This window comes from Bufo bufo, chromosome 2 (genome assembly GCF_905171765.1).
Source record: "Bufo bufo chromosome 2, aBufBuf1.1, whole genome shotgun sequence".
Taxonomy (NCBI): Eukaryota; Metazoa; Chordata; class Amphibia; order Anura; family Bufonidae; genus Bufo; species Bufo bufo.
Window position 1 is genome coordinate 119,263,131 of NC_053390.1, and position 144,179 is coordinate 119,407,309.

At 45.5% G+C, this 144,179-nt stretch overlaps 1 protein-coding gene across 2 annotated transcripts; it reads right to left on the reverse strand.

Annotated features, from left to right (window-relative positions):
* Positions 1 to 1,538: 1,538 nt before the first annotated feature.
* On the reverse strand, positions 1,539 to 100,250 carry LOC120992473 (NLR family apoptosis inhibitory protein). Of its 2 annotated transcripts, XM_040421479.1 has the most exons (14): positions 99,660 to 100,250; positions 97,556 to 97,655; positions 59,741 to 59,822; positions 53,837 to 53,888; positions 49,336 to 49,455; positions 48,740 to 48,839; positions 45,179 to 45,227; positions 37,934 to 37,973; positions 31,832 to 33,964; positions 21,403 to 21,582; positions 19,525 to 19,686; positions 13,021 to 13,107; positions 5,906 to 6,073; positions 1,539 to 2,332 (listed from the first exon to the last, which is right to left on the reverse strand). In XM_040421479.1, exons 1-14 carry the CDS (start codon positions 100,144 to 100,146, stop codon positions 1,968 to 1,970), a joined length of 4,125 nt encoding a protein of 1,374 aa, XP_040277413.1. In that variant the 5' UTR covers positions 100,147 to 100,250; the 3' UTR covers positions 1,539 to 1,967. The 2 variants fall into 2 exon arrangements, with proteins under 2 accessions (XP_040277413.1, XP_040277414.1); XM_040421480.1 differs by lacking the exons at positions 53,837 to 53,888; positions 97,556 to 97,655; positions 99,660 to 100,250.
* Positions 100,251 to 144,179: the final 43,929 nt, after the last annotated feature.

Here is a 144,179-nt window from a genome sequence, read left to right on the forward strand (position 1 = left end):
AAAGGAAGCAATATGGACAATCACAATACATTAGTAAGTGCCTTGTATTAAACTTCCTCTACATAATAAATGCCATTTGCTGAAGTGACACAAGCCCTTCAAGCCCTGTGGGCTGACATGCCAGTCTTCTCTGGTCACAACAGCAGTATTCTCCGGGGCCTAGTCAGCCAGCAGTGCAGGCAGTCTCTAGGAAGTAATCCAGAACCACTTGCAATTTTTCCTGGGGGCACTTTTGGATAAATATAAGTTTTTATGCTAAATTAGGACTAAACCAGCTAAAATGTTTAAAGTGTTTTTCAAGAAGTTACATTAAAATCCTGGTTAGATTACTTGTTTATTGAGTTTAATCAAGTGATACACTGATATTTACTATATGTTAAAAAGGTTAAAAAAAGCACACATCTTCATGTTCTGTTTTTTTTTTTTATTACAGATATACAGTGTATATACACACAGAGACATACAACCACGGGGTCGCAGGCCAGTACTGGGCCGTGGATCAATTTGTACTGGGCCGCAAAGGACGTGAGAGATCATGCCTAGCGGCCTAGTGACGACTACATTGACAACTGCCACCGCCATGACACAGGCAGCAAGGGCCGCAGCCCGGAAGGGGTGTGTATCGCAGAGAGCGGGAGTGAGTTGTTTTTTTAGTTTGTAGACAATATGGGAGAAGGGCTGGGGCATTATATGTACAGAGGGCACCACAGTGGGGCATTATATCTACGGGGACTTAAATGGTAATTGCTACTGAGTAGGACTGGGCCTAAATAGTTGTGTTCTGTGTGTCCAGTTATGTAGCAACAAGTTGTGGTCAGGAGACATCATCAGAGTGATTTGTGCAGAACTGAGAAAACCAGAAAGAGAATGACTTCAGTCAGAAGAGACATCACTTGTAAATCTGTAAGGGCCTAAACGGGATTATTAATGACTGGGACAAAGACCATGTAAGGTCATGGTAGAGCGGTATTATTTACCCTTTATATAGTGTTATTATTGGCAATGTTGGACACTGATTCTGTAAAGCCTCATTCACACATCCATGTCCGTGCTCAAATCCGTGAGAAGGTGGTCAGTAATGCATCTGTGAAGCTGTCCGTGAAGGATCCGTGTTGGGTCCGTGTGTCCGTTTTTTGCTGTCCGTGTGCCATCCGTGTTTCACCGACACTGAACAGCTGAAAAATAATTTTCAAAGCATCTCTTCCTAATGATCCGTGAAACACGGATGCAACACGGATGGCATCCATGTTGCATCAGTGGTTTTCACGGACCCATAGACAATAATGGACGTGATGGATCCGTGAACACAGACAAAATAGAACACGTACAGCACACGTCCGTGGAACACTGACGTATGAATGAGGCTTGAGGGTGCATTCACACGACCGTATAAATGGATCCGCATCCGTTCCGCAATTTTGCGGAACAGGTCCGGACCCATTCATTTCAATGGGGCTGCAAAAGCACACTGTGTTCTGTTCCGTAGGCCCGCCAAAAATATAGAGCGGTTGCGGACAAGAATAGGCATTCTCAATATAGTGCTGGCCATGTGCAGTCCGCAAAATGCGAAACGCACACGGCCGTTATCCGTGTTTTGCGGATCCGCAATTTGCGGACCACAAAACACTTACGGTCATGTGAATGCACCCTAATATACATTTTACTGTGTTATATGTGTGATTCTCCCTTCCTTTATTCTTTTCACACTACCCCCCCTCTATCCCACATCTGGTCCATGGGAAAATGGTCTTGCATGGAACTGGTCCGTGGTACCATAATGGTTGGGGACCACTGTAATGTTAGTATACTAAGGCTCTATTTACACTGTGTTCCCAACATATATACTGGACATGTCCATAGAATTCTATAGATTCTATAGTAGGCCAAAGAGTGTCCTATTGGCATACGTCTGGCCAGACCTACTGTGCCTATACCTAAATCTGCCCTTGGTTATGCAATAATGGAATTTATTTGGTGAGTACTGGGGAGAATGGCAGTGTCCATTTCCAGAATAAGGTTAACACCTTTGACTGTGGATGCTTCATTTTCATTGAATCAAACATCTCAATGTCTTTGTCATCAAGCAACCAGCCTAACATAGACAATATCTTCAGGCTATGAAGTCGGGACACACTCTGGGTTAAAGTAATAAAGGCCACAGGATCCGTTACATACTGGTGAGAAATCGTTCTGGAAATATGAAGAATGGTTAATTTTGGCAGATTATCTAGTAGAAGGAAGAAGTCTCGCCATCCAGACTGCGTGATGTGGAGGTTATTATCGAGGTCTAATTTCTGGAGATTTCTCAAATGGCCGGCAGCTATTATTTTGGCTGGAAAAGAAATGACATGTAGTAGTGAAACATCATAAATACCAATAGCACCATCTACCATACACTGGGTGATGGCCAGTGGCGTACATAGAGAAGTAAGGGCCCCATAGCAAGGATCAAACCAGTCCCCCCACACAGGACAGAAGGGTTTCTGCCTAAGGGCTCATGCACACGACAGTATTTTGCGTTCAGTATACTGGCCGTTTTTTTAGTTCAGTATGCGGTACATATACTGAACCATTCATTTCAATGGTTCAGCAAAAAATACTGAAGTGTCTCCGTGTGCATTCTGTTTCAGTATTTCTGTACCGTGAAAAGATAGAACATGTCCTATTCTTGTCCGAAAATCACGGTGCTTGGCTCTATTCAAGTCAATGGGTCCACAAAAAAAACGGAACACATACGGAAATGCATCTGTATGTCTTCCGTATCCGTTCCGTTTTTGCGGAACCATCTATTAAAAATGTTATGCCCAGCCAAATTTTTTCTATGTAATTACTGTATACTGTATATGGCATACGGAAAAACGGAACGGAAAAATGGAAATGAAACGGAAACACAATGGAAACAAAAAACGGAACAACGGATCCGTAAAAAACGGTCCGCAAAACACTGAAAAAGCCATACGATTGTGTGCATGAGCCCTAAACCCCGTTCAATGACCCTTGGGCCATTTTTTCCACTGCCTTATTTGCTAAAAATTGTCCTTTAGAGCAGCGGTCCCCAACCGCCGGGCCGCGGCCCAGGACCGGGCCGTGGAGGATTGTTAGCCGGGCCGCGGCGATCAGGGCAGTCTTTATCTCTGTACTAATGAAGCGCTTCCATTAGGGAAGCGCTTCATTAGTACAGAAGGACCAGGGAGCGGTGAAGGATCTGTACTCACCGCTTCCTGGTCCACGGCTCGGCTATCGGCTGTGCAGGGCTGCGCACAGCGTGAGGTCTCTCTGTGACCTCACGCTGTGCGCCGCCATACACAGCCAGAGCCGACAGCAGAATGAAGAGGATCGCGATGGTGACCAGGAGCAGGAGAGGTAAGTGGTTTATTATTTTATTTGCACTGGGGGCTGATGGCTGACATGGGGCTGACATGAGGGGGGCTTATGGCTGACATGAGGGGGGCTTATGGCTGACATGAGGGGGGCTTATGGCTGGCCAGAGGGGGGCTTATGGCTGGCCAGAGGGGGGCTGATGGCTGACATGGGGCTGACATGAGGGGGGCTTATGGCTGACATGAGGGGGGCTTATGGCTGACATGAGGGGGGCTTATGGCTGACATGAGGGGGGCTGATGGCTGACATGAGGGGGGCTGATGGCTGACATGAGGGGGGCTTATGGCTGACATGAGGGGGGCTTATGGCTGACATGAGGGGGGCTTATGGCTGACCTGAGGGGGGCTTATGGCTGACATGAGGGGGGCTTATGGCTGACATGAGGGGGGCTTATGGCTGACATGAGGGGGGCTTATGGCTGACATGAGGGGGGCTTATGGCTGACATGAGGGGGGCTTATGGCTGACCAGAGGGGGGCTTATGGCTGACCAGAGAGGGGCTTATGGCTGACATGAGGGGGGCTTATGGCTGACCAGAGGGGGGCTGATGGCTGACATGAGGGGGGCTTATGGCTGACCAGAGGGGGGCTGATGGCTGACATGAGGGGGGATTATGGCTGACATGAGGGGGGCTTATGGCTGACCTGAGGGGGGCTTATGGCTGGCCAGAGGGGGGCTGATGGCTGACATGGGGCTGACATGAGGGGGGCTTATGGCTGACATGAGGGGGGCTTATGGCTGACATGAGGGGGGCTTATGGCTGACATGAGGGGGGCTTATGGCTGACATGAGGGGGGCTTATGGCTGACATGAGGGGGGCTTATGGCTGACCTGAGGGGGGCTTATGGCTGGCCAGAAGGGGGGCTGATGGCTGACATGGGGCTGACATGAGGGGGGCTTATGGCTGACATGAAGGGGGCTTATGGCTGACATGGGGCTGACATGAGGGGGGCTTATGGCTGACATGAGGGGGGCTTATGGCTGACCAGAGGGGGGCTATGGCTGACATTGGGGGGGTGTTATGGCTGACATTGGGGGGGTGTTATGGCTGACATTGGGGGGGGTGTTATGGCTGAAATGGGGGGGGTTATGGCTGACATTGGGGGGGTTATGGCTGACATTGGGGGGGTTATGGCTGACATTGGGGGGGTTATGGCTGACATTGGGGGGGTTATGGCTGACATGGGGGGGGTTATGGCTGACATTGGGGGGGTTATGGCTGACATTGGGGGGGGGTTATGGCTGACATTGGGGGGGTTATGGCTGACATTGGGGGGGTTATGGCTGACATTGGGGGGGGTTATGGCTGACATTGGGGGCTGATAGATGGCTAAAGGTTTGGGGGTTGATCTGAGCCATTTGGGGTCTGATCTGAGGTCTGATTAACATTGGGGGTCTGATCTGAGGTCTGATTAACATTGGGGGTCTGATTGCTGGTCTGACCTGAGGTGTAATGAATTTTTTTTTTCTTATTGTTCTCCTCTAATACCTAGGTGCATCTTATAGGGCGAAAAATACGGTACAGTGCAGCAGAGACCAGTGCAGCAGAGACCAGTGCAGCAGAGACCATAGTCAGTTTATATAGTCATTATATAGTGTTATATATTTTAATATGCACCTTGTGTTTTGTTATGCGCGTGAATCAGTCAGCCCCGCCCACCCCCTAAGCCCCGCCCAGAACCCCCGCCCCCTTCCACCCCCCACCCGGTCCCTGGGAAAATTGTCTCGCATGAAACCGGTCCTTGGTGCAAAAAAGGTTGGGGACCACTGCTTTAGAGGATAGAGTCCTAACCAAGTTTTCACCCCCAGTAGAAGAGGGGATGATTCCAACTAAGACTGGGCCCCCTCTTGCCCTGGGCCCCATAGTAGTCGCATGGTCTGCCGCTATGGTAGTTATATGGCTATTGCTATATATCAGGAAAAAAGAGACAATGCAGCAGCACCCTGCAAATCAGATAAAGTACAATAATGCCATAGTCAAAAATTATTATGCTAATGCTACGCTTATTTATAAAGCGAGATGCTTGGACAATGCATTTTGTACAAAACCATCTGAGCCCGTCTGCCGTACGTCAAGGCGAGCTCTGTTAGATGGGTCCTAAAACTAAATACTACCTGTTATGCGCCATAATGGCCGCCATAGAATTCAGGGAGTGTTGGATCCACATGCATGCTGTGTCCACTCTGCCTTTTACCATTTTTTGTGCCATAATGGTACCAGGTACCAACATGCATGCCGAGCCCACTCTATACCTTGGTTTTGTACAAAATGCATTGGCCAAGCATCTCACTTTCTAAATAAGCGTAGCATTAGCACTATAATTTTTGTGACTATGGCATTGTTGTACTTTATCTGATTTGCAGGGTGCTTCTGCATTGTCTTTTTTCCCTAGGTCTTTGCCATGGCGGTGTGCACCTGCGCATTGGGAGGTGCTGACTAACCCCCTTTTTTTGCAGTATTGCTATACATCTCCACTTGTCTTTTCACTACTTTTGCCTTTTGTTTAGGATCTCATTGGTCTTACCTAACTCCAGCAGACTGCTGTCATTTAATAATCGACGCTGTATGGTGAGATTGGTGAGTTTGGGCATATGCTGGAGTGTCTGAATGAAAGACGTTATAGTTTCTCGAACACCATCTCCACCAGGAAATGTAAATTCTTCAAGGTGTTCCAGACAGGCTAAGCCTTCAACTAAAGAAAAATAAAAAGTAAATCAACTTTAGAAAAGGCAAATGTAAAGTATGCTTAATACATAAATAAATTACACCCACTTACATACATTTACCATATTAGTAATAAAAATTCCTGATATTATGGGGGCTGCAATGAAGTTCAACTATGGTAAACTGAATTGAAAAGGGTTTCCAGGGGAGAAAAAAAACATTGATGGCAATCCTTAGTAGATGCACTATACAATCTAAGGCAGAGATCAGCAACCTTCGGCACTCCAGCTGTTGTGAAACTACAATTCCCAGCATGCTCCATTCATTTATATGGGAGTTCTGAGAAGAGAAGAGCAAGTATGCATGCTGGGAGTTGTAGTTTCACAACAGCTGGAGTGCCGGAGGTTGCCTACCCCTGATCTAAGGGGATCCAACCCCAGATCCTCATTAGTCAGCAGAATAAAGGAGCCATGCCACTCCCTGTCTCACCATGGTTCCTTCTTTGTTCATCTGGGTACAGTGTTGGGCTGAAGTTTCTTGGGCTCACCCTCTGCATATACAGGACATATGCATGTTCACTTTTAAAGGGGTTGTGTCACAAAACATATTCTAATGTAATTGCAAGTAATTAAACATTTTGTATAGCCAGTGAACTATTAAATAAACTGTATCTTTGTACTCGGATCGACTATCAGAACACCCGTGACCTAAGCATAGCAGTAGAGGCGTGGCGGAACTGCTGTAAAGGGTAGCCTAAAGGGGCCAAAAACACATGACACAGTAATGTGAACAAAGTACTGTATTAACACACATCACAGTAACAAATTCCGGAAAGCTAAAGACATCTCGCGTTTAGGGTTGGGTATATAGCGAGTGTAGCATAACGATTTCCAAAGCCCTAATCTCTTTATAATGTGACCCGGTACATTGTTTTTAGAGGCGGCTGATGCTGCGCCTATCCGGAAGGAATGGTCGGTAATGCTCAACGGATCCACACCCAGTCCCGGCAACAATGCGCGGACGAACCTAAGGAAAGTCTGGATAGTGAGTGGGCCGGAATCGTAGGACAACAAAGGGGAGTGAGGTGTGTCATGTTTGATCACCACCGACCATTCGTTAAATACAGCTACTGGGCACCATGCGTTACCCGTGGAAAAATACTTAACCTTGGTGGTCTCGCCGGGTCTGGACGTTTTGGTGTGATTAAGTGTGAGCACATAGTGGGAGCCTAAGTGTTGTAAGTGTTGTTTCTGAATGAAAGTATTGCGGGAAATAGGGCAGGTGAATTCCCCGGGTCGTAAGAAGCCGTAGAAGCATAGATACAGGGCGGTTTTAACTAGGGCGCTAGTCCTTAATCCGAAGGGGTTGGTATCTAGGACGGCTGCTAAGGACTTGAACATGTCCCCGGAGAAGGGTCTCCTGGAAATAGTGCTGACTGCTGCTGAATTCTGGATCCCCTTGAGGATCGTTTTAATAGGGTGAGCGGAGAATAGCGAGGGTCTATCTGGGTAAGAGATGTGCCAGCAATGTTGTATACCGGCTAGGTATGACTTGATTGTGCCGTGTGCTAGTTTGAGGTCTGAGTGGCAAAAAGCTATAAACGCAAGTAAATACGTAATATCGTCCATGCCCAGTTGTGGACACTTTAGCTGGAACCTAGAAAAATGGGACCATGCCGTCTTGTACATCCTGGCCGTATTCTCGGACAATGACCTCTGCATGAGGAGCCTGGCTGTGACCAGGTGCGTGTTCAAGGCATGACTAACAGGCTGTGCGATGGTGTAGGGGTTGGTACGGGGTCCGCCTCTGGTGAAATCTGAAAGAAAAATTTCCGTTTACCTCTAGATAGAGCATCTGCTGCCACGTTTACCTTGCCGGGAATATGTGCACATTCGAAATGAAATTGATGTTGAAAACCCAACCAGATGAACCGTCTCAAAAAGGCCATGATTTCACTGGAGTCTGACCTACCCTTATTGATCAGTGCTGCCAGACCTTCGTTATCGGTCAGAATCAACACTGTGTTCTTGCGCCAGTAAGCTCCCCACGCCTGTGCTGCAGCGACAATGGGGTAGATCTCGAACAGTGAGGATGTCTGAGAAAACCCAGGTATGGAAGTAACCTCGGGTGGCCAAGCGCTGGCCATCCAGTGGTTGCCGTAAATGGCGGCAAAGCCCAGAGCTGATGAAGCATCGGCGTGGAGAACGGGGGAGTGGCTGGACACTGAGGGAGTAAACAATGAAATACCGTTCCAGTTGGAAAGGAACTGGTCCCACATGACTAAATCGGCCAGAGCTTGTTGATCTAGCCTCACCTGGCTATCTTGGTCGGTGGTTGATGGAAGAAGGCTAAGGAGTCTGGAGATGAAAGTCCTGCCTTGCGGGATGATCCTCATGGCATAATTGAGCATGCCAAGCAAACTTTGGAGCTCTACTCTGGAACAAATGCCTGCGCAAGCTAACTTGTGGATATTATCTCTGATTCTACATAGCTTGTCCGGAGGCAAACTAGCTTGCAACGCGACGGTGTCTAGCTGGATACCTAAAAAGGTCAAACTGGTGTGTGGGCCCTCGAGCTTATGATTCGCTACTGGAACACTGAGTTTGCTGAACACTTCGGTCAAGACTCCTAGATCACCTGGAGGCCGAGACGGAGGTTCGATCAGCAGAAAGTCGTCTAGATAGTGGATGACGTGATGGGCACTGAAGGTGTGCTCAAGGATCCAGTGTAGACTGCTTGCAAACTGATCGAACAACCAAGGGCTTGATTTTGAGCCAAAAGTGAGACAGTTAGCGAAATAATAAAGCCCATCCCACCTAACGCCATGCCACTGCCATAGTTGGGGGTGAATGGGCAGCAGTTTAAAAGCGTCGGTGATATCTGCTTTTGACAGCCACGTGTGCTGCCCCAAAGACAGTATGACCTGAATAGCCTCGTCTATGGACGCATATTTCATGCCGAATTCCTCGGAGGGAATGAGAGCATTGAGGCTAGGCACGTCAGAAGAATGTGGAGCTGACAGGTCATAAATCAGGCGTTTTTTATTTGAGAACTTGCCAACAACCATGCCTATCGGACTAACTCTCCAGCAATCGAAAGGGGGCTGGCGCAGAGGACCTATCAGGTAGCCCTTTGCCAACTCTGCTTGAATGAGGCCGCTGACTGCCTCGGGGTTCCTGACAGCAGACAGCAAATTCCTGCATTCGTACGTGGACTGTGGTAGGGATATCTGGCCTGTGTGAAAACCTACGGTGAAACCGTTTAGGAGGAACCTGACCCACTGCTGGTCTGGATGATCAGCCAGGAATGTGGCTAGCGTGTCAACATGCACCCTGCCTAGTCATGCCGGGTGGAGGCCTTTCTGGGGGCACGCCATCTTGGGGTGGCCCTGAAACAGTTGGTGCATAAATGCAGCAACCGACATTGGCTGTAGAAGCACCCTGTGTAATTAAAGTTATTGCAAATTTGCGATTTGCCTAAGTACTTAATGGGCCTGCCTAATTTATCGACCCCTGTGGCGGATTTGGGCATGACGCTATCGGGTGCCTGCCTAGTCTGGGAGCTGCCTGACGGAGGATTGCTGGAGGAGCACCACTCTGCGGTGTGGGAGTGTGCACTGCAAGTGGAACACGCGGGGGCTCTCAAGCCAGCAAAATGGCGGCAGAAAAGCTCGGTGTCAGTCACTGCCCAGTCGACGGTGTGCTGAAACTGTGTGAGTAAGGCTGCTGCCCTTGCGGAAAAAAACCTGTGATACTCGTAGAAGGCCGTGCCACCGTATTTGTGGCCTAAGTCTACCACTTTGTAAAGGTACAGGTCTAATTCTTCGTGGCGACTGGGCGACACGGAACAGATGACGTCCCGGTATAGGCTAAACGCCCACACAAACTCAGTAATACTGAGTTTGCGGTTTAGCCTGATGTCCCGTGACTTGTGGATGACAGACACCTCCCCGCAGGCAATGGTCTTATTATCAGGTACCTCGTGTGTAGCGATGAGCAGACAGGCTAAGTTGACATCCTTACCGTCTAGAATATCCTGCCTAACGTTAGCCGGAATGAAATGCGACGGTGCGACATTAGGGAAGTTGGGCGGGGGGGTCGCCGCAGACGTGGAGGGAACTGACGGAGACATGAGTGTTGGGGCGCCGGCGCTGGATGTGGATGCCCTGTTCTGAATTGCCTCTAGACTGGTTTGGAAGCCAGACATGGAGGACGCCATGTTGTCAATAGCCGCGTGTAACTGGGTAATGGAAGTCTGTATGGTATTGGGCGTAAACATCTCTTGACTCGAGCCTGGTTCGGACTGTAGTAAGCGGAAAAGTTCAGCCTTCCTGGCAGATGCAGGGAAGGGAATCCCTCTGCGTAACAGTTCCGTGGTAATTCTGGATATGGTCCATGACCTTAGGGAAGGGGTCACGCCTCTTTCCGACTGTACGTCCCCGCTGGCTTGGGATGACGCGGATGCAATCGGAACCTGGTTATGTGGCAGCTCCATCTAGAATATATGAAATGCATGACACGATGGCTAGCTAAACGTGACGATTGCCCGTACCATGCACCCTGGTGAACTGGTTAGGGAAGAAAGACTAATCGTGCAAGCTGTGCCTGAGGGAAATTACGTGCAACACCCGTGTACCCTGACACCCCCTGCCACCTAGTGTACCCCGAGACGGGGCATGTACAGCCGTGACAGCTGATGACCGAGGAGGCCCACAACTGCGTGTGAGTGGGTTAAAGTAGATGCGTGTGAGGCAGGAGACCTGTACGCTCGACCTGTAAGCCGTACAGAGCTGGGACTATACTGGCGCCTGTAGCCGTGACAGGACTTGCGTCATCTCTGATGACGTGACGGAGTTGCGTATGCCTGAAGTCGTGTCAGGACTTAGACTGAGTCTGAGGACGTGACAGACTTGACGCGAGTGCCTGAGGACGTGACAGGACTTGACCGAGTCTGAAGACGTGACAGACTTGACGAGTTTGCCTGAGGACGTGACAGGACTTACGTTGAGTCTGAAGACGTGACAGAACTGGCAAATGCTGAAACGTGACGGAATTTGCGTGAGAGTCTGAGCACGTGTCAGACGTGGGACTGAGATATCTCGGGACTATCAACTGAGTCTGAGGACGTGACAGACCTGTCGAGGCTGAACGTGCCGGGACTGCGTGCGAGTATGAGGACGTGGGGAGAAACCCCCCCCCCCCCTTTTTTTTCTTTTTTTTTTAAGTTTTTATTTTTTTATTTTATTTTATAATGGCTGTACATGAACCCCCTGGTGAGTAGTGGAACCCCTGGTGCGGAGAGGGCGAGGAAGAGAGGAGAGAGAAAGGGGGAGAGAAAAACAAAATAAATTTCCCTTTACCGGATCCTGAAGGACGGAGTATGTGACTACTTTACTTGACTGTGAACAAAACAGAGCACCAGGTCAGCTTAAGAAAATTTAAACCTGACCTGACTATGTTACTGAAATCTACCTGCACCAGGATTTGTCGGAGTTTGATATTTTGACCGTGCGAGCCCTTGAAGCCTGAGATGACACCTATTATGGGATGAAAGCATGAATGATATTGACAGTACCCACTGCCGACTGGCAGTAACGAACAACCTGTGGAGCATAAAACACCGGACATCTATACAGTGTGTGCCACCCGTATGCTGCGTGGGTGTGCCTTGAATTGCGTACTGGCCAGTGCGGTATTGAGACCGTGGACGACACGGTATGACGGACGCATGGGATACTGCGTGTGGCGATGCCATTCCCTGTGCGCCGTGCGTGGGTGTGCCTAGAATTGCGTACTGGCCGGTGCGGTAAAGAGACCGTGGACGACACGGTATGACGGACGCATGGGATACTGCATATGGCGATGCCATACCCTGTGCGCCCTGCGTGGGTGTTGTCACGCTGGGTGTATGAACCCCGTAGCATGCCGTAGTTTAAACGTTTGGGGCCTGCAGCCGGGACACATGGCTAGTGACAGTGGTGCCGGAACCAATTACCGGCGGATCGGGACGTGCGTGGCGGTAGGCGGTACCGCTGCTAGAAGGATGCTGGCGGTGAAATGTGCTTGTGTGGCTGCCTGGCGGGGGAGGGAAGTGGCGCCGGCTGCCAAACCCTCCGCCGCCTGGACGTGGGGCACGCGACCATTGCCTGGCCAGGAAACCTGCCGGAAGGGAGCGGGAGGTGGAGGTGAGCGCTGTGGGACGGCGGTCGTGGACGCTGATGCGCCATGTGACCCGGAAGCGACGCGGTAGTCGCTGCTGTGCCGGGAATCATTAAGGTGTCTCCTCTGAAGTGGCGCGCGGCTACCGAACCCTCCGCTGCCTGGGCGTGGGATATGCAGCCAGAGGGTACCCCACCGTTACCTGAGCCGGGATACCTGCCGGACGGGAGCGGGAATCGGATGCGGAGGCGAAGCGCAGTGGAATGCAGGACGGCGGCCGTCGGAGGCTGATGCACCACGTGACCCGGAAGTGACGCGGCACACGCTGCAGTGCCGGGAATCGAAACGACAGCTGCCAGGGGGGAGGGCACAGAGGTGCCTTAAGTAGTAAGTGCGGGGAGCCTCCCCTCCCACAAATACGGCAACTACGTTGCCTACACGTATAGCGCCACCTGCTGTTTTTTAATCTGGTCTGGTTATTGGTTTCAAGGTCAGTTCCAAATGAGATTATATTCCGCTTAGAGATCTTATTTTTATTAGAAATCTATTATTGTTTCAGAACTTGGGCCCATCAGAGGTTTCTCTGGTAATCTGGTGGGCCAGTGCACCCCTGTCCAGGTACAATGGCTTACCTTATATGCATTTGAAAACCTCATATATTGTACTGTAAATTGTTGCAGATTTTCAGTGCAGAACCCACCATGTCTGAGGATAGCTTTGCAGTACAGTACAGATGAACACAAAAACGTGATCTTAATAACATTAACATTATCTATAATGATATTGTCTGGTTTTATATGCAATTAAACCATCATACCAAATGCTGTCACTGGCTCAGCCTTTGCAGAATAATCAAATTCTATTTCCAAAATTTTTAGATTTCTGAGTGAGGGTAAAGCAGAACCTTGATAAAAAGAAAAAAAAAACATGATGACATAAAATGCGTTTGAAATTGGAAGCATCACAGACATATCAGTTAGGCCTCATTCAGACAATGAATTAAAGTCTTTGGGGCTATTCACATGGCTGTTTTTTTATAGCAAAATAGAACATGTTCTTTTTTTTGTCCTTTTTCATGGCCAGATGCACCCCACTGAAATCAATGGGACCACCCGTATCCACTAAAGGGGCAATTTATAATACTGGGTGGCTCAAAGGCGGCCATTATCTACAACTGGGGGGGGGGCACAAAGGGGGCCTTTATATACACTGGAGGGCAGAAAGGGGGCATTATCTATGCTGGGGGGCAGAAAGGGGGGCATTCTCTATACTGGGGAGCACAAAGGGGCCATTATTTATACTGGGGGGCACTATGGAGCTATTATATTTACTAGAGGGCATTATGGGGGACATTTGTAACACCCCAGAGTTGTGTTACTACATGCCTCTACCCCGCTACTATCTTCTAAGAGCCTTTATACTGTCATTAGATATGATTTTGCTCATGTCCTCCACAAATGTACATATAAATCCATGTTAAATGCAATTGTTCTTGTAATTTGCCTGGTTACCAGTAGGTGGCAGCAACACATTGGCAGGTACAAGTCACAGTCTAGTGTATCTGAGCTGGAATGGATTATTCCAGCTTAGCTCCCCCTCTGTGGAGAGGTGGGCTGGTCCCACATCCTGCAGCATGGGTGGAGAAGGAAGTTAGAGGTGAGCGTAGCCCAACCCCTGCTAGGGGTAGGGTGTGTGTGTGTGTAGAGTTGTTGCGATATCAAATTTTTGATTCGATTTCGATACCATAAAAAAGTATTGTGATACTCGATACCATTCGATAACACGCGAAAAAAATAAACCAAAAAAGCCACGTGCATTCCGCATTTTTTAAAAATGGTGAATCGCACAGTTTTCTATTTTATTTTTTCTGTTGCGGCGTTCACCGCATAGATGTAATAGTTTGGACTTTTTGGATGTGGTGATATGTGATATGTTTATTTATTGTTTATATATTTTATATGTAATTTATACTTAATATTGTGTTGTTGTTTTTTAACTTTTTATTTAATAACTATTTCCCCCCCTTAGGGGCTAGAACCTGGGATTTTTTCATCCCTTGTCCTAGTCACCCTGATAGAGCTCTATCACGGTGAATAGGACTTCACACTCTCCCTGCTGCCCTGTGCTCTGTGCACACGGCAGCAGGGAGCTGACTATGGCAGCCAGGGCTTCACTAGCATCCTGGCTGCCATGGTAACTGATCGGAGCCCCAGGATTACACTGCTGAGGCTCCGATCAGAAGCCGCCACTGCACCACCAATGAAAGGAGGTGAGGGGACTCTGTGGCCACTACCACCAATGATTTTAATACTGGGGGGGTTGAGGGGGGAGGGGGCGCTGCGCCACCAATGATCCTAATACTTGGGGTGGGGGTGGAGGGCGGGCGCACTGCGCCACCAATGATAATTAACCTTTAATACAGGAGGCGGGTACTGGCAGCAAATCAGCGGCAGTTAACCCCTCAGGTGCCGCACCTGAGGGGTTAACTGCCGCTGATCGCAGCTCCCTGTCAGAGGCAGGGTGCCGGCTATGCGATTCTGCTGCCGACACTTGCCTCCTGTATTAAAAGTTAAAGACTACCTTTAGTGGGTTCGGACTTAGTTAAGTTAGCAGAACATGTAGAGCGGCGCCCAGGGATCTCCCTACTATTATACCTGGGCGCCACTCCGTTCGCCCGCTGTGCCCCCATTACAGTCTCCTGCTCCGTATGCTAATTACTACTATCTGAGCGATGGGGAGGAGACATCAGCTGATGAGAAGCTGATGTCTCCTCCCCATCATGGCCATGAAAAACTGCTACTTTATCCATTTTAATGGCTGTCATGTGAATTTGATTATTATTATATAGCACCCTTTCTGTAAATAATACGAATATTGGATGTCACTGAGGAGTTATTCATGAAACTGACCAAGATTTTGGTGAATTTATTATCCCCTGTATGCCACAGAACAGACACCAAAAAGTTGCAAATCTTGGCGCAAGCCATACCTGCACAAACTTTTGTGAATTTCTGTGGGTTTGGAGCCTGACTTGCCACTTTTCCAAAAAATTGGGCAGAGCGGGCGGTACGGGGCCATCGCATTTCTTGTAATCGTGCCAGAAAAACTGGCATAGATTATAGTGAAAATCTACACCAGCTCTCTCCGTTTTGGCGCACAGACTTGCACAGATGCATCACAATTATTAAAATGTATTTACAGTATCTCACAAAAGTGAGTACACCCCTCACATTTTGGTAAATATTTTATTATATGTTTTCATGGGCTGACTACTTTACAAAGTGTCATATATTCAGTGTACAGCTTGTGTATATATACAGTGTAAATTTGTTGTGCCCTCAAAATAACTCAACACAGCCAATAATGTCTAAACCACTGGCAACAAAAGTGAGTACACCCCTAAGTGAAAATGGCATAATTGTGCCCAAAATGACAATATTTTGTGTGTCCACCATTATTTTTCAGCACTGCCTTAACTCTCTTGGGCATAGAGTTCAGTAGAGCTTCACAGGTTGTCACTGTCCTCTTCCACTCCTCCCTGATTACATCACAAAGCTGGTGGATGTCAGAGACCTTGTGCTCCTCCACCTTCCGTTTGAGGATGCCCCACAGATGCTCAATAGGGTTTAGGTCTGGAGACATGCTTGGCCAGTCCAGCACCTTAACCCTCAGTTTCTTTAGCAAGGCAGTGGTTGTCTTGGAGGTGTGTTTGCGGTCGTTATCATGTTGGAATACAGCCCTGAGGCCGAATTTCCGAAGGGAGGGCATCGTGCTCTACTTCAGTATATCACAGTACATGTTGGCATTCATGGTTCCCTCAATGAACTGTAGCTCCCCACAGCCGGCAGCACTCATGCAGCCCCAAACCATGACACTCCCACCACCATACTTGACTGTAGGCAAGACACACTTGTCTTGTACCCCTTACCTGGTTGCCGCCACACACGCTTGACACCATCTGAACCAAATAAGTTTATCTTGGTCTCATCAGACCACAGGACACGGTTCCCGTAATCCATATCCTCGCTTGTCTTCAGCAAGCTGTTTGCTGGCTTTCTTGTGCATCATCTCTAGAAGAGGCTTCCTTCTGGGACGACAGCCATGCAGACCAATTTGATGCAGTATGCGGCTTATGGTCTGAGCACTGACAGGCTGACTCCCCACCCCTGTAACCTCTGCAGCAATGCTGGTAGCACTCACTATTTTGAAAAGACAACCTCTGGATATGATGCTGAGCACTTGTACTCACCTTCTTTGGTCGACCATGGTGGGGCCTGTTCTCAGTGGAACCTGTCTTGTTAGGCTACTTTCACACTTGCGTTTTTGCTGGATCCAGCAGGGCTCAGCAAAAACGCTTCCGTTACTGATAATACAACCGCCTGCATCCGTTATGAATGGATCCGGTTGTATTATCTTTAACATAGCCAAGACGTCATGGACTCCACTGAAAGTCAATGGGGGACGGATCCGCTTTCTATTGTCTCAGATTGTGTCAGAGAAAATGGATTTGTCCCCATTGATTGTGGGCATTGTGGGTCATGACGGATCTGTCTTGCTCCGCATCCCAGGACGGAAAGTAAACTGCAGCATGCTGTGGTTTGCTCTCCGATATGAGAATGGAACGGAATGCATTTTGGAGCATTCCGTTCTGTTCATTTACGTTTTGTCCCCATTGACAATGAAAATATTAACGCTAGTGTGAAAGTAGCCTTAAACCTTAAACTGCTGTATGGTCTTGGGGACCATGCGGCAGCTCAGTTTCAGGGTGTTGGCAATCTTCTTATAGCCTCGGCCATCTTTATGTAGAGCAACAATTCTTTTTTTCAAATCCTTGGACAGTTCTTTGCCATGAGGTGCCATGTTGAACTTCCAGTGACCAGTATGAGAGAGTGTGAGAGCGATAACACCAAATATAACGCACCTGCTCCCCATTCACACCTGAGACCTTGTAACACTGAGTCACTTGACACTGGGGAGGGAAAATGGCTAATTTGGCCATTTTCACTTAGGGGTGTACTCACTTTTGTTGCCAGCGGTTTAGACATTAATGGCTGTATGTTGAGTTATTTTGGGGACACATCAAATTTACACTGTTATACAAGGTGTACACTGACTACTTTATATTGTATCAAAGTATCAGATCTTCAGTGTCATCCCAGGAAAAGAGAGAATAAAATATTTACAAAAATGTGAAGGGGGTACTCATTTTTGTGAGATACTGTACCTCTTAATAATTGTGGTGCATCTGATGCCAGAGAGGGACACGTTAAGGCCTTGTTCACACTTCAGTGATTTTCATCAGTGATAGTGAGCCAAAACCAGGTGCTGGTCCAGAACACAAAATAGATGTACCGTAAATCTTTCCCTTATACCTTATCTCTGTGTAGTTTCCATTTCTGGTTTTGGCACACAGTCACTGATGAAAATGACTGACAAAATCACTGAAGTGTGAACTAGGCCTAAGGCCTCATGCACACGGCCGTTATGTATTTTGCGGTCAGCAAATCGCTGATCCGCAAAACACGGATGGCGTCATGTGCGTTCCCGAAATTTGCGGAACGGCACAGACAGCCATTGATATAACGGACAAGAATAGGGCAGGTTATTTTTTTTTGCAGACCACTGAACGGAGCATCTTTTGCGGCCCCATTGAAGTTAATGGGTCCGCATCCGAGCCGCAAAAACTGCGGCTCGGATGCAGACCAAAACAACAGTCGTGTGCATGAGGCCTAAGACTTAGTAAATGTCTGTGTAAATGTCCCCCTATTTGTTATCGAGGCAATATGTGCACTATAGGGAAATTTATCAGGTTGGCATTACAAAGTTGCAAAATAGGGCTTTTCCAACTTTTTGGGCTTATTTGTGCAAAAAAAGCTACTTTTTTGCATTTTTACACCACAGCTTGAAAAGTGGTTTAAAAGAAAAGGTCCTATTACATGGAGTGAATATCGTACTGATTCTCGTGCATGCGAGCAGAAATGAACAAGAATCGTGTGATGTAATGAGTATGAACAATTTAAACACGAGCGACAACTCACTTGTTTCACATCCATCGTGATCTTTCAGCATGCTAAAAAGTTTGCTAGTCGTTAAAAGATCAGTTCGTAAAATATGGAGTCATATACTCGCTAACGATCTCTAACATGCTTTTTGACCAAGCATCTGTCCCCCATCTTTACATGTAATAACAAGGAATGATTTAATAACGAACAAGTAACAACCGCATGTATGAACGATTATCTATGTGTATAATAAGCAACATTTTTGTTGTTAACAAGTCGCTACAGCCTCTAGGGCCGGCGTCAGCACCCGGCATACCCGAGCAAGTGCTGGGGCCCACAGCACAGCTGCCAGAGGCCAAAAGCAATGAGTGCTTCTATCAATACAGATGGTAGCGCTCATTGCTGGGGCGCAGGGAGCTGTCACTCACCGCTCAGCTCCCCGCTCTCCTCCCCTCATTCAAGCCAGCTGCACTCTGAATGGTGAAGCAGGAAGACTTCTCCCTGCTCCACCATTCAGCCTGCAGGCACAGATCGCGCTGCCGGCCTGTGTGGGCAGAGCCTGCAGCCCAAATCTGCATAGGCTCCACCCACACAGTGCTGCAGAGCGATCTGTGCCTGCAGGGAAGAGAGGACAGTGAGCTTCAGGAACGGGACAAGGTGAGTAGTTACTGTGTTTTTTTTGTTTTTAATACAGAGGGGTCACAGAGGACTTTATTACTATGGAGGGGGCACAGAGGTCTTTATTACTATGGAGGGGGCACAGAAGTCTTTATTACTATGGAGGGGGCACAGAGGGCATTTCTACTATGGAGGGGGCACAGAGGGCATTACTACTCTGGAGGGGGCACAGAGGGCATTACTAATGTGAAGGGGGCACAATAGGCATTTCTACAATAGAGGGGGTACAGAGCCAGAGGGCATTACTACAATGAAGGGGGCAAAGTGGGCATTATTACTGTGAAGGGGGCACAATGGGGGTTATTACTATGAAGGGGGCACAATGGGGATTATTACTGTGAAAGGGGCACAGAGAGACCATAAAGTATCAATATCCTTCTGGAGATATGGCCTCCAGTACTGCGCACAATACTCCAAATGAGGTCTAACTAGTGCTCTGTAGAGCGGCATGAGCACCTCCCTCTTTCTACTGGTAATTCCTCTTGCTATACACCCAAGCATTCTGCTAGCATTTCCTGCTGCTCTATGACATTGTCTGCCTACCTTTAAGTCTTCTGAAATAATGATCCCTAAATCCCTTTCCTCAGATACTGAGGTTAGGACTTCACAACAGTAAAAAATAAATAAAAAGAACATCCTACCCAGATGGATAATTTCCTGGTTATGAAATAAGAGTTCTGGAAACCGGAGTTCTTGCAGCTTTCCATTCCGACATAATGAATTGAAAATATTCTCAATCCCAGGGCAGTATTTACATTCCATTTTAAAAGAGATCAGATTATGGAAATGCTCAATAAAACTGGCTGCAATGTAAAATGACAACAGGGATTAAAGATAGTTACATGCAAAGAAAGGAGGTACAAATTGTCTCTGATACAGGCTCTCAGTAACCCTGAGAGGGGAAGAGGTTATCTGAGTTAGGGCTCATTCACGCGACACACCGGCCGTGTGAATCCCGTATTGTGGTGTGGATCCACAAAATATGGCAAAATATAGGACATGTCTTATCTTTCGCAGTGTGGAAGAAGGGACCCGAAAGCCCACGGAAGTGCTTCAGAGTGTTTTTTTTTTTTTTTCATCGCCTTCTAAGACCTATAGCTTTTTTCATTTTTCAATCAATGTAGTCATATGAGGGCATGTTTTTTTGTGGAATAAGTTGTAGTTTTTAATGATGCCAGTTTAGGATACACATAATTTACTGATTAACTTTTATTAACTCTTTCTGGGAGAGGGATGGAAAAAAAACAGCAATACTGCCACTGAGTTTTTATATTATAGATTTTGCTGTGGTAATTTTTTCGTCATAAATAACATGATAACTTTATTCTCTGAGTGGGTCAGTATGATTACAGCGATACCAAATACATATAGTTTTTTTTTTTACTACTTTTGCTTAATAAACCGCTATTTTAATTTTTTCTTTTTTTTGCATCACTGCATCCCAAGACCCATGACTCCTTCTAGTTTTCATTGGTATAATCTGTTTTTATTGCAAAAAAAAATGCATATGCCAAAAATGACACTGTTCTGTGTCTAAAGGGGTCATTTATCAAGCTGAAATATGCCTATATTAGGCGTATTTCAGGCGCAGATTGCGGCGCAATGGTTAGTTGCACCGCAATCTGCGACTTCTCCCCACTCATGCCAGGTCTAAAAAAGTGGGCGAGGAAGGGGACTGGTTGGTAGGCCCATCTCATTTACTATTTTCTACTCCAGTTAAAGGCGTAGAAAAAGGTCTAAATGTAAGAGCTAGGAAGCTGTCTTACATCTAGAACTGCCGAAGAATCCGCCAAAGTTATGTAGAAGCCGGCGCCTCTTCATAACTTCTGCGTGACCACCACCAGGTATCTACAACACTGGTCTTAATAAATGTGCCTCTAAATCTCTACTCGCATTATGTTTTAACCCTACATTCTGCATACATGCTTGGAAAGTTCCTGCCAAGTGATGAATGTCCTTTTTGACATCCAATGGGTTGCTAAATGTACATTTCTTCCACTGTATTAAAGGAAAGGGGATAAGAGTCTGATTGTTATGGTCCCTGCTGATCACAAGGACCAGGGCTCATGCTCCCCTGTTTGAATGGAGCAGTGGTCATACATGCGTGCTGCCACTCTATGTGGCTTCTAGAAATGGCAGAGTTCTTTTATTTAGCTATCTCCAGGAGCTCAAGTGGACAGCTCCATCCAGTCCTGGAGTGCAGGCCCCTGCGGAGGTCACAGCGGTCGGGCCCCTGTCAATCAGACACAGGGCCTAGTATAAAAGACGGGCGCTTGCTATATTTGTTCAAAATGATCGGTCCTAAATATGAGTTTGAGACCTGGATTTCTGCATTTGTGACCTCCATAGTCTATGAGGTTGACCAGCACTGATGATGAGTTAGCAGCATTTTTATACTACATGTGGTATGTCCTTTTGGGGAATCCTTTTCCGTTCATGTCACCTGTGTTCAGTATATTACACATTGATATCTTCAGAGCAATAAATAAACCGTACAATAACACAATATTAGAACTTACCTAATCGGCCGGCATGTCTTTCCATGTTAATATTCTCAAAAACAATTTTTTCAATATTGTGCATGCTTTTAAATTCATCTGATAGAAGATCAATGACTTCCCATTTATTGTCATCTATGGGACAGCACACCACAAGTTCTTTCAATGCTTTGAAAGCCTGTATATTTAACAGTACAAATTCTGGGGGAAAAAAGAGAAAAACTATCAATTCATAAGGCAACATTTCTGGAAAGAGGAAGTAATTGTTATGTCGTCCAGACTCCTCTGGAGCTGCTTATCTAGAAGGAACCAAAAAGGTGTTGAGATTCAGCCGGTCTGATCCCGATGGCAGAGATCAGGAAGCTGTTGCCCCTCTGTGGGTTCAGAATTTACAGTATAGCACTAGTAAATGGGGTCTTACAAAACACCATTCACATGTAGCAGGTAATTCTGCTGCAGCTTTATGAACATATCTCTACAGCAGTTCTATTATGTAGTAGGTTTGACATTGCTATTCACAGGGTACTTAACCATTACAGGGCAAATCCACTGCAGAAGCCACTGCAAAATCCTTGTGTAACCAATTTGTTGTTGACTTGCTGTGGATGTGGGGAAAAATCTATGTCAAAAAACATCTTCAGTGTATGAACATACCCTTGCAGGAATTCATATTGACATGGTTGTAAACTTCCATTGGCCATGCACGTGATTGATGTCTGCCATTATGTCCCTTTTGCTGTACTGCCATCCAATATAACCGCAGGGGACACTTTAAAATTATGTATTAGACAGTATATTTCAATTTTCACTTAGGGTGAGAAATACGGGTATATTAACCTATCAGATGCAGCTGCTCATAAGACGCACCTAGGTTTTAGAGGAGGAAAATTAGAAAAAATATATATTTTTCATCAGAGCTCAGTTCAGACCACCAATGTTAATAATTCCCCCAATCAGACCTCAGATCAGACCTCCCTGTGAATGACCCCTATTCAGATCTCAGATCAGACCGCCATATGTCCCCCAATCTGACCTCCAATCAGACCTCCATAAGTCCCCCATGTGATGCTGCAGCTCCTCACATCCAGTGCTCTTCTACTTCTCGCCATGCACTGTGCTGGGACCTAATGCACACAGCGTGAGGTTACAGTGCACTGACGTCCTCATGCTGTGCACAGTCACAGCACATCAAGCGGCTGAGGACCAGGAAGCGGAGTACAGAGCATGGGGAGAGCTGTATTCACCGCTTCCCAATCCTCCTCTACTAATGAGCAATTCCATAATGGAAGCTGTGAGGAATATGGATTAATATTTACTGTCAGCCATGTCCTCACACCCCCATTTGCTGACAGATATCGGAGGTAGTGAACTCCACAGGAGGGCCCTGCTTCAAAGCCCCAGGCCTGATTGTCATCTGATGCACCTCTTGTCATGTTCAGTGTACATGCAAAATTAGTTTCCACCCCACAGCCATCTGAGTGTCAGTTGGCAAGGAAGAAAGCCCCCCAGGGGGTCCAGGCTTAAAGGAGAAGGTCACACCTCACCTCCTCCAGTTTGGAGCCAACTGAATCCTGCAGGAAAACCCCAGCAGGGGGTATCCGCCCTTGCCCAGGATCAATGAGACCTCCCAGACATGTTGGCACCTACCTTTCATAAGGAATTATGAACCACCTGGCCATCGCAGGCGCAAACCGGATACATATTTGTGTCCCGGTGGCCACGAGGTACGTTCCCATGGTCTTTGTTTAATGGGACGAGGTCAGGGTAGGGAGATATCCATATCTCCCCATAGAAACCACATAACGGTACCAGGTTTGGGCTCTACTTGTAGACGAAACCCAGGCAGGTCCATTGGTCCCAGAACCATCTCCCTATGACCCTCTGGTCTGGAGCTATGAACCCTAAAGGGTTTTGTGGGTCATTTGCTGTCAGCCCAGAAGAGGGGGAGTGGACCCCTCCCTGAGGCCAGGAGGGGAGGGGCTGGCTACAGGTTAAAAGTCTGGTGCCAGCAAGTAGGCGGGACTTTCTCTGAAGAAGGGTCACATCCTACAAATGTGTTTAGAGGGACCCAGGAAATAGCTGAGATCACGGCCCTTCATGTGGACTCCAGCAAAGAACATCTCAAAGGAACTTTCATCTTACCCGGTAACTGACTTTTACACTGCTTAACCCTGTTGTAACCATATAACCTGTAATCTGTAACCTCAGACCACTGTATATATTGTCTGTGTATATTGTGTGAAATCTAGTGTGCCCATACGGCGATTAAATCTATAATTTAATCTTGTGCTATCTAATATCTCGATCACAAATCCCCACGTCCGTGTTTTGGCCTAGTTATAAGCTACGCGGGTTGGTTTCTGACCCTATATAATCCCGTTAGCGGACCGGGCTTATATCAAACGAGAACTGGTGGCAGATACGGGCTGAGGAGGCGCTGTTTCACTGCGGCAGTGGAAAGGCTCTCTCAGCTTGTTGCCTCTCTGTGCCCGCGTGGACAGGAGGTGTGTGTAAGCTATACCAACCTGACCTTACGTGCTCCACTGGAGGGCGTAACTTCACGTTTTTGGTAGACCCGTGACCATACCACGTCTCGTGAGCTCGACGTAGTTGACGTCAAGCGGGCACGAGGTGTGGTATTCATCACAGAAGCGTTCATAAGTATTCACCCCATAAGACGCAGTGACATGTTCCCCCCACTTTGAGGGGGAAAAAGTGCATCTTATAGGGTGAAAAATATGGTATATGGCATGGTCAAATTAAGTTTTTTTGCAAAAAGTTTTGCTACACACACTGAATAAGTCTGTAGTACTGATATGTTAGTGTCCAGTGTACTGCATTATGTTGTTTCTGTCAGGACAGAGGGTAGGGATAAGTGCAGCCCTAAACTCCACCCCACCTCTGTCCCTGCCTACTTTCACGACCCGTCCAAACCGACGGCGTACAACTTGGCGGCAGTCCCTCGCTTAGATATGTGCAGGGGCCTAAGAAGATAAAGAAGTACCGTAGCAGAGTCAGGAAAGCCAAGGTCAAAGCTAGGAGGTCACGCAGGTACACAGGGAGCAATATAATAATGAGGTCAAAACACAATCCGGAGTCAGAAGCCAAGAGGTCACGTCAATTCCAGGGAGGTCACAAGGTTGAGGTCAAAAACAGAGCCGAGGTCCAAACACACACAGAAAGGCACAATACAAAATGCTGGTGAGGGTAGCAAGACCAATCACAGGCAACTTGTGGCCAGCAGGCTGCCTGTTTAAATAACCCCTACAGGTGAGTCATGTGATGTGGCCAGCGTCACGTGACTCTGATTGTTCATAACACAGCTGAGCGCCATTCATTAACATCGGCGCTCAGATCCCCTGCTGCTCGTTAGGGGACGGAGGACGCCGGCAATGCTGAGGAGACGTGCGTGGCCAGGTCCTCCCTGCCCCCTGGTCCCCATGGAGACGAGGAGGCCGACCACATACTCGCTACGCTGTATGCGCGGGATGCTGGCGGCGCTGTGAATGAAGAGCCCCACGTCGCCGCTCAAATAGATATGAGGTTAGTGCCTAACCTGTCAGTTCCGGGTTGCCCAATGACATCACCCGTATTACTTCCGAGAGCGTGGAGTAGCCGGAGCGTGTCACGTGGGAACAGGAGTCAACGAGACGTCGGTGTAGCGTCCGCACTGCCTAGAAACACATGACGCCTCCACCAGCGTCTCGCAATGCAGGAAGCCATATGCGCATCCTAGTCTAGTACATATATTTACACTCTGCAGGACATTTAAATCGTGGAATCCTTTGCTGGTGAGAAAAACAAAGGCTATAAGTATCACATACCCTATGGATCTGTATGGAGACATTCCTTTATCATTATGGGAGGCAAAAACAAAAGTACTGTGCCCCCTCACAGTAGTTATGCCAGATTAGGTGCCCCCTCAGTAAAGATGTCCACTTTTGTGCCCCCTCACTCCAGTTGTGGCCCCCCTTTTGCCTCCAGTGTCCTCTCCAGTCTGCAGCTTTATGAAAGAAAAAAACACATACTTACCTTCTTCCCTGATGACGCGCTCCCACACTCACATTGCACTGCTGCCTGCGTTGGAGGCCGATTCCCGGGTTTTCAGCGCTCCTCACACAGCCAGCAACGCGATGTGCAGGGGGAGCGCCGGAGCTCAGAAGAACAGTAAAGCAGGGAGTAGAGAGGCTCCCTGCTTCACTCTGGAAACAAATAGCCCGGCAGCAACAAGAACTGTGAATGCAGCGGGCCCCTGCATGCAGCTCTTTCCTATTTGCTGTGATATGTCCATGGGCAGGGCAGTGATAGGGGAGTGTCTATGTAACTAGCTGGGTGGGAGGGGCTATAAACTAGCTGGGCGTTGTTAGGGGTGGTGCTGAGGCTGTGACAGAGAAAAGGAGATTTTTGTATAACTTACCAGTAAAATATCTTTCTCTCTCTTCATTGGGGGCACAGGAACTGTGGGTATAGCTATGTCCTCTAGGAGGCGTTGACACTAGCAAAAGCTGTTAGCTCCTCCCCTGGCAGCTATACCCCCTCCAGCCTGGAGAGAGAGCTTCAGTTTGTGTACAAGCAGTAGGAGAAGCAAGCCAACCAAGAAAAAAACATGGAACACCAACCATGCAAAAAACCCAACGGGGTTCTAACCAGCAACTGCCACAACTGTAGTCAAATAATAATACTGGGTGGGTGCTGTGTCCCCCAATGAAGAGCGAGAAAGAGATTTTACTGGTAAGTTATACAAAAATCTCCTTTTCTCGCCCATATTCATTGGGGGACACAGGAACCGTGGGACGTTCAAAAGCAGTCCACAGGGAGGGAAAAACCACAGCCCCATGGAACCAGCGTCCCTGCAGGCAAGTATGTACCTGGTAAAATTTAGTGAAAGTGTGTAAGGAGGACTAAGTAGCCACCTTACACAACTGCGCAGCCGAAGCGCGAATCCTTCGAGCCCAAGATGCGCCCACCGCTCTGGTGACGTGAGCCGGGACATCTAGAGGCGGAACTCTGTCCCGGGCGCGGTAAGCCTCCGCAATTGCAGCCCGAATCCAACGTGCGATTGCCCCTCCAGAATGACAAAAAGGTAGTCCGTACGGCGGAAGGAACCGGAGGCTGCCAAATAGATCTTTAGAGCTCCGACAACGTCCAAGTGGTGCAACTCCTTTTCCTTAGGGTGTGAAGGAGATGGACACAATGAGGGAAGGACAATTTCCTGGTTGATATGGAAGTCAGAGACAACCTTCGGGAGAAAGGAAGGAAAGGGCCGGAGAACCGCTTTGTCCTTATGGAGAACCAGGAAGGGCTCTCTGCAAGAGAGTGCCACCAACTCAGATACCCGTTGGATGGAAGTGATGGCTACGAGGAAAACCACCTTCAAAGACAGGAGTCGGAGAGAAATTTCCCGCAATGGCTCAAAGGGAGAGGTGTCTGTAGCGCTGAGAGGACCACATTCAGATCCCAAGATGGTAAGGAAGGACGGTAGGGGGGAACCGTATGCGCCACACCCTGAAGAAAGGTCCATACAGGCCCCAGGGGGGCCAGAGGGCGCTGGAAAAGGATAGAGAGCGCTGATACCTGACCCTTCAAGGAACTAAGGGCTAGACCAAGGTCGAATCCTGATTGAAGAAAAGACAGGACTGTGGGGAGAGAAAAACGAAGCGGTGGAATACTTGTGCTTTCACAGAAACCCAGGAAGGGCCTCCAGGTCCTGTAGTAGATCCTGGACGACGTAGGCTTCCTGGCATGAATCATAGTGCGGATGACATCCGGCGAAAACCCTCTGCGCGCTAGAATGGCGGTCTCAATGGCCACGCCGTCAAACCAAGAGACCTTAAATGTGGGTGGAAGACGGGTCCCTGCGAAAGAAGGTCGTCTCTGAGGGGCAGTAACCAGGGGGCGTCTCCTAGAAGGAGAACAAGGTTGGCGTACCACGCGCGATGGGGCCAATCTGGGGAGACGAGAATCATCGGAATGCCATCCATCCTGATTTTCCAGAGAACCCTGGGCAGGAGGGGAAGGGGGCAACACATAAAGGAGGGAGAACCCCTGCAAAGAGGAAATCAGGGCTTCCACGCCGCAAGCTTCCAGATCACTTGCGCGGCAGAGGAAGGTGGGAAGCTTCTGATTGAGCCTCGAGGCCATCAAGTCCTCGTCGGGGTGACCCCAGCGGAGACAGATTGCCTAGAATACCTCCGGGTGGAGGGACCACTCGCCCGGGTCTATCGTGGTCCTGCTGAGGAAGTCCGCAGTGCAGTTCTCCACACCCGGGATGTAGATTGCTGAAATTGCCGGTACATGGGCCTCCACCCACCGTAAGATCTCGGCAGCTTCCTGCATCACCGCAAGGCTGCATGTTCCCCCCTGGTGGTTTATATACGCCACCGCCATGGCGTTGTCCGACTGGACTCTGACGGGGTGACCCTTCAGGAGTTGTGTCCAGTGCCGGAGGGACAGAAGGATCGCTCTGAGCTCCAGGACATTGATCGGGAGCTTGGACTCCGACAGAGACCATGTGCCTTGGACTGTCCTGGGGGGAAGCACCCCTCCCCAACCCAGGAGACTGGCGTCGGTGGTGACGTCTGTCCAGGAGATCGGAAGGAAGGACCTTCCCAGAGCTGGGACCGACAGCCACCAAGAAAGGGACGACCGCACCTGAGGAGAGAGGCGGATGTGATAGTCCAGGCTCTCTGAGGATTTGTCCCAGGAGGACAGGATCGCTCTCTGGAACGTACGAGAGTGGAACTGGGCAAAGGGAATCGCCTCGAAACAGGCCACCATCTTCCCTAACGTCCTCATGCATAGTCGAATGGACGGAAGTCTGCAGGCTGACCAACCACCCGAAGCGAGCCAGGGCTTCCAGCGTGATCTGTACGCTGTTCGATGCCTGAGCAAACGAGGGGGCCTTGATGAGGATATCGTCCAGATAAGGCATGAGGAATATGCCTCTGGAATGGAGCAGGGCGAGAAGAGGGGCTAGAATCTTCGTGAAGACCCGAGGCGCAGTTGCCAACCCGAATGGGAGGGCGACAAACTGGTAATGGCAGTCTGCTATCACAAACCTCAGGAAACGCTGGTGACTCTGCGCGATGGGAACGTGGAGGTATGCGTCCTGGATATCAATGGCCGAAAGGAATTCCCCCTGCTCTAGAGAAGCAATTATGGAACGAAGGGATTCCATCCAATACTGCTGGAGATGGAGGAACTTGTTCAACAGTTTTAGGTCCAGGATAGGGCGCACCGAGCCCTCCTTTTTGGGAACCACGAAAAGGTTTGAATAGAACCCCTTGAACCGTTCTGCCGGGGGAACGGGAGAGATGACTCCCCGGTCCAGGAGGGACTGAATGGCTTTGGAGAAGGTGGCCACTCGCTCGGGGTCCCGTGGAAGACGGGATTGAAAAAACCTGTCTGGTGAAGAGACCTGAACTCGATCAGGTATCCCGAGGACACAATCTCGAGCGCCCAAGCGTAGGACACGTGAGCCCGCCAGACGTCCTGGAAGAGGAGGAGGCGGCCCCTCACCCGGGTGGGCGGGGGCCGCACCTTCAGGCTGAGGACTGCTTAGCCGCAGGGTGCCTAGCAGCCTGAGGTCTGGGAGGCCAGGAGGGTTGTGCCCGAAAGGACGTTTTTTGGCGTCGATCTTGGGAAGAAAAACCGCCTCCCCGAGTGGAGGAGCTCGCCGCGGTGCGGGAGCTAGCGAAACGATGGAAGGGCCTGCCACGTGAGGAACTTGACCTAACGTGCGAGACCCGCCTGGTCCTAGGCTGAGGGAGATAGGTGCTTTTGCCGCCCGTGGCCTCAGAAAAAATTTCGTCCAGCCGAGAACCAAAGAGATGGGTGCTGGCAAAAGGGAGACCGACTAGGGAACACTTGGAAGTTGCGTCCGCCGCCCACACCTTCAGCCAAAGTTTGCGGCGTAAGGTGACCGCAAGTGCTGAAGAGAGCGCGATGAGGGCGCCAGCATCTAGTGACGCCTCGCAGAGGAACTTCCCCGCCTGGATGAGCAACTGCGCTAAGGAGCGGAGATCTTGAGCAGGGACCTTGGAAACCAAGTCCTGGTCTAGCTGGCTGCCCCACTCGAAGATTGTCTTTGCCACCCATGCGGAGGCGAATACAGGCCTAAGGGCTGAACCCGTAGCTGCGAAAAGGGATTTCGTCAGGGATTCCATCCGACGATCCTCAGCGGACTGAAGGGAGGATCCAACGGCTATAGGAATAGCCGTATTTTTGGCTAGCCGTGCCACTGGTGGGTCCACCTTAGGGGGGGAAGTCCACATGGAAACGCAGTCCGCTGGGAAGGGATACAGGGTGTCCAGCTTTTTGGGAGCGGAAAAACGCATGTCCGGGTGATCCCAAGCCTTAGAAACCACCACCGAAAAATCATTATGGCGAGGAAACACTCTTGAGGCCTGTTTGGGACGGAAGAAGGATACCCCCTGTTGGTCAGTGGGGGGAGGATCATCCTGCACCCGGAAGGTGTCGCGGATAGTAGCAATGAGGCTATCCACGGTGGAGGCCAACTTAGAGGGCTGCTCCGTATCCATATCCAGATCTGAATTCTCAACCTCTCCTTCAGATAGCACATCCCCAGGAGAAGAGAACCCTGAGTGTGACCGTACACGGGGCGGAGAGGGAGACACGTCAGAGGAAGAAACATGGTCCATTCTGAAGCTTTTGTGTGAATGCCGTGCACTGACGGAATCACCGGAGGGCAGTGACCTAGGGGGTTTGCCTGAGCAAGAGGCTCTGGAGGGTGCATCCGAGGGAGGTGCAGCCTGCGGAGGTGGCGGATTCTCAACCAAGCGACCCACTATAGATAGGGTGGATTGGGAGATTTTAGCAAGGTTTTCCACCACCTGAGAGAGAGTTGTGGCCCAATCAGGCAATTCAGCGGGTGGAGGGGTCGGCAGCATGACGGGCTGAAGGGGGGGGCCTGGGCATTTGACAAGCAGAGCAGCCAGAATCCGGCTGCCCGCATGCCTACCAGAGCCAGGAGCAGACGCCGAACAAAGGAAGATGTCCCACAGCGAATACTTACTGAAGCTGTGGCAGGAAGAGTAAGCCCCGCCCCCTCAGGACGGCGGTGCGCATGCGCCCGCGCCACAATTTAACCCCCACAGTGTCATGGCCACAAGATAGGTGCCGTGCACCAAAACACCCCCTGATATATCTGTCTCTTGAAGGAGAGAGTGTTGCTGCTGAAATGAGAAGCGCTAGCGATATCGCTACAGCACTGGCTCCGCTCCGCTCGTGGCCCTGCCCCCCTGCACCTGCAGCGCGATCTGTCTCCCCTCAATGGTGTTACAGCAGCGCTGTGTACTGATGAAACTCACCCCTCCGGTCGGTATGTCGGGACCGGAGGGTGACTCCTTCATTGCCGCCTGGAGGAGGGGGGAGGAGGAGAGGGGAAGGCTGTAGCCTGGTATCTTCGGCCAAACAAGCCAGTATCTGCCCCCTTGCTGTGTCCCAGAAGGGAACTGCCGAGCTCTGTACTGCGGGCAAGCGGAGGGGGGGGGGGGGGGTAGGACGGCCTGGAGCAGGCATTACTTATCTATCCAGCCGTCTTCACCATTCCTCTGGTCCAGCAGGGTCACTCCTTCAGCTACTGGCACCGTGGTGGCAGGAAGCTGGAAGAGGGACTTGGACGGGTGGCCCTTCAGCTGGCGGGATGCAGGGGAGCGAGGCTGCCCTGGTCCACCTTGTCTTCTTGTGGGGGAGGAGGCAGCGTGGCGAACCAACGCTGGCGTGCTCCCCCCGGGAGAACAGGGAGTCGAGGCATCCACTGTTTCCCACCTGTAAAAGAAGAAAGTAAAATAAGAAACTAAAATAAAAAATCTTCAGGAGCTTGCCTCCTATTGACACTAGAAAAAACTGAAGCTCTCTCTCCAGGCTGGAGGGGGTATAGCTGCCAGGGGAGGAGCTAACAGCTTTTACTAGTGTCAACGCCTCCTAGAGGACATAGCTATACCCACGGTTCCTGTGTCCCCCAATGAATATGGGCGAGAAAAGAGAAGTGCATCATGGGATTGGCTGGATACAGTAACAGGAAGTGCTACATACAAGATGGAAACAAACCAGAGTGATTGGTTTACATGATGAAAATGGGGGCATGGGGAAAGATGTATATGATGTAAGCAAGTACATAAACATATCTGTTAAAAAACATGGGCACCCTGGAAAATCCCTTTAAGGCACTGTATTCTCCCCAGGAAGCAACTTTTCTAGGGGAGAATACAGTAGCTTCATAATGTAGCATGCATAGAAGCAAGATTTTTTTTTCCCACACAGATTGCATGTGCCTCTTAAAATGCATAGAATGGAGTCATAGATTCGTATGGATTTTATGTACAGTATGACACAGTGTCAGGGTCTTAAAGTAGGGGGAGAACCAGCCTGAAGAACTATATAAAGTAATACATATTAAGTCATTAGGCTTTTGGTCTGCATTACTAACCTGGTGGTGGCATTGAAATTATCTTCAGACTTTGCAATGCAGTCAGATGGGTAATCAATTCTTGGTCCTCTACGGTCAGCTTTGTAAATGTAAAACTGAGGCTGGCAATGGAGCTTTTGTATTCATCTATGCAGGGCCACAAATTTTCAAGAAATCCTGGGCAACTGTTTAAATCCAGATCAATTTGAGTGGAAAGACTACAGAAAAACATAATATTAACCAGGATGTTGTCACTCTCAACGGGACAACCATGCACTTTGACAGTAAGTGACATGATCCTGTGAATGTCTGGAGTGAAGCCAAGGGTGGATAGATCATCAATGTTTACACCCATATAATCCAATTCTGGCATACGTGCCCTTTTTAGAAGATCAGATGAAAGCTCAAATGCTTTGTAATAGTCCTCATCAACCGTTGGGACAGGCCACATAGATCTAAAGCTCTCCCTAGTCAAAAAGTTCAGGTTTAAACCCATAGTAGCTTGAGGTACATGTATTTCCATTCTCTCCAATAACGAAAGTCCTTCTGGATATCTATGAAGAAATCCAAGCAGTCTCATATTTGGTTTTGACAAGAGCACAGATATTGTTTTTCCTTTGAGAAACATCAGTAGGACGGGTACACAGTGAGGCAGGTGATTGCTCTCATTAGCTATTGCAATAGCCGCACTCAATATACTATCAATCATATAATCATGATCAAAGTCCATGCCAGGAACGTTGATAAGGCTTTTCAAATTGTCCATCTCTTTAAATAAATTGTCAGATATGTCCATGACTTTTAGTTCAGGGTGTTGTTGTAGGTGAATATCCTTTTTATCTCGCTGACCATGAAATACTTCTCCACTTTCCAGTAAACTGAACATATGGGAGATGACCATTGCTGTAGTTTCAGGGGAATGCATGCATGTATACTTTAAGAAATAGAAGAAATGTCCATGGACTTTTGAGATGGTATTAATGCTTTGGAGGAACAACAAGCCTCTTTCCTTCTCTGTTGCATCTCCAGACTGCAAAAGTTCATTCATTCGTTTTCCAGCTAAAAACTCTTGAAATGAAGGGTGAAAAAATTTAAAAATGGGTCGGAGTCTCTGTGAGGTGAACATGCTCAATATTTTATATTTAACAGCATCATTGACATTCACTGCAGATTCTTTTAGGTCCTCGTGTGTGAATTCGAAGCGTAATTTAAAGATGCTTTCAATTGCAAATTCCTCACATGAAAACACAACAGCATTTATTTTCTCTCTTTCAGTAGTATATCTCAACATGACATGCATCAGATAGGACTTCCATACCATCGTGTCCCCTGATATTTTTTCAGCTGGGTCTTGTACCCATAAAACACATAAGCAGAAAGATAAAAGAGGAGACTTTAAAACTAACCGCAATGTGTCAGTAGATATCAGCTCATTGGTAATTCTGTCCACGATTGACAAATTGTGTGAGAAAAGATTTTTAAAAATAAAGATGGAGCTATAGGTGGGAAAATCTTGGATGCTCAGTATAGTCCTTGCATATTGGCGAAGATTACGACCCTTATCTGGGTTCACAGTGACTGCCAGACTCACTCTATTCCAGTGGTTCATTTTTATTAGTTCCTCTATGGATTCTGGAGATGAGTCCATTACGCCGTAGTCATCCAGCAAGAACAGAACCTGGTTCTTAAACTGCTTTATGATTTCTGCTAGACTGTCTTCTGTTAGAGAAGTTGAGGATCCGATGAGTTGTTGGGAGATGATATCACTCAGAGTTTGCTCTCTCCCAGTAGAAGAAAGGGAAATATAAAACACAAGACTAAACCTGCTAAGTACAGGACAGGACCCAGAGGCCCACAGAATGGCAATCTTCCTGAGAAGAGCAGATTTACCACTGCCAGCTTCCCCTTCTATCATGGTGATGTCGTTCAGATCTGTTAGAATTTCTGGTAATGTCAGGACATTCAATGTCCTGTTTGTGACGCTCTTGAGTGCAAAGAACACATCTGCAAACAGTAAGCTCAAATCAATAGAAACATGAGAGGAGCCTGGAAATGGGAAGGATTTTCTGAATGTAGGATTATTATACAATTCCATCAGAGATTTTCTTAATTCCATGACTTCCACAGGGCAGAATTTATTATGGATGATTGAATCTGTCAATACACAATGTATAATTATTATTAACATCATAAAAATTCACATATATCACGGACAGAGTCATAGCTAAGCTTACCTTCACCAGTGGCAAAGATTCACCCAAGGCACCCCCACTGAGACCAAACACTCAGGGACAGTAGGCTGCCCATACCCAATGCAGCCCAGAGCAAGATCCACATGCTCACCACTAATTGCTGTGCCATGCCTGTACACGCTATTTGAAACAAATAGTATATACATGTGTGGCCTGGAAAGTACAACATCTTACATAAACAACCCAAGATAACACTACCAAAGATCAGTAGTAACCACATACAAACATATTCACAATAAGTGGTGGTTAGGATGGAGGGAGAAGAGGTCTCAAGTGTAGAAGAAAGAGCAAAAGGGAACGGATGGGGAGATATATTAGGGGTGGTTCACAGGAAAAGAAGGGGGAGATAAAGGGGAATCTGTCACCATTGAAAATTCCCCAAGATATAGTAAAGTTTAAAAGTGAGGAAAAATGGGTGAAGGATATAGGATCAAACACATTAGAATGGGGGAATATATATAAAAATATAAAAAGGGCAACGATTTCTAGTAATTTTAGGATTATTTCTTTTAATATTATTCATAGAAAATACTTGACCCCACTATTGCTAAGTAAGATTTATAAAGAACGAAAATCTAATTGTTGGAAATGTAAAGAAGAAGCCGCTGATTATATACACTGCTCAAAAAAATAAAGGGAATACAAAAATAACACATCCTAGATCTGAATTAATTAAATATTTTTCTGAAATACTTTGTTCTTTACATAGTTGAATGTGCTGACAACAAAATCACACAAAAATAAAAAAAATGGAAATCAAATTTTTTAACCCATGGAGGTCTGGATTTGGAGTCACACTCAAAATTAAAGTGGAAAAACACACTACAGGCTGATCCAACTTTGATGTAATGTCCTTAAAACAAGTCAAAATGAGGCTCAGTAGTGTGTGTGGCCTCCACGTGCCTGTATGACCTCCCTACAACGCCTGTGCATGCTCCTGATGAGGTGGCGGACGGTCTCCTGAGGGATCTCCTCCCAGACCTGGAATAAAGCATCTGCCAACTCCTGGACTGTCTGTGGTGCAATGTGACGTTGGTGGATAGAGCGAGACATGATGTCCCAGATGTGCTCAATTGGATTCAGGTCTAGGGAACGGGCGGGCCAGTCCATAGCATCAATGCCTTCGTCTTGCAGGAACTGCTGACACACTCCAGCCACATGAGGTCTAGCATTGTCTTGCATTAGGAGGAACCCAGGGCCAACCGCACCAGCATATGGTCTCACAAGGGGTCTGAGGATCTCATCTCGGTATCTAATGGCAGTCAGGCTACCTCTGGCGAGCACATGGAGGGTTGTGCGGCCCTCCAAAGAAATGCCACCCCACACCATTACTGACCCAATGCCAAACAGGTCATGCTGGAGGATGTTGCAGGCAGCAGAACGTTCTCCACGGCGTCTTCAGACTCTGTCACATCTGTCACGTGCTCAGTGTGAACCTGCTTTCATCTGTGAAGAGCACAGGGCACCAATGGCGAATTTGCCAATCTTGGTGTTCTCTGGCAAATGCCAAACGTCCTGCATGGTGTTGGGCTGTAAGCACAACCCCCACCTGTGGACGTCGGGCCCTCATATCACCCTCATGGAGTCTGTTTCTGACCGTTTGAGCAGACACATGCACATTTGTGGCCTGCTAAAGGTCATTTTGCAGATCTTTGGCAGTGCTCCTCCTGTTCCTCCTTGCACAAAGGCGGAGGTAGCGGTCCTGCTGCTGGGTTGTTGCCCTCCTACAGCCTCCTCCACGTCTCCTGATGTACTGGCCTGTCTCCTGGTAGCGCCTCCATGCTCTGGACACTACGCTGACAGACACAGCAAACCTTCTTGCCACAGCTCGCATTGATGTGCCATCCTGGATAAGCTGCACTACCTGAGCCACTTGTGTGGGTTGTAGACTCCGTCTCATGCTACCACTAGAGTGAAAGCACCGCCAGCATTCAAAAGTGACCAAAACATCAGCCAGGAAGCATAGGAACTGAGAAGTGGTCTGTGGTCACCACCTGCAGAACCACTCCTTTATTGGGGGTGTCTTGCTAATTTCCTATAATTTCCACCTGTTCTCTATCCCATTTGCACAACAGCATGTGAAATTGATTGTCACTCAGTGTTGCTTCCTAAGTGGACAGTTTGATTTCACAGAAGTGTGATTGACTTGGAGTTACATTGTGTTGTTTAAGTGTTCCCTTTATTTTTTTGAGCAGTGTACATATGATATGGAGTTGTTCGGATCTGCAATTTTATTGGAAAGAGGTTTTCCGCGCTTTAAGTGTAGAGTCCTCGGTATCCCTTCCACTTGATTTGGAGGTGGCAGTGTTGGGCTGTATCCCTCCATCAGTCAGGGAAAAAATAAAAAATAAAGAGTCTGGACAAGAGGTCTAATGGTGGCGAGAGTTGTCATCGCAAGAGAGTGGGATTCTGATAGAACGCCTTAATATTATTGAGTGGAAAAACTTACTGGTAAAGATTGAGAGGTTTGAGGAATATGTAGTTGGTGACAACTAGCTGCTGCCGAACAGTGCCAGTGTGGTTGACTGGGAGGGGGCGGAGGGGTGGGTGAGCAGAGAGATGAAGATAACACATAACCCTTTGGGGGAGCATCTACGGTGCCTACCGAGATAACCATTTGGGGGGGGGGATAGGGGGTGGTGGCTTTGTTTACGGTGGGGGGTAATCTAGTTTAGATAGACAATATGAGGCCTGAGTTAAATGTACTGTGGAGTTCAATATGTTATACAATTATCTACACTAAATGTCTTAGTAAATTGTGACTCAGACTTTGTGTTGTTAAACCTATTTTTGATTTTGTATTATGAAAATAAAAATAAAAGTTTATATTAAAAAAAAGAAAATTCCCCAAGATCTGTAATGGCTGGACAGGTGAAAAGATGCTAATTCTGAATATGTAATTCTTATTTCAGTTCTCTGTTCCCCCACAGCCTGGGAATTATAAGGTCTGCAATATAATGGAGAGGACTCCTAAGAGCTTCAGCACATGGACCTTGTAGGCTGAGTGCAGGGTGATGCAAGTGAGTACTGAGACAAAGTTTATATATTTACAATCAGCATCTTTTCATCTATCCAACCATTACAGAAGTTTGAGGGGGTAAAAATATAATGACAGAGTGAAATAACATTGCATTATAAGGGCAGAATATTGGGGATTTCATACAAGACATTAAAGGGGTTTTCAAGTGTTTTTTCTAAGTTCCAAATATCTGATTGAGAAGGCAGCGTTACTGGCAGTGATGCCATGGCCTTCTCCAGCTTTTCCTAGGCTGCGTGACGTAATTTTCATCAGTCACATGGCTTAGGCGCAGCTTGGCCCCATTGAAGTGAATTGGGCTGCGCTGCAATACCAAACATAGCTGCTACACAATGTACAGCGCTGTGCTTGGTGAGCTGAGAGAGGGAAGCAGCACTACTGCTAGCGCCGGTGCCTTCTCAAACAGCTGATCGAAGGTGATCCAGGGGATCGTATTTTACAAAGAGTATGTCACCAGAAAAAAAACTTTAGAAAGCCTCTGTCATAATAATTAACCCTATTAAGCCAGGCATATTGCCTGGTAGGGTTGATAATGCTGAGTAAAGCGATATATATTTATTTTCTCTAAAGGCTTAATAAATACAGAGACATATAAATTTTTATTCTTATGTAAATCAGCTATTTGGAGCACCAGGGAGTTGGCCATAGCACTAGGAGCACCGCTAGCGCAGCGCCCCCATGCTTTCTATACCCTGCCCTTGATTATGCTGATAGATGGTCTTTAAATTACTACACAAAATGTTGCTCATTGTGTCTCATGACTAAAACAATGATTAAAAGCATGTTAGATAGCATTAACAGCACATATAAATATGGGGTATATTAAATACTTACCTCTGACTTTCATGTGGACGTCCTTCTTTTCTTCATCAGGCTGCACACAAGAATTGAATGAATAATAATAAAATTCTGCTGATACAATAGTCATTCATAATAAGACTTTGTTTCATAGTTCGATTGACAAAAGATATATGTCCATTAGGCTACATTCACACGATCGTATGTGTTTTGCAGTCCGCAGATTGCAGATCCGCAAAAAAAAAACGGATTACCTTCCATATGGCATCCATTTTTTGGCGGATCCATTATAACAATGCCTATCCTTGTCCGCAAAATGGACAAGAATAGGACATGTTCTATTTTTTTTTTTGTGGGGCTACGGAATGGACATACAGATGCGGACAGCCCAGAACGAGCAGGAGTTTTAATAAATAAATTACAAATAGAATCTTTTCCCATGAAACCATCTGCTCAGCTCCTCCTGCTCTATAACATGCTGCTTGCAGCACAAACAACATGTTCCACGTGACAGGTTCCATTTAATGTTATGTTGTTCTAACAAATCATCTAATCCTCTTTTAAATCCTCTGTCAAGTGCCTAAAGACAGTACAAAAGGGTTGCATTATTACCATCTAGGGCTCTATAGATAGCCAATTTGTGTAAAGGGTGGAACCAAAGATGTCTGGGTATCAAATTTTGCTGAGACAGGTCATGGTCGAGAGAAGTCTTCATAGTGGTTTGAACCAAATGGTAATTCACAGGAGGTATCACTTTTATAGTCTGCAGAATGCCTATACAGAACTAGTATCTACCACTATATAGTTCTGTATAGTAGATACCAGTTCTGGAACATGCCAGGGTTCTAGAGCAGCCGATCCATGCAACTTTACGGTCCATTCACACGTCCGCAAATGAGTCCGCATCCATTCCATAAAATCGGGAACGGGTGTGGACCCATTCTGTTGTGCCTTTTCATAGGTAAATGCATTGATATCCAATTCATTATTGTCAAGATGGATGTTCATTGCCATGCTCAACTATAGTTGCAATTTTGTATGTCCTGAGTAGGCCAAATTAAGGTCACACAAAGCTTTAGTGTTATTCTTCTCATGAATGTACCAGTCTGAGAAGAGGCCTCTCCTTGTCTACTTATAAATTTATGACGGGAGATAAAGATAAGCTCTATGCAGCTGGTGATAATTACCTATACAATTAGATAATTGTTAATGAAGCAAAATATATAATATGTATGTATTCATTTAATGAGCCTTAGTTAGTCCTTAGCATAAGACAATCAGTAGGACATATATATATATATATTTGTTTATATTATATTGTTATATGTTACGAAGACAACATGTATCCAATATATTGTATATATTTCTCATTAGGAGAATATCTGTGAAGATGTGTGTTTTGTAACAATTATGCACATCTTTGGCATGACAGGAGGTACTGATATCTCTGTGAGAAAACAAAGCCATTCAAATTATTTATGATCAATAAATCAACAGTGTGAGAAACATTCAGAGAGACGCCTAGAGGTTTGTCTCTAATTGCTACAAGTGTCAGAATTAATCCCTATGGCTTTGAATTAAAGCTTTTAAGGTCAAATGTATATTCAGACTTACATAAGTTAACCCTTTATACTATGATGCAAATAGCTCATACAGCAGTGCCACCTAGGTATGAGTAGGTGACATTACAACAGTAGCAAAAGTGCATTCTGGGTAAGGTTATGATGTCACATTTTTATCAATGGTCACGCCCATCCGACAATGATTGGAAAGTTCCAAACTAGGAAGGTGTGTCTAACTGATAAGTTTGTGATCATAAGTCATACACAGATGGTAGAGAAGGGGATAGAGGAGAGAGGAGAAAGAGAAATAAAGCTCTCTAGAAAGGTTTATCAAGATGGAAGCCATGGTGAGATGCGCTATGATGGACCACTCAGCTTTCCTAGGAGCAGAAGTGAGATTCCTACTAGGACTTGGTAAGAGACACAGAAAATGAAATGTCATTTTATTAAGACTAATTTGATAGTGTGGGTGAAATTATAACATCTAGATTGGCGAATAAATGATTAAATTAATTGATCATCTCCATATTGAGATGTAGTCTTAGGATATTGTGAGGCTTCATTCTACCTGCAGAAGAATCTAGACTCATAATCTATCAAAGCATTAAATTATTGTTTTATATATACACTGCTCAAAAAAATAAAGGGAACACTAAAATAACACATCCTAGATCTGAATTAATTAAATATTCTTCTGAAATACTTTGTTCTTTACATAGTTGAATGTGCTGACAACAAAATCACACAAAAATAAAAAAATGGAAATCAAATTTTTCAACCCATGGAGGTCTGGATTTGGAGTCACACTCAAAAATAAAGTGGAAAAACACACTACAGGCTGATCCAACGTTTATGTAATGTCCTTAAAACAAGTCAAAATAAAGCTCAGTAGTGTGTGTGGCCTCCACGTGCCTGTATGACCTCCCTACAACGCCTGTGCATGCTCCTGATGAGGTGGCGGACGGTCTCCTGAGGGATCTCCTCCCAGACCTGGACTAAAGCATCTGCCAACTCCTGGACAGTCTGTGGTGCAACGTGACGTTGGTGGATAGAGCGAGACATGATGTCCCAGATGTGCTCAATTGGATTCAGGTCTGGGGAACGGGCGGGCCAGTCCATAACATCAATGCCTTCGTCTTGCAGGAACTGCTGACACACTCCAGCCACATGAGGTCTAGCATTGTCTTGCATTAGGAGGAACCAAGGGCCAACCGCACCAGCATATGGTCTCACAAGAGGTCTGAAGATCTCATCTCGGTACCTAATGGCAGTCAGGCTACCTCTGGCGAGCACATGGAGGGCTGTGCGGCCCTGCAAAGAAATGCCACCCCACACCATTACTGACCCAATGCCAAACTGGTCATGCTGGAGGATGTTGCAGGCAGCAGAACGTTCTCCACGGCGTCTCAAGACTCTGTCACGTCTGTCACATGTGCTCAGTGTGAACCTGCTTTCATCTGTGAAGAGCACAGGGCGCCAGTGGCGAATTTGCCAATCTTGGTGTTCTCTGGCAAATGCCAAACGTCCTGCACGGTGTTGGGCTGTAAGCACAACCCCCACCTGTGGATGTCGGGCCCTCATATCACCCTCATGGAGTCTGTTTCTGACCGTTTGAGCAGGCACATGCACATTTGTGGCCTGCTGAAGGTCATTTTGCAGGGCTCTGGCAGTGCTCCTCCTGTTCCTCCTTGCACAAAGGCGGAGGTAGTGGTCCTGCTGCTGGGTTGTTGCCCTCCTACGGCCTCCTCCACGTCTCCTGATGTACTGGCCTGTCTCCTGGTAGCGCCTCCATGCTCTGGACACTACGCTGACAGACACAGCAAACCTTCTTCCACAGCTCGCATTGATGTGCCATCCTGGATAAGCTGCACTACCTGAGCCACTTGTGTGGGTTATAGACTCCGTCTCATGCTACCACTAGAGTGAAAGCACCGCCAGCATTCAAAAGTGACCAAAACATCAGCCAGGAAGCATAGGAACTGAGAAGTGGTCTGTGCTCACCACCTGCAGAACCACTCCTTTATTGGAGGTGTCTTGCTAATTGCCTATAATTTCCACCTTTTTGTCTATCCCATTTGCACAACAGCATGTGAAATTGATTGTCACTCAGTGTTGCTTCCTAAGTGGACAGTTTGATTTCACAGAAGTGTGATTGACTTGGAGTAACATTGTTTTGTTTAAGTGTTCCCTTTATTTTTTTGAGCAGTGTATATATATTGATAGAACATTATTCGCCAAGCTAAAGTGATGGATTCCCACAGGAAAGACTTATTTCAAGTCCTTCCCATTTCAGATATGGTCTAGCAAGATCCTAGATCCCTGTTATTTGACTTAATAGTCTTACCAAAGTTATATATGTGAAAATAGTCCAGGATGGGGCGGAAGGATACAGTTATCTTTTCTAAGTTATATCCTTGGATGGATTTGCCCATCTTGAAATCATGTGATGTGTAGTCGGTTAGAGGGGGGCAGAATGTATTTAGCATTCTATAATGATGTCTAGGATTAGACATGCCCATCTTGATATCATGAGATTTTCTCTGAACAGAAGTAATGTATATAACTTATGTTCCTACTTTGATATCCTAACCTAATAATAGCTTGGTTATAATGTGACAAGTTATTTACACTCACAAGTATTGTTAAGCTTATAATGCTTTATATTAACGCTATATATATTTATTTGCATGTATCATTGTGTTTATTTACTTATATATGTTTATAATCTTGTAACCAATAAATCTGCATATTTTTATAATACCTGTGTATTATTGTATAATGCAGAACTACATTTTATCATTAACATCATCTCACGTCAAAAATAACTTATTTATCTGAGGAAATAGTCGGACTCAGATGTGAATTGTGTCAATTAGGTTGTCTACAATTCACCAGGTCATGATTTTAAGAATTTATGACAAATTTTATAAATTAATTTTTTTATGGTTAATTATTTTTATGACCATAATTAATAATTCTTAATTGAATTATTACCCCCCGACAATTCATTATCTATGGGGCCGGAAGAGATGTGGAGAGCTCCGCAAAAAAAAGAACATGTCCTATTCTTGTCCGCAATTGCGGAAAAGAATAGGCAGTTCTGTGGGGGGTGCCGGCCGGGTGTATTGCGGATCCGCAATACAGTACGGACGTGTGAATGGACCCTTAAGGTAATTTTAGTGGAAACGTTCTTCTGCAGGCCAGTTAGGGTTAATTAAGGAGGGTAGATGAGCCCCTAAACTGGTACAATGTAAATATTGTTAGCAGTTTAGGCTACTTTCACACTAGCGTTCAGAGCGGATCCGTCTGATGTTTCATCAGACGGATCCGCTCCTATAATGCAGACGTTTGCATCCGTTCAGAACGGATCCGTCTGCATTATAACTTAGAAAAATTTCTAAGTGTGAAAGTAGCCTGAGCGGATCCGTTCAGACTTTACATTGAAAGTCAATGGGGGACGGATCCGCTTGAAGATTGAGCCATATGGTGTCATCGTCAAGCGGATCCGTCCCCATTGACTTCCATTGTAAGTCTGGACGGATCCGCTCGCCTCCGCACGGCCAGGCGGACACCCGAACGCTGCAAGCAGCGTTCAGGTGTCCGCTCACTGAGCGGAGCGGAGCGGAGGCTGAACGCTGCCAGACGGATGCATTCTCAGTGGATCCGCCTCCACTGAGAATGCATTAGGGCTCACGAGCGGACACCTGAACGCAGGTGTGAAAGTAGCCTTAAAGGGGTTTTCTCATCTCAGACAATGGGCATATCGCTAGGATATGCCCCCATTGTCTTATAGGTGCGGGTCCCGGGACTCGCACCTATATCGAGAATGGAGCCCCGAAAGTGAAGGAGAGCGCACTGCGCATGCGCAGCCGCCCTCCATTCATTTCTATCGGGGCCGCCGAAAATAGCCGAGCGCTGGCTCGGCTATTGCCGTCTGCCCCATAGAAATGAATGGGACCATGGGCCGCGCATGTGCGGCACGCTCCCATTCACTTTTATGGGAGAGGCGGGGATTAGCTTGGTGGTGGAAGGACCCTGGGAAATATGGGGTCCTCTAACCACAGCGCTCCCCGCTCCGTTCTCGATATAGGTGCAGGTCCCAGCAGTGGGACCCGCACCTATCAGACAATGGGGGCATATCCTAGCGATATGCCCCCATTGTCTAAGATGGGAATACCCCTTTAACTCCTTCTGGACCCAGCCAAGGTTTGCAAATCTGACTTGAGCGACTTTATGTGGTAAATTGTGGTAAATTTAAGTTGATATGTTTTACCTTTATTTATAAAAAAAAATCCAAAACTTGCAGAAAAATTGTAAGAATTTAATTTGAATTTCCTTGATTTTAAGTGTAACAGTGGTTGTGGATCGCCGATGTTCGCCTACTCATCGCCGCGGTCCCAGGCTCCATGCTCGGACGAGCACTACCCTTCCTGGCTGCCTCTATCCTGGCCGCCTGCGTCCAGCTGCATTACAGGGCAGGCAGCAGCGGTGATCTGCTGCCGGTGTCTCTCCATGCACTGCTCCAGTCCTGGACTCTGTGCCTGCAGATGCTGTACCTTATGGAATCTGCTCCATAGTTTCCTTTCTTCCCTGAACACAGCATGCCTTCTAGCCTGTGTCCTGTAGCTCCTCGGTAAGGGCCGGCGTGCATCACTTCCTGTGATGTAAGGGTTTTGCGCGGGACCTGTGTGACTAATCCCAGCCATCCTGCACCTATTTTAGTGGTTCAGCCCCCTTCCAAGACTCCTGAGCGTCAAAGGTCCTTGTGTCCTGCAAAGTTTGCTGTTATCTCTGCTTGTGTTCCTGTATATCTGGACTCCGCTACCTGTTTGATCCCTGGCTGCTTTGCCCGACTCTCCTGTTGCTGACCGGATTGCCTGACCTGAACCTGTGCCGCCTGCCCTGACCCATTGCTTGTCTGACTTTGCCTCTGCCTCATCCTTTGGGCCTGAACTGTCGCTCCTGGTTACGACTCGGCCTGCTGACTACAACTGTACCTCTGGTATCTTGGACTGGTACCCCCTGGTCCACCTGGACCATCTGCTTGGTGTACCAATCCTCTTCAAGAGGTAGCGACCCGGTGTTCCCCTCAGAAGGTCTATCCCCACTATCAGGGGTTTTGTGAAGATCGAGGGGTTCACTTAGACAACACCCTTAGAGGAGGTTGGTCACATGGCACAGTGGGTTCACACCCGCTGGTTTGTGACAGACAGATAGTGATAGCTTAAATAGTTATTAACATTCACCACATATCTACTTTATGTTGGCATAATTTTTAGGACGTTCGAAGGCTTAGATTTTGAGAATCAATTTTGAAAATTTCCAAGAAAATTTCTAAATATGACTTTTTTTAAAGGACCAATTCAGTTCTGGAGTCACTATGGGAGACTTGAATAATAGAAACCACCAATAAATGACCCAATTTTAGAAACTACACCCCTTAAAAACTGATAAAAGTAACTGTATGGCAGCTGGCGCTGGTCAGGAACTCCCTGCCGGCCACATCGTACATATAAGGCACAGGTTCAGAATGGATTAAAGGAACACCAGGTTTAGAAAAAGATGGCTTTCTTCCAAGAACAGGACAACACTTTATTGAAAGGAATGATGCTAATCTTCAATATCACACACAATCTGTGGACAACGGCGGTCCCATTTTAGGTAGAAAACAGCAATGCCTTTCTGATCCTGGAGAATCCCTGTTATGTCTGTTACTTACATTTTTAAGATCTTCAGGTGTTGTCTCTGTCTTTAGCAAAAATGGACAGCTGCAAAACACAGATTATAATGTTAATAGGCCCACAGAAAAGTAAATGGGCGTTGGGTGCTGTGAGGAATATGGATCATCATGTACTGGCAGCCCTGATTGTCATTTGATTCACCTTTTGGCATGTACCCAGTCAGTGTACATGCAAAATATGTTCTCACCCCCCCAGCTATCTGCTGTCAGCTAGCAAGGGAGGAAGCCCCAGGGGTCCAAGCTTCAAGGAGGCCCCAGGTGGATAAAGTCACACCTCAACCAGCCAGGTTGGAGGCAAGCTAATCCTGCAGGAAAACCCCCAGCAGGAGGTCTCAGCCCTTGTCCAGGATCAATGATACCTCCCAGACATGTTAGCACCTACATTTCATAAGGAATTATGAATCGTCCGTCCATCCCATGCATAATGTGTTTATCTTTTTGCGATCCTGGGGCAAAGCCAAATATCTACGTGGTTCTGGCTTGATGCTAGGATCCCCGGGAGGGGAGATATACATATCTCCACACAGAAACCAAATAACGGTACCATGCTTGGACTCTAGTTGTAGCCGGAACCCAGGCGGATCAATTAGGCCCGGAACCATTTTCCTGTGACATTCTGGTCTGGGCCCTAAGGGGTTTTATGGGTCATTTGCTGCCAGCACCAGAGAAGGAGGGGTGGACCCTTCCCAGAGGCGGGGAGGGGAGCGGCCGGCTACAGGTCATAAGCCCATGCAAGCCAGCGGGCGTTGTCTTTTCTGAAGGGGGTCACATCGTGCCAATGTGTTTGGAGAGACCGGGAACCAGCTGACATCACTGCCCCCATGTGACTGCAGCTGAGACTATTCTACCATCATAACCCAAAGAGACTTTCATCTACCCGGTAACTGACTTTTGCTCTGCTTAACCTTGTTGTACCTATATCACCTGTATCTGTAACCTCAGACCACTGTATATATTCTCTGTGTATACTGTGTCATCTAGTGTGCCCTTAAGGCCATTAAATATATAATTTAATCTTGTGCTATCTTGTATCTCGATCACTAATCCCCACGTCTGTGTTTCGGCCTAGTTATAAGCTACCGCAGGTTGGTTTCTCACCCTATATAATCCCGTTAGCGGATCGGGCTTATATCAAACGAGAAGCTGGTGCCTTCACTGCGGCAGTGAAAAGGCTCTCTCAGCTTGTTGCCTCTCTGTACCCGCGTGGACAAGAGGTGTCTGTGTAAACTGTACCAAGCTGACCTTACCTGCTCCTCTGGAGGGCGTAACGTCATGCTTTGGTAACCCGTGACAATACCGCGTCTCGTGAGCTCGACGTAGGTGACGTCAAGCGGGCACAAGGTCTGGTATTCGTCACAGGTGCATTTCATATTTCCCATAGACCTTCAGCTAACCTTTGGAGCTCCATTTACTGCAAAAAATGCACCAAAAATGTAGGTGCAAAAAACACCACTAAAAAGCAAAAGTGCAGAAAAACGCCACCAAAAACATATGTTTGAAAGCAACCTCAAGCAGGGGCGAACTGGCCATAGACCCTACAGGGAAATTTCCAGGTGGGCCATTGCCCAGGGGGCTGCCTAAGCCCTCTTCACGGCCGACAGCCAGGTACATAAAGATCTGATTCTTTCAGCACTAATTAATGTAGCAGCATCTGCGCTTATTCACCTGCCCAATGGCTGCAAGATCCCTCCTGAATTCAACTGTATTGCCTTCCTTAGGACAATGGTTCATTTGAATATTGTGGCACGGGTGGCAGTAGTTTATGCTGCACTGTGGCGGCAGTAGTTTATGCTGCACTGTGGTATTTGGTTCTCCAGGGGCGGCATTTTGTTCTGCACTACAGTATTGCTGGCCCCGCCTACTTCTGTTGTCCCTGCCTACATGTATTGGCCTACAAAATGGGGCCACTTTTAGTTTTTTTACCAGGGCCACTTTAAGTTCCCAGTCTACCCCTGCCTTTGTAACATCCCAGAGTGGTGTTACCACTTCTGCACCTTGCTTCTATCTTTTATGGTCTAACCTGTATGTCACCTATATATTTATTTCCAGGTCCCCCAACACTGTGCATTTATATTAATGTTATGTAAATGTTCATGTAATGTTGCTGGTTCACCAGCAGGTGGAAGAAAACACGGCAGAGCTGTATGTAGGTAGAATGGAGCATTCCATTCCATTCTAACCCCCCTCTGTAGAGAAGTGGGCTAGCCCTATTTCCTTAAGGAAGGGTGGGGACCAGTTAGAAGTTAGTTTAGATTACACTAAGGGGAAGGGTGTGCAGGGGGAACGTCTCTGCTGGACATGCCCATGCAAGCCAGAGCACCTTAAGCTCTGCTGGCCAGGGAGGCTGAAGCATAGAAGCCTCAGGAGCCAGGAGATTAGTTCCTCGGCTTAAGCTAAGTTTGATTAAAGAGAGAAGTGCAGCATAAAGAAGAAGCCAAGTTATCCAGTCAGTTTGTCAGTACAGCAGAGTGAGAAAGAAATAGCAGAGTTGAGTTTGCCTGCCAGTTTAATGCTAAAGCCTGCTGGAACCAAGACAAAGCCTGTAAGCTGTTGAAATAAACATTTATTCAAAGTAAAGCTGCTGTTAAACTTCAACTCAAGGTCTGGACTCAAGTTATTCTTTCCAATCCCTCTCAATTATTTCCCTTTTTATTGCTTCGGAGCCAAAGTCTGGGGTCCAGCAGTATCCAGATAGGAGCACCGTGACACATAAAGAGACATTTAGGACGCACTACACCACTCAGCATTCCTACTAAACCTGGGTCGCGATAGGAGGGCCCTGGGGGGAGGCGACCTGTTATACCTTCAAGGTTATATCTTAATAATAAGTTATCATTACATTGATGCAAATGTATCTTATGAAGTCACTTCAGAAATATATGACCACCAGCTGGTTCTCAGCTTATGGTCAGTTGACCTTTAATGCATTGTTTAAAGAAGACAACCCCTAAAATGAACATTATGGGGTTAATTTATTAAGACCGACATTTTAGACACCGATCTTAATAACCCCTATATGTGGTGGTGGATCCGCTGGAGTTATGATCACCATGTTGATGACGCACATCTGGCCTATACTATGGTATACTATGGCAAAAAATCCCCATATATACACCACACATATAATATAAGTAGTGGATGCATGGAATAGCCTTCCTGCAGAAGTGGTAGCTGCAAATACAGTGAAGGAGTTTAAGCATGCATGGGATAGGCATAAGGCCATCCTTCATATAAGATAGGGCCAGGGGCTATCCATAGTACTCAGTATATTGGGCAGACTAGATGGGCCAAATGGTTCTTATCTGCCGACACATTCTATGTTTCTATGTTTCTATCTCAATCTATGCAACTGCATGCCCATTGACTCCCATTCTAAAAAGCCTATACTGCATAGTATAGGTATTTTTGTATTGAACTGTCGACACCCGGTTGGCATACACCGGGCTCATAATAAGCCATGGATATGTGAATCATAGATGCAGATCCTACACCACAAACATAGGCCTACTTTCTACATATAAGAAAATACATGTGACTCACTCAGGGATAAACTTGGCGTGTTCTTTACAGGGTTCATCATTTTCCTCCCAGTTATATACACAGCCAGCACAAGAGATGCACAGGACAATATCTCCTCTACCTAAAGATGAAAAATAAAAACATATTTCTTTTAGGCCTCTTTCACACGACCGTGTGTCCACCGTGGCCGTATTGCGGCCCGCATATGGCGGGTCCGCAATGCACGGGGCACTGGCCATGTGCATTCCGCTCCACGGATGCGGACCCATTCACTTGAATGGGTCCGCAAATCTGGAGAAGCGGTGCGGAACGAAACCACATAACGGAAGCACTACGGAGTGCTTTCGTGGGGTTTCGGTCCGTGCTTCTGTTCCGCAAAAAGATAGAACGGCTGGCCCATGGTCAGTGCCCGTGCATTGCATACGTTCGTGTGCAAGAGGCCTTACTTGGAGGAAATATCAAGAAATAACATCTCTATTCAAATGGTGGGCACCAATGGGGCCTGTTGGTTTCTGTCATGTGTCCATCATTTTACTGAAACATCTTACTCATGGTTCCACCAGATTGGTAGCAATGAATCACATGAAACTTTTGATGAGTTATTTCTCAGATCTTACCTGTGTAGTAAAATCCTGCTCGGGCAATTGAAGCAGTATCTTTTTTGGCATCTGAAGGCCATTTTTTAAATGACTCCAAACGAACATTCTCATCTTGAAAGAGGCTCATCTTTGTATAACCTTGGTAAAATGTGTTGAAATTTTATCAGTGTTGAATTTTTTTAAGATGATTACTGTTGCATCTGTCACTGAACAGTTTGTTGGCCAAAAAATGTAAAAGCCCTGGCCAACTTTATGTTTCATGAAAAGTCTCCTACCGTTATGTGCCTACAACTTCTGTGCAAACCTACAGTCAGGTCCATAAATATTGGGACATCGACACAATGCTAACATTTTTGGCTCTATACACCACCACAATGGATTTCAAATGAAACGAACAAGATGTGCTTTAACTGAAGACTGTCAGCTTTAATTTGGGGGTATTTAAATCCAAATCAGGTGAACGGTGTAGGAATTACAACAGTTTGCATATGTGCCTCCCACTTGTTAAGGGACCAAAAGTAATGGGACAGAATAATAATCATAAATCAAACTTTCACTTTTTAATACTTGGTTACAAATCCTTTGCAGTAAATTACAGTCTGAAGTCTGGAATGCATAGACATCACCAGACGCTGGGTTTCATCCCTGGTGATGCTCTGCCAGGCCTCTACTGCAACTGTCTTCAGTTCCTGCTTGTTCTTGGGGCATTTTCCCTTCAGTTTTGTCTTCAGCAAGTGAAATGCATGCTCAATCGGATAGAGGTCAGGTGATTGACTTGGCCATTGCATAACATTCCACTTCTTTCCCTTAAAAAACTCTTTGGTTGCTTTTGCAGTATGCTTTGGGTCATGGGTCCATCTGCACTGTGAAGCGCCGTCCAATGAGTTCTGAAGCATTTGCCTCAATATGAGCAGATAATATTGCCCAAAACCCTTCAGAATTCATCCTGCTGCTTTTGTCAGCAGTCACATCATCAATAAATACAAGAGAACCAGTTCCATTGGCAGCCATACATGCCCATGCCATGACACTACCACCACCATGCTTCACTGATGAGGTGGTATGCTTAGGATTATGAGCAGTTCCTTACCTTCTCCATACTCTTCTCTTCCCATCACTCTGGTACAAGTTGATCTTGGTCTCACTTGTCCATAGGATGTTGTTCCAGAACTGTGAAGGCTTTTTTAGATGTTGTTTGGCAAACTCTAATCTGGCCTTCCTGTTTTTGAGGCTCACCAATGGTTTAAATCTTGTGGTGAACCCTCTGTATTCACTCTGGTGAAGTCTTCTCTTGATTGTTAACTTTGACACACATACACCTACCTCCTGGAGAGTGTTCTTGATCTGGCCAACTTTTGTGAAGGGTGTTTTCTTCACCAGGGAAATAATTCTTTGGTCATCCACCACAGTTGTTTTCCGTGGTCTTCCGGGTCTTTTGGTGTTGCTGAGCACACCGTTGCGTTCCTTCTTTTTAAGAATGTTCCAAACAGTTGTTTTGGCCACGCCTAATTGTTGCTATCTCTCTGATGGGTTTGTTTTGTTTTTTCAGCCTAATGATGGCTTGCTTCACTGATAGTGACAGCTCTTTGGATCTCATCTTGAGAGTTGACAGCAACAGATTCCAAATGCAAATAGCACACTTGAAATGAACTCTGGACCTTTTATCTGCTCATTGTAATTGGGATAATGAGGGAATAACACACACCTGGCCATGGAACAGCTGAGAAGCCAATTGTCCCATTACTTTTGTTCCCTTAACAAGTAGGAGGCACATATGCAAACTGTTGTAATTCCTACACCGTTCACCTGATTTGGATGTAAATACCTTCAAATTAAAGCTGACAGTCTGCAGTTAAAGCACATCTTGTTTGTTTCATTTCAAATCCACTGTGGTGGTGTATAGAGCCAAAAATGTTAGAATTGTGTCGATGTCCCAATATTTATGGACCTGACTGTATATGTAATAACAGATAAATTCTGTGTAGTCTAATCCACCTTCTAAACTCCCTTCTATCCTCTATATAGGAAACCTACATAAAGTCCAGAGGTTAGCAGGAAGAATGGAAGACTGAAGGATTTGACTACACAGCATTTTCTGTTACCATAGAGACATATAGGTTTACATAGAAAGACACATAGTGGTAGAAGTGGTAGAATTTTGCTAAATCAGTGTCCTATCTAGTGTTACCATAATTAATATTCCTTATTTTGTGTAGGCAGATTGCATTTCCCCAGACACAAATTATCCCTTTATTTCATTATACAGAATGAATCATATGCTAATTCTTTATACTGACCCTGACCCACATTTGCATATTAATATGATCATGTCTTATCCACTGTGAACCCCTCTTCAGCTCTCCCATATCCTTTCTAGAGTGCAGAGCCCAAAATCAAATCACTGAAAAATCTATATTTTAGCTCACCCTTAAAGGGGTTATCTCAGATAATGGGGGCATATCATTGCTGGGACCCGCATCTATATCGGGAATGGAGCCCCGCAAGGTGGTGGCTGGCGGACTCCGGTCCAGCCACCACCAAGTACTCTCCCCATAGAAGTGAATGGGAGCGCACAGTGCATGACCGTCCACCGCTACCATTCACTTTTATGGGCCTGACGGAAATGGTACTCGGCTATTTTCGGCGGCCCCATAGAAAATGAATGGAGGGCGGCTGTGCATGCGTAGTGTGCTCTACACCACTTTCGGGGGTTCCGTTCTCAATATAGGTGCGGGTTCTAGCAATATGCCCCCATCGTCTGTGATGAGATAACCACTTTAAAGAGTTGTCCTATTTCAACAACTTATCCCCTATTCAAAGAATAGCGGATAAGTGTCTATTCTTCAGGGGTCTGACCACAAGGGACCCAACTAATCACTAAAATGAGAGCCTATTTTCCCCTGTTTGTGGAGCTCCTGTAGATAACCAAGTACAAGCACTCAATTATCTCCATCAACCCTTTACAGTAGAATGGAGCAGCAGCAGGCACAAGTCTCCACCGCTCCATTCGAACTGGGGGACATTGGCCCCCTGTTATAGTGATCGGCAGGGGCCCCAATTGTTGGACCCCTTCCAATCAGACACTTATCCCCTATCCTGTCCTTTTGTAGTATAGATTGCTATTGTATGCTGCTATGGATATGAGCCGTCAGAGGTGTCTGGCAATACTCCTCTCTCCTTACTGTGAACACATACATGCGTGATTAAAGTTTTTTTTTCAGAATTACTTTTAACAGATATCCTCATGTACATCTTCCCCATGCTTTTTTTCTATTCGGACTCTCTTGACCTGTTTTCACCATGTAAATCAATCACTATGCTTTGTACACAGCCTGTATGTAGATCTTCCTGTTGCTGTATCCAACCTATCGCATGATGCACTTCTCATTCCTCTGCCACCGCTCCAGCACTGCCCCTAACAACACCCAAGTAGTTTATAGCTCCTCCCACCCAGCTAGTTACATAGACACTCCCCTATCACTGCCCCTAACACCCAAGTAGTTTTTAGCTCCTCCCACCCAGCTAGTTACATACACTCCCCTATCACCGCCCCTAACAACGCCCAGCTAGTTTATAGCTCCTCCCTCCCAGCTAGTTACATAGACAGTCCTCTATCACTGCTTTACCTATGGACATGACATCACAGGAAATAAGAAAGAGCTACATTGACATGTCACACCTGACAGTCATGTGACCACATCACAGAACGAAAGATAGGAACAATAAAGGTAAAAGAAATACATTACAAAATTACAGCGACCTTCATAAATGATTATTTTAAAGGATGTTGATGCAAAATGGTAAACTCCTTTAAGGATTATATAACCTAACAGTGCTAAGCTAGTTGGTCTAATAATACTTAAAGGGGTTTGGCAATGACAATTTTAGGTTTGGTGTAGTGCCACTGGTTATCTGCTCTACATTTTACATGAACTTAAAGGGGTTGTCCCATGAAAAATCTTCAAAATTTTTCAAATCATCCCCTGGATCTGAATACTTTTGTAACTGCATGTAATTAAATATTTAGTATAGCCATTGAGCTATCTGTAAAATGCATCTGTATAGCGCCACCTGCTGTTTGTTCTTTTTGTATTTTCTCTGTCCATCTTGGTGAGGTGGACACACATACTCAATTCCATCCTTCAACTGCCACCTGAGCTGTGCTAGGGAGAGGGCTGCAGCAGAAGGGAGACAACCCCTGAGAGAGGACACTCCTTCTGAGCTGCCAGCTTGATATGAATCTAGTAGAGCAATGAACGTGGAGATCTCTGGATCCATGTGAGGTACAGGGCTGGTTCTAGCTTTGTTACAAAGAGATTGTCATGTACTATGTGATGTCTGATTTTTATTTTTTACATTAACCCAATTGGATAACCCCTTTAACATCCCCTCCTTAGGCAGGCATATAACAGGTCAGATGGCCTTTGTAAGGCAAGGGCACCATCCGTAAATGTTTTAGTATTTCATCTTGTCACAATGTGCTAGGAATTCTCTGGAAAAAATAAATACAATCACTTACTTGGTTGACAGGGCTCAGTGCTGTCAATCACTCCAGTGAGGAAATGCTTTCCCTAAAATATTTGTTAGAATAATTACCATACTTTTACATATTGGTTATTAAGAGCCTTTATAACAGATGCCATGACATTGTGAGTGATCCTTGTTCTGATAAATCTAAATGGACTAGGAGAGACCCCATTGACTTTTCTAGTTGGGTGTTCAAAAAAATAAGGAAAGCTTGACTGAACCCCCAAACACGAATCTGAACAAAGCCTATGACACATGGCTAAAATCCTAAAATTAGACAGAGATTTAGGGGGTCATTTATTAAACTGGTGTAAAGTAGAACTGGCTTAGTTGCCCATAGAAATTAATCAGATCCCACCTTTAATTTTTCACCGTTCCTTTGGAAAATGAAAGGAGGAATCTAATTGGTTGCTATGAGCAACTAAGCCAGTTCTACTTTACACCAGTTTGATAAATGACCCCCTTAGAGCACTTTCACACTGGCGTTAAAGTTTTCCGGTATTGAGTTCCGTCATAGGGGCTCAATACCAGAAAAAAAAAAATCTGTTTTATCCCAATGCATTCTGAATGGAGAGCAATCTATTTAGTATGCATCAGGTTGTCTTCAGTTCAGTCCCTTTTACGGTATGCTGCGGTATTTTCTCCGGACAAAATTCCGGAACACTTGCCGGATGGCCGGATCCAGCATTAACTTCTATTGAAATGTATTAATGCCATATCTGGTACCAAGTGTTCCGAAAAAACGTATCTGGTTCCCGGTCTGCGCATGCCAGACCTTTTAAATTGTAAAAAAGATAAATACCGATCAGTTTTTCCGATGACACCGGAGAGACGGATCCGGAAGTTGCAATGCATTTGTCAACGGATCATAACCGGAAACAAATGATATCTGTTTGCAATGCGGATTCCGGATCCGGCAGCAGTTCCGGCAACGGAACTGTCTGCCGGATTCTTCTAACGCTAGTATTAAAGTACACTTAGTTTCTGCTCACACTGGCAACATGACTTGACAATCCACATAACACTAACATTGTTAGAGTCAGTTTTCTATTTGACACTCGCTCCCATCCACAGACTTCTGCCCAGATTCCATAAAGGAATAATTTGTTCTTTACTTGATACTATACTGGTACATCTCAATAAAATAGGATATCATTGAAAAGTTAATTTACTGTATTTCGGTAATTCAATTCAAATAGTGAAACTCATATATTATATAGATTCATTACACACAGAGTGATCTATTTCAAGCGTTTATTTATTTTAATGTTGAGGATTATGGCTTACAGCTAATGAAAACCCAAAAATCTGTATCTCAGAAAATTAGAATATTGTGTAAGACCAATTCAAAAATGATTTTTAATACAGAAATATTGGCCTACTGAAAACTATGTATAGTACATGCCACTCATATACTTGTCCGGGCTCCTTTGTATGAATTACTGCATCAATGTGGCATGCTATGGAGGGTGATCAGCAGCTTGCACTGCAGGAAGTGTTATGGAAGCCCATGTTGCCTTTGCTTTGATAGCGCCTTCAAGGGACACTGACAGCCCAATAAGCATATTAGCTATATATATACAGTACAGGTCTTATAAAGTGTATTAAAAGCATATAAGTATCCCCCCTGTCCACCTTATAAATACCGAAAACTAAAGTTTTATAACCTGCTTGTCTCGTCTCCAATCTGCCCAAGGGGCGGTGTTTCATCTCAAAATGCGCCCAGCCAGCCGCTCCCAACTGCCGTTCTGAAGCCCCGCCCAGCTCATCAATATTCACTTCGCTGGGCGGTGGCTACAACTCTCCCCGACTCAAGATCCTGCGCATGGCCAATTCAATCCTCTGGGCACGTCTTCCGTCTAATCTTCAGCGGCCGGGGTCACATCGCGGGGTCACATCGCGCCTGCGTACAGACAGTCTGCGTCTTAGAGGCCGCTGCAGCCTCTGCTTTATGCGCATGCGCCGGGCACTTGAGTCGGGGAGAGTTGTAGCCGCCGCCCAGCGAAGTGAATATTGATGAGCTGGGCGGGGCTTCAGAACGGCAGTTGGGAGCTGCTGGATGGGCGCATTTTGAGATGAAACGCCGCCCCTTGGGTCAGATTGGAGACGAGACAAGCAGGTTATAAAACTTTAGTTATTCGGTATTTATAAGGTGGACAGGGGGGATACTTAGATGATTTAAATACACTTGATAAGACCTGTACTGTCATATATATACCTAAATATTCTTATTGGGCCTGTCAGTGTCCCTTTCCAGCTCTTCTGCATTGTTGGTTCTGGAGTCTCTGTCAATACTCTATACATTCTGTATAGGGATTAGTCAGTGAGTTTGCTGGCCATCAAGCACAGTGATACCTTGGTTAATAAACCATGTATTGTACTTTTGGCTGTGTGTGGCAGGGTGCCAAGTTTTCTGAAAATGAAAATCAGCATCGCCATAAAGTTATCACAGAGGGAAGCATGAAGTGCTTTAAAATTCCTGGTAGAAAACGGCTGCGCTGACATTGGACTTGATATAACACGCTGGAATAAAACCAGCAGATGACATGGCTCGTGAAGTGTCCATCAGTAATGTGGAAACTTCACACTGGACCTCAAGCAACTTGGATTGTGTGCCTCTCCAAACTTCATCCAGACTATGGACCTTGGTTCCAAATAAAATGCAAAATTTAACTTCATCTGAAAAACAGGACTTTGGACCACTGAGCAGTAGTCCAGTCCCTTTTTTCCTATCCCAGGTAAGGCTACTTTCACACTAGCGTTCGGAGCGGATCCGTCTGATGTTTTATCAGACGGATCCGCTCCTATAATGCAGACGTTTGCATCCGTTCAGAACGGTTTCCCGTCTGCATTATAACTTAGAAAACTTACTAAGTCTGAAAGTAGCCTGAGCGGATCCGTCCAGACTTACATTTAAAGTCAATGGGGACGAACCGCTTGAAGATTGAGCCATATGGTGTCATCTTCAAGCGGATCCGTCCCCATTGACTTCCATTATAAGTCTGGACGGATCCGCTCGCCTTCGCACGGCCAGGCGGACACCCGAACGCTGCTTGCAGCGTTCAGGTGTCCGCTCACTGAGCGGAGCGGAGGCTGAGCGCTGGCAGACGGATGTATTCTCAGCGGATCCGCCTCCACTGAGAATGCATTAGGGCCAGACGGATGCGTTCGGGGCCGCTCGTGAGCCCCTTCAAACGGAGCTCACAAGCGGAGCCCCGAACGCTAGTTTGAAAGTAGCCTAAGATGATTCTGACGTTGTCTCTGGGTCAAAAGTGACTTAACACAAGGAATGCGGCAGTTGTAGCTCATGTCCTTTATAGGCCTGCGTGTGGTGGCTCTTGAAGCATGGACTCCAGCTGCAGTCCACTACTTGTGAATTTCTGCCAATTCTTGAAGTGCCTTTTCTTGAAAGTCCTCTCAAGGCTGTGGTTATCCCTGTGGCTTGTGCACCTTTTTTCTTCCAGACTTTTTCCTTCTACTCAACTTCCCATAATATTGCTTGGATATAGCACTCTGTGAACAGCCAGCTTCTTAGCAATGACCTTTGTGGCTTCCCCTCCTGTGGAGGGCGTTAATGACTGTCTTCTGGACAACTGTGAAGTCAGAAGTCTTCCCAATGATTGTTCATTCTGAGGGACCACTTAAAGGCTTAGGAAACCTTTGCATGTATTTTGTGGTGATTAGCTGATTAGAGTGTGACACCATGAGTCTACAATATTGAGCTTTTTCATAATATTCTAATTTTCTGAGATACTGACTTTTCGGTGTAAGCCATAATCATCAACATTAAAGGAAATAAATGCTTGAAATAGATCACTGTGTGTGTATTGAAGCTGTATAATATGAGTTTCAATGTTTGAATTGATTACTGAAATAAATTAAACTTTTGAGGATATTCTAATTCTTGGAGATGGATAGTAGGGTAGCATTCAATAGGCACCATCAATTTGACAGAAAGAACTATGGGTTTTTGGTTCAGTTCACACTAGTGTTTATGCATTTCTGTAGTTTTTAATTTTTAATATCGAATGTAATTGCAGTAAAAAAAAGCATATCAGTTAGGTACCTGTTGGATCCATTATAAGTCAATCACGAAAGATAAAGGATCATAACAGATCATTATGGATCTCGCATATCTATCATGGATCCTGTACAAACGGAAGCTATGACACCAGTGTGAACAACGCCACCTACAGTCATGGCCAAAAGTTTTGAGAATGACAAAAATATTAGTTTTCACAAAGTTTGCTGCTAAACTGCTTTTAGATCTTTGTTTCAGTTGTTTCTGTGATGTAGTGAAATAGAATTACACGCACTTCATACGTTTCAAAGGCTTTTATCGACAATTACATGACATTTATGCAAAGAGTTAGTATTTGCGGTGTTGGCCCTTCTTTTTCAGGACCTCTGCAATCCGACTGGGCATGCTCTCAATCAACTTCTGGCCCAATTCCTGACTGATAGCAACCCATTCTTTCATAATCACTTCTTGGAGTTTGTCAGAATTAGTGGGTTTTTGTTTGTCCATCTGCCTCTTGAGGATTGACCACAAGTTCTCAATGGGATTAAGATCTGGGGAGTTTCCAGGCCATGGACCCAAAATGTCAACGTTTTGGTCCCCGAGCCACTTAGTTATATCACTTTTGCCTTATAGCACGGAGCTCCATCGTGCTGGAAAATGCATTGTTCTTCACCAAACTGTTGTTTGGATTGTTGGGAAGAAGTTGCTGTTGGAGAGTGTTTTGGTGCCATTCTTTATTCATGACTGTGTTTTTGGGCAAAATTGTGAGTGAGCCCACTCCCTTGGATGAGAAGCAACCCCACACATGAATGGTCTCAGGATGCTTTACTGTTGGCATGACACAGGACTGATGGTAGAACTCACCTTTTCTTCTCCGGACAAGCCTTTTTCCAGATGCCCCAAACAATCGGAAAGAGGCTTCATCTGAGAATATGACTTTGCCCCAGTCCTCAGCAGTCCATTCACCATACTTTCTGCAGAAGATAAATCTGTCCCTGATGTTTTTTTTGGAGAGAAGTGGCTTCTTTGCTGCCCTTCTTGACACCAGGCCATCTTCCAAAAGTCTTCGCCTCACTGTGCGTGCAGCTCACACCTGCCTGCTGCCATTCCTGAGCAAGCTCTGCACTGGTGGCACTCCGATCCCGCAGCTGAATCCTCTTTAGGAGACGATCCTGGCGCTTGTTGGACTTTCTTGGACGCCCTGAAGCCTTCTTAACAAGAATTGAACCTTTTTCCTTGAAGTTCTTGATGATCCTATAAATTGTTGATTGAGGTGCAATCTTAGTAGCCACAATATCCTTGCCTGTGAAGCCATTTTTATGCAACGCAATGATGGCTGCACGCGTTTCTTTGCAGGTCACCATGGTTAACAATGGAAGAACAATGATTTCAAGCATCACCCTCCTTTAACATGTCAAGTCTGCCATTTTAACCCAATCAGCCTGACATAATGATCTCCAGCCTTGTGCTCGTCAACATTCTCACCTGAGTTAACAAGACGATTACTGAAATGATCTCAGCAGGTCCGTTAATGACAGCAATGAAATGCAGTGGAAAGGTTTTTTTGGGATTAAGTTAATTTTCATGGCAAAGAAGGACTATGCAATTCATCTGATCACTCTTCATAACATTCTGGAGTATATGCAAATTGCTATTATAAAAACTTAAGCAGCAACTTTTCCAATTTCCAATATTTATGTAATTCTCAAAACTTTTGGCCACGACTGTACATATAAAACCATGCTATACCATAAACACATTACCACTAAATAATACAGTAGTATATTATATGATATTATTATGTATTGTGTTATGTCATTGACATTCTCACAGAAGTGAACTTGTAAAGCACATAACATCATTCTAGGAACTCACCGTGAATCCAGGAAACCCATTGTATGAATTAATGAGCACTTTAATCTCATCAGGAGGTTTCTTACTAATGAGAAAATTGCACCTAATATGAAAGAATTACAAATAAAAATTTATTTTTATTTTCAAAAAATAAAAATGCTTTTCCACCATAAACAATTGTAACATAGTATAGAGCTGCCATTGTATGCACCATAATATTGGATCATGGATCCATTAGACATCTAATACCCATACACATATGATAGCTGCTGGCAAATCGTGTGTTCCTCCTACAGCTGTTTCAACTGAATCCACCATTAGTATGCACATTTGGCCAGACAAACCTCTTTAATATGCAATGCTGTATGCCACAGTTTTTTGCACATGCCCCACATCTGTAACATGCATTCTATAGCTGTATGCCAGAGACCTCACATTTATTCATTTATATGTTGACAAGATGCAGAGATGGTAAATATCAGTCATTGGAGCGGTACATAAATATTCATATAGACAATAGCCCCATTTTGAATCCGGATTTCAAAGTAACTTGGTCCCTTCATATCACACTACAGTGGGTTTGTATGGTTTTCTTTAATTACTGTATATATATGTGTGTGTGTGTGTGTGTATACAGTATTATAGGAAGAAAGGGATGCTAATGAGCTCTTAACAAGCTCTGCCTCTGATGCCACCAGATGTAAGGCATCTATCCTATAAGTTCGACTCGTCTGGAGGCAGAGCTTGTTAAGAGCTCATTTGCATCCCTTTCTTCACAGAATTCCAGAGGAGCCTGTATGGCCTATGTCTCCTCACGCCAATCATGGCACTCTCTCCCCAAGGAGAGATGGAACCCCCCCAAATACAGTATAATATATATATACACATTCTGTGAGTCTGGATGATTGAAACTTGAACCAATCACCATGTCCTTAGTTTATACAGTACAACATGATACCTTATATACCATGTGCACATACTATTTGCAGCAAGGTTAATCCCATTCAGTTTCTATCTTCTTTGTATTTTCCAGGCATGGTGCCAGATCATTGAGTTATATGCAGGACAATGCAAAGTACATGCTGCCTATGGCGCCCCACCCTGAGACAGTGGCGGATCCAGAGCCTGGTCTCGGGAGGGGCACTTTCAGATTTTTTTCTGTCCGCCGCCACAAAACAATGGTGCTTATAGACTCAGACTACACAGTGTAGGGGTATACTGTATACTGTGTGGCACAGTGTAGCGGTATACTGTATATTGTGGGGCACAGTGTAGGCTATATGTGTATAACAAACATATTTCACATGAAAACTACAGTTACTTGGCTTGGCCCTTGGGGGATCTCGGACCACCACTTCCACACTTTGGCCGGGGGGCTCGGCGGAGCTGATGTTGTGTTTTATCCTAATGAGAAAGACTTCATAATAAGGAATTGGAGAAGGGCAGAGGGATAGCAGAGCAGGGAGAGGCTGGTGCTGCTACTAGGGGGTCATACCATGGGGAGTAATAAAGCCCACCATACTGCCCCCCCAGTAGTATAATTCTCCTTATAAATGTGACAGTGCAAAAACTACCCCCTTGTAATGCCCCCCAGTTGAGCTAATGTCCCCCATAGTGCCCCCATAATGTCCCAGTATAAAATACCCCTATATAGTGCCCCCAGTAAATGCCCCCATAGTGCTCCACACCCCTCCTTCCTCCTCGTGTCCCCCATAATGTACCAGTATAAAATGCTCCAGTAGATGCCCTCAGTGTCCCCCATAATTAGCCAGTATAAAATACCCCTTCTAGTGCCCCCCCAAAGATGACCCCATAGTACTCCTCTCCCCCCTTCCCCATAGTACCCACCATAATGTGTCCCAGTATAAAATTGTACTGTCCAGCCGCTCATATAAAATACCCCTTCTTTTTGGCCTCAGTAGATGCCCCTATAGTGCCCCCAATCATGTGCCAGTATTAATAACAGCCCCCCATGTGCCAGTGTTAATAGCAGCCCCCCATGTGCCAGTATTAATAGCAGCCCCCCATGTGCCAGTATTAATAACAGCCCCCCATGTGCCAGTATTAATAACAGCCCCCCATGTGCCAGTATTAACAGCCCCCCCATGTGCCAGCAATAACAGCCCCCCTGTGACAGCAATAACAGCCCCCCGCCAGTAATAACAGCCCCCCCCCCCCCGCCAGTAATAACAGCCCCTCTGTGCCAGTAATAACAGCCCCCCCCCCCCCCGCCAGTAATAACAGCCCCTCTGTGCCAGTAATAACAGCCCCCCTGCCAGTAATAACAGACCCCCTGCCAGTAATAACAGCCCCCCTGCCAGTAATAACAGCCCCCCTGCCAGTAATAACAGCCCCCCTGTGCCAGTAATAACAGCCCCCCTGCCAGTAATAACAGACCCCCTGCCAGTAATAACAGACCCCCTGCCAGTAATAACAGACCCCCTGCCAGTAATAACAGCCCCTCTGTGCCAGTAATAACAGCCCCTCTGCCAGTAATAACAGCCCCCCTGTGACAGCAATAACAGCCCCCCGCCAGTAATAACAGCCCCTCTGTGCCAGTAATAACAGCCCCCCCGCCAGTAATAACAGCCCCTCTGTGCCAGTAATAACAGCCCCCCTGCCAGTAATAACAGACCCCCTGCCAGTAATAACAGACCCCCTGCCAGTAATAACAGACCCCCTGCCAGTAATAACAGCCCCTCTGTGCCAGTAATAAAAGCCCCCCCGCCAGTAATAACAGCCCCTCTGCCAGTAATAACAGCCCCCCCGCCAGTAATAACAGCCCCCCCCCCCCCGCCAGTAATAACAGCATTGTACTGTATATATAAAAAAAACAAAAAAACACATACTTACCTCCATGTCAGCGATGCGATGCAGGCCTCTTCTGGCCTGTGTCCTGCGCTGTATGGGTCAGGTGGCGCAATGACGTCATCGCGCCACCTGCACCGGCCTTCTGATAGGCTGCCGGCCTAGTGCCCTGAGACTATCAGAGGAGGGAAAGGGACACGCCTCTCCCTCCCCTGCCGCCGCACAGGCATCTGAGACTGTATCGCTGTCCGAGGACGGCGATACAGATGACTGGAGATGAGCGCTTCCACATGGAAGCGCTCATCTCCCTGTGCTCCGCCGCCGCCAGCTCGGGGGGGGGGGGGGCAATTGCCCCGTTGCCCCCCCCCCTGGATCCGCCACTGCCCTGAGATTGTTTTTATGCAGTCCTTGTAGGTGTCATAATTGTATATTGTATTTATGTACTACAGGTCTGGTACCTGTTTTTTGAACTGCATAAGGTTATATATTAATGCAGTGTCCTGAAACACACTGCTTACTGTTGTGATTGTGTTTCATGTAAACTGTACTTGTAAATGTGTTCTCATAAAGTTACATAGGGAGGGGGAGGTTCTAACAGGCCTCCCAGGGTTGACTCCGCCCCTCACTCAGGGGGAGGTTCTAACAAGCCTCCCAGGGTTGACTCCGCCCCTCACTCAGGCGGAGGTTTCTAACAAGCCTCCCAGGCTCTGACTCCGCCCCTCACTCAGGGGGAGGTTCTAACAGGCCTCCCAGGGTTGACTCCGCCCCTCATCAGGGGAGGTTCTAACAAGCCTCCCAGGGCTGACTCTGCCCCTCACTCAGGGGGAGGTTCTAACAAGCCTCCCAGGGCTGACTCCGCCCCTCACTCACTGCACAGTGCAGGAAGAAGAAGGTCAGTGGGTGATGTCTGAGGACAAGCTGAACCTCAGCAGCCATTGTGAAGAGTTATCCAAACTCCATACTTAGCTCCATGTACCAGCCCATAAAAGGGAAAAGAGCACAGTATCTCCAGGCAGCTCAGGGAGGGGATGAGGATATTGACAAATTGGTAACTGTCATTTATCAGACTCCTTTGCATTAGGTGGAGAGATCTCAAGCTACAAGCTATCCACCATAATTAAAGACAAAAAGGCCATTTGTCAGAGTATAGTATTCCTAATGGAGGATACCGAAGTAAAGGATTATACTGGACAGCAGAGATAGTTCATCCCTCCAGCCTGGAGAAACAAGAGAGAGATAGACTGATTGTCATATAGGATGATTCCTTATGCAACTTCTGGGAACTAATGTGAATCACTGTAAAAGCTGCCTTGATGTACCGTATATATACTCGAGTATAAGCCGACCCGAATATAAGCCGAGGCCCCTAATTTTACCCCAAAAAAATGGGAAAAATTATTGACTCGAGTATAAGACTAGGGTACATATAGCATCTTATGCTGGTCCCCCTCATGGCCCTATGTGTCCCCTCATGTGTCCCAAATTGCGCACATAACTGGCTTTGTGTGTAAAGTATTTTACTAGTGTGTAAAACAAGCTCTCTCCTATTGATAACATGGCCGCCTCTGTACTCACTGTCACTATGAATGCACTACAGCGAGCGGGAGCGAGCTGGCTGGCGCGTGACTGACGTACTTAGTAACGCTCCTCCCACTCCCAGGAAGCAGGAGGTTACTAAGTGACGTTCAGTCACGCGCCCGGCCCGGCCCGCTCGCCCCTGCAGTGCATTCATCGTGAAAGTGAGTACAGAGGCTGGACCTGTTATCAATAGGAGAGAGATTGTTTCAACACTAGTAAAATACTTTACCACACCAAAGCCAGTTATGTGAGCGGGGCCCCTTCATATATAATCGCGGCATTTTCGAGTCGGCCAAATCGCTCCTACTGGGAGCCTTAAACAGAGGTACCGTGCGGACGTGCTGGGAGCTGACCGGAGCAGCTGTAAAGGTAATGTAACAGCTTCTCCGGCCCCAACATGTCATGGTCTGTATTATAGCAATGTAAGTTGCCATAATACAGACCTAGACTCGAGTATAAGACGAGGGGGCTTTTTGAGCACAAAAATATGTGCCAAAAAACTTGTCTTATACTCGAGTATATACGGTAAATGACTTTTGCATACATTGATGACCTGTGGATCTGCTTCCAGTAAAGTACCTGGTAGTTTGTTGAAAGCTATAGTCTCCTTATTCTATATAATTCAGTACTACTACCACCAACATTTGCACCTAATGGTGCTGGCGTCACGAACCAGGGGCCAAGCTGCCACAAGCACCCTAAACACCACCACCATCCATGGCACCCTAACTTCCATCTGGCTGGTGTTCCCTGCAACCGAGAGTGCCCTGGAAGATTTCGTGCTGTCTTCCCATTCACTGCACGCCGGCCCCAAGGGACAACTTAACCGTGAGTACTACTATCCTCGGCACCTTATCACTAGCACGCCTCACGCACAATCACCCCTAGGGTGTCCGGTCGCCGCATTACTCATATTGCAGTATCCCGTATGGGGCCTGGGGGTGTGAATGTTTTACTGTATATAGTTTGCATTATTGCGTATTGTATTGCATTTTATATTGTTTATGTTTGGCAATTACATCCAACTCTGTTCCTCCCCACTTGGTAGGAGTGGGCTGGTCCTGCTTTTTGCCAGGAGGGGGAGTTCCTGAGCAGCCTTAGGAAGAAGAGGAAGCACAGTGCAGAGCTCCTGCTCCTGTTACAAATTCTCCAGTGAGAACAAGCTACAATTGTGCATCATGTGAAGCTGTGAGAATACAGATATACAGGAGAGCGAACAGCTACAATCAACATAACGACCCTTGCTGTGAGGTGACTGACTATGGCAAAGACACTCATCACCAGACTACTACTAGGCCAGAAACTACATTAGTGCTAAACTGCAGCATTCAACCTGCTCTATAATCCTTACTGGTGCCAGAGAATTGCACTTGGAAATTGCTGCTATTAACCCACTTCAGCCCCCAGTGCTTAAACACCTGAAAGACCAGCACTTTTTAACTTCTGACCTACACTACTTTCACCATTTATTGCTCGGTCATGCAACTTACCACCCAAATGAATTTTACCTCCTTTTCTTCTCACTAATAGAGCTTTTCATTTGGTGGTATTTTCTTTTGCTGCTGCAATTTTTACTTTTTTAGTTATTAATCGAAATTTAACGCTTTTTTTTGCAAAAAATGCACTGTTTTCACTTTCAGTTTGTCAAATTTTGCAAAAAAACTACATCCATATATAAATTTTGCTCTAAATTTATTGTTCTACATGTCTTTGATAAAAAAAAAATGTTTTGGGTAAAAAAAAATGGTTTGGGTAAAAGTTATAGCGTTTACAAACAATGGTACAAAATGTGAATTTCCGCTTTTTTGACGCAGCTCAGACATTCTGAGTACTGTCATGTTTCCTGAGGTTCTACAATGCCCAGACAGTACAAACACCCCACAAATGACCCCATTTCGGAAAGTACACACCCTAAGGTATTCGCTGATGGGCATAGTGAGTTCATAGAACTTTTTATTTTTTGTCACAAGTTAGCGGAAAATGATGATTTTTTTTTTTAATTTTTTTTTCTTACAAAGTCTCATATTCCACTAACTTGTGACAAAAAATAAAAAGTTCTATGAACTCACTATGCCCATCAGCGAATACCTTGGGGTCTCTTCTTTCCAAAATGGGGTCACTTGTGGGGTAGTTATACTGCCCTGGCATTCTAGGGGCCCAAATGTGTGGTAAGGAGTTTGAAATCAAATTCTGTAAAAAATGACCTGTGAAATCCGAAAGGTGCTCTTTGGAATGTGGGCCCCTTTGCCCACCTAGGCTGCAAAAAAGTGTCACACATCTGGTATCTCCGTATTCAGTAGAAGTTGGGGAATGTGTTTTGGGGTGTCTTTTTACATATACCCATGCTGGGTGAGATAAATATCTTGGTCAAATGCCAACTTTGTATAAAAAAATGGGAAAAGTTGTCTTTTGCCAAGATATTTCTCTCACCCAGCATGGGTATATGTAAAATGACACCCCAAAACAAATTCCCCACCTTCTCCTGAGTACGGAGATACCAGATGTGTGACACTTTTTTGCAGCCTAGGTGGGCAAAGGGGCCCATATTCCAAAGAGCACCTTTCGGATTTCACAGGTCATTTTTTACAGAATTTGATTTCAAACTCCTTACTACACATTTGGGCCCCTAGAATGCCAGGGCAGTATAACTACCCCACAAGTGACCCCATTTTGGAAAGAAGACACCCCAAGGTATTCCGTGAGGGGCATGGCGAGTTCCTAGAATTTTTTATTTTTTGTCACAAGTTAGTGGAAAATGATGATTTTTTTTTTTTTTTTTTTCCATACAAAGTCTCATATTCCACTAACTTGTGACAAAAAATAAAAACTTCCATGAACTCACTATGCCCATCACCGAATACCTTGGGGTCTCTTCTTTCCAAAATGGGGTCACTTGTGGGGTAGTTATACTGCCCTGGCATTCTAGGGGCCCAAATGTGTGGTAAGGAGTTTGAAATCAAATTCAGTAAAAAATGACCTGTGAAATCCGAAAGGTGCTCTTTGGAATGTGGGCCCCTTTGCCCACCTAGGCTGCAAAAAAGTGTCACACATCTGGTATCACCGTACTCAGGAGAAGTTTAGGAATGTGTTTTGGGGTGTCTTTTTACATATACCCATGCTGGGTGAGATAAATATCTTGGTCAAATGCCAACTTTGTATAAAAAAATGGGAAAAGTTGTCTTTTGCCAAGATATTTCTCTCACCCAGCATGGGTATATGTAAAATGACACCCCAAAACACATTCCCCACCTTCTCCTGAGTATGGAGATACCAGATGTGTGACACTTTTTTGCAGCCTAGGTGGGCAAAGGGGCCCATATTCCAAAGAGCACCTTTCGGATTTCACAGGTCATTTTTTACAGAATTTGATTTCAAACTCCTTACCACACATTTGGGCCCCTAGAATGCAAGGGCAGTATAACTACCCCACAAGTGACCCCATTTTGGAAAGAAGAGACCCCAAGGTATTCGCTGATGGGCATAGTGAGTTCATGGAAGTTTTTATTTTTTTTCACAAGTTAGTGGAATATGAGACTTTGTATGAAAAAAAAAAAAAAAAATCATCATTTTCCACTAACTTGTGACAAAAAATAAAAAATTCTAGGAACTTGCCATGCCCCTCACAGAATACCTTGGGGTGTCTTCTTTCCAAAATGGGGTCACTTGTGGGGTAGTTATACTGCCCTGGCATTTTCCAGGGGCCCTAATGTGTGGTAAGTAGGTAAATGACCTGTGAAATCCGAAAGGTGCTCTTTGGAATATGGGCCCCTTTGCCCACCTAGGCTGCAAAAAAGTGTCACACATCTGGTATCTCCGTACTCAGGAGAAGGTGGGGAATGTGTTTTGTGGTGTCATTTTACATATACCCATGCTGGGTGAGAGAAAATATCTTGGCAAAAGACAACTTTTCCCATTTTTTTTATACAAAGTTGGCATTTGACCAAGATATTTATCTCACCCAGCATGGGTATATGTAAAAAGACACCCCAAAACACATTCCTCAACCTTCTCCTGAGTCGGAGATACCAGATGTGTGACACCTTTTTTTGCAGCCTAGGTGGGCCAAGGGGCCCAAATTCCTTTTAGGAGGGATTTTAGACATTTGGATACAGACTTCTTCTCACGCTTTGGGGCCCCTAAAATGCAAGGGCAGTATAAATACCCCACATGTGACCCCATTTTGGAAAGAAGACACCCCAAGGTATTCAATGAGGGGCATGGCGAGTTCATTGAAAAAAAAATTTTAGGCACAAGTTAGCGGAAATTGATTTTTTGATTTTGTTCTCACAAAGTCTCCCTTTCCTGCTAACTTGGGACAAAAATCTTCAATCTTTCATGGACTCATATGCCCCTCAGCGAATTACCTTGGGGTGTCTTCTTTCAAAATGGTGTTATTTGTGGGGTGTTTGTACTGCCCCTGGCATTTGAGGGTCTCGCAATCATTACTGTATGCCCACGCATTAGGAGTTTCTGCTATTCTCCCTTATATTGAGCATACGGGTAATGAGATTTTTTTTTTCCGTTCAGCCTCTGGCTGAAAGAAAAAAATGAACGGCACAGATTTCTTCATTCGCATCGATCACTGTGGATGAAAAAATCTCTGCCAAAAAGAAAAGGAGGGGAAAGGCGTCTGCCAGGACATAGGAGCTCCGCCCAACATCCATACCCACTTCAGCTCGTATGCCCTGGCAAACAGATTTCTCATTCACATCAATCGATGTGGATGAATAAATCATTGCCCGGGATTTTTTTTTTATATATACAAAGTTGTTTGCCAAAGTATATGAACACCGCACCTCCTCAGCACATATGCCTCGGCAAAGTATCTGTACTGCAGAGGAGAAAAATCTCGTCTTGCAGCGCCGATACACCGACTTGCGTGTAATCTGACAGCAGCGCAATGCTTCTGTCGAATGCACATCAGTGCTGCAGCTAGTCGATCGGTTGGTCCACCTGAAAGGTAAAAAAAACCAGGCCGCAAAGCAATAACTTTATTAACTGTTGAACAGAACATAGAAACTTTTTTTAAACTTTTTTAACTGAACGTTTAAACTTTTTTACTTACCGGTATTTTTTTTTTTGTTAGTTTTTTTTACCTTTTATAGAACAAACCTCTCCTTCCCCATGGGACCAATGTGAAAGCGCAAATCGCCCAAAGATGTGGCGAAGTACGTTATGCACTTTATCCCAGGTGAAAGAGAGGTTCTGCAGCAGCTGTGAGTGAATGGGCCCTAATAGCCCTGTGTGCCTGTCCTCGGTGAGATGTGATCCCTATGCTAGGTGTACCTGTGTGTGGTACTTCCGGAAACACTCTCCATAGCATAGGGCAGGGTGGTCAGCACAGTCAGGACAGAAATAGCGGGTGTCCCAAGCTTATTCCACTCCTGCTACAGACACGACATCTTTTTCGGGGTGACGGTTTGGGTTGAGGTACCAGGAACGACACTGGGGAAATGTCGCTCGTGTAGACGGCTAACTACACTGGTGGATGGGGCCACGGAACCTCCTGGGTAAAGGAGGTTCTCGATAATCTCTTCCTGGAATTTGAGGAAGGATCCTGTTCTCCCCAGCCTTACTGTAGAGAACAAAACTATTGTACAGCGCCAATTGAATCAAATATACAGACACCTTCTTATACCAGCGTCTGGTTCTGCGGGAAACTAAATACGGAGACAACATCTGGTCATTGAAGTCACCCCTCCCATGAGCGCATTATAGTCGTGGACACAGAGGGGCTTTTCAATGACACGGTGTTGCTCGCTCAATTTGGATTGTCGTGTCTGCGTGAATGGAGGAGAGCATGTAAACGTCACGCTTGTCTCTCCATTTCACCGCGAGCAGTTCTTCGTTACACAAGGCAGCCCTCTGCCCCCCTTGCAAGAGGGTGGTTACAAGCGTTGGGGGAAGCCCACGCGACTAGTTCGCGCGGGTGCCCACAGGCGCAAATCCGTTCTAGAAACAAATGCCTCTAAAGAGGGCCACACTTGTGTCGAAATTGTCACCTAAAGATGGTTACCCCTGCCCTGAATAAGGGTGACACCAAGTCCCAGACTGTCTTCCCACTGCTCCCCAGGTAGTCAGGGCAACGACCGGCTCCCAGGGTCTGATCTTTTCCCTATAGATCGAAATTTGGGGGTATAGCCTGTGGCCCTTTCACAGAGCTTATACAATTTGACCCCATACGGGCACGCTTGCCTTGGGATGTATTGTTTGAAGCCAAGGCGCCCGGTAAACTGTATTAGGGACTCGTCTAGCAGATGTTTTGCTCAGGTATACAAATCTGCAAATTTTCAGGTGAAATGGTCTATGAGGGGCCGAATTTTGTGGAGCGGTCAAAAGCAGGGTGGCCTCTGGGACGGGAGGTGGTGTTGTCGCTAAAATGCAGAAAACGGAGGATGGTCTCAAATCGTGTCCTGGACATAGCAGCAGAGAACATGGGCATGTGATGAATTGGGTGCATTGACCAATATGACCGCAATTCATGCTTTTTTGTCAGGCCCATGTTGAGGAGAAGGCCCAAAAAAATTTTAAGTTCGGAAACTTGGACTGGTTTCCACCGGAAAGGCTGGGCATAATAGCTTCCCGGGTTTGCGGTTATAAATTGTGTGGCATACTGGTTGGTCTCTGCCACGACTAAGTCCAAGAGCTCCGCAGTCAAGAACAGCTCAAAAAATCCCAGGGCCGAACCGATTTGAGCCGTCTCAACCCGAACTCCAGACTGGGCAGTGAAAGGGGGAACTACTGGTGCGGCTGAAGTTGGTGACTGCCAATCAGGATTTGCCAGCACCTCAGGGACTCTAGGGGCTCTACGGGCCTGTCTGTGCGGTGGCTGCGACGGGGGTAACTAGTGCACGTGCCACCGTACCAGCTTCAACTGCCTTCTGGTGCTCGCTACTTCACCAGGTTGTACGGCAGTGCTGGTACTAGGTCCAGGAAGGGCTGCGCTGCTGGTGTATGCCTCACCACGTGATCCGGCAGCGACAGCCCCACTCTGCTGCTCTTGAAGCGGCATCCTGCGTAACCTGTGGTCTAGGACATGGGGCCGGGTACGCTGGTGCCTGCCAGGGACCTCCACCTCCTCGTCCGAACTTTGGGTCAGAGAGCCCACTGCTTTTCCACAGGTTCATATTCTGACCCGCTTAGATTCGTCAGATGAGGGTTCCCACTCTCATCCGACTGGGTCAGAATCCTGTAGGCCTCTTCAGAAGAATACCCCCTGTTCTGACATTTTGGACTACTAAATTTAGGGGATATTCCCTGAGACTACCCAAGAAAAAAAGCAAACCTGTCTTACAAAGGGGAGGCTAGCGACTGTACGGAGGGCTGCTGCGGTTGATAAAAATATCAAAACTGATTTTTTTATCGCGCAGTGCGTGTAAAATGAATGTGCAATGATCAAAAAATATATATTTTTTGTCACTGCGGTGGGGCGGGCGTGGGTGAACGCACGTGTGGGCGAACGATCAGGCCTGATCGGGCAAACACTGCGTTTTGGTGAGAGGGCGAGCTAAGGTGACACTAATACTATTATAGATCTGACCGTGATCAGTTTTGATCACTTACAGCTACTATAAAAGTACAAATGTGATTAGCGATAGCCTAAACAGCGATAAAAGTGACTGCGGTGCGGTGTGGTGGGCGTAACCTGACGCCTAACTACCTAACCAAGGGGCCTAAACTATCCCTAAAACCTAACAGCCAATACCAGTGAAAAAAAAAAAGTGACAGTTTACACTGATCACTTTTTTTCCTTTCACTAGTGATTGACAGGGGCGATCAAAGGGGTGATCAAAGGGTTAATTGGGGTGCAGGTGGGTGATCTGGGGCTAAGGTGTAGTGTTGGTGTACTCACAGTTCAGTCTGCTCCTGTGCTGGATCCAACCGACGAAAAGGACCAGCACAGGAGCAGACAAGCCATATAACAGATCATATTTACTAATATGATCTGTTATATGACTTTGGATTGGATTTTTTGAAAATCGCCAGCCTGCCAGCCAATGATCGTTGCTGGCAGGCTGGTGACGAAATACTTCTTTTAATTTGGCGGCCCGCGATGCGCATGCGCGGGCCGGCTTTGAGCGAAATCTCGCGTCTCGCGAGATGACGCGTATATGCGTGACTCTGCGCAGCGCTGCCACCTCCGGAACGCAATCCTGCGTTAGGCGGTCCGGAGGTGGTTAATTTACCTGAAGTTACATTTTGCACTTAGTAAAAAGACTGTTCTACATTTACATCTGGCCTCATTCTTCAAAACCACCTTTCCACTGCACCCATCCCCAGGGAGCAACAGCCTTAAGGAGCACACTGTGATACAGCACTTCATCATAGTCACTACCACTCCCATCCTCTGCACTGGCTCCTCAGGGGCTCGCTGCAGTACTATACTCAACAACTTAGGGTATGTTCACATGATGGAATCCATGGCACAAATCTGAGGCGGACATGTCCTTTCTTGATGCAGTTTTGAAATCCACAAGGTAAAAAATCTGCACGTGTATGAATTGCAGAGTGTATTCGCATTGAGAAATAGTGGGACACATATTTGTTGAGGTTTTCCCTCTTATTTTGGAGCATACAGGTGAAACTTTAAATTTGAATATCGTGCAAAGTTCATTTATTTCAGTAATCCAACTTAAAAGGTGAAACTAATATATGAGATCGACTCATTACATGCAAAGCGAGATATTTCAAGCCTTTATTTGTTATAATTTGGATGATTATGGATTTCAGCTTATGAAACCCCAAGTCACAATTTCGAGGTACCCTTTGCTCAGGGGGTATGGATTAATTAGCTGACTAGAGTGTGACACCTTGAGCCTAGAATATTGAAACTTTTCACAATATTCAGATTTTTGGCTGCATTAATGCAATTCCTTTTTAATTTGCATTACTGAAATAAATGGACTTTTGCACCATATTTGAGTTTCGAGTTTCACCTGTACAGTCAAAATTCACACTGAAAATGAACCATGTGATCATGGACATGAAAAGTTATCAATCCATTACTTTACATTGCTGCATATGTATTACATTAGAAACTTGTTCCCACCAGATCTTTCCCCATTTATGGTTGGGGGACCTTTCTTATATTTCTAATAAATGACATCCAGCTCAAGAAAAAAAAATCACATTGAAGAAGTTCTCTGTGATTTTGATATTGATGACCTATCCTAAGGGTAGGTCAACAATATTAGATCAGTGAGGGTCTGACTCCTGGCACCCCCACCAATCAGCTTAGCTGTTTGAAGAGGCCACAGTGCTCTGGTGAGCACCGCAACCTCTTCCTAGGCGAGTAACCCCATGTTCATCAGTCACGTGGCCCAAGCACAGCTCAGTCCCATTCAAGTGAAGGAGGCTGGGCTGCAATACCAAGCCAATATCCAGTGCATGTTGCTATGCCTGGTAACTTGCAAGAAGACCACTGCATCCTCAAACAGCCAATCTGATATCGATAACATCTCCTAAGAAGAGTTCATCAATATCAGAATATCTCAAAACCTCTTTAACTGGAAAACAAACATACATTTCTTACTTATGTCAAGGGGAGAAAAACAGAACTGGAATGAACATCCACAATGCTATGCTTAGATCTAATTAAACTCGCTACTCAGTGCAATATTAAGTGTACAACCCCCTATACTGCATGCTGTACAAGAGGCATTAGTGTACATTTTGATCAAAAGGCATAAGCCCACTCACCACGCCAAGGTTGGTTGGTGGGACCCAGTGCCGTGGGGGGCATTGTCAGGGTTGCTGTTTGACTCGTGGGTCCCGCCGCCTACTAGGACAGTGATGTGTCGTCACCGCGCCATGCTGCGCCTAGTTCAGAGTAGGTCCCTCTCTTAGAAGTAACCTTGACGTGGTGAGTGGGCTTATGCCTTTTGATCAAAATGTACGAATTCTTCTTTTACAGCATGCAGTATTGGGGGCTGTACACTATATATTGCGCTGAGAAGTTAGTTTTATTAGATCAAAGCATAGCATGTGGATGTGCGATCCAGCTCTGTTTCTCCCCTTGGTATATACATTTCTTACTTGTCTGATTGGATAGGCTAGCACTTCTTATTTTTTTATAATACTTTGCACTGTAGCCACTGGAACTTGAAAACATTTAGAAATGGCCTTGTAGCCCTTTCCTGACTTGTGAGCAGCCACAATGCGCAGCCGAAGGTCCTCAATGAGCTCCTTTGTTTTAGCCATGACTGTCCACAAACCAACTGCAGAGAGCTGCTGTTTTTCACCTGTTGAGTTGATTAAAACAGCTGTTCCCAATTAATCAGGGTAATTAGGATGCTTTAGAACAGCTTGGACTATTTGGAATGGTATAGAACTTTGGATTTTCCCACAGACTGTGACAGTTTGTGAAGGGTATTTTCACGGCGGACAGGATATAAGATACACAGACAACTAAACAAATCAGTTTTCTAGGCGAGGAGCTGGGGATAAGGTCACCTCCTAGCAAATCCCTAACAGCTCTCCCTATTCTGCTTTGCCCACATTCAGACCCTAATGGTGGGAATAATGTGTCCTCGTGCCTGGGCTGAGAATACCCTAGAATCCCTGAGATGGTGAAAGGGAAAAAGGGGCAGCCTGCTCCCTCAGAACCAGGAGGGGACAGACGACACTCAAACAGCCTAGACAGCAAACCAAAGAAATCAGAAACCAACTTATCTTATCTGAGCAGGAAAAGCCAATCCTTCACTCCTTGCTTCCACAGCCTGACAGAAGCTATAACCCGCACGGAACACTGGGAGGGGAGTAATTTAAACCAACAACCCCACCCAGTGCACCTGAAGGGAGGCGGATCTAGCACGACTCCAAAACAAAACAAATGACTAGACACGTGCTGCTAATCTGGCAGACCTCCGTACATAGTCTGAGCAAGGCATGACAGGTATGAATAATTTTGGACTGGACACTTTTTGCTCAAATGTAAATAAAAGCTGAGAAATGTTTTTTTTCCACAATAATGCCTCTTGTACATTGTCTTATTATCTTTTGGGAGACAGCTATGTCATTTCCCGTTGCTGTTTGAATAAAAGTAACTTTAAGTCAAAATTTGCCAGGGGTATAAATAATTATGGGCAGCACTGTATATTCTCCCTTTCTACTTCCCTTGTTGCCAGATAAAGACCTTCTTTCAGATCTTCTATTCTGACCTCTGGTGGAGTTGGAGTTGCTGTGGAGCTGTTGGAACAGTTGGAACTGGTGCTGTCGGATCGCCGGTTCTCTCCTGTTTGTTGTCTCCCTTTGGGGATTGTTTGTGGTGTTAGTGTTGTTTGTCCTTTCCCTGTTGTTACCCTAGGTGTCAGTGGTGAGGACTAGTGCTCCCACTGCCCTACTCACTACCTAGGGCTTCTTTCAGGGTAAGCCAGGGACGAGACACGTGATCGGTGTACCGGTTAGCAGTCCGTCTATGGACGTCAGGGCAGCCAGGTGCCAGTGCTAGGTGAGTTAGGGATCACCACTCCTCCCTCTCCCTAGTGAAAGGTTCCCATCCTTCCCTCCTCTCTGCGCCGCACGTCTGTTACCTGCCATATCAGACATGATATTATATCTGAAAGGAGAAGTGAATGGGCACTCTTATATATGGAATCGCACAGACTCAATGTGAGATCATAAATTCAATGTAGTTTTTAATAACATCAACATGCAATATTACAGTATACTGGGTAAAGGGGTACACTAAAATAAGAGATAAAAGATAGATAAAAATGGTCTAATATATAGTCGATATGAGAATAATCTAAAATGATGTTGTTGGTATACTTGATCAGTATGGTAGTGTTAAAATACCAGGTCGGCTAATGGATTTATGAAAACTTAAGATAAGGTTAATCCAAATATTGTATAGCGCCTGTGGTGATGTGTTGAAAGATCCGCATGGCAGATTGTTGTAAAATTACCACCAACGAAAATGGTGGCATTAATATGTGAACCTTGTGCATTATCCAGTTCACATATTAATGCCACCATTTTAGTTAGTGGTAATTTTACAACAATCTGCCACGAGGATCTTTAGCAGGGAGATCGGTCAGCGGAGGTTTCATTTATTTCAGTAATCCAGTAACTTAAAAGGTGAAACTAACATATGAAATAGACTCATTACATGCAAAGCGAGATATTTCAAGCCTTTATTTGTTATAATTTGGATGATTATTGCTTACAGCTTATGAAACCCCAAAGTCTCAATTTTGAGGTACCCTTTGCTCAGGGAATATGGATTAATTAGATGACTACAGTGTGACACTTTGAGCTTAGAATATTGAACCTTTTCACAAAATTCTAATTTTAAGCTGCATTAATGCAATTCCTTTTAATTTGCATTACTGAAATAAATGGACTTTTGCACGATATTCTAATTTTTCGGGTTTCACCTGTATTGTTCCAAGTTTCAAAGGTGGGCCACGGATACTAGGTGGAATGACCTGGCTCTCAGAAGCCAGTTTTGCCAGGGGTTGTCAGAAAAAGTAAAAGATGTGCTTGCACTGTATGAGACTCCTATATCCCTTGAGGACACTATGTCGCCATCTATAAGAATTGATAGACACCTTAGGGATAGGCTGAGGAGTTCTTGTCCTCCAGAGACTTTTCTCGAGCAGGAGTCAGTTTGTTCTGACTCAGACAAACCTATGCAACTAGGGGGAGCCACTCGTCAGGTTGGTCCTCCTGGGGCTCGCCGTAAGTCTGGGGATTGTTTTTTCTGTGGTTGGAGGGGTAATTTCATTGGAGCTTGTCCATCCGTACCCAAAAAGAAACAACCGTCGGAACTACTGACCCCAGGTTGTGTGGAGGATGACAATCTGGGTGTATACATCTCCTCCATACGAATGTCTCAGTTTGTTTTGCAAGCTATGGTAGTTTCGGGTAATAAAACTCAGACTATTTCTGTTTTCTTAGACAGTGGGGCGGGGGTCAATTTGGTGGATGCTCGATTTGCTCGGACTCTGGGTTTTTCTTTTAGTCCATTACTTAGATCTATCCCCATATTCGCTATCGACTCTGCTCCTCTTACTCAGGGGAACCTGACACAGATTGTACATAACATACATGTTCGGGTGTGGGCCCTCCATAATTAATTTGATTTTTTCTGTGTCCTTGAAGGTCTTCCTACTCCTATGGTATGAGGTCTTCCCTGGTTGGTAGCGCACAATCCTGTTGTTGATTGGCAGGCCAGGGAGATATTGGAGTGGAGTGAGCATTGTAGGGACAATTGCTTAAAGGGAACCTGTCATGTGGATATTTGATTATAATCTATTTAATTATATACAATCATTAACTACTAAAAAGTGCCTTAGATGTATTCACTTACTGGTGTGACAGATGGTTACCTCATAATATACACACAAAGATGCCACATGCCGCATGCTAATGAGCTGATTTGAGTCCAGCGTGATGTCAGTGAGTCCAGCGTTTTTTTAAATTTAGAGCTATAGCCACTCCCCTGCCCAGCTGCTGCTGATTCATATGGAAAATAACTGTCAATCAGCAGCAGGTAGGCGGGGAGAGTCAGGAGCTCATGAATATTCAGGACTCATCATTATGAGCTGGAGCTTTTCAATAAAAGATGTTGGCAGATTGACTGGGTCAATTAAAGAAAGTGACCCAGCATTTTGCTAAGAGAATCAGTCGCTTATTTATGTTGCCCTTAGTTAGGACACCATAAAACTGGTGACAGGTTCCCTTTAACCCCTTAAGGACACAGCCTTATTTCCCCTTAGGACCAGGCCATTTTTTGCAAATCTGACCAGTGTCACTTTAAGTGCTGATAACTTTAAAACGCTTTGACTTATCCAGGCCATTCTGAGATTGTTTTTTCGTCACATATTGTACTTCATGACACTGGTAAAATGAAGTCAAAATTTATTTATTTTTTTGCACAAAAAAATACCTAATTTACAAAAAATTTGGAAAAATTAGCAAATTTCAAAGTTTCAGTTTCTCTACTTCTGTAATACATAGTAATACCACCAGAAATTGTGATGACTTTACATTCCCCATATATCTACTTCGTGTTTGAATTATTTTGGGAATGATATTTTATTTTTTGGGGATGTTACAAGACTTAGAAGTTTAGAAGCAAATCTTGAAATTTTTCAGAAATTTACAAAAACCCAATTTTTAGGGACCACTACAGGTCTGAAGTCACTTTGCGAGGCTTACATAATAGAAACCGCCAATAAATGACCCCATTCTATAAACTACACCCGTCAAGGTATTCAAAACGGATTTTACAAACTTCGTTAACCCTTTAGGTGTTGCACAAGAGTTATTGGCAAATGGGGATGAAATTTGAGAATTTCATTTTTTTGCCTAATTTTCCATTTTAACCAATTTTTTCCACTAACAAAGCAAGGGTTAACAGCCAAACAAGACTGTATCTTTATTGCCCTGACTCTGCTGTTTACAGAAACACCCCATATGTGGCCGTAAACTACTGTACGGCCACACAGCGAGGCGTAGAGTGAAAGGTGCGCCATTTGGTTTTTGGAGGGCTGATTTTGCTGGACTGTTTTTTTGACACCATGTTCCATTTGAAGCTCCCCTGATGCACCCCTAGAGTAGAAAGTCCATAAAAGTGACCCCATCTAAGAAACTACACCCCTCAAGGTATTCAAAACTGATTTTACAAACGTTGTTAACCCTTTAGGTGTTGCACAAGATTTAATGGAAAATAGAGATACAATTTCAAAATTTCACTTTTTTGACAGATTTTCCATTTTAATATTTTTTTTCCAGTTACAAAGCAAGGGTTAACAGCCAAACAAAACTCATTATTTATGGCCCTGATTCTGTAGTTTACAGAAACACCTGATATGTGGCCGTAAACTGCTGTACGGCCACACAGTGGGGCGTAGAGTGAAAGGTGCGCCGTTTGGTTTTTGGAGGGCTGATTTTGCTGGACTGTTTTTTTTGACACCATGTCCCATTTGAAGCCCCCCTGATGCACCCCATGAGTAGAAACTCCATAAAAGTGACCCCATCTAAGAAACTACACCCCTCAAGGTATTCAAAACTGATTTTACAAACTTTGTTAACCCTTCAGGTGTTGCACAAGATTTAATGGAAAATAGAGATACAATTTCAAAATTCCACTTTTTTGACAGATTTTCCATTTTATTCTATATTTTTTTCCAGTTACAAAGCAAGGGTTAACAGCCAAACAAAACTCATTATTTATGGCCCTGATTCTGTAGTTTACAGAAACACCCCATATGTGGTCGTAAACTGCTGTACAGGCACACGGCAGGGCGCAGAAGGAAAGGAATGCCATACGGTTTTTGGAAGGCAGATTTTGCTGGACTGTTTTTCTTGACACCAGGTCCCATTTGAAGCCCCCCTGATGCACCCCTAGAGTAGAAACTCCAAAAAAGTGACCCCATTTTAGAAATTATGGAATAGGGTGGCAGTTTTGTTGGTACTAGTTTAGGGTACATATGATTTTTGGTTGCTCTATATTACACTTTTTGTGCAGCACTTTTTTATTTTTTATTTACAACATTCATCTGACAGGTTAGATCATGTGGTAATTTTATAGACCAGGTTGTCACGGATGCGGCGATACCTAATATGTATACAATTTTTTTTATTTATGTAAGTTTTACACAATGATTTCATTTTTAAAACAAAAAAAAATGTTTTAGTGTCTCCATAGTCTAAGAGCCATAGTTTTTTCAGTTTTTGGGTGATTATCTTCGGTAGGGTATGATTTTTGCGGGATAATATGACGGTTTGATTGGCACTATTTTGGTGTACATGTGACTTTTTTGATCACTTTTATTACCTTTTTTGGGAAGTAAGGTGGGCAAAATTTCAATTTCATCATAGTTTTTTATCAATTGTTTTTATGGCGTTCACCATTCGGGTAACGTAACATGACCGTTTTATAGATCAGGTCGTTACGGACGCGGTGACACCAAACATGTGTAGGGAATTTTATATTTTTTCATTTTTAATCAGTGATAATGTGTTTTTTGATTTTTACTTTTTTTCACTTTTTTTTATTTTATTTTTTACCCAGACCCACTTGGTTCTTGAAGATCCAGTGGGTCTGATGTCTTTATAATACAGTACAGTACACTATATAGTGTTTTGTACTGTATTTTACCTGCACTTTGTCTGAACAGATCTATGCCTTTAGCACAGATCTGTTCAGCATTATGGACAGCAGGATGCCTGAGAAGGCGTCCTGTTGCCATGGGAACCTTCCCCGTCTGCTCAGTTGTGGCCACAATTGCGCAGACGGGGAAGGGTAAGGAGGGGGGCTGTCTGGGGGCTCTCTCCCTCTCCATCGGGGGGCTGCAAAGGCACAGCAGCCCCCCGATGGGAGAGGGAGGGAGCTCCCTGAGCTGTTAACCTTTTCCATACAGCGGTCCGTACGGACCGCGGTATGGAAAGGGTTAAACGGCTGACATCGCATCACAGATGTCAGCCATTTATACCAGGGTGTCAGCAATGTGCTGACACCCTGGTATACCCACTTTACACCAACGATTATTCAAGGGTCACGGGACCCCCGCGGGCATTTAGCCGAGGTGTCTGCTCAATGATTTGAGCAGGCACGGGGTTCCGATCACCGCCCGCCGCGCGGCGGTGATTGAAAATACACAGGGCGTACATGTACGCCCTGTGTCCTTAAGTACCAGGACACAAGGGCGTACCTGTACGCCCTATGTCCTTAAGGGGTTAAGTAGCAGTTGCTCAGTCACCTCCATTTAAACCTTACCAGCATTTGTGTCCGATTTTGAAGATGTTTTCTCTGAGAAGGGGTGTCTGGAGTTACCAACCCATCGTCCATATGATTCCCCGGTTAACCTGCTCCCTGGAGCAAAGTTACCTGAGACCAGGTTATATAATCTTTCTGGCCCCGAAAGACAAGCCATGAAGGATTCTATTTCCGAGAGTCTGGCTAAAGGACATATCAGACCCTCCTCTTCACCCTTGGCTGCAGGGTTCTTCTTTGTGAAGAAGAAAGATGGGGGCCTGCGTCCTTGCCTAGATTTTCGTGAACTAAATCGGATAACTATCCGATACCCCTATCCTCTTCCTCTCATTCCACGAATACCGTATTTTTCGCCCTATAAGCCGCCTTGGCTCATAAGACGCACCTAGGTTTTAGAGGAGGACAATAAGGCCTCATGCACACGACAAAAAACATCCGTTAAAAACGGACACACTGTCAGTTTTTCATGACCATTTTGCATCAGTGTGTGCATCCATTTTCTGGCAGTGTGTCCGTTTTTTAATGTCCGTTTTGCATCAGTCTTTTCATGTCCGTTAAAAAAACGGACATGAAAAAATTGATGAATTTGATTGGCAGTTATTTCTGCACCCACCCTTCTGAGACCACCAACAGGATGGTAGGCCTCCGGCTAAAATAATGTCCCCCATAGTGTAGGATTTTTTTTTATGCTGCCCCAGCTTTAATAATGCCCCCATGTAAGCCCCCAGCTAAATGAATGTCCCCCACGGGGTATATAATTTATTTGTTGCTGCCCCAGCTTTAATAATGCCCCCAATGTAGGGCCCCATCTTAAATAATGTCCCCCATAGTGTGTTTATTTATATATATTTTTTAGGACCCCAGCTTTTATAATGTCCCCCATGGTTTATATAATGCCCCCATAAGTGTCCCGACAACAAAAAAAAAAAAAAAACTCACCTTATCCACTTGCTCGCGCTGCAGCAGTCTCTTCTCTCTTCACAGAACGGGACCTGCCGAAGGTGCACGATGACGTCACTGCACGCTCCTACGTGGTTACGTCACCACGCAAATCGCAGGTCCTGCTCAATGAAGAGAGAAGAGGACTGCCGCACCGCAAGCAAGTGGATGAGGTAAGTTTTGTTCTTTTAACCCCTAAATGCCTGTGTGCCGTTTTTAACGGCCATTAGACGGGATGCACTCCTGTCAATCGGCCATTAAAAAACTGTCCTATTGATTTCAATGGGGTCCGTCCGGCTGTGAAAACGGCCAAAGATAGGACAATTTTTGATCGGATGCTATTCACTGGCCATTAAAGAATGGCCATGTGAATAGCCCCATAGACTTTCACTGGTGCTAAAAATGGCGCCGTGTGACTTGTAGCCCTAAGAAAAAAATATTTTTTCATTACACCTCAGGGTCAGACCACCAATCAGACACCCAATGTAATCAGACCTCAGCTGACAGTCCGAATCAGACCCCCAATGTTAATAAGACCCCAATAAGACCTCAGATCAGACCCCCAATCAGCACGTCAGCTCAGCCCCAATGTAAATGACCCCCAATGAGACCTCAGATAAGAGCCCCATGCCTTTCATCAGCCTCCATGCCCTCTCATTAGCCCCCATATCAGTCCTTATGCCTCTCATCAGCCCCCATTATTAGCCTTATGCCTCTCATCAGCCCCCATATCAGCCCTGATGCCTCTCATTAGCCCCCATATCAGTCCTTATGACTCTTATCAGCCCCCATTCCTAGCCTTATGCTTCTCATTAGCCCGATATTAGTCCTTATGCTTTTATCAGTCCCCATTATCAGCCTTATGCCTCTCATTAGCCCCCATATCAGTCCTTATGCCTCTTTCAGGCCCCATTATCAGCTTTATGCCTCTCATCACCCCCATTGCAGCCCCCATATCAGATCAGCCCCAAGCAGCTTCATGTTTTTATAAAATAAAAAAACACTTACCTCTCCTGCTCCTGGACGCTGCCGCTCCTCACCGCCCGTGATTCTCCTGCTGTCGGCTGTGCTGTGAATGGTGCGCACAGCGTGAGGGTCACAGAGCGCCCTCACGCTGTGCGCAGCCACTGCACAGAGGTCAGCCGAGGACCAGGAAGCAGTGAGTACAGAGTCTTCACCGCTTTCCGGTCCTCCGGTACTAATGAGCACTTCCATAATGGAAAGCGCTCATTAGTATTCGCCCCATAAGATGCAGGGGCATTTCCCCCCCCACTTTTTTGGGGGGGGGGATGCGTCTTATGGGGCGAAAAATACGGTAAGTTATATGCTAAATTGGAGAAATGTGTGTTCGCCGTACAGGAAGTACAATTCCTAGGGTATTTGCGATCAGCTTTGGGGTTCCGTATGGATCCAGAGAAGGTCTGCGCGATCCTAGAATAGGATCTTCCTGCGAACCTAAAAGCTCTGCAGTGTTTTTGGGGTTTTTCCAATTTCTATAGAAAATTCATTCAGAACTATTCAGTGATTGTCAAACCCCTTACTCACATAACTAAGAAGGGGACTGATTTTTCTAAATGGTCTGATTCTGCTAAACTGGCTTTTTCCTCTCTAAATGAGAGTTTCACCTCTGCCACCCATACTGATCTGCCTGATGTTTCTCAACCTTTTATTGTGGAGGTTGATGCATCAGTGGTGGGGTGGGGGCTGTACTGTCCAGGGTCCATCTCCAAGTAAATGGGCATCCTTGTGCTTTCTTTTCTAAGAAATTGTCGGCAGCTGAGAAAATCATGATATAGGCAACAGGGAACTTTTAACTGTTAATTAGCGTTCGAGGAATGGCGTCACTTTTTGGAGGGCGGCAGCTCATCCCATCACAGTGATTACAGATCATAAAAACCTGTTATACCTTGAGTCTACTAAACGTCTTACCCCTAGACAAGCTATGTGGTCTTTGTTTTTTTACCAGGTTTAATTTTGTTATTACCTATTGTCCGGTAATTCGTTATCCCGACGTTTTCCTGGAGGGGATGATGTTGACGATCCGGTGACGATTTTACAAAAGGGGGAGGTTGTCTGTGCGTTACACTCAGACCTGTAAGGGATGGTGTTGGAGGCTCAGAGGGACGCCCCGGTCTCCTGTCCCCCAGGGAAGTTGTTTGTGCCTTTGAATTTGCGCCTTGAAATATTAAAAGAACATCATAACTCTGCACTCGCTGGGCACCCTGGTAGTAGGGCAACCTCGGATCTATTGTCTCGTCGTTTTTTGGTAGCTGAGGTTAGCACCAGGATGTAGTTGATTTTGTGTCCACCTGTTACCAAAGTTACTCATACTCGTCCGGTGGGGTCTCTGTTGCCACTGGTCATTCCCAACAGACCGTGGACACACCTGTATCTGTATATTTATTACTGACCTACCTGTATCTGCGGGTAAAACTGTTATCCTGATAGTAGTAGACATGTTCAGTAAAATGGTGCATTTCATTGCCTTACCCGCGTTGCCAATGCTAAAAACCCTGGCTCAGGATTTTATAAGTGAAATTGTGAAGCTTCAAGGGGTCCCTTCCAATGTTGTTTCGGATAGGGGAACCCAGTTTATTTCTAAATTCTGGAGAGCTTTTTGTTCTCGTCTTGGGGTACTGTCACAACCAGACAGCTGAGAAGCTCTGACAGGAACCGTCCAGATCCTCCTCCTTGAGTTTCTTTGTGTTGATTTCTGTTCCTCATCTCGTTAGTCTATCTCAGCTGTCATGCAAGTTGGACTGATTGCTTCCCTTTAAGTTCCTCCCCATAATGCAGTAGTGTGCGGCTTCTACAACTTCCTGAGTGTGTGTGCATGCTGTTTTATTTCTCAGTCCTCTGCAAGATAAGTGTTGTTCTATTATTTGTTATTTTCTGTCTGCTGGATCTTAGGAGCCGGTGGTCGTGTCCCCTCACTATTGTAGGGTATTCAGGTATTAGATAGCCGAGGTACGTGGATATGCGCCCATCCACCTTTGGGGTGTTCGCATAGGCTGAGCAGTGAGGGAAAGTTGCAGGTCTTAAGCAGGGGTCTCCCGTTTGTTCCTTAGTTGTGGATCCAGTGAGTCATTGATTGTATTACATTGTCTTGTTTCCTGTACACCATCCGTGACATTATAAGCCGCACACTACTGCATTATGGGGAGGAACTTAAAGGGAAGCAATCAGTCCAACTGCATGACAGCTGAGATAGACTAACGAGATGAGGAACAGAAATCAAAACAAAGAAACTCAGGGAGGAGGATCTGGACGGTTCCTGTCAGAGCTTCTCAGCTGTCTGGTTGTGACAGTAGGCGGCTTATAATGTCACGGATGGTGTACAGGAAACAGGACAATGTAATACAATCAATGACTCACTGGATCCACAACTAAGGAACAAACAGGAGACCCCTGCTTAAGACCTGCAACTTTCCCTCACTGCTCAGCCTATGCGAACACCCCAAAGGTGAATGGGCGCATATCCACGTACCTCGGCTATCTAATACCTGAATACCCTACAATAGTGAGGGGACACGACCACCGGCTCCCTACACCAGACACGGAGGGAGTCAGGGTCTCCTAAGATCCAGCAGACAGAAAATAACAAATAAAGGAACAACACTTATCTTGCAGAGGACTGAGAAATAGAAACAGCATGCACACACACTCCAGGAAGTTGTATAAGCCGCACACTACTGCCATTATGGGAGGAACTTAAGGGAAGCAATCAGTCCAACTGCATGACAGATGAGATAGACTAACGAGATGAGGAACAGAATCAAAACAAAGAAAGTCAAGGAGGAAGGATCTGGACGGTCCTGTCAGAGTTCTCAGCTGTCTGGTTGTGACAGATACATTTGTCCTTCTCCTCAGCCTTCCATCCGCAGTCGAATGGCCAGACCGAAACACACCAGTTTGCTATAAACACTCGCCGTCAAGAATAACTGGTAAGTCACCATTTTTGGTGCATATGGTTTTCATCTTCAATTTTGCACTTTTGGTGAGGGGAAGCCTTCTGGGATCCCTGAAGAAGAACGGTTTACGTCATCATTCTCTTCTGTAATAGCGAAAGGTTTCAAAGCAATTGAAAAATATGGAGGCAGATATAAACGTATGGCTGATAGAAAACGTTCGCCAAGTCCGGATCTAAGGGTGAATGACTATGTGTGGTTCTCAACTAGAAATATTAAGTTAAAGGTTCCCTCTTGGAAATTGGGTCCTAGGTTTATTGGTCGTTATAAAATAGTCGCCGTCATTAACCCATGGCATTTCGCCTGGAGCTACCTCAAACATTGAAAATTTATAATGTATTTCATAAATCGTTGCTCAAAAAGTATGTTGTACCTCTGGAAACCATCACCATTACCGCCCCCTTCAATTATTGTAGATGGCAATTTGAGTTTGAGGTGGCAAGAATTGTTGATTCTCATTCTGTCTGTCGCTCCCTTCAATATCTGGTGCATTGGAGGGGTTACCAGTCCGGAAGAAAGAATGTGGGTGCCAGCATTGGAAGTAAACGCCAGTAGTTTAATTTGTTCTTTCCACATTTCTCATCCGGAAAGACCTGGTCCTGAGCATCTGGTGGCCCCTCGTAGAAAGGGGGGTACTGTCACGAGGGTGTCACGACCTATCGCTGACCTTGTTATGCCTGGGGTCAGAAGGTCGCAGCAGGTGGCTACTCGCTTGGTTTCAAGGGATCGCTCCATGACCTAGTTGTGGGAATGGATTCTGGTCCAGGTTTTCCTGCTTAGGTTTGCGACCCTTTATGTCCCATTTAGGAATCTGTAGCTTTTCCTTTCAGCTGTTCTTTGTCAGCCATTCCCAGCTACTATATATTTTCCCTTTCTACTTCTGTTGTTACCAGATATAGACCTTGCTTCCAGATTTTCTATTCTGACCTCTGGTGGAGTTGGAGTTGCTGTGGAGCTGTTGGAACAGTTGAAACTGGTGCTGTCGGATCGCCGGTTCTCGTCTGTTTGTTGCCTCCTGTTTGTTGTCGCCCTTCAGGGATTGTATGTGTTGTTTGTCCTTTCCATGTTGTTACCCTAGGTGTCTGTCAGTGGTGAGGACTAGTGCTCCCACCACCCTACTCACTACCTAGGGTTTCGTTCAGGGTAAGCCACTGACGAAGCACGTGATCGGCGTAGGGGTTAGCAGCCTGTCTAGGGACGTCAGGGCAGCCAGGTGCCAGTACTAGGTGAGTTAGGGGTCACCACTTCTCCCTCTCCCTAGTGAAAGGGTACCCTCCTTCCCTCCTCTCTGTTGTGCCTTTTCATAGGTATATACATTGATATCCAATTATTCTAGTCAAGATGGATGTTCATTGCCTTTAAGAGCCATGCTCGACTATATTTACAATTTTGTATGTCTTGAGTAGGCCAAAGTAAGGTCGCACAAAGGTTTCTGTGTATAAAGGTTTCTATTTTTAGTGTTATTCTTCTCATGAATGTACCAGTCTGAGAAGAATACTCTTTGTCTACTTATAAATTTAAGACGGGAGATAAAGATAAGAAGCAGCTGGTGATAATTACCTATACAATTAGGTATTTATTAATGAAGCAAATTATATAATATGTATGTATTCATTTAATGATCCTTAGTTATTCCTTAGCGTAAGACAATCAGTAGGACATATATATATATTACTTTATATTATTTTGTTGTATGTTATGAAGACAAAATGCATCCAGTATATTATATATATTTCTCGCTAGAATATTAATCTCTAAAAGAGTGTCTATAAAGATGTGTGTTTTGTAACAATTAATCACATCTTTGGTATGACAGAGGAGGTACTGATATCTCTGCGAGAAAACAAGGCCCATTCATATCATTATGGTCCATAGATAAACAGTGTGAGAAACATTCAAAGAGACGCCTAGAGGTCTGTCTCTAATTGCTACAAGTGTCAGAATTAATCCCTATAGCTTTGAATTAAAGCTTCTAAGATCAAATGTATAGAATACGTTTTATTCAGACTTGCATAAGTTAACCCTTTATACTATGATGCAAATAGCTTCTACAGAAGTGCCACCTAGGTATGAGTAGGTGACATTACAACAGTAGGAAAAGTGCATTCTGGGTAATGTTATGATGTCACATTTATTATCAGTGGTCACGCCCTTCTGACAATGATTGGAAAGTTTCAAACTAGGATGGTGTGTCTAACTGATAAGTTTGTGATCATAAACCACACAAAGGGGAGAGAAAAGAGGAGGAGAAGAAAAAAAGACAAGTTGAGCTCTCTAGAGGGGTCTATCAAGATGAAAGCCATGGTGAGATGCGCTTTGATGGACCACCAAGCTTTCCTAGGAGCAGAAGTCAGATTCCTACCAGAACTTGGTAAGAGACACAGAGAATATTTCATTTTATTAAGACTAATTTGATAGTGTGGGTGAAATTATACCATCTAGATTGGCGAATAAATAAATACATTAATAAGATGTAGTCTTAGGATATTGTGAGACTTTATTCTACCCTGCAGAAGAATCAAGGACTCATAATCTAACAAAGCATTAAATGATTGCTTTTATATATATATATATATACAGTCATGTGAAAAATTAGGACACCCTTTGAAAGCATGTGGTTTTTTGTAACATTTTTAATAAATGGTTATTTCATCTCCGTTTCAACAATACAGAGAGATTAAAGTAATCCGACTAAACAAAGAAAACTGAAGAAAAAGTCTTTTCAAGATCTTCTGTAAATGTCATTCTACAAAAATGCCTATTCTAACTGAGGAAAAAGATAGGACACCCTTGCCCCTAATAGCGAGTGTTACCTCCTTTGGCTGAAATAACTGCAGTGAGACGGTTCTTGTAGCCATCTACCAGTCTTCGACATCGGTCTGAGGAAATTTTACCCCACTCCTCAATGCAGAACTTTTTCAGCTGTGAGATGTTTGAGGGGTTTCTTGCACGTACAGCCCTTTTCAAGTCACCCCACAGCATCTCAATGGGATTCAAATCTGGACTTTGACTTGGCCATTCCAGGACTCTCCATTTCTTCTTTTTCAGCCAATCTTTGGTTGATTTACTAGTATGTTTTGGGTCATCTGTCATGTTGCATGGTCCAGTTCCGCTTCAGCTTTAATTTTCTAACTGATGGTCTCACATGTTCTTCAAGCACCTTCTGATACACAGTAGAATTCATCGTGGATTCTATGATGGTGAGCTGACCAGGTCCTGCTGCAGCAAAGCAGCCCCAAACCATGACACTTCCACCTCCATGCTTCACAGTTGGTATGAGGTTCTTTTCTTGGAATGCTGTGTTTGGTTTACGCCAAACATGTCCTCTGCTGTTGTGTCCAAATAATTCAATTTTGGACTCATCTGTCCAAAGAACATTATTCCAGAAGTCCTGGTCTTTGTCAACTTTATCTCTGGCAAATGTCAGTCTGGCCTCGATGTTTCTCTTGGAAAGCAAAGGTTTCCTCCTTGCACACCTCCCATGCAAGTTAAACTTGTACAGTCTCTTTCTGATGTAGAGGCATGTACTTCTACATCAACAGTAGCCACAGCCTGCTGTAGTTCTCGAGATGACACTTTAGGGTTTTTGGAGACCTCTTTTAGCATCTTGCGGTCTGCTCTTGGGGTGAACTTGCTGGGGCGACCAGTCCTGGGCATGTTGGCGGTTGTTTTGAAAGCCCTCCACTTGTAGACTATCTTCCGGACAGTGGAATGGCTGATTTCAAAATCTTTTGAGATCTTTTTAAATCCCTTCCCAGACTCATAGGCTGCTACAATCTTTTTTCTGAAGTCTCTGACAGCTCTTTTGCTCTCACCATGGTGCTCACTCTCACTTCAACAGTCAGGAGCACACCAAACTAAATGTCTGAGGTTTAATAGGGCAAGCCTCATTCAACATGCAGAGTAACGATCTACTAATTATGTGCACCTGGTGTGATATACCTGTGTGAGATCTGAGCCAATTTAAGAGGGAATACATGTGAAGGGTGTCCTATCTTTTTCCCTCAGTTAGAATAGGCATTTTTGTAGAATGACATTTACAGAAGATCTTGAAAAGACTTTTCTTCAGTTTTCTTTGTTTAGTTGGATTACTTTAATCTCTCTGTATTGCTGAAACGGAGATGAAATAACCATTTATTAAAATGTTACAAAAAACCACATGCTTTCAAAGGGTGTCCTAATTTTTTCACATGACTGTATATATATATACAGTACAGACCAAAAGTTTGGACACACCTTCTCATTCAAAGAGTTTTCTTTATTTTCATGACTATGAAAATTGTAGATTCACACTGAAGGCATCAAAACTATGAATTAACATATGTGGAATTTTATACATGACAAACAAGTGTGAAACAACAGAAAATATGTCATATTCTAGGTTCTTCAAAGTAGCCACCTTTTGCTTTGATTACTGCTTTGCACACTCTTGGCATTCTCTTGATGAGCTTCAAGAGGTAGTCCCCTGAAATGGTTTTCACTTCACAGGTGTGCCCTGTCAGGTTTAATAAGTGGGATTTCTTGCCTTATAAATGGGGTTGGGACCATCAGTGGCGTTGAGGAGAAGTCAGGTGGATACACAGCTGATAGTCCTACTGAATAGTTAGAATTTGTATTATGGCAAGAAAAAAGCAGCTAAGTAAAGAAAACGAGTGGCCATCATTACTTTAAGAAATGAAGGTCAGTCAGTCAGCCGAAAAATTGGGAAAACTTTGAAAGTAACGGCTATTTGACCATGAAGGAGAGTGATGGGGTGCTGCGCCAGATGGCCTGGCCTCCACAGTCACCGGACCTGAACCCAATCGAGATGGTTTGGGGTGAGCTGGACCGCAGAGTGAAGGCAAAAGGGCCAACTGTCACGGATGGTGTACAGGAAACAATATGATACAAATAACAAACGATGACTAACTGGATCCACAACTAAGGAACAAAAGGGAGACCCCTGCAATCGACCTGCCGCTCTCCCTTATTGCTCAGCCTATGCGACCACTCTAAAGGTGAATGGGCGCATATCCACGTACCTCGGCTATCTTAACCTAAAGGCCCTACAATAGTGAGGGGACACGACCACCGGCTCCCTACACAGACACGGAGGGAGTCAGGGTCACCTGGATCCAGACAACAGAAAATCATAAATACAAAACAGCACTTATCTGAAGACGACTGTGAACTGAGAACTGGTAGTTGGGAGCTGGGAGCTGAAGACAGCATGCACACTCATTCCAAGAAGTAGTATCAGCCACACCCAACTACCTTATGGGGGAGAATATAAAGGGAGGTAATGAGTCTGACTGCATGACAGCTGAGATAGCCTAACGAGGTGAGGAACAGAAACCAAAACAAAGAAACTCAAGGGGGAGGATCTGAACGGCTCCTGTCAGAGCTTCTCAGCTGTCTGCTTGTGACAGTACCCCTCCCTCTAGGAGTGGACTCCGGACACTCAGGGCCCACCTTCTCAGGATGGGACCTATGGAAAGCCCTGATGAGGCGAGAGGCCTTAATGTCCGTCACTGGGAGCCACATCCTCTCCTCAGGACCATAACCCTCCCAATGAACGAGGTACTGGAGGGAACCGCGGACAAGACGAGAATCCACAATCCTAGAGACCTGAAATTCAAGATTCCCATCAACCATAATCGGAGGAGGAGGCAAAGGTGAGGGTACAATAGGTTGAACATAAGGTTTCAATAAGGACTTATGGAAAACATTATGGATCTTCCAAGTCTGAGGAAGATCAAGACGGTAGGCAACAGGATGATGACAGACAGGATCTTGTAAGGCCCAATAAACCTAGGACCCAACTTCCAGGAGGGAACCTTCAATTTGATATTCTTGGTAGACAGCCACACCAAATCACCAACATTCAGGTCCGGACCAGGCATACGTCTTTTATCTGCCACACGCTTATATCTCTCACTCATATTCTTTAGATTATCCTGAATATTTTGCCAAATAGATGACAAAGACGAGGAGAATCTGTCCTCATCAGGCAAACCAGAAGAGCCCTCTCCAGAGAAAGTCCCAAACTGCGGATGAAACCCATATGCACCAAAAAATGGTGACTTATCAGAGGACTCCTGACGACGGTTATTTAAAGCAAACTCAGCAAGGGACAAAAACGAACACCAATCCTCCTGATTCTCCGCCACAAAACAGCGCAGATATGTCTCCAGATTCTGATTGACACGCTCTGTCTGGCCATTCGACTGCGGATGGAAAGCAGAAGAGAATGACAAGCGAACCCCCAAGCGAGAACAGAAAGCCTTCCAGAATCTGGAAACAAACTGCGTGCCCCTATCAGAGACTATATCAGAAGGAATCCCATGCAATTTGACAATGTGGTCAACAAATGCCTGCGCCAGCGTCTTAGCATTGGGCAAACCGGGAAAAGGGATAAAGTGCACCATTTTGCTAAAACGGTCCACCACCACCAGAATCACAGACTTCCCCGAGGAACGAGGCAAGTCCGTTATGAAGTCCATGGACAGATGTGTCCAAGGACGGGAAGGAATGGGCAAAGGAAGGAGAGGACCTGATGGCGTGAGTGAGGGACCTTGGCACGAGCGCAAGTCTCGCAAGCTGCCACAAAACCCTCAACCGACTTACGAAGCGCAGGCCACCAGAATCTCCCGAGCAATGAGATCCAGTGTGGCTCTTGTCCCCGGGTGCCAGCAAGGACCGTATCATGGTGTTCTTTAAAAATCTTGTGTCTCAAAGCGAGAGGCACAAACAACCTCCCAGGAGGACAAAGATCAGGAGCTTCTGACTGGGCTGCCTGCACCTCTGCCTCCAATTCAGGAAAAAGAGCAGAGACCACCACACCTTCAGCTAAAATGGGACCCGGGTCTTCAAAATTCCCACCTCCCGGAAAACAACGTGACAGGGCATCTGCCTTCACATTCTTAACCCCAGGGCGGAACGTAACAACAAAATTAAACCTTGAAAAGAACAAAGACCATCTGGCCTGTCTCGGGTTCAGACGCTTGGCTGACTCCAAATAGGCCAGATTTTTATGGTCAGTAAACACGGTAATAGGGTGTCTGGCTCCCTCTAGCCAATGGCGCCATTCCTCAAAAGCCAACTTGATGGCCAACAATTCCCTATCTCCCACATCATAATTTCTCTCTGCGGAGGAGAGCTTCTTTGAGAAAAAGGCACACGGTTGCCATTTGGCAGGAGAGGAACCCTGAGACAAGACCGCCCCCACCCCTACCTCAGAAGCATCAACCTCAACTATGAAGGGTAAGGAAACATCAGGTTGTACTAGGATGGGAGCGGAAGCAAAACTCTCCTTGATATTAGAAAAGGCCTTACGCGCCTCTACCGACCAGGAAGAAAAGTCTACCCCCTTCTTGGTCATATCCGTGAGTGGTTTAACAACAGAGGAATAATTCAAAATAAATTTCCTGTAATAATTAGCAAAGCCCAAAAAACGCATCAGCGCCTTCTGATTCTCAGGAAGCTCCCACTCAAGCACAGCGCGGACCTTCTCGGGGTCCATGCGAAAACCAGAAGCGGAGACAAGAAACCCCAGAAATTGGACCTCCGGAACCGCAAACACACACTTTTCCAGTTTCGCGTATAATTTATTCTCCCGCAGGATGAGTAAGACCTGACATAAGTGTTCCTTATGAGTTTTGAAATCAGGAGAAAAAATCAAAATGTCATCCAAATACACTAATACAAATTTTCCCATTAAATGATAAAAAATGCTGTTGACAAAATGCTGAAAAACGGCTGGGGCATTCATCAAACCAAAAGGCATAACTAAATTCTCAAAATGGCCCTCAGGGGTATTGAAAGCCGTCTTCCATTCGTCTCCTTCTCTGACCCTAACCAGGTTGTATGCCCCTCTTAGGTCTAATTTGGAAAAGACTTTCGCCCCAACAACCTGGTTAAACAAATCTGGGATTAAAGGAAGCGGATACGGATCACGAATAGTGATACTGTTCAGCTCCCTGAAATCCAGACAAGGTCTTAAAGAACCATCTTTTTTCTTAACAAAGAAAAAACCAGCGGCAACAGGTGACTTTGAGGGTCGTATGTGTCCTTTTCTCAGACTCTCAGAGATATAAGCACGCATCGCGACCCTCTCAGGTTGGGAAAGATTGTATAAACGAGATTTAGGCAGCTTGGCACCCGGAATGAGATCAATAGGGCAATCATACTCCCTGTGCGGAGGCAAATCCTGAACTCCACTCTCAGAGAAAACATCCAAAAATTCAGAGAGGAAAGGTGGTACAGTTTTAGTAGAAACCTCAGAAATAGATGTTATGAGGCAATTCTCTCTGCAAAAGTCACTCCAACCATTTATTTGCCTCGCTGGCCAATCAATGGTGGGGTTATGTTTAGTGAGCCAGGGTAGCCCCAACACTAGAGGAGTAGGCAAACCGCCAAGGACGAAACATGACACATCCTCAACATGAGTATCATTCACAATTAAACGGATATTGTGAACTATGCCCTTTAATGATTTCTGAGAAAGTGGAGCTGAATCAATAGAAAAAACAGGAATATTTTTTCGCAAAGTGCATACCTGGAAACCATGAGTTATTGCAAATTGGTTATCAATGAGGTTGACAGCTGCTCCACTATCCACAAAAATCTCACAAAAAATGCTCTTGCTCTTTAGCGCCACCCTAGCAGGCAGGACAAAACGGGAACTACAAGCAAAAGACAATTCTTCAATTTCCGCCTCAACCCTGCCAATAGTAACAGACGGAATATTCTTAAAAGATTTCTTCCTTTTTGTCTCTTTATTACTCCCAGAAAACTGCCTGAATCTCCTAGAGGGACAAACATTTGCCAGATGATTTATACCTCCACAACAAAAGCAAACCCTGCCCTGCGGGCTGAATCCTCTATTGTCAGAGGCAATCAACCCCAGCTGCATGGGCTCCTGCTCAGAAGGGGCTGACAGCGACTGAGACCCCTGTGCACAGAATGACTCCGCTGCACTGTCCCGGGACTGAGCATGATAAGAAGGAGAAATCTCTCCTCTTTCTTTAAGACGCCTGTCAATACGAACAGCCTGAGACATAGCAGAATTCAAGGAGGTAGGTCTTTCATGAAAGGCAAATGCATCTTTCAATCCCTCAGAAAGACCATAGCAAAATTGACTTCGGAGTGCAGCATCATTCCAACCCGTATCTGCTGCCCATCTCCGAAATTCTGAGCAGTATATCTCTGCGGATTGTTTACCCTGGCATAACAGACGTAGTCTAGACTCAGCCAGAGCAATACGATCCGGATCATCATATATCTGACCCAGGGCTAAAAAGAATTCATCCACTGAACGGAGGGGTTGTGCCCTCTCCGGCAGCGAAAAGGCCCAGGACTGAGCATTACCCCTGAGCAGCGATATAATGATGCCCACCCTTCGTTCTTCATCACCGGAAGAATGGGGAAGAAGGCGAAAATGGAGTTTGCAAGCCTCTCTAAAACGTACAAAATTCTCACTACCCCCGGAAAACGTATCCGGGAGCGAAATCTTAGGCTCAGCACAAACTCCATGAACGCAAGCTGAACCGGTCACTTGAAACTGAGAAAAAGTCTCACGGAGATCAGCTACCTCCAAAGCAAGACCCTGAAAGCGTTCAGCCAAAAGTGAAACCGGATCCATGCTTGAGACGGTTTTGGTGGCTGATAATGTCACGGATGGTGTACAGGAAACAATATGATACAAATAACAAACGATGACTAACTGGATCCACAACTAAGGAACAAAAGGGAGACCCCTGCAATCGACCTGCCGCTCTCCCTTATTGCTCAGCCTATGCGACCACTCTAAAGGTGAATGGGCGCATATCCACGTACCTCGGCTATCTTAACCTAAAGGCCCTACAATAGTGAGGGGACACGACCACCGGCTCCCTACACAGACACGGAGGGAGTCAGGGTCACCTGGATCCAGACAACAGAAAATCATAAATACAAAACAGCACTTATCTGAAGACGACTGTGAACTGAGAACTGGTAGTTGGGAGCTGGGAGCTGGGAGCTGGGAGCTGAAGACAGCATGCACACTCATTCCAGGAAGTAGTATCAGCCACACCCAACTACCTTATGGGGGAGAATATAAAGGGAGGTAATGAGTCTGACTGCATGACAGCTGAGATAGCCTAACGAGGTGAGGAACAGAAACCAAAACAAAGAAACTCAAGGGGGAGGATCTGAACGGCTCCTGTCAGAGCTTCTCAGCTGTCTGCTTGTGACACCAACAAGTGCTAAGCATCTCTGGGAACTCCTTCAAGACTGTTGGAAGACCATTTCAGGGGACTACTTCTTGAAGCTCATCAAGAGAATGCCAAGAGTGTGCAAAGCAGTAATCAAAGCAAAAGGTGGCTACTTTGAAGAACCTAGAATATGACATATTTTCAGTTGTTTCACACTTGTTTGTTATGTATATAATTCCACATGTGTTAATTCATAGTTTTGATGCCTTCATAGTCATGAAAATAAAGAAAACTCTTTGAATGAGAAGGTGTGTCCAAACTTTTGGTCTGTACTGTATATATATATATATATATATATATATATATATATATAGATAGATAGAACATTGTTCGCTAAGCTAAGTGATGGATTTCCATTGTTTCAAGTCCTTCCTATTTAAGATATGGTCCAGCAATGATCCTAGATACCTGTTATTTGTCTTAATAGTCTTACCAAAGTCACATATGTTAAAATAGTCCAGGATGGGGCGGAAGGATACAGTTATCTCTTCTAAGTTATATCCTTGAATGGATTTGCCCATCTTGAAGTCATGTGATGTGTAGTTGGTTAGAAGGGGGCGGAATGTATTTAGCATTCCATATTGATGTCTAGGATTAGACATGCCCATCCTGATATCATGAGGTTTTCTCTGAACAGAAGTAATGTATATAACTTATGTTCCTATTTTGATATCCTAACCTAATAATAGCTTTGTTATACTGTGACAAGTTATTTCCACTCACATGTATTGTTAAGCTTGTAATGCTTTATATCAACGCTGAATATATTCATTTGCATGTATCATTGTTTATTTACTTATATATGTTTATAACCTTGTAACCAATAAATGTGCATATTTTTATAATACCTGTGTATTATTGTATAATGCAGAACTACATTTTTATCATAAACGTCATCTCACGTCAAAAGAACTTATAGTCGGACTCAGATGTGAATTGTATCGATTAGGTTGTCTGCAATTCACCAGGTCATGATTTTAAGAATTTATGACAAATTTTATAATTTTTTTTTTTTTTTATGGTTAATTATTTTTTATGACCATAATAATAATTCTTAATTGAATTATTACCGCCCGACATCTCTGCGCCTCAAGTCTGTTACCTGCCATATCAGACGTGATAGGGTGGGTTCACATCTTGTTTTATACTAAAGTGTTCCATTCATTCACCAGTTAATGTGAACTCTTTTTGCTTGATAGATTAATCATATCAGTTATCTTGTTTTATGCTCCAATCATACCACGCTGGTGGTGCATATTTGGCATATAACATGGCAAAATCTTTCAACATGTGCACTAAAAATATAACCCCGCCCTATACAACTTTATGCCCATGACTCACTGTAAAAAAAACTGTGTGGTGTAGATTTTGTTGCACGATCTCCTACAAAAGCAAATTACACTTTTAAATTGAGAAAGAAGACATAGTGACACAGACTGACTGAATGCACTGTATGCCAAAAGGACACGCCTTTGGAGGATGTCAGGCTTATAGGTTATGGGAACGTTAGCTTCAGATACTGATCCTACATCGCACCACAAACATAGGCTTATGTTCTACTTATAAGAAGATATATGTGACTCACTCAGGGAACCACTTGGCGTGTTCTTTCCAGGGGTCATCATTTTCCTCCCAGTGTCGTAGGCAGCCAGCACAGGAGAAGCACTGGACAATATCTCTTCTACCTGAAGGTGTAAAATAAAATCTATTTCATTTACTTGTCAGGAAAATCAAGAGGTTGTGGCTATATTAGCTCTGCTATGTGTTTTTTTTTATATGCACTATGCAACTTAAAATCAAAATGGCATAAAATATGATGACAAATCAAGTATATACTAATAGAGTAGAAGTTGGCATGATGGGATATTAGATGTATGAATATTATCCTGAGTATCTGCCTATCTCTGTACCAATGCTATTGTTATGTAGCAAATACAGTATACTACAGGTGAAATACAGTATACTACAGGTGAAACTCGGAAAATTAGAATATCGTGCAAAAGTCCATTTATTTCAGTAATGAAAATTAAAAGGAATTGCATTAAAGCAGCTTAAAATTAGAATTTTGTGAAAAGGTTCAATATTCTAGGCTCAAAGTGTCACACTCTAGTCAGCTAATTAATCCATATCCCCTGAGCAAAGGGTACCTGAGATTGTGACTTTGGGGTTTCATAAGCTGTAAGCCATAATCATCCAAATTATAACAAATAAAGGCTTGAAATATCTCACTTTGCATGTAATGAGTCGATCTCATATGTTAGTTTCACCTTTTAAGTTGCATTACTGAAATAAATGAACTTTGCACGATATTCAAATTTTTCGAGTTTCACCTGTATGTGGTGCTAGAAAAGAAAATCCTATTATCAACTAGGCAACAGATCACACGATGGACCTTTAGGCTGTATTACACAGCTCGATGTGGCAGACGATTGTCGGGAGGGAAGCGTTCCCTCGCGGCAATCGCCTGCTGCTAGTGGTGGAGACCGCTGCTGTTACATGCAGCTATCTCCTCAACAGCATGGGGAGGAAGGATCCCTATGACATCACTCGTCCCCATGCTTTATAGTGGTTTTCTGGAACAGATCGTTATTAGATACCAGGATCTGCCACCTGCAAACGATAATTTTTTAACATGTCAAAAGATTCGGGTCGCACATTCGTCAGGCAATTGGTGGCAGTACTACACTGCCAGATGATCGCTAACAAGCTTTCAAGCGAACGCTCATTAGCAATTATCTGCCCAAAAATCGGGCAGTGTAATACAGGCTTTACAGTCTGCACACATTCTGCTTTCCAAGGGCTATGTTCACATCTGCATTAGCAATTCCAATTTACTGTTCTGTCTTAGAAAAAAGGAACCCCAGCTGTGACAGATGGAAAAATAATGCTGCATTTATTTATTTTTTGCAAATATGACAGAATCTACTATGGAGCCGCCAATGCCAGTGGACAATAATACTCTGCAATCAGATGTGTATATGTACTGAAAACTCAAGTAGGCATCAGAATTGGCATCAGCGTCACCCCCTTAGTTCTGCCATGGCCCGTTATTATATTCCAAGGCCCATTATTCAGCTATACTGTAGATGTGCATGCCTTTTAATTGTAAGGCAAAGAGGAATAGAACAGGGTAACAGAATACTGCTTGGAACTCGATGAACAAGTCAGTGTCCTTTTGGATTTATCTTTTTCCAAGACTAATTACAGAAGCTAGGGGTGGACTGGCCAAAGATCCTACAGGGAAATTTTACTGGTAGGCCAGTGCCCAAGGGGCCACCCAAGCCCTCCTCTCTGCCGCTGGACGGGTACATAATGAGCTCTCAACGGCAATTAACTCTGTGAGAATCAGGTACTCATGTACCCGGGCAGTGCCAGTGACAACTGGATGACGAGGACAGAAAATGTCAGCTATAGATGGGCACCAAAGAGAGACATCTTTTGGGGCAATATATTGTGCTGCACTGTTGTATATGGTTCTGCTGGGACAGTATTTTGTGCTATGGTATTGCTGCCCCTGCTTACTGTCAATTTGGGCCACCTACAACATGGGGCTATTTAAAAAATTTTCAAGGGCCAATTTAAGTTCCTAGTCCACCCCTGACCGAAGCAGGTTACCCAGGTTTGCATAAATGTTTGCATAGAATATCATTGAGCTGCATACCTATTTTTTTGCACATTTACAAGCCTACCAGTAAAGTAAAATCCTGCGCTTGCGAGGTGAGCAGGTTGAATCTTTGCATAAAACGGCCAGTTGGTATAAGAGCTTAGTCTTGCCTCCTCTGTTGAGTAAGCCTCTGCAGACTCTTGACCAGTCTCTGAAGTCTGCACTCGAACCTCATACTTAGCAATGTTTCCCACATCTTTGCCTTGAATTAAGCCACAGGAGGGGTTCAATTGTAAATGCTGTTCACGAGGAGTTAACGTCAATCTGGTACAAAAGAGAACAATTCCACAGCAGAAGCATTGCATGCTATCCTCAACACCAGTATAATACATCCCAGCACTGGCCATCTCCATTGGTGCCCAAAACGATATTCTTTTACAAGTTAAAAAAGATTTCAGTCTCTTGGCTTCCCACCTCATGTTAACATTATAAGCTGTTCCTAGACGTTCACGTATGGCAGTGTGTTGTGCACTCTGGTTGGCATAGAATTTTTCAGTATTAACATCTAACATAGGAAACTTTGAAAATGCATGCTTAAACTGCTCTAGGTCAATCTCTTTTAAATGAGTGAGAGCCTTATTATTCTTCTCATCTTCATTTGGGTTTGCAGAAGCCATTGCCTGTGTTAAAAATATATTTAGAAAGTTATTCCAGCTCATCAAACTCTATTTTATAGTTATTACATTAATCAGCCAGCCATAAGGCCAGTTGGAGACTGTAACTTTTATTCTCATTTCATGACCCATATATTCCAGGAGTGTACAGGGAGTGCAGAATTATTAGGCAAGTTGTATTTTTGAGGATTAATTTTATTATTGAACAACAACCATGTTCTCAATTCACCCAAAAAACTCATTAATATCAAAGCTGAATATTTTTGGAAGTAGTTTTTAGTTTGTTTTTAGTTTTAGCTATTTTAGGGGGATATCTGTGTGTGCAGGTGACTATTACTGTGCATAATTATTAGGCAACTTAACAAAAAACAAATATATACCCATTTCAATTATTTATTTTTACCAGTGAAACCAATATAACATCTCAACATTCACAAATATACATTTCTGACATTCAAAAACAAAACAAAAACAAATCAGTGACCAATATAGCCACCTTTCTTTGCAAGGACACTCAAAAGCCTGCCATCCATGGATTCTGTCAGTGTTTTGATCTGTTCACCATCAACATTGCGTGCAGCAGCAACCACAGCCTCCCAGACACTGTTCAGAGAGGTGTACTGTTTTCCCTCCTTGTAAATCTCACATTTGATGATGGACCACAGGTTCTCAATGGGGTTCAGATCAGGTGAACAAGGAGGCCATGTCATTAGATTTTCTTCTTTTATACCCTTTCTTGCCAGCCACGCTGTGGAGTACTTGGACGCGTGTGATGGAGCATTGTCCTGCATGAAAATCATGTTTTTCTTGAAGGGTGCAGACTTCTTCCTGTACCACTGCTTGAAGAAGGTGTCTTCCAGAAACTGGCAGTAGGACTGGGAGTTGAGCTTGACTCCATCCTCAACCCGAAAAGGCCCCACAAGCTCATCTTTGATGATACCAGCCCAAACCAGTACTCCACCTCCACCTTGCTGGCGTCTGAGTCGGACTGGAGCTCTCTGCCCTTTACCAATCCAGCCACGGGCCCATCCATCTGGCCCATCAAGACTCACTCTCATTTCATCAGTCCATAAAACCTTAGAAAAATCAGTCTTGAGATATTTCTTGGCCCAGTCTTGACGTTTCAGCTTGTGTGTCTTGTTCCGTGGTAGTCGTCTTTCAGCCTTTCTTACCTTGGCCATGTCTCTGAGTATTGCACACCTTGTGCTTTTGGGCACTCCAGTGATGTTGCAGCTCTGAAATATGGCAAAACTGGTGGCAAGTGGCCTCTTGGCAGCTGCACGCTTGACTTTTTTCAGTTCATGGGCAGTTATTTTGCGCCTTGGTTTTTCCACACGCTTCTTGCGACCCTGTTGACTATTTTGAATGAAACGCTTGATTTTTCGATGACCACGCTTCAGAAGCTTTGCAATTTTAAGAGTGCTGCATCCCTCTGCAAGATATCTCACTATTTTTGACTTTTCTGAGCCTGTCAAGTCCTTCTTTTGCCCCATTTTGCCAAAGGAAAGGAAGTTGCCTAATAATTATGCACACCTAATATAGGGTGTTGATGTCATTAGACCACACCCCTTTTCATTACAGAGATGCACATCACCTAATATGCTTAATTGGTAGTAGGCTTTCGAGCCTATACAGCTTGGAGTAAGACAACATGCATAAAGAGGATGATGTGGTCAAAATACTCATTTGCCTAATAATTCTGCACGCAGTGTATGTAGGAATCACAGGGCTTGAAAGCAAGACTCCTTCATCTCCCACCCAAAAACAGACAAAATACACAAAGTATTGTGACTGCAACAAAGTAAGTTACTCACTGTGCTGCAGTCTGAATTATCTCCAATGAGTGTTGGACTGGTCCCCCAGAGCACCAGAGAATCCTCTGGTGGGCCCAAGCTGACAATAATGGACCCCCAGTAAAACAGGACCCTTTAAAGGGCTTTTAATATTGATAACCTATCCTCAGGATAGGTCATCAGTATCAGATTGGCAGGGATCTGACACCCCGCACCCACGCCAATCAGCTGTATGAAGGGAAGGCGCGCGCAGTGTGCATATGCTGTCTTCTGTTTCTCTTCCTGCTCACTGCCCTGCCAATCTGATATTGATGACCTATCCTGAGGATAGGTCATCAATATTAAAAGCCCGGAGAGGCTGGGCCAGTTGCGTAGCTATAGGGGTCTCAGCGGTTGCAATGGCGACCAGGCCCTTAAGCCAAAAGGCCCACAGGACCCCCCTTGCCAGTGGCACACTGCCAATTACTGTATGTTAAAGCAAATTTTAATGAGCGCTTCCATTATGGAATCGCTCACTAGTCTGCAGGAGGTGGGGGGAGTGAAGCGCTGCGAGTGCTATCCTCCCTGGGTCTCCAGGTCCGCACTGCACTGTTCTGATGAGTACAGAAATAGGACATAGTGTGCACACTATGCCACGACATTGTACGCAGTCAGGTGACAGTTCAGTGCAGGCCCCATGAACATCAGGGAGGGTGACTGCAGGGGAGACAACGAGTACTGGAGAGCAGCAGCGGAGCAGGTGAGGTAACATATTTATTTATTTTGGGTCTGATCTGAGGTCTTATTGGGGTTTAACATGGAGACCTAAAGGGGCTCTGATCTGAGATCTGAAATAGGCGTCTAACTTGGAGGTCTAAAGGGGGTCTGGTGGGTCTGCCATGGAGGTCAAAAAGGGGTTTGAGGGGTCTGGCATGGAGGTCTAAAGGGGGTCTGGTCTGAGGTCTGATATGGGGGTCAAAAATGGAGGTCTAAAGGGGCTCTGATCTGAGGTCTGAAATGGGGGTTTGACATGAAGGTCTAAAGGGGGTCTGATTGAGGTCTGATAAGGGGGTCTGACATGGAGGTCTGATGGGGGTTTCATCTGAGGTGTGATATGGGGGTCTGATTTGAGGTGCTATATGGGGTTCGGATCTGAAAGTTAAGGGGGTATGTAAGGGGGTATATTTAAACTTGGGCACATTATAGGGAGGTATTTTTAGCACTGGCACTTATTATAAGGGGGTATTTTTATTTTTTATTATTTGCCAATAAATATCTGTGTGGTACTAGTATTTTCAGGGGGACTATTTCTGTATAGTATTGGGGAGCACAGTGGGCACAGTATTGGGGGTGGCAGGATGGGGTGAGGAGGTGGAGAGGATGATGGAAAAGTAGGAAACTAAGTTGTTTGTTTGTCAAATTCTGCAGAGAAAAGAGATGTCCGAAAAGAGTCATCATGGCGGTATGGTGCGAATGGAGAAGATAAGAAAAGAGAAGAGGAGACATCACTGAATGTAAGAGGTATTTGGCACTCTATTACCCTGTATGTTTTGTAGATCTGTATGTAATTTTTTCATGTATTTCTTTAACAGCAGGGCTGGAGAGAAGGGTTTAGGCTGAGAATTTGACATGGGGCGGTGCCTTTTGAGTTTTTGCCTCAGGCAACAGAAAGGCTAGGTGCCCAAAGCACTGAAGGAAAGGGGGCATCAGGCTGAACTCTTGCATCAGGGCCAATGAGCCTTTAGCTATACCCCTGGGGTGGGCCCTCAGAATCATTTCCTCTGGTAGGCCCAAGGGACTTTAGTCCGACGCTGCCCCCTGTGCTGTTACTTATTCTTCTACTGGAGATGAGTAGTGGAGGAACAGGCAGCAGCAATAGCCAAAACAAAGAGGCAATAGCTTCTAGTGATTTTCAGGTTGTCTGTGATCAACAGTCTTGGCCTGAGACACTTTGAAAATGGTTCTCTGATTCAGAGAATATTCTTAGAATCTCTTGGTGGGTCCAGGCACAAGCTGCCACATTACAATGGTTAACAGTGGAATGGGGTTGGAATCTTGTACCCCAAGCCCATTTGTCACTATTGGAAGTACACCATTGAAGTAAGTAGTTCACTATGCAGAGACAAATCTTTAGTTAGTCTTTTAAATCTATTAAATTGGGTATTTACTTGGTGGAAGCAATGCAAACCATTGGCTATTGGAGACCTCCAGCAACATTAAAGGGATTGTCTCACTTCAGCAAATGGTATTTATCTTGTAGATAAAGTTAATACAATGCACTTACTAATGTATTATTATTATCTATATTGCTTCTTTTGCTGGCTGGATTAATTTTTCCATGACATTATACACTGCTTGTTTCCATGGTTACGACCACCCTGCAATCCATCTGTGGTAGCTGTGCTTGCACACTATAAGGATATGTTTTGTATATTTATACTTAAGTTTTATTACCCTGCCTTGCATTGACAGGACTACTGAGCGCATGCACATATATAGTCCTCTGAATGCATAATACTGCTGGTTTAATCCCCTTCTCAACCGCCTAATGTAAACATACGTCAGTGGTCAGGTATTTAAAAATCAATGTCACAGGCAGTGTCTACTAGTAAACACAAAAAGGCGCACCAAAGGGTAATAACATACAAATAGTGATGTTTTTTAAAAGCGGAGGCTCACTTTATGGGGTTGTGCAAACTTCAGGCACAACGGGGCTAGTAAGTGTTCAGCAAAGGTAATCCGGTTTCCCAGAAAGGTTGGTATGCAGCCATGGATGGAAGACTTCTTAACGGCGGGTGCCTGCACTCCCCAAGAAGATTAAACTTGTCAGAAAAGAACATCCCTCGGCGCAAAGAACCAGACAAATTGATCATTGATGGAAAGGAAAGCTTCAGTATTTAATTCTTAATTTTGCAGGTAAAACAACGCGTTTTCGGGGAAGTATCTCCTATTCATCAGGTAAATAATTGCATATACGGTACACAACATACCATACAGACATATATATATATATATACACACTTAAAAAAATGCCAAAAACAGTTCAAAGGGGAGGGGGGGGGGGTCCCAGAGTATCCAGAAAATCCCCAAATTGAATCTATTTCAAATCAATATATCAAACATCTCATCCTCATAAAATGTTTAATATCAGCTGGCTATGGCCACAAAGAATAAGAAATAAGCTAAAATGAGTCTTAAATCGGCGTCCGGCAAGTGCCAGAGGGATCGCCGAGCAGGAAGTGATCACATAACCACAATCGCTGTCATGTGACCGCAATTGCGATAACGTGATGCAGCGTTTCCAGGGAACAGAACACTACAAACTGTAGCTGTGTAGCAGAATGTATGGCTGAATCTGAGGTCAGGACTACAGGAAGAAAGTAAAAGCAATACATTTGGGCTCCAATAATTCAGCTTGTAAAACCAAAACATTTCACACCTTCTCGATATCTGAACAATATTGCAACAGTTTGCGTCTACTTGCTCAATTGGCGTAATTTTAAAGCCAGAAAACGTACCCTTATGGTGATCTGCAGCATGTCTAGAGACGCTATGTTGTAGAAATGTATTTTTAATATTAGATCTGTGTTTATTCAGCCTATTGCTCAACGTTTCGATGGTGCGTCCAATGTACTGTAGACCACACGGGCATTCTAATAGGTAAACAACATTCGCGGACCCACAATTGAGGTGACTTTTGATAGAAAATGAATCTCCATTGGATTTACTACGAAACGAAGTGGAGGTGCATATAATCTCACAGCATAAACATTTGGGTTGATTGCATTTTAAACTGCCCAATGGTTTAGAAGTGAGTACCCTATTCTGAAGCTTGGCACTATTAGGTGGAAATGATCTTAGTTTGCTGGGTGCAAAAATGTTTTTAAGAGTTTTTGCTCTCCTGAATGTGAGTGGGGGTCGAGTGGGCAAGATCCTATTTAAACGGGGATCCCTTTTGATGATGTGCCAATGTTTGGATAGTATACTCCTGATAGCATTATGGTTGCTATGGTATGTGGTAATAAAATTCGTACTGTATACTTTCTTTTTGTCCTTCTCAATTTCAAATACACTTTTATTTCTATTTTTGGATAGGCACTCTTCTTGTTACAGGGCTCTCGCTCTATTATAGGTGGATTCTATTATTCCTGGAGGGTAACCTTTTTGTATAAATCTAGTACGTATCACCTCACTTTGAGTAGTAAAGTCACTGTCCAGAGAGCAATTACGTCTCACCTTTTTAAATTGACTATAGGGGATATTAGTCTTCCATTTTTTGTAGTGAGCACTAGAAAAATCTAAATAACTATTACAGTCCAACGTCTTGAAAAAGGTGCGTGTTATTATCTTCTGATCAATGATACATAGTTCTCTAGAATAGATCACCATCAGGGCATGTTTTCTGGCTTTAAAATTACGCCAATTGAGCAAGTAGATGCAAACTGTCGCAATATTGTTCAGACATTGAGAAGGCGTGAAATGTTTTGGATTTACAAGCTGAATTGCCTCAACCCACATGGCCTCAATGAGATCATTCTTTTGAATAACGTACAGCACTTTTGACATGTACTATTTTATTATTTAATATTCATCATTTATCATGTATTTATCATATCAATTAGAATTTTAACTTTTTTTCCGTTGACCCTCATTTTAACATCTTTAGCGTTATTTAATCATGACCTGTTATTGCGTTCATATTGTGCATATTGTATGTATGTGTGTCTTTCATTTTTAAGGACATGCATGCATACATTACAATTTTCTATCAGTTTTTGGGGTTAAAGGCTATGTACAGTCGTGGCCAAAAGTTTTGAGAATTATATAAATATTGGAAATTGGAAAAGTTGCTGCTTAAGTTTTTATAATAGCAATTTGCATATACTCCAGAATGTTATGAAGAGTGATCAGATGAATTGCACAGTCCTTCTTTGCCATGAAAATTAACTTAAAGAGGACCTTTCAACGATTATTACACTATGAACTAAGTATACAGACATGTAGAGCGGTGCCCGGGGATCTTACTGTACTTACTATTACCCCTGGGCGCCGCTCCGTTCTCCCGTTATGCCCTCCGGTATCTCCGCTCACTAAGTTATAGTAGGCGGAGATTTCAGTCCCTAAGTTATGGTAGGCGGAGTCTGCCCTTGTTCTGCTCTAGCGCTGGCCAATCGCAGCGCAGAGCTCACAGCCTGGGAGGTTATTTTCTCCCAGGCTGTCAGCTCTGCAATGCGATTGGCCAGCACTACAGAAGAACAAGGGCAGACTCCGCCTACCATAACTTAGTTAACGGAGATACCGGAGGGCATAGCAGGAGAACGGAGCGGCGCCCGGTGATAATAGTAAGTGCAGTGAGATCCCCGGGCGCCGCTCTACATATCTGTATACTTAGTTCATAGTGTAATAATCGGTGAAAGGTCCTCTTTAATCCCAAAAAAAACTTTCCACTGCATTTCACTGCTGTCATTAAAGGACCTGCTGAGATCATTTCAGTAATCGTCTTGTTAACTCAGGTGAGAATGTTGACGAGCACAAGGCTGGAGATCATTATGTCAGGCTGATTGGGTTAAAATGGCAGACTTGACATGTTAAAAGGAGGGTGATGCTTGAAATCATTGTTCTTCCATGGTTAACCATGGTGACCTGCAAAGAAACGCGTGCAGCCATCATTGCGTTGCATAAAAATGGCTTCACAGGCAAGGATATTGTGGCTACTATAGGATCATCAAGAACTTCAAGGAAAGAGGTTCAATTCTTGTTAAGAAGGCTTCAGGGCGTCCAAGAAAGTCCAGCAAGCGCCAGGATCGTCTCCTAAAGAGGATTCAGCTGCGGGATCGGAGTGCCACCAGTGCAGAGCTTGTTCAGGAATGGCAGCAGGCAGGTGTGAGCGCATCTGCACGCACAGTGAGGCGAAGACTTTTGGAAGATGGCCTGGTGTCAAGAATGGCAGCAAAGAAGCCACTTCTCTCCAAAAAAACATCAGGGTGAATAGACTGCTGAGGACTGGGGCAAAGTCATATTCTCCGATGAAGCCTCTTTCCGATTGTTTGGGGCATCTGGAAAAAGGCTTGTCCGGAGAAGAAAAGGTGAGCGCTACCATCAGTCCTGTGTCATGCCAACAGTAAAGCATCCTGAGACCATTCATGTGTGGGGTTGCTTCTCATCCAAGGGAGTGGGCTCACTCACAATTTTGCCCAAAAACACAGCCATGAATAAAGAATGGTACCAAAACACTCTCCAACAGCAACTTCTTCCAACAATCCAACAACAGTTTGGTGAAGAACAATGCATTTTCCAGCACGATGGAGCACCGTGCCATAAGGCAAAAGTGATAACTAAGTGGCTCGGGGACCAAAACTTTGACATTTTGGGTCCATGGCCTGGAAACTCCCCAGATCTTAATCCCATTGAGAACTTGTGGTCAATCCTCAAGAGGCGGGTGGACAAACAAAAACCCACTAATTCTGACAAACTCCAAGAAGTGATTATGAAAGAATGGGTTGCTATCAGTCAGGAATTGGCCCAGAAGTTGATTGAGAGCATGCCCAGTCGAATTGCAGAGGTCCTGAAAAAGAAGGGCCAATACTGCTCTTTGCATAAATGTCATGTAATTGTCGATAAAAGCCTTTGAAACGTATGAAGTGCGTGTAATTATATTTCACTATATCACAGAAACAACTGAAACAAAGATCTAAAAGCAGTTTAGCAGCAAACTTTGTGAAAACTAATATTTTTGTCATTCTCAAAACTTTTGGCCACGACTGTACACCTATTAGAGTCAATTTTTTTTATGATTGCATTTAACTTATTTTCAATTGGCCTTTATTAAAAATATTGAGCTGTTCATTCACAAAGGGTTAACAGTTTTTTCCAACTGTGGAAAAACTGGTAGTCCAAAAAATAAATGTATTAGTCCAGCTCACCCAATTCTTCTGTGCACGGATAAAGCCAAGGCCGGCTCTTCATACGAGCATAACAAGAAAAAGTTCCAGCACGGGGTAGATCAAACATTGCAGCGTCTTTATATCCAATATTCCCATGATAAATAAAACGTAGTGGACTTCACCTCCCTCCATCTCCCATCAGATCGACATGTTTCGAACCACGCGTGGTCATGATTAAGAAGCTGGTGGTTCGAAACATGTCGATCTGATGGGAGGTGGAGGGAGGTGAAGTCCACTACATTTTATTTATCATGTAAATATTGGAATAAAGACGCTGCAATGTTTCATCTACCCCGTGCTGGAACTCTTTCTTGTTAGGCCCCTTGCAGACGAGCGTTCCTCCCGCAGTGAGTCCGCATCGCAGCACCCGGCCTGACCTCCCATCGCTGCCGGGGGTCACACAGCATTATATGATTTATGATGCTATGTAACCCTTACAGTTCTGGAATGTATTGGATAACACTGGCAACGGAACGCACGGCCCTTTATAGAAATGCCTATTCTTGTCCACAAAACGGATGACTGATAATTTTTGCGGGGCCACGGAACGGAGCAGCGGATGCAGACAGCACACGGAGTGCTGTCCGCATCTTTTGTGGCCCCATTGAAGTGAATGGGTCTGCACCCGAGCCGCAAAAAATGCGGCTCTGATGCAGAACCAAACCATGGTCGTGTGAATGAGCCCTAAGCCATACATTCTGTAGTCCTGACCTCAGATTAATTTAGCCATACATTCTGCTACACAGCTACAGCTTGTAGTGTTATGTTTCCTGGCAATGCTGCATCACGTGATCGCAATTGCGGGGCTAATGTATGCAATTATTAAAAGTGACCACGGCATCTGGTTGCATGCGCTGCCAGGCTGTGCTTGCTTGTTCGAGTTCCCTAGGGGAATTATTAAAAAGTAGAGATGGGACAGGGGATTCGTCGAATCCACGAATCCCTCGAATCTTGCTGGATTCGTGGGATTCGTGGACTCAAAACCCGACGTAATTTACCGGATACGAATCCGACGAATCCCGGTGGTGCCCAGACTGGTGGTGGCGGCGGCAGGGCACAGCAGAAGATGAGCGCTTCGCTGCTGCGACAGGGGAGGGAGAGGCGTTTCCTTTCCCTGTTCCTCTGATAGGCTGCCGGCACAAGGCCCGCAGCCTATCAGAGGCCGGTGGAGGCGGTGCGATGACGTCATCGCACCGCCTGAGCCGTACAGCGCGGGACACAGGCCAGAAGAGGCCTGCATCGCAGCGGAGGTAAGTAAAAGTGTTTAATTTTTTTATCTGTTACTGCCACATTGGCGAGGGGGAGAGGGGAGAGGTGAGAGGCACTATGATACTACTGGCACATGGGGGGGGGCACTATGATACTGGCACATTATGGGGGGAGATGGCACTATGATACTACTGGCACATTGGGGGGGAGGCACTATGACACTGGCACATTATGGGGGAGATGGCACTGATACTACTGGCACATTGGGGGGGAGGCACTATGATACTGGCACATTATGAGGGGAGATGGCACTATGATACTGTCACATTATGGGGGGAGATGGCACTATGATACTGGCACATTATGGGGGGAGGTGTCACTATAATACTGGCACATTATGGGGGAGATGGCACTATGATACTGGCACATTATGGGGGAGATGGAACTATGATACTGGCACATTGGGGGGAGATGGCACTATGATACTGGCACATTATGGGGGGAGATGGCACTATGACAAACTGACGCGGTCTGACTTTGTTTCTTACACCGTTCACACAATTATGTACAGGATTCGTAGGATTCTAAATTCGAAAGATTCAATATATTCGAGAACCTTTTCGGATTCGGATTTGAAAAAAATTGGATTCGTCCCACCTCTATTAAAAAGTGTAAAAATAAGAAGAAAAGAAAGTTTTTAAAAAAATATAAAAAAAAAAATCTATAAAAATCTAAATCACCTCCTTTCATCAAAATTAAAATAAAAAGACAAACAATAAAAAAAATAAACATCCTCATGTGCGAAAATCCCCATTCTGATAAAATATAAAGATATTTATCTCAAACGGTGAAACAGAAAAAAAAAGTCATAATGTCCAATTCATAGTTTTTTGGTCGCTTCACCTCCCCAAAAAATTGAATAAAAAGTAGTATCAATGAAAAGCAAAGATTGCCCTGCAAAAAATGAGCCTTCACACAGCAATGTACACATAACTACAAAAAAAATTATAGGGGCCAGAAGGTGGTGAAAATAAAAATATTTTTTTTCCATTTTTTTTTAAATAAAAACGAAAGGAAAACTATGCAAATGTATGGTATTGCCGTAATCACACTGACCCAGAGAATGAAAGTAACAGGTCACTTTTACAGCATAGGTAATGCTATAAAAACGAAACCTATAAAACTGTGGCGGATTTAGAATTTCTTTCCAGCTCCCACTACATCATATGCAATGTTAAATGGTGCCATTGGAAAGTACAACTTGTCCAGCATAAAACAAGCGCCCACACGACTATGTGAACAGAAAAATTAAAAAGTTATTGGTCTTGGAACAAAAACAAAAAAAAATTAAAATGGCCCGGTCCTGAAGGGGTTAAGGAAGCACAGCGGGGTGAGTATAGATATACAAACTACATCATGAGAAATCATTACGCTATGCAATACTTATTGTCATTCGGTGGCTATTTAGGAAATTACGAAATTACCTTTAATAGGAATCTATCATCTTAAACCAAATTTATTATTTATCAAGTGCACAAAATGAAATTATCTTTTGACCTATTTCTTGTAAATATTTATATATTTTATTTTTGATTTTGAATTTAGAGAAATTTTGCTAGGATTGGTAATATGAAGCCATTGCAGCCGCCGTTTTTTAAAACAACATTTTTTAAAATAACTTAGTGCATTGTATTCAGAGCAATCATGTAGTATCATACTGTAAACTTACAGCTAATAGAGCATTTATTACAGTTCTATATGACACACAGACAAAAAGCATATAATGGAAGGCATACATACCTCTTACTGCTGGACTTCTCTATATGTGACAACCAGGAAGTAGTTAAAGAACTCAAGTGATCGGGTCCTCTTACATCATTCGTCACAGACAGGAAAATTCCAGGCATTGATGTCCCAGTCACGTTACACTAATAACTGCTTCCTTAACCCCTTCAGGGCCATTTTAAGTTTTTTTGTGTACATATATGCTTAGCAAATACAGGGGTTGGGGAGGGTTAGGCTCCATTGAGCTGATGGGAAAGAAGGAAGGGTACAAACAGTTGAGAACACAGAGTGCTGGGACAAGTGTTTTCGGACTACTACTGTAAGCTACCCTTCAATACTATGGTTTTACTTCCTAAACTACTCTGAATCACACCCAAACCCTTAGGCCCCTTTCACACGAGTGTGACGGATTGGCTCCGGATGCGTTCAGTGAAACTCGCACCATTTTGCAAGCAAGTTCAGTTAGTTTTGTCTGCGATTGCGTTCTGTTGCTCCGTTTTTTCTGCGAAAGTGCAATGCGTTTTGATGCGTTTCTCATGCGCGTGATAAAAAAACGGAAGGTTTACAAACATCTCTTAGCAACCATCAGTGAAAAACGCATCGCACCTGCACTTGTTTGCAGATGCAATGCGTTTTTCACGCAGCCCCATTCACTTCTATGGGGCCAGGGCTGCGTGAAAAACGCAGAATATAGAGCATGCTGCGATTTTCACGCAACGCAGAAGTGATGCGTGAAAAACAACGCTCATGTACACAGACCCATTGAAATGAATGGGTCAGGATTCAGTGCGGGTGCTATGCGTTCACGTCACGCATTGCACCCGCGCGGAAAACTCGCTTGTGTGAAAGGGGCCTTACTGACAGTATTCAGTATAGCAGTGTGCTCAATCCCAACCTAATAGTTGAAAACACAAGGCTTCACACATTGCAGTTGGAATGCACACGGATGTCATCCGTATTTTTTGCGGATTCGTTTTTTTGCGGACTGCAAAATACATACGGTCGTGTGCATGAGCCCTAAGGTTCAATTCACATCCGTCATCCATGTTGCATTGTTTTTTTCTTTTCTTTGCAGAACCATTGTAACAATGCAAGAATAAGAAGATCTTCTATCTTTTTGTTTGCAGCGCTGCAGAACGGACCTATGAACGCGGACGACACACGGTATGCTGTCTGCATTTTTTGTGTCCCCATTAAAATGAATGGGTCCACATCTGATCTGCAAAAAATGCAGATCGGATGTGGTCCAAATTAGGTTTGTGTGAATGTTATAAGTGAGTTACACAGATCATTTTGTAGTTTTGGCACCAATTGTGATGTCACCACCCACCATGCGCCCCCACCCCATCACATCATCAGCCATTTTGTGGAAATGATATTGATAGTGTCCATTTATGATGCTTTCACTCTGTGCTTTATATGGCACCCACCATTCATCAGTGGTGACGTGACTTAAAGGGGTTCTGTGCCTTTTGATTACTGATGATCTATCCTTTTGGATAGGTCTTCAGCATCTGATCAGCAGGGGTCCGACACCCGGGACCCCCACTGATCAGCTGTTTGAGAAGGAAGCGGTGCTTGCAGTAGTGCCGCGGTCTTCTTGCTGTTTTCCGCAGGCCAGTGACGTCACGACTATTATTACTGGCCCGGGACCCCCGCTGATCAGAAGGTACAAAACCCCTGTAACATCATGGACATGGTGTAATCACTTGCTGTAAAAGTTTAAAGGGTTTCTGTCACCAGAATTAACCCTATTAGCAGACCCTAACTTGCGGAAGACATGATGTGTACCCATTAAAGGGTTTCTGTCGGCAGAATTAACCCTATTAAACTGGCTGACATTAGCGATGTGCTAATGTCAGCAGACCCTAACTGTACTATTTTTATGCTTACGGATGCCCCGGTTACTGCACAATTTTAACTTTGATAATATGCAAAATTAGCCTCTAGGAGCAGAGGGGGGGGGGCGGCATTGCTCCCAGAGGCTCCGTTCTACCACCTCAAGTTACGCCCTGCCGTCCGTCTCCTATAGCTGGCCCTGTGTTCTGGGACTGCGCAGACGCAAGATTTATCCAGCGCACAGGGCCGGCAGGAGAAGACGAACGCTGGCCCTGTCAATCATGGACAGCAGGGCGTAACTTGAGGTGGGAGAACGGAGCCTCTAGGAGCAATGCCCCCCCCCCCTGCTCCTAGAGCCTAAATTGCATATCATCAAAGTTAAAATTGTGCAGTAACCGGGGCATCCGTAAGCATAAAAATAGTACAGTTAGGGTCTGCTGACATTAGCACATCGCTAATGTTAGCCAGTTTAATAGGGTTAATTCTGGCGGCAGAAACCCTTAAATGGATACACATCATGTCTTCAGCAACCCCGAGTCTTGTAGCCATAGCTCCCAACCAGCCATTTATGATGTCACCTCTGTGACTTCACTACCGCTATGATGTCATTATAGGAGGTTCACAGTACAAAGATGGTATTCTGATTTAGGCCTCATGCACACAACCGTATGTATTTTGAGGTCCACAAAAAACAGATCAGCAAAAAATACGGATGACATCCATGTGCATTCTGTATTTTGCGGAACGGAACAGCTGACCCCTAATAGAACAGTCCTATCCTTGTCAGTAATGTGGACAATAATAGGACATGTTCTATTTATTTGCAGAATGGAAATACGGAAATGGAATGCACACGGAGTACCTTCCGTTTTTTTTGCACTCATTGAAATGAATGGTTCCGCATACAGTCCGCAGAAAAAACGGAAAGGACACGGAAAGAAAATATGTTTGTGTACATGAGGCCTAACAGAATAACAGAATAAAGTGGTCTTAAAAGGCAGAAAATGCTCAAAACCCCATATGCTGTTGCGCATTTCTAACCGGGGGAGCAAGTCCTGCACATGTGATCCGTTGCTAACAGCAATCCCCAGCAAAAATGCATACAATGGAGGATGCCCGCAGTGGAGCACATGTACCACAAAAACATTCTACACAGGATAGCCAAATGTGTGGATGTGATTGGCCATATAAAACAGAGATTTAGAATTGTATGCATTTTTGCTGGGGATTGCTGTTAACAACGGACCACATGTGCAGGATTTGCTCCCCCAGGATTTGGGGCTTTGAGCATTTTCTGCCTTTTAACCCTTTCAGCCCTGAGTTGTTTTTTTTTGCATTTTCGTTTTGCGCTCCCTGCCATAACTTTTTTATTTTACTGATTACATAGCCATATGAGGGCTTGATTTCTGCATGACAAGTTGTACTTTCCAACGCCACCATCTTTTGATGCATGTGTCTTTACAGAGGAAGAGGTTCTAAGTCAGCTGTCTAAAATGAATACAAATAAAAGTCACAGGGGCCTGATGGGATACACCCAAAGCTATTAAAAGAGCTTAGCGGTGAACTAGCAAAACCATTAACAGATTTATTTAACCAATAACAAGAATCGTCCCAGAAGATTGGAAATTAGCAAATGTTGTGCCCATTCACAAGAAAGGTAGTAGGGAGGAATCGGGCAACTATAGGCCAGTAAGCCTGACATCAATAGTGGGGAAATTAATGGAAACCATACTTAAGGAAAGGATTGTGGAACATCTAAAATCCCATGGATTAAAGGATGAAAAACAGCATGGGTTTACTTCAGGGAGATCATGTCAAACTAATCTTATTGATTTTTTTGATTGGGTGACTAAAATAATAGATGGCGGAGGTGCAGTAGACATCGCTTATCTAGACTTTAGTAAGGCTTTTGATACTGTCCCACATAGAAGGCTTATCAATAAAGTGCAGTCTTTGGGCTTGGACTCCCATATTGTTGAATGGATTAGGCAGTGGCTGAGGGACAGACAACAGAGGGTTGTAGTCAATGGAGTATATTCAGACCATGGTCTTATTACCAGTAGGGTACCTCAGGGATCTGTTCTGGGACCCATATTTAGAGATGTCGCTAACATAAAATTTTCCGTTCGCGAACGGCGAACGTGAATTTCCGCAAATGTTCGCGAACGGGCGAACCGCCATAGACTTCAATAGGCAGGCGAATTTTAAAACCCACAAGGACTCTTTCTGGCCACAATAGTAATGGAAAAGTTGTTTCAAGGGGACTAACACCCGGACTGTGGCATGCCTGAGGGGGATCCATGGCAAAACTCCCATGGAAAATTACGTAGTTGACGCAGAGTCGGGTTTTAATCCATAAAGGGCATAAATCACCTAACATTCCTAAATTGTTTGGAATAACGTGCTTTAAAACATCAGGTATGACGTTGTATCGATCAGGTAGTGTAAGGGTTACGCCTGCTTCACAGTGTCAGTGACAGACCAAACTATGACAGACCAAATTCCCCGTTTAAATCACTGCAAACAACCGCAAACAGTCCATTTGCACAACCGCAAACCCATTTGCACAAGGTTGGATACCAAGCTAGCCATGTCCCGTTCCTTGTCCTCACTGACGTCATTGAAGGTCTTTTCCTCCACCCAGCCACGTACAACACCAAGGGTCCCCGAAAGGTGACAACAAGCCCCCTGGGACGCCTGCTGTGGTTGGTCTTTCACCTCCTCAAAGCCACCTTCCTCCTCTGACTCCTCTTCTTCAGACTCCTCTCTCTGCGTTGCCGCAGGTCCAGCAATCGACGACGACAAGGCTGCTTCTGGTGGTGATGGTGACCACAACTCTTCCTCTTCATGCTCATCTATGGCCTGATCCAGCACTCTTCGCAGGGCACGCTCCAGAAAAAACGCATATGGGATGAGGTCGATGATGTTGCCTTGGGTTTGACTGACCAGGTTTGTCACCTCCGCAAAAGGACGCATGAGCCTACAGCCATTGTGCATGAGCATTCAGTAACGCGGCCAAAAAATACCCAGCTCCGCAGCGGCTGTCCTCTTTTTTTTTATTAAAAAAAATCTGTTCTTACCAGTTTAATCTCTGTTTTGTCCCCTATCAGGGGCCGGTGTGGTATATGGAATAGATTTTAGGAACCGGGAGATGGAAAAAGATGCTTGGTCGGTCCTCTTACTTCCAATTTGGGGCACTGCGGGTGCGCCGTGCAATGTACTGTGCTACCCGATATGAGTGGTATGTTAAGTAGTACTATTCCTATCAGTTTAATCCCTGTTACGTCCCCTATCAGGGGCCGGTGTATGGAATAGATTTTAGGAACCGGGAGATGGAAAAAGATGCTTGGTCGGTCCTCTTACTTCCAATTTGGGGCACAGCGCGTGCAGCGTGCAATGTACTGTGCTACCCGATATGAGTGGTATGTGAAAGGGGTTATCCGACTTAAATAAATCTATTCTAATTGCATTTATTGTAGACCAGTGAAAGATTCTTAAAATCACTTTCATTACCTATCTATCACTGTTTGGCCAGTTCAGTTCAGGGTCATGTTACACCTGACGTCAGTAACCCTGCTCTGCTGGTGACGTCTCGTTTACAAGCTTCTCTCTGCTTGAGGGAGTGGCCAGGCTCTGTAAACGAGATGTCAGAGCCTCTGGTGCCCTTCCCCCTCCAGCTCTTGTCACTGCCTCGGCTCTGCTATGCGATAGCTCATGTGAAGTAAAAACCAGAGGTGATCTCCAGCAGCACAGGGTATGTTTGTCCCTCCTGCATTCACTGGGGCTAGAGGTGGCAGTTTGTAAACGTTCCCCTCTGCATCTGGGGATCGTTATTACAGCCCCCCCCCCCCACTAGTACACATTCAACACCCCCTGGGAAATATAAATAAATTATTGGCCATCATTATTATGATGATCATCATCATTATTCAGCTATATAAAATCCTTATCTGCCACCAATATATGGATTTATCTAAGCAATATCCATATTGAATATATATTTGAATAATATGGATATTGCTTAGATACAGATAATGCTAATGATATTTTCACACTAGCGGCAGGACGTATCCGACAGGCTGTTCACCCTGTCGGATCCGCCCTGCCGCTATTTGACGGTGCCGCTGGACGGATCCGTTATTGCAATTCATTTCTAGACGGATCCGCACCTGGATCCGTCTACAAATGCTGTCACTTGTCACACTGATCGGCGCATCCAGCAGGCACGCAGCTCCAACGACGGAGCTGCCTTGCGGATCCGGCGTTGCAAAACAACTGAAGGACGGATCCGCCCTTCCGGTCTGCGCATGCGCAGAACATGAAAAATGTGAAAAAGACTGACAGAGGGATCCGTCCATCCGCATGACAAGCGGATAGACGGATCCGTTATTGCAATGCATTTCTAGATGGATCCGCACCTGGATCCGTCTACAAATGCTGTCAGTTGTCACACTGATCGGCGCATCCAGCAGGCACGCAGCTCTGATGACGGAGCTGCCTTGCGGATCCGGCGTTGCAAAACAACTGAAGGACGGATCCGCCCTTCCGTTCTGCGCATGCGCAGAACATGAAAACTGTGAAAAAGACTGCAAGAGGGATCCGTCCATCGACATGGCAAGCGGATAGACGGATCCGTTATTGCAATGCATTTCTAGACGGATCCGCACCCAGATCCGTCTACAAATGCTGTCAGTTGTCACACTGATTGGTGGATCCGGCGGGCAGCTCCGACGATGGAACTGCCTGCCGGATCACACTAACGCTAGTGTGAAAGTACCATAAAAAGTCGAAAATCCAGGACTTTTAGTCAAGTGGCCGCTCGCTGTGCACTGCCGTGCTGCACCATAGCTCCACCACCGTCCCATTTATAGTCAATGGGGACAGAGCGGCAGTCCAGCGGCACGGCAAAATAGCGGCTGGCCGGATCCGACAGGGTGAACAGCCTGTTGGATCGATCCTGCCTCTAGTGTGAAAGTACCCTTAGGCTCCATTCACACATCCGCAAATGGGTCCACATTTGTTCTGCAATTTTGCGGAACGGGTGCGGACCCATTCATTTTCTATGGTGACGGAATTTGGAATTAGTGCAAATACGTCCTCCTTGATATACTGTAATAACAGAAAGAACATTTTTAGACTAGAAACAAAACCAAACATGAAAGAAATGTATGTAAAATAACATAACTTACACTGTGCAGCTGCAATGTGACAGGGAGATCTTCTGCCCTGTGTGTGTATTTATTTATTTTTATGCAAAGTGCAGAGCAGGGTGAGGGGAAGGTCAGGTTGTTCACGCCCAGAAATATTCATGAGGCAGAGCTCAGGCTTTGTTGTTATACGCCCCCTCACCTTGTACTTGAGCATGTAAACAAAGCAATGACAGGACCATGAAAAGGTGCAAATATGGGTTTTAACCAAATTATATGTATATCCTGATGGATTTTAAGTGTTTTTTTTTTTTTTTATTAACTCGGATAACCCCTTTAAGTAGTACTATTCCTATCAGTTTAATCCCTGTTACGTCCCCTATCAGGGCCCGGTGTATGGAATAGATTTTAGGAACCGGGAGATGGAAAAAGATGCTTGGTCGGTCCTCTTACTTCCAATTTGGGGCCCTGCGCGTGCAATGTACTGTGCTACCCGATATGAGTGGTATGTTAAGTAGTACTATTCCTATCAGTTTAATCCCTGTTACGTCCCCTATCAGGGGCCAGTGTATGGAATAGATTTTAGGAACCGGGAGATGGAAAAAGATGCTTGGTCGGTCCTCTTACTTCCAATTTGGGGCACTGCGCGTGCGCCGTGCAATGTACTGTGCTACCCGATATGAGTGGTATGTTAAGTAGTACTATTCCTATCAGTTTAATCCCTGTTACGTCCCCTATCAGGGGCCGGTGTATGGAATAGATTTTAGGAACCGGGAGATGGAAAAAGATGCTTGGTCGGTCCTCTTACTTCCAATTTGGGGAACTGCGCGTGCAATGTACTGTGCTACCCGATATGAGTGGTATGTTAAGTAGTACTATTCCTATCAGTTTAATCCCTGTTATGTCCCCTATCAGGGGCCGGTGTATGGAATAGATTTTAGGAACCGGGAGATGGAAAAAGATGCTTGGTTGGTCCTCTTACTTCCAATTTGGGGAACTGCGCGTGCGCCGTGCAATGTACTGTGCCACCAGATATGAGTGGTGTGTTAAGTAGTACTATTCCTATCAGTTTAATTCCTGTTACGTCCCCTATAAGGGGACATGTATGGAATAGATTTTAGGAACCGGGAGATGGAAAAAGATGCTTGGTTGGTCCTCTTACTTCCAATTTGGGGCACTGCGCGTGCGCCATGCAATGTACTGTGCTACCCGATATGAGTGGTATGTTAAGTAGTACTATTCCTATCAGTTTAATCCCTGTTATGTCCCCTATCAGGGGACGTGTATGGAATAGAGTTTAGACAACCGCAAAGAGTTGTCAATAGTTGACACACTCATGACATAAATTTTATTCCTCTATGCGTCAATCTTGGTGTAGTGATGACTGTGCTCGTGCGCACGTTTGGGAGATTGCAGTCGATGGCGGTTTTTCAAAGCCTATGGTCGTGCTGAGGTAGTTCAGTGACAGTTAAGTGACCCAGAAAACAATGATTCTGCAGTGTGGGCCCATTGTTGGCCTAGTAGGCTTTAATGATCACCTTAGATGATCACAAAGAAAATTCATGTTTTTTCTATGCAAAATTATCCAGCCGATCGCTTTTGGTCTGTTCACAATGAAGCAACGACCTTATCTCATCTGGGGTGTGCCAACATTGCCATTGCCAACACACTCATAGAGGTGATCGCTTCATTGTGATACGCAAGCCCCTTCACCACAACAAGGTAACGATCACGAAGGGGAATTGACACATGTATGTGCCTTTTTTTTTTTTTTTGCAGCCACAGTGCAGCACCAGAGGCCAGAAAAATTAGGCATGTACACATGCCTGAAGAATTAGGTATTGTTGCGCAGTGGCCGGAAAAATTTATGTTTTCCAGGCAGAAAGTGCACTAAAACATTGCGGCTTGAACCCTAGTTGATGGCGGAGAAGTCACGCAAGTCATCCGGCATGCAGAGATTAAATACAGCAGCGTGTGGACCATTTTATAGCCCAAGGCATCTCATCATTAGTCAAATGCATCCCCCACTGTCAGTCCCTTCGGGATCCATGCCTCATTCATCTTAATAAAGGTGAGGTAATCTAGACTTTTTTGACCTAGGCGACTTCTCTTCTCAGTGAGAATACCTCCTGCTGTGCTGAAGGTCCTTTCTGACAGGACACTTGAAGCGGGGCAGGCCAGACGTTCTATCACAAATTGGGATAGCTCAGGCCACAGGTCAAGCCTGCACACCCAGTAGTCAAGGGGTTCATCGCTCCTCAGAGTGCCGATATCTGCAGTTAAGGCGAGGTAGTCTGCTACCTGTCGGTCGAGTCGTTCTCTGAGGGTAGACCCCGAAGGGATGTGGCGATGCGTAGGACTTAAAAAGCTCTGCATTTCCTCCATCAACAACACGTCTGTAAAGCGTCCTGTCCTTGCCGGCGTGGTCGTGGTAGGAGGAGGATTACTTTCACCTCTTCCCCTGTTAGATTCCCGTTGTGCTGTGTAAAGCATATTTTTAACTTGTTTTGGAACTGCTGCATCCTTTCCGACTTCCGGTAATTCTGTAACATTTCAGGCACTTTCTGCTTATACCGGCGGTCTAGTAGCATGGCCACCCAGTACAGGTCGTTCTCCTTCAGCCTTTTTATACGAGGGTCCCTCAACAGGCATGACAGCATGAAAGACCCTATTTGCACGAGGTTGGATGCCGAGCTACTCATGTCCCGTTCCTCGTCCTCACTGATCTCATTGAAGGTCTGTTCTTCCCTCCAGCCACGTACAACACCACGGGTACCAGATAGATGACAACGAGCACCCTGGGATGCCTGCTGTGGTTGGTCTTCCTCCTCCTCCTCAAAGCCACATTCCTCCTCTGACTCCTCTTCCTCAGACTCCTCTTCCAGCGTTGCCGCAGGTCCAGCAAGCGATGCTGATAAGGCTGTTTCTGGTGGTGATGGTGACCACAACTCTTCCTCTTCCTCTTCACGCTCATCTACGCCCTGATCCAGCACTCTTCGCAGGGCACGCTGCAGGAAGAAAACAAATGGGATGATGTCGCTGATGGTGCCTTCTGTCAGAACTATTGGGTATAAATAAAGTCCATAAGTATAAGGCCTATATAAGATGTATTAGACATGTGCTGAGTCTTGATGATTTTCAGTGTATAGAAAGACTCTAATCTTTCTTTGAGGTTTTTATATTCAAGCAATGTATGAATGGATTGATTTTTATATCATCAATTTAAATACGTGTGCTGTATATATAAGAGTGTGGTCCTTATAGATATATTCAGTTTTAAGGTTACAAAAATGACGTACAGATTGCTCTGTCAATTTTTTTTAGAATTTCTCTCAGTGTAAAACACAAATTAATGATTTCTTTCCTGAAGGTTTCTTGAATGGAGAAATGTGGACACAGGTGATCATAAACAAACCCTGTCTTTTCCCAAGACAATGACTTGAGTATGGTCATGTGTATCTTGATTTAATTAGGTCTGGTCAAAAGATTAAGGGATATGCAAGGTGTTTGACCAGATACAAAAGTCATTGTCTATTCAAGATCTCCTCAAGGTTTTGTCTGAAACCTTAGTTAAAATGTATCGCTAGTAAATGAATAAGAGAATAGAAAATATAAATGGGTGCCTCGATTTTTGTATGGAGTACTAGTGCCATCTAGTGTTAGGGTAACCTAAAGATCTAGGGTGTATTTTCCCTAGAGGGAGGTTCTATTAATTATAAGTGAGGTCACTAGTTAATGATAAAGCTTGGCCAAGCCCTTTCTAAGATAGGATAAAAAGATGGTCTGGGCTGACAGAAAGGATCTCTCTCTGGAGCTCTCTCTCTCTCTAACTATCATCAAGGGACGATCATCAGGAAACCATCAAAAGGGAGAAGGCCAGATCCAGCCCTGACCACCTTTTCAGTCATTGGAGGCAGCCATCTTAGAACCATTGAAACTGATTTCTGCTAGCTGACATTTTGGTATAGTATAACTTTACCTATATTTTATAGGATAATTAATTAATATAATACATATCTATATATATTCAATTAACCATACCTTGCGTATAGTATCTGTTTTGGAGTAAGATTGGGGTGTACCTGCAGCATCATCCTGAAAATTAATCCAATACAGGGAGATTGAAAATATACTGGTGAAAACACGGTATTATCTCCAAGGAATTTAATTCAGTTCTAGACCGGTATGGTTGATTATATATGTATACATATCTGTATAGATAAAAGATAAACCAGATTTTGGTTTAATCGGACATTTGTCGGCTGACAGAAATCAAGTATTAAATTGATTTTGTTACGACACTCACCGCCAGGTAGATGAAGCCGCCGTTTAGTGAATAAGCCCCTTTCTCCAGAAATGCAGTTTTTAATCCAGCCGATCGTCAAACTCCCGAATGGAGCATACGAAGTGGCAACTCCCGATCAGCAATTCAGTCGAACTGCTTCCACAGCTAGCAATATACGAAAGCGCTGTCCCAATAATAAATCCCTCCACAAACGAGACCAAGCTCCGTCTTGAAAGTCAAACAGGAATCAATTTTATTGAGGGCTACCCACCCGTATTTATGCAGGTCTCCATCTGGTGGACACGCCCCTAGGGGACCAGAATGGAGACTGACACAGGACAGACATGCAGCACTACAGAGACAATACATCCCCCACAATGCATCATGGTCTCCTCCTCTCTGCCCTGGAGACCCGAGCAGTATACCCATTATCTCTCAAGACAGAGGGTAACCACAATACACATGTGGGGACAACAGAACAGACATCACCATTTAAACATACAATGTCACAACCCTTTTCAATACACAGACATTTAACATCCCAAAATGGCACGCATTAGACCAGGAGTTCAAGTTAGTTTAAGTCCTTTGTGAACAATGAGGCCATTTGGGTTAACTAGCAGCACACTCTTCTCCTGGGTGGCCGTCCGTTCAGTAGTTCCAATCGGTATTTGGGGAAACACACGAACAGGGGCATACGGGCAGGAAATCCAGCGAAATTAAGGCAAACAGACGAACCAGCAATATAGGTCTATACAGATGGATCTGTCACACGGCACCCCCCTTGTGGGACACTCCGGCAGACCCGGCTTGACCCTTTAGCGGGTCAACTTGGGGATGACCGGACTAGGAGGTAGCAAGAACGTCGGTTTGCCGGGACAATCCATCTGCATTCCCATTCTGCTTACCGGGCCGGTAGCTGATGGTGAAGTTATACGGTTGTAAAGCTAAACTCCACCGCAGCAGTCTACCATTGTCTCCTGAGACCCGGTTAAGCCAGACAAGGGGATTGTGGTCCGTCACAAGGAAAAATTCCTGTCCATACAAATAAGGGCTTAACTTTTTCAATGCCCAGACCAGGGCCAAGCATTCCTTCTCCACTGCCGCATAACTCACTTCTCGGGGTAACAGCTTTCTACTGAGATATGCGACAGGGTGCTCTCCTCCATTTTCCCCGACCTGGCTCAGCACAGCCCCCAGTCCATACATGGAAGCATCTGTATGGACGAGAAAACGTTTGTTAGGGACTGGGGCAGCCAGGACAGGGGCATTTACAAGAGCCTGTTTGAGTGCTTGAAACGCAGCTTCACAAGCCGGAGACCACAGGACCTGCTTAGGGAGATTTTTCTTAGTCAGGTCAGTCAGTGGCTTTGCAATAGTGCTGTAGTCTGGGACAAAGCGTCTGTAATACCCTGCTGTCCCTAGGAAGACTAACACCTGGGTCTTAGTGACAGGTGTGGGCCAGTTAGCTACTGCCTCTATCTAAGCCGGCTCCGGTCTCTGGCTCCCACACCCCACTCTGTGACCCAGGTATTGCACTTCAGCCATGCCTAGATGGCACTTCTCTGGCTTCAATGTCAGGCCAGCAGCCCGAATTTTGTCCAAAACTACCCCTACATGTACTAGGTGTTCCTCCCAGGACCCACTGTAGATCGCAATGTCATCCAGGTATGCACACGCAAATTCCTGGAATCCATCGAGAAGTCTATCCACCATACGCTGAAAGGTAGCCGGGGCATTCTTCATCCCAAATGGCATGACCTTAAATTGGTACAAGCCAAATGGGGTGACGAAGGCCGACTTGGGGATAGCATCCTCGGCCAGGGGAATCTGCCAATAGCCTTTACACAGGTCTATGGTGGTCAGATAGCGTCCCCTGGCAATACGATCTAATAATTCGTCTACCCGGGGCATCGGGTAGGCGTCAGTGGTGGTCCGCTCGTTGAGCCGCCTGTAGTCTACACAGAACCGCGTGGTCCCATCTTTCTTAGGCACCAGGACTACAGGCGAAGCCCAAGGACTATCGGAGTGTTCGATGACCCCAAGCTGGGTCATATCCTGTATCTCCTTCCGCATTCCTTCTCGGACTGCTTCAGGGATACGGTAAGGGGGCTGTCGCAGGGGGTTCTGTCCAGGGGTCTCTACCTTATGTACAGTTAGGGTAGTGTAGCCAGGCTCTTGGGAGAACGTCGCCTGCTTCTCCCACAGAAGCTGTCTTGCCTGTCCCTTCTCTGTGGGGCTTAATCTATCCCCTAGCTGTACAAGACTAGTAAGGTCAGTCTGGGAGTCCCTCTCTAACAAATCGGGTAAGGGTAAACTCTCTGTATCGTCTGCAGCAGGGGCACATACTGCAGCGACATCCTCCGGTCTCTCCTGATACGCCTTTAGCATGTTCACATGAAAGGATCGCTGGATCCTCTCATCTGAACAGCTGGCTATGAGGTAGGTAGTATCACACACTTGAGCTACCACCTTATACGGGCCCTGCCAAGATGCTTGCATCTTGTTCGCCTTCACAGGTTTGAGCACTAGCACTTTCTGCCCAACCTGGAAGACTCGCTGCCGGGCACCCCGATCGTACCATCTCTTCTGTCTCCTCTGGGCCACCTGGAGATTCTCTCTTACCATCAGGGACAGTTTCTCCATGCAGTCCCGGAGTTCCAGGACATACGGTACTATGGGGGTCCCTTCCTGCTCTGTCTCCCCCTCCCAGTGGCCTCTAATGAGATCTAGGGATCCGCGGACCCTCCTCCCATAGAGCAACTCAAAGGGGGAGAACCCAGTAGATTCCTGGGGCACCTCTCTGTAAGAAAACAACAGATGAGGCAGGAATCGCTCCCAGTCTCTGCAAGTGTCAGAAAAGGTCCTCAACATCTGTTTGAGGGTGCCGTTAAATCGCTCGCAGAGGCCGTTAGTCTGTGGATGGTACGGGGAACTAAGTATCGGTTTAATGCCGCACACCCTCCACAGTTGCTGGGTGAGCACAGCGGTAAATTGGGTTCCCTGGTCAGAGAGAATCTCCTTAGGGAACCCGACCCTAGTAAAAATTCTAACCAGGGCATCAGCAACTGTCTCTGCCTCTATATTAGACAGCGCTACTGCCTCTGGATAGCGAGTGGCATAGTCCACCACAGTGAGAATATACTTCTTACCGGATGGACTAGCCCTGGCCAGTGGACCCACAATGTCAACGGCTATGCGGGCAAAGGGCTCCCCAATGATAGGCATAGACATAAGCCTAGCTCTTGGGTGGTCCCCCCGCTTTCCTACCCGTTGACAAGTGTCACACGTACTACAATATATCCGCACAGCCTGATTAAAATTTGGCCAAAAGAAGTTCTGCATGATCCTATAGGCTGTGCGGCGGGACCCTAGATGTCCGGCTAATGGAACATCATGCCCTATCCGCAGAATCTCCTGCCGGTATTTTGCGGGCACCACCAGCTGTCGATTCGGCAACACTTTTCTGGGACGGTTTAGGGATCCTATATAACCTGTCCCCCACCCATTCATACCGCTCCCCATCTACTCCTACCTCTCCAGTATCTGCTCTGTCTCTATACTTCTGGAGAGTCGGATCTGCCTGAGTTTCCCTCCCAAACTCCTCTGGGGAATCCCAGCTAGCAAAGGTCTGTCCTAGGGTATCAGTCGGGGAATCGGGTCTTACCTGGGTCTCAGCAGCAGGTGGGCTGGTTCCAGCAGCACGGGTCTGGGCCCGGGTAGTCACTGGGTTGACATCAGCAGGTCCCATTGGAGCATAAGCAGAAACCAAAGGGGCCAGGTCATTCCCGAGCAAGACATCAGCAGGCAAGTCTTTCATAACCCCCACATTCACATGTCCAGAGCCCACTCCCCAATCAAAATGAACCCGGGCAACAGGTAGACGGAACACGGCGCCTCCTGCTACCCTCACTGCCACAGTATTTCCAGTGTGTTGGTGTTCCGAAACAAGGTTCTTTTGGAGCAGGGTCATAGTGGCTCCGGTGTCTCTCAGACCAGTGACCACTTTGCCATTTAGTCTAACGGTCTGCCTGTGTTGCTGCCGGTTATCCTGCTGGGCTGCTTGTACTGGATCCACCTCATGTAGTATACCCCAAAATTCCTCCTGCTCAAGACAGTGAGCGGAAGACTGGGGTGGCTGCTGATGTCCGCCGGCTGGTTTTCTCCACGACTGCGCTTGGTTGGTATTGTTCAATGGGCACTCCGGTCTCTTGTGCCCCAACTGTTTGCACCCATAGCACCGGATAGGCTGAGAGTAATCCCGGGCGTTGAACCGAGCTGGCTGAACATAATTGATCGCTGGTGGTATTGTAGGGGTGCGTTGCGCTGGGGGGTGATACACAGTAGTGGTTGGAGGTGCTGCCGGTTTGTACTCCACTCGGGTAGGGACCTTGGCTGCTGTCTGGTCTAGCCTTCGTGCATCTGTGTATTCACCGGCCAGACGAGCAGCTTCAGGTAAGGTAGCGGGTTTGCGGTCCCTAACCCACTCTCTGACTCCTGCAGGTAACCGATCAAAGCAGTGCTCCAACAAAAATACTTGCAGCACCTCTTCCCCAGTTACCGCTTGACACCCTGCCATCCAGTGGGCTGCGGTGCGGTGTACCCTGCATGCCCACTCCACATAAGAATCGCCAGCCTGCTTGTTAGTGTCCCGGAATCGCCGCCGGTACGCCTCAGGAGTGACAGCGTATCTGGCCAAAAGGGAATCTTTTACTGCCCGGTAACTTGTAAGTTCCTCCTCTGGGATGGCCCGAAAAGCCTCACTGGCCCGGCCGGATAATTTCCCAGAGAGGATAGTGACCCATTCCTCTGTGGGTACCTGGTGTAAGGCACACTGCCTTTCAAAATCGGCCAGGAACTCGTCAATCTCTCCCTCCGTTTCCACAAAATGTCTAAATGCAGCAAAAGGTACCTTTCTCCTTCCATTATTATTATGGGGTACCTCTGCTGCTGCAGCTCCTCTTCCCTGGAGCGCCTGTTGTGCTGCTACTGCTGCTTGCACCTGGACCACAATATCTGCTGCAGGGTTGGGGCCAAAGTGTGCCAGCCTTATCTGGACTGCCCGGTTAAATTGTACCTCCTCGGGTGTTAAATCCAGTATGCCAGGCACATTAGCTCTCTCCGTTCCCTGTGCTGCATCCATCTCCAATAATATAGAAATAATCTCTCTCTTCTTGAGATTACTCGCTGATCGTCCTCTACGTTCCAATATATCTTTAAGGGTAGCACGCCTTAATTCCTCATACTGCATTTCCACCCTGGGATTTGTAGCTGGCCTTCTGGGCGGTGGGATTCATCCCGTTGCTTGCCACCAATTGTTACAACACTCACCGCCAGGTAGATGAAGCCGCCGTTTAGTGAATAAGCCCCTTTCTCCAGAAATGCAGTTTTTAATCCAGCCGATCGTCAAACTCCCGAATGGAGCATACGAAGTGGCAACTCCCGATCAGCAATTCAGTCGAACTCCTTCCACAGCTAGCAATATACGAAAGCGCTGTCCCAATAATAAATCCCTCCACAAACGAGACCAAGCTCCGTCTTGAAAGTCAAACAGGAATCAATTTTATTGAGGGCTACCCACCCGTATTTATGCAGCTCTCCATCTGGTAGACACGCCCCTAGGGGACCAGAATGGAGACTGACACAGGACAGACATGCAGCACTACAAAGACAATACATCCCCCACAATGCATCATGGTCTCCTCCTCTCTGCCCTGGAGACCCGAGGAGTAATCCCATTATCTCTCAAGACAGAGGGTAACCACAATACACATGTGGGGACAACAGAACAGACATCACCATTTAAACATACAATGTCACAACCCTTTTCAATACACAGACATTTAACATCCCAAAATGGCACGCATTAGACCAGGAGTTCAAGTTAGTTTAAGTCCTTTGTGAACAATGAGGCCATTTGGGTTAACTAGCAGCACACTCTTCTCCTGGGTGGCCGTCCGTTCAGTAGTTCCAATCGGTATTTGGGGAAACACACGAACAGAGGCATACGGGCAGGAAATCCAGCGAAATTAAGGCAAACAGACGAACCAGCAATATAGGTCTATACAGATGGATCTGTCACAGATTTAAAATATAATTGAGGGGTATCATTATAAGAAGGCATAATTGTGTATATATATATTCTCAATTATTCTTGACTTTCTCACTATTTTGCATATCATTGATTGAATTTTATTATCACCAATTTTATTATATATATTATTTTGTACTAAAAATTGTATTAATAAATTACATATATATTTTGTCTGTAACTGGGTTTTGTCTTCAATTCAACGCAGATCACGAGCTTGTTTTAGCTTGATATTTATGATAATAAATTATAATCTCCTTCATTACAGATTTTAATTTATTCACATAAATAATATAAACTGTCAATTGGAGACAGCATAAATATTCCGACACTTCGGTGCGACTGACTAGGTTTGTCACCTCCTCAAAAGGACGCATGAGCCAACAGGCATTGCGCATGAGCGTCCAGTAACGTGGCAAAAAAATACCCAGCTCCGCAGAGGCTGTCCTAGCACCCCGGTCATACAAATACTCGTTGACGGCTTTTTCTTGTTGGAGCAGGCGGTCGAACATTAGGAGTGTTGAATTCAAACGTGTCGGGCTGTCGCAAATCAAGCGCCTTACTGGCATGTTGTTTCACCGCTGAATATCTGAAAAGTGTGCCATGGCCGTGTAGGAACGCCTGAAATGGCCACACACCTTCCTGGCCTGCTTGAGGACGTCCTGTAAGCCTGGGTACTTATGCAAAAAGCGTTGTACGATCAGATTCAACACATGTGCCATGCACGGCACATGTGTCAACTTGCCCAAATTCAATGCCGCCAACAAATTGCTTCCGTTGTCACACACCACTTTGCCGATCTCCAGTTGGTGCGGAGTCAGCCACTGATCCACCTGTGCGTTCAGGGCGGACAGGAGTGCTGGTCCGGTGTGACTCTCTGCTTTGAGGCAAGTCAACCCCAAGACAGCGTGACACTGTCATATCCGGGATGTGGAATAGCCCCTGGGGAGCTGGGGGGTGCAGTTGATGTGGAGCAAGACGCAGCAGCAGAAGAGGACTCAGCCGAGGAGGTTAGCGAAGAGGATGGAGTAGGAGGAGTAGAGGAGGTGGCAGCAGGCCTGCCTGCAAGTCGTGGCGGTGTCACCAATTCCTCTGCAGAGCCACGCATTCCATGCTTGGCAGCCATCAGCAGGTTTACCCAATGCGCAGTGTATGTGATATACCTGCCCTGACCGTGCTTTGCAGACCAGGTATCAGTGGTCAGATGGACCCTTGCCCCAACACTGTGTGCCAGACATGCCATGACTTCCTTTTCCACAATAGAGTACAGGTTGGGGATTTCCTTTTGTGAAAAAAAAATTCGGCCAGGTACCTTCCACTGCGGTGTCCCAATAGCTACAAATTTTTTGAAGGCCTCAGACTCCACCAGATTGTATGGTAAAAGCTGGCGGGCTAAGAGTTCCGACAATCCAGCTGTCAGACGCAGGGCAAGGGGGTGACTCTGTGACATTGGCTTCTTACGCTAAAACATTTCCTTGACAGACACCTGACTGTGGGCAGATGAGCAGGAACTGCTGAAGGTGAGAGGCGGAGTGGCGGATGGTTGAGAGGGGGCAAGGAGGACAGCAGTGGTTGACGTGGCTGAAGATGCTGGACCAGGAGGAGGATGGTGGCTTTGAGTTTGTGTGCTGCTTGTACTCATCATGTGTTGATCCCATAGGCGTTTGTGATGTGAGATCATGTGCCTTCGCAAAGCAGTTGTACCTAGGTGGGTGTTGGACTTCCCACGACTCAGTTTCTTTTGGCACAGGTTGCAAATGGCATCGCTGTTATCAGAGGCAGACACACAAAAAAATGCCACACTGCTGAGCTTTGCAATGACGGCATTCTGGTGGTGGCAACAGCATGCGTTGATTGGCGTGCTGTCTGGCTGACCCCGGGTGCCGATACATGCTGTCTGACTGTGCCACTAGCTCCTTGCGACGACCTCCCCCTGCTTCCAACTCATCTCCTCCTCCTCTCTGTCTCCCCATCTGAACTTTCCCCCTGTTCTTCTTCTCTTCGAGTAGGCACCCACGTGACATCCACGGACACATCGTCATCATCAACCGCTTCACTTGTATCTGACAACTCAGCAAAGGAAGCAGCAGCGGGTACAACATCATCATCATCACACCGTACGTCCATGTGTGTAATGCTGCCTGACTGAGACATATCCCTGTTATCTACATCCTCTGGCAATAATGGTTGCGCATCACTCATTTCTTCCAACTGATGTGTAAATAACTCCTCTGACAGATCAAGTGAAGCAGCTGTGGTGCTAGTGTTGGTGGTGGCGGCAGGCGGGCGAGTGGTAACTTGAGAGGTGCCCGAAGCTGAGCTGGAGGAGGATGGTGCGTCAACGTTCCAAGCGGAAGCTGTAGAAGATTGGGTGTCCTGTGTTAGCCAGTCAACTATGTCCTCAGAACTTTTCGAGTTCAGGGTACGTGGCCTCTGAACACTGGACATTATTCTAGGGCCAAAGGAAATCACAGCACCACGACCACGACAGCCCCTGCGGGGTGGCCTGCCTCTACCTGTCATTTTTTTTTCAATTAGTTGTACTATGCGTGCAAGCTACTGTGACACCAGATATGAGTGGTGGCACTGGGCACTGGCAGTAGTGGGCACAGTACATGCTGTGGGCCTGACACACACGCTTGCAGGCAACTGCAATTATATTACAGTGAAAAAATTGTTGTTGTTTTTTAAATGCAAGCTACTGTGACACCAGATATGAGTGGTGCAACTAGGCACTGGCAGTAGTGGGCACAGTACACGCTGTGGGCCTGACACACACGTTTGCAGGCAACTGCAATTATATTACAGTGAAAAAATTGTTGTTTTTTTTAAAATGCAAGCTACTGTGACACCAGATATGAGTGGTGCAACTGGGCACTGGCAGTAGTGGGCACAGTACACGCTGTGGGCCTGACACGCACGCTTGCAGGCAACTGCAATTATGTTACAGTGAAAAAATTGTTTTATTTTTTTAAATGCAAGCTACTGTGACACCAGATATGACTGGTACAACTGGGCACTGGCAGTAGTGGGCCAACTCCACACCACTCCTGGTGCCAAATGGCCACCAAAGAATGCAATGAGAGTCCACAACTATATCTCTCCTGGTGCCAAATGGCTTCCAGTGAATGAGGGAGAGCAGGCCAAGCTATATAGTCACACTAATTAAAATCAGCCTATGGGGCAGACGAGGTGGTCAGCACGACTGAGGTGTCAGCCACACCTCCAGTACAAACTGCAAAGAAAAAGGGGGTCAGTCAGCACATCCCAATGCGCAGTAGCACGTTGCTATGGCTGAGAACAACACTGTAAAACAAAACATGCAATGCAACAGCTCTCTGCAAACCAAATAAAGTACAAAAATGCATAATAATTGCTAGTGCTTTACTTATAAATTTGAGATGCTTGGCAAAATTATTTGAGCCCGTCTGCCGCATGTCAAGGCGATCTCTGTAAGACGGGTTCCTAACACTAATTTCTACCATGACGGCTACCATACAATTCAGGGAGTGTAGGTTCCACATGCATGCTGGGCACTTAACAGGTAGAATTTAGTGTTAGGAACCCGTCTTACAGAGATCGCCTTGACGTGCGGCAGATGGGCTCAAATAATTTTGTACAAAATGATTTGCCAAGCATCTCTAATTTATAAGTATAGCACTAGCAATTATTATGCATTTTTGTACTTTATTTGATTTTACTACTTTCCTATGGAGCCCTATTACAGGCAAGTCCTCCATAGGAACAGGGCCGTCTTTAATATTGATTGAACCCTGGGCAAAAATTTACTTGGGCCCCCTGGATTTCGCCTTCCCACACCCTAGCATGCAATCACGGCCTCCACCACAACACACACACAAAAAAATCCACACACCTGGTAGAGTACAGTGAATGACTGTAAATACTTCCAGTTCTGAAGACTCCAGTGGCTCAGGAGCAGTGCTCTGGGCAGCTGGGCTCAGGGCTGGAAGTGGGCACCGCTCTGCAGGAAGGAGACCGGGGCTCGGCTCACCCTAGCATTACAGTGCACCCCAGCACCCCACAGTATGCAGTATAGCACCCTATAGTATACAGCACCCCACACTATACAGCACCCCACAGTATATAGTAGAGCAGTATATCACCCCACAGTATACAGCACCCCACAGTATACAGTAGAGCAGTATAGCACCCCACAGTATACAGTAGAGCAGTATAGCACTCCACAATATACAGCACCCCACAGTATACAGCACCTCACGGTATACAGCACCTCACAGTATACAGTATATAGCACCCCACAGTATACAGCACCCCACAATATACAGCACCCCACAGTATACAGCCCCCACAGTATACAGTAGAGCAGTATAGCACCCCACAGTATACACCACCCCACAGTATACAGCCCCCCACAGTATACACTACCTCACAGTATACAGCACCCCACAGTATACAGAACCCCACAGTATACAGTAAAGCAGTATAGCACTCCACAGTATACAGTAGCTTACAGTATATTAGCATAACAGCCCATGTCACCTTTTCCTGATGTAATCTTCACAAAAAAAGCTTCAAAATGATGGCAAACTTCTCCTGCAGCAACACTCCTGATAGAAAGAAAGGACCTTTGATTACCTCATAGCCATGTGACCAGTAATATTGCTAGGTTACTGGTCACATGGTGATGATGTCATCTAAGGTCCTTTCTCCTAAGAGAATCACAGCTCTCACAGTTCGCTGCCTGGAGTGCCGGCAGGCAGGCATGGCATGGCATGGCAGCACCCCCCTGTGTAGCTGACAGCCTGACACCCGGGGCAGCTGCCTTGGGCCCCCCAGGAGCAACTGGGCCCGGGGCAGCTGCCCCTTTTGCCCCTTGTTAAAGACGGCCCTGCATAGGAAATACTCTGCACAACTATTCCTACTATGAATGAATGGGCCGGCATTGAGGGGGCCCCGGCTCTCCACCCCCCTGTTTATTTACTTCTGTCAAGACTCAGAGTGCAGGCTGAGGACCGCAGGGCAGCAGCATTACACGTCAGCAGGCACGCGGAGCCAATGAAGAGCGCGCTCTACACACGTACCTGCTGACGCTGATTGATGCTGCCAGGTCCGCGCTCAGAAGGAAGTATGCAGAGCAGAGGTCAGGAAGAAAAAACCTCTCTGCATGCTATTAGCGGTGCTCCCCCTCCTCCTCTGTGCCTCCTGACTTCTCCTCTCCTGCAGCCTCCAAGTAGAAAGGTAAGTGACCAATCTGTGTTTGTTATGTGGGTATATATATATATATATATATATATATATATATAAATATGTATGTATATATGTCTATATATATCTCTAAATAAAATAGGAAAGAAAAACAGAGAGAGTTGTACTATGAAGGGGGCACACACGGTGTGCTGTCCGCATTTTTTGCGGACCTATTGAGATGAATGGGTCCGCATCCTATCCGCAAAAAAAAAACGGACCGGACACGGAAACAAACAACGTTTGTGTGCATGTAGCCTAACTACCTGGATCAACGACTCATCTCTAGTAGCTATAGCCTGTGTAGGAAGGAACAAGGGGCCATCATTGATGGTCGGTACGTGTCACCAAGGTTCCTGGCCTCTGTGAGGTAAGAGCCGTTTTTTTCCCCTTAAGTGTCAGTATTGCAGATTGCAGTCTGACACTTCAACTGTTTAGTATGGCTGTAAAGCTGATCCGGGACGGCTTTTACTGGGAGTAGACAAAGTGCTGGGTGGGTGGCTACTCCCCACTTTCCAGGCCGGGTCTTGGCAGGTTTAAAAGCAGTCAGCACTGTCAGGTGGTGTGGATTACCTCCCTCTGACAGTGGAGCTGTGGAGATCTCTGCGCTGAGGTATAAAAACTGTGTGTCAGGCGAGCAGGCCCAACCAAAGAAGAAAAACCAATAACCCCATTGAAAAATGAGAGAACACTCATATAAAATATATGTAGTTTATTAAGACAAAAAATAATAAATAAAGAATAACACGAAGGCACAAGGTAAAAGGGGATGGGACGCCCTGTGTAGCGGGACCGTGAACCCCCACCCTCACATATACCAGACTAACAAGGAAAAAGTGTCATAAAACACTAAGTGTAGAACTGCATATTAATGGGAGAACTGTAGATTCGCCCAGAGTAACATATAAACATATGTATTGCACACATGTAAAAGATCAAAGTGTAAACTATAAATCCAGTCCACATTATAAAAATAAAGAATACAAAAATAAATACAGTGAATATAGTATGTGAAAACAATAAAGTGCATAGTGCAATACGGCCCTGAGACCATAGCCACAGAGCATATCCCTACAAAAATAATAAATGCTAGGTACATAATAAGTGCCAATGCCCCAACTGCATCATGTGGTCGCCAAATACTAACAAAAAAGGTCTCCAGTAGAACCACACAAAATCGCTGCAGAATTAGATATACTATGGAAAACAAATAACAACAATAAATACATAATAAGGGGACAACCAACAATAAAAGTAAAAAAACACGATTTATAGAAAAGACTTGAAGCTAACTGTCTCATTTAAACCTCTAGGGATCTCGCTGTTAAGTAGAACAATCCATTTTGTCTCCAGCTGCAGGAGATGCTTCTTAATATCACCTCCACGACAGCCCATGGAGACCCTATCAATGCCCCTAACCTGTAAACCTCGAGGGTCACAATTATGTTTATCCCTAAAGTGTAGGGCTATAGGTTGAAATTGGGTCAACTCATCATAGGCTACTTTCACACTAGCGTTCGGAGTGGATCCGTCTGATGTTTCATCAGACGGATCCGCTCCGATAATGCAGACGTTCGCATCCGTTCAGAACGGATGCGTCTGCATTAAAACTTAGAAAATTTTCTAAGTGTGAAAGTTGTCTGAGCGGATCCGTTCAGACTTTACATTGAAAGTCAATGGGGAACGGATCCGCTTGAAGATTAAGCCATATTGTGTCATCTTCAAGCGGATCCGTCCCCATTGACTTCCATTGTAAGTGTGGACGGATCCGCTCGCCTCCGCACGGCCAGGCGGACACCCGAACGCTGCAAGCAGCGTTCAGGTGTCCGCTCACTGAGCGGAGCGGAGGCTGAACGCTGGCAGGCGGATGCATTCTCAGTGGATCCGCCTCCACTGAGAATGCATTGGGGCCAGACGGATGCGTTCGGGGCCGCTCGTGAGCCCCTTCAAACGGTGCGCACGAGCGGACACCCGAACGCTAGTGTGAAAGTAGCCATATTCGGTGGTAGCTGCTTGGCGGATCTTACTTGCATGTTCAAATATCCTAACACGCAACTCCCTAGTGGTCATCCCAACATACAAGAGATTGCAAGGACATGTAAATCAGGTATATCACAGATGCAGTTCTGCATGTGATATGATGTACAATATGATAATCCCGTAGACCCTCAGAGTCCATGAATGTGGAGGTCCGAACCATGTATCTACACGCCTGACAGTTGTTACATGGGTAAGAGCCCCATTTAGGGCCCTTACTCCCAAAGATGTAGGATGGCGACGGGGATATGTAGTGACTGTTGGTAAGCATATCATCCAGGTTTTTGGAACGTCGCCACGTAACCTGGGGATAGTCTCGAAGTGTCGCCCGCAAATCATTATCTGAGAGCAGTATGGGCCAGTAGTTGGTAAGTATTTCGCGTATTTTGCGCCACTGCGTATTAAAAAGCGTAATGAACCGACAGCTGGTATTATCATTCTTTTGTCTATTGCTGGCCAGGAGAGAGTCCCTATTTGTGGATTTGGCACGTGCATAACCCCTCTTAATGTCACATTGATTATATGCTCTATTTTGAAACCTTGGACACGGAAACAAACAACGTTCGTGTGCATGTAGCCTAACTACCTGGATCAACGACTCATCTCTAGTAGCTATAGCCTGTGTAGGAAGGAACAAGGGGCCATCATCAATGGTCGGTACGTGTCACCAAGGTTCTTGGCCTCAGTGAGGTAAGAGCCGTTTTTTTTCCCCTGAAGTGTCAGTATTGCAGATTGCAGTCTGACACTTTAACTGTTTAGTATGGCTGTAAAGCTGATCCGGGACGGCTTTTACTGGGAGTAGCCAAAGTGCTGGGTGGGTGGCTACTCCCCACTTTCCAGGCAGGGTCTTGGCTGGTTTAAAAGCAGTCAGCACTGTCAGGTGGTGTGGATTACCTCCCTCTGACAGTGGAGCTGTGGAGATCTCTACGCTGAGGTCTGAAGACTGTGTGTCAGGCGAGCAGGCTGCCTTACAGCCTGAAAGTGGACTTTCTGAGGCTGAGCATTCAGCCGGGTGTGAACAGACACCCAGGATACCAGGTGAACGTTATTTAGTTTTTTCTGTGTGTGAACAAGCACCAAGCCTGAAAAGGGACTGTTGTGTTATGTTATAAGTGTGAATAAACACTGAAGATTGACTTAAAACCTGGTCCATTGCCTCTATACTGCATCCGCTAACCTGCCTACCAGAACGAATCCCCACACTTGTAATATTATTACTCTAAAGAAATACGTCCAGGCCCCTCTTGATCTCTTTTAGTGAACTTACCATCACCATCTCCTCAGGCAGAGAGTTCCATAGTCTCACTGCTCTTACCGTAAAGAATCCTTTTCTATGTTTGTGTACAAACCTTCTTTCCCCCAGACGCAGAGGATGTCCCCTCGTCACAGTCCTGGGGATAAATAGATGATGGGAGAGATCTCTGTACTGACCCCTGAAATATTTATATATAGTTATTAGATCTCCCCTCAGTCGTCTTTTTCTAAAGTGAATAACCCTAATTTTGATAATCTTTCAGGGTACTGTAGTCCACCCATCCCAGTTATTACTTTAGTTGCCCTCCTCTAAACCCTCCCCAGCTCTGCTATGTCTATCTTGTTCACAGGAGCCCAGAACTGTACACAGCACTCCATGTGTGGTCTGACTAGTGATTTGTAAAGTGACTATGTTCTCATCACGGCATCTATGCCCCTTTTGATGCAACCCATTATCTTATTGGCTTTGGCAGCAGCTGCCTGACACTGCTTTCTACAGCTTGGGTTTGCTGTCCACTAAAATTCTGAAGTCCTTTTCCATGTCATCCAGTGTTTTACCATTTAGTATGTACGGGTGACTTGCATTATTCCTTCCCATGTGCATAACCTTACATTTGTCAGTGTTAAACCTCATATGCCACTTCTCTGCCCAAGCCTCCAATCTATCCAGATCCATCTATAATAGCAGTGTATTAACAGCCTATTGTCCTCCAGCACCGACTGCATCATCGGAAGGGGGATATGAATCTTTACATCAAACCACTGCACACGTGGCCATTGCACTGTATAATGAACCATGACACTCAATGGTGCTTTAAAATGAAAAGCCTGCATAGTTATCTGTTTAACTCAAGTATGCACATTCATTTTTGGATGTGCAGACCATGTAGGGTTTCTAATAGACAGTAAAGGTGAACATGTAATGTTAATACTGGGTGTTTAGGAGCAAACCAAACAATATTAGTAGGACAAAGAATGTTTCCATATGCACTGCCCTCTTCCTGCTAACACATCCTGTTATACTGTGTCAAAAAAGCTAAAGTATCTCTGGATCTAAACAGTGTTGGACTGGGGTACCTAGGGCCCACCAGTAAAATTTATTTTGGGGGCCCACCATACGGATACATTCAAATATAATAAATAATTTAACAAGTTTTTTATATGAACATAGGCTGGTTGAGGTGCTGTACATTGAATATATGTATGTAGTGAAGTAAATCTAATGTGTTATGTTCCACTTGTGCAGGGGGTGGGAGACTAGGGGCCCACCTTGCTCAGGGGCCCACCGGGTGATTCCCCTGTACCCCTGTGGGCCAGTCCGAGCCTGGATCTAAATGTCTCATCCAATAGTAACACAGAGATCGAGGGTAAGAAGGCCTCCTAAGTTACTCAGAATAGATGTTCACACCATGCGGTGTTAGATCTTATCCAGCAGGGAGTCACTAGGCGGAATAAGCAAGGGGATAGTCCAGGCTGACAAGCACAGTTAAAATCATAGGTTTAATCCATACTAACAAAAGTCCGAAGTATAATAGCATGTAACAAACATTGTTAAAACGTATGTCCCAGAAGAAGTTGATAGTGGGTGAAATCCTGGGTCGGGCATTTTAGCAGTGTTTGTTACATGCTCTTATACTTTGGACTTTTGTGAGTATGGATTAAACCTATGATTTTAACTGTGCCTGTCAGTCTTCATCTCCTTCCTTATTCTGCCTAGTGACTCCCTGCTGGATAAGGTCACTGGCGTAGCTATAGGGTTGCAGAGTTGTGACCGGGCCCTTAAGCCAGAGGGGCCCCCCTTGCCACAAATGCACTGCCAATTACCTATTTTTCCTTTTTATAAGACGCAGTGCATCTTATAAAGCGAACACTAGTGAACACTTCCATTATGGAAGTGCTCACTAGTCTTCAGGAGGCGGTGGAGTGAAGCGCTGAGAGCGCTGTACTCACCACTCCTCTTTGGCATCCCCAGGGCCATGCAACCTGTGTAGTTCCTTCCCCTGCATGGGATGCCTCTCCAGTAGATGCTATTTCCTAGTGGGCTAAAGGACCTCTGCTGACGTCATTGCCCATGCGACCAGACTCTTGTTGGGCAGGAGCCAGAGGAGCAGAGAGCTATTTTCCTGTGTGTGTGTCTTGTTCCTGTGTGTGTGTATTCCTGTGTACACATCAAAAATACATAAAAATAAACAGGATCAAGGCAGCAAATCTACGCATTTTGCACACTCAGTGATTACTCATGGTATACAAGCATAGCTGCAGACATTTAAAATCATGTTGTGTTATGGACTATTGATACAAAATGGATACTTGCTTGTTGAGGACTATGTTTAGCTAAGATGGCGGCCAGGCATTCAGCCAACACCTATAAACTAGAATCTTATTTTGTGTTTTATCATGTGTTTCTTTGTGGTTTCCGTTCAGCTCAAGCAAGCAGTTACAAAGAGGTTTCCGTTCAGCTCAAGCAAGCAGTTACAAAGAAAGAAGTAACGGTTTCTCCCACGAGCAAGGGGGGGGAGGGTGGAGGAATTTCTTCTTCTGGCCGTCAAGGTTACAGAAAAGCATAGAGTGTTCGTAGCCAATAGAAAAGATATACTTTATCTTTCACCCCCCCTCCCACTTCTCCCTGTCGTAAAACCTATGTATTGTGTGTGGTTTTCAGAAAATAAACCAGAGATCCTGTTTAACTCCTTGCTGTGGGTTGTCTCAGTCTGATCTCTCCGTGCACGTACATTAATTAATTTGGAGCAGTACATCAACCGAACTGGCAGCTTGGCCAGAACCAGAACAATTTTGGCACCCATCGTGGGGCTCGAGGATTGGACCCTCTGTTCCCGTACCCCCAGAGACCAGACGAGGAGAGGCGCACTAACGGACACCGGGATCGCAACCCGTGATATGAGGTAAGAAAATTGAGTCATCTTGCCCATAAAGTGTCCCCTGGTGTAGCCTCTTGGAGTTCGTCTGAGGGAGGGGTGCGGAAGCAGTCTGGGACATCCTCGAGGGCATGAAAGTAAGAACCCCATATGTTTTTTTAAAGTCTTGATGTACTGTGTTGTGCCTATAAGTTGTGAAGACCTTGTTGACAAGTATCACTGACTGAGACACGGAGTTCTCCTGTGTGCCTGTATCGGAGTTCAGCCCGGCGTCTGACTCAAATCTCCATAAAGGGGACAATCACAGATGGGTGGAGAGCGGTCCGCGGTAGCCCAGAGTGTGCTGACCGGGACTCAAAGGTCTTCACGTCCAGTGATTACTCTATACAGAGGTCTTTAGGCGGCTTCAGTAGGTACGAGAGATAATGGGAAATGAGGAAAGTGTCCCGAAGGGTTACTGTTCACCTGAACAGTACGTGGCGGACAGGAGAGGCAAACGTTTTATAAAAGGATTAACTAAGTTGGAGAAGAGTTATAGTGTCTGTAAAGGAGGCATCCTTTGTAGTGCCACCTGGCAAGTGTTGTTAAACGAGAAGAGGGGGGAGTTAGAAGATGATAAATTGACAGACATGGTCCGTGTGTGGTTGGACTGTAGTAAAGAATTTGAACAGACCGGGGGGGAACTAAATTTTGATGAGAAAAGACAGATATTTCTGTAAGCCTGGTGTTGCATTGATACATGACTTGCCACCACCTTATAATGGCGTTGGGAAGAAAGCAGGTGGGTGGACCTGCAAAACATGTGGTCAACAGAATCCCTCCTCCCGTGATACGTGCCTTCACTGTGGGGTTCCCCACCCACAAAACCACACCTTGGTAACTACTCCCCAGCACGTCCCATCACTTCCCGTGTTAGGTACAGCGCCATCTTGTCCCCAGCCAACGCCCATGAACGGACCTTTAATATCATTCGGTCCGGACCCCCCCGTCACTCCTATGTCACCCCTAGTGTCCCGGTGATCTCTATGCTGTACCCGATGATAAACCCGGATGGCACTTTTATGACTCCCTGTTAGATCATGACCCCCACACCCATAATGGTGGGAGGTCAGACAGAAGAGCCCGATCAAACGCAGTCTGACGAGGCGGTAGAATCTGTGTCGGGCACAAGGACTCCCACCCTTCCCCAATTGGCACTATGGAACGGGGGTAGTCCTGATGCACAGAACCCAAACACTGCCAGTCTCAGATTACTGCATTGCAAAGAAACATGCAAGATCTAGAGAGGGGCAATTACAAAACCCTTAGGGAAGCCCTGGCACTAACACATCCCCAGGGCCTGCCCAAATGTGTGTCTTTTACTCCACAACAGTTATTCACCATAGTGAATTTACTGCCTGACCCTGAGACCCATCCAATGCCATTTTATAGGAAATTGTCTCAAGTGCACCAAACCTATGGATGTACGTGGTCTGATTTGCAAAGTATAGTGGAGAATAAGACCGGTGAATACTGCTCACTGATAATTTATTTATTTTATGCACTTATATAGCGCTACTATATTTCAAAGCGCTTTACAGACAAATGGACAAAAGCTAAATTAGCAGATCATTCCACCACATTGCAGGACAGCTACGGGGGATCAGTTGACCCCCACCTTTTTTCTTTTCACAGAAATGTTAGTTTCTTCTGTGTTAGTTTAAGATCCTCTTTCTGATAAGAAACTGTCTTGCTTCTTGGACTTTGTGGTTTTCGCTCAAATTATGTGACACCCACAGCTGCCGGATGTCTGACAATAAAAATTCTGCACTGATTCATATGAGCAAGGGGATTCGCTGCAAACCATTTTGCACCTCATCCCCGATACTCTCTGGACCAAAGGACCCCAGGATATCGGACGCCTCAATGTCCCACCGGTCACTGTGACCCTGAAGGATCCCAAGGTTCTGCCATACAAAGCGCAATATCCGCTTTCTATCTCACAACAGGATGCTGTTACCCTCCAGGTGCAGGCCCTCCTGCAGAATGGGGCAATCAAGATCACTACTTCTCCCTGTAACTCACCCCTTTACCCAGTACGGAAGAAAAGGGAGAAAGGACAGCCTCCAACGTACCGCATGGTGCAGGACCTCCGAGCTGTCAATGAGGCTACTATTCTTGAGACACCTATTGTCCCCAATCCGCACACACTCCTTGCTGGCATTCCACCCACGGCCACTACTTTCACTGTCATTGATCTGGCCAATGCATTATTTTCTGTTCCCTTACATGAGAAATGTCAGTTTCTTTTTGCTTTCACACATGCAGGCAAACAGTACACCTGGACTGTTATGCCTCAAGGGGCTCAAAACAGCCCTTCCTGCTTCAGCAAGGCTATGTCCTCTGTTCTGCAACCCTGGCAAGCAGATCACCCGGATGTGTAACTCCTCCAGTATGTGGATGACCTTCTCCTCTGTGCGGTCTCTCCCCAAATCTGCATGACAAAATCTGTCTCACTTCTCCAGTTTTTAGCCTCTGCTGGATGTCGAGTCTCACAAGCCAAACTACAACTGTGTCTCCCCAAAGTTGTCTTCCTAGGTCATTGCATCTCTCAAGGTCACAAGCACCTAACTGAGGCGAGGAAGAAGGCTATCTCTGACATCCAACTCCCGGACACTCCTCATCAGCTGCAAACCTTTCTGGGACTCATCTCCTACTGCAGGCCTTGGATATCTGATGCTTCTGTCCTCATGCAGCCCTTATATGACTGTATACCTCGCAATGCTGCTACTCCTTTCCAGATGACAATGGAGGCCGGAGAAGCTTTTCAGTCATTGAAGGCCGCCATTGCATCTGCCCCTGCTCTTGGCATCCCCAATCACAACCTTCCTTTCCGGCTGTATGTCATGGAACGCCAAGGTCACGCCACTGGAGTCCTCACTCAAACTCATGGTGGCCGCAATCGGCCCTTGGGTTACTATTCTAAGCGTCTTGACCCGGTAGCCAGAGCTGCCCCTTCCTGTGTCAGAGCTATCCATGCTGCCAGCTCTCTTCTAAACGTCACATCTGACGTTGTGCTGGGTCATCCCCTCACTATTCTGGCTCCCCATGACATTTCTGCCATCCTTCAGCAGACTCAACCTAAACACCTCACTGCACAGCGCCACCTCCGGCTTCAGTGTAGTTTGCTTCTGCCAGATAATGTCACCATTCAGAGGTGCCACATCCTCAATCCTGCTGCACTCCTTCCTCTTCCAAGGGGGGAGTATAATGGAGATTCTGAAGATTTTATTGATCTACATGCTGAAGAGGATCTTCAGGAAGAACTATGGGCCTCAACCGACTCTCTTTACAAGGAACAAGAACATGATTGCATCACAATGATGGAAGCTGAAGTAGGGACACCACCATCAGTCCAAGACACTCCTCTGACAAACCCTCATTGGATTCTCTTTGTGGGCGGCTCAAGGTACGCCGATGACAAGGG

Excerpts from the sequence above, each read along its gene's own strand:
- LOC120992473 (XM_040421479.1), bottom strand. The coding sequence starts at position 100,146 with ATGTTAGATGTTAATACTGAAAAATTCTATGCCAACCAGAGTGCACAA. Across the intron at positions 59,823-97,555 it reads CACGCCAAGTGGTTCCCTGA|GTGCAATTTTCTCATTAGTA; the intron begins GTGAGTCACATA and ends CTTTCATATTAG. Across the intron at positions 37,974-45,178 it reads CACCTGAAGATCTTAAAAAT|CCTGATGAAGAAAAGAAGGA; the intron begins GTAAGTAACAGA and ends TCTTGTGTGCAG.